This window comes from Sorex fumeus, unplaced genomic scaffold (assembly GCF_029834395.1).
Source record: "Sorex fumeus unplaced genomic scaffold, SorFum_2.1 ptg000051l, whole genome shotgun sequence".
In the NCBI taxonomy this organism is placed as follows: Eukaryota; Metazoa; Chordata; class Mammalia; order Eulipotyphla; family Soricidae; genus Sorex; species Sorex fumeus.
Genome location: NW_026606108.1, coordinates 10,879,864 through 11,012,387, shown reverse-complemented (window position 1 = coordinate 11,012,387; position 132,524 = coordinate 10,879,864). Strand labels below are relative to the sequence as shown.

At 54.9% G+C, this 132,524-nt stretch overlaps 2 protein-coding genes across 3 annotated transcripts; one reads left to right on the top strand and one right to left on the bottom strand.

The window, feature by feature from the left end:
* Positions 1–16,457: 16,457 nt before the first annotated feature.
* Positions 16,458–52,232, bottom strand: RPS14 (ribosomal protein S14). 2 transcript variants are annotated; one of them, XM_056124600.1, is made up of 5 exons: positions 52,208–52,232; positions 19,526–19,676; positions 19,157–19,318; positions 17,867–17,943; positions 16,458–16,576 (listed from the first exon to the last, which is right to left on the bottom strand). In XM_056124600.1, exons 2-5 carry the CDS (start codon positions 19,672–19,674, stop codon positions 16,509–16,511), a joined length of 456 nt encoding a protein of 151 aa, XP_055980575.1. In that variant the 5' UTR covers positions 19,675–19,676; positions 52,208–52,232; the 3' UTR covers positions 16,458–16,508. The 2 variants fall into 2 exon arrangements, with proteins under 2 accessions (XP_055980575.1, XP_055980574.1); XM_056124599.1 differs by lacking the exon at positions 52,208–52,232 and adding an exon at positions 21,726–21,875.
* Positions 52,233–52,422: 190 nt separating this feature from the next.
* Positions 52,423–103,330, top strand: NDST1 (N-deacetylase and N-sulfotransferase 1). The gene is made up of 16 exons (XM_056124517.1): positions 52,423–52,531; positions 60,622–60,713; positions 77,911–78,820; positions 83,934–84,428; positions 86,676–86,763; positions 87,823–87,977; positions 88,342–88,527; positions 89,592–89,720; positions 90,450–90,632; positions 92,748–92,844; positions 93,941–94,064; positions 96,207–96,381; positions 99,517–99,687; positions 100,122–100,231; positions 101,291–101,393; positions 102,184–103,330. Exons 3-16 carry the CDS (start codon positions 78,278–78,280, stop codon positions 102,301–102,303), a joined length of 2,679 nt encoding a protein of 892 aa, XP_055980492.1. The 5' UTR covers positions 52,423–52,531; positions 60,622–60,713; positions 77,911–78,277; the 3' UTR covers positions 102,304–103,330.
* The last annotated feature ends 29,194 nt before the right edge of the window (positions 103,331–132,524 follow it).

The following is a 132,524-nucleotide window of genomic DNA, read 5'->3' as shown; positions in this document are numbered from 1 at the left end:
TGGTGGGCTGGGAGATAGCTCACACATGCCTAGCATGTGTGAGGCCGAGTTAGGTCCTATTTTTAAAAAAAAAAAAGGAGAAGAAAAAAAAAAGAGAAACAATTAGTGCAATTAACTTGACCTCGCTTTTACCTTGTCTTGACAATTGAATCATTAATCATATCAAGTATCCATGGCAATGAGCACCATACAGGGGTGAGACAAACTTTAGCAGCAAGAAGCATCATTCACTGAATTCACAAAATGGTCCCGGGCTCTCCTGAGTACTCCACCAAAGCATCTTCAGAGGCAGAGCAGGGGATTTTGTGTCGAGGGTATTTTTATTTGGTTGTGTTTCTCTCTCTCTCTCTCTCTCTCTCTCTCTCTCTCTCTCTCTCTCTCTCTCTCTCTCTCTCTCATTTTTGTTTTTGGGATGCTCAGGGTCACTCCTGGCTCTCCGCCGTATGTGGTGCAGGATTTAAACCCATGTTGGCTGCATACAAGGCAAGTGCCCAACCCTCTGTATTATCTCTCTGGTTTAAAAGCATTGTAGCACTGTAGCACTGTCCTCCCATTGTTCATCGATTTGCTTGAGTGGGCCCAGTAATGTCTCCATTGTAAGACTTCTTGTTACTGTGTTTGGCACATCGAATAAGTCACGGGTAGCTTGCCAGGTTTTGCCGTGTGGGTGAGGTACTCTCAGTAGCTTGCTGGGCTCTCTGAGAGAGGCAGAGGAATCAAGCCCGGGTTGGCCCAGTTGGCCGCATGCAAGGCAAATGCCCTACCTGCTGTGCTATTGCTCCAGCCCTGGTTTAATAACAATCAGGGTTTAATAGCAACCAGGGACATGGAAATACAGGAAGTCACTTGTGTGGGGGATGAAATTTGATGCAGGATATTTAAAATGCCAACCAATCATCACACGTCAAATACAGAAGAAAAATCACTAAGTCTTGTCAAAATGACTCTAGAGCCAATTTAAAGGGTTTCTTGCCGCCCTGATGTGGGATAATCCCAGTATCAAAATAATTCACCCTGGGGCTGGAGCGATAGCACGGTGGATAGGGCATTTGCCTTGTACACGGCCGACCCGAGTTCGATTCCCAGCATCCCATATGGTCCCCTGAGCACTGCCAGGAATGATTCCTGAGTGCAGGGCCAGGAGTAACCTCTTGTGCATTGCCGGGTGTGTCCCCCCCCAAAAAAATTCACCCTGTTTACAGTTCAGTCCCAGTGGTTGAAGAAAAACTCTTCTTATTGAAGAATTCAAGCTAATTAACGTAAAAGAAAGCAGAATGAGGGCTAAAGAAAGCGCTCACAGGCTGGCATGCAAGCCTTGAAGTCAGGAGATCCGGGGTTTTCCCTGGCACCCCATGGTTCCCTTGCACTGCAGGAGTGACCCCTGAGCACTGAGCCAGGAGTATCCCCTGAACACTGTTGGGTGTGACCCAGAAACAAAAACAAAATCATTGACATGAACCTTCCTTTAGACCAAAATTCTCATTAAGAATATCACGGGGGTGGGGGGCGGGGGTTGGAGCAATAGCACAGCGGGTAGGGCATTTGCCTTGCACACAGCCAACCCGGGTTCAATTCCCAGCATCCCATATGGTCCCCTGAGCACTGCCAGGGGTGATTCCTGAGTGCAGAGCCAGGAGTAACCCCTGTGCATCACTGGGTATGACCCAAAAAGCCAAAAAAATTAAAAAAAGAATAGCACAGGGCTGGCAGCTGGAGCTATCATACAGCACGGAGGGCATTTGCCTTACATGCCGCTGACCTGGGTGTGATTCCGCCATCCCATATCATCCCCCAAGAACCCCCAGGAGTAATACCTGAGTGCATGAGCCAGGAGTAACCCCTGAGCATCAACAGATGTGGTCCAAAAAGATATACACAAAAAAGAATAACACAGGGGATAGAAAAACATGCTAAATAAATGATGAGCGTGATAGTAGAGTGGGACGGGCACTTTCCTTGCATGCAGATGACCAGGGTTTGATCCCCAGCACCCTATATGGTCCAATTACCTCCAGGAGTAATTCCTGAGTGCAGGACCAGGAGTAACCCCTGGGCATCACCAGATGTGACCCCAAAACATACATACATATATATATATGTATATATATGCATATATATATATATATATGTAGATACATACATAAATGCTGAAGAAGCAGCCAAACAAATCCAAAGACACCAAGACTAGACTTTCAGAGAATCGGTATCATGGAGAGGGGACAAAAAGGGGTGTGGAGGGGAGGTGGGTGGCTGTGAGAGAAGATAGTTCTTTGTTTTATCAGATTAAACTCCACCTAAGGGCCAGGATGATGCTCAGAGGGCTGAGGACATGCTTTTGCAGGAATTTCCCCAGACTGGATGGGGAACCCGGAGTGAGCTCCCAGCACCAAGTCAAGAGCAGCCCCCTGGGGACCACTGTGTGTGATCCAATACCAATACCCCACCCACTCCGCCCCCAAAATACCTGACCTAACTCCTAGACTCAGTGAAAACTAGAGATAACCAGACAGAGAGGTGGGTGGGTAGGAGGTAGAGATGTTTTTTGTTGGTGAGAAGTTTCTCAAAGTTTTGTGGTGGAAGTGGGGAATTCTCTATACATTGGAAGGGGTAAGCCTCCCCAAAATGACAGAATATTAGACACTGATAAAAATCAATAAGAGGAGGGGAATTTAAAAACTAAAGAAACATAATATTCCAATGCAGTTTATAAATCTTGAGAAGGTTTTGATTGGAAAAGAACGGTGAGAGATATTTTTGAGAAACTGGATAAATTTAGATGATTTTTAGGAATTATTATTGCTTTTCTTAGGCATGATAATGTAATTTTAGCCTGTTAGGAAGATAGTTTTCTTTTTAGGAGCTGAAGGCTGAATGAGGTACTTTGAGGTGATATGACATGATGTTTATAACCTACTTCCAAATGGTTGAGAGAAAATGATTATAGATGGAGAGATAATAGAAGGAAAGACAAGACTGACAAGAGTTGAATCTAGGTAGTAGTTATATAAATGATGCACTTTTCTGTATGTTTGGAATTTTTCCTAATAAATGACTCGGAAAAAAATTAAAGACAATTGGGCACCACTTGCGTTTCCTACTGGACAAGAACTGGGCTTGCTCCTGTTGCAGCTGGAGAGATAGTTTAGCAGGATAGCACCTGCCTTGCATCTGGGAAAGTTTGAGCCCTGATATCATTATTTTTAAAAATGACTAGGCCGGAAATACAGTCCAGCAGGTAAGGTGTATGGGCAACCGGGATTTGATCCCTAGCACCACATATGGTCCCCCCAAGCGCCCCCAGAAGTGATCCTTGAGCACAGAACCAGGAGGAAGCCCTGAGTACTGCTGAGTGTGGCTCGTAAGCCAAAAAAAAAAAATGGTAAATAAAACAATGACTGATTTATGCAGGCTTACTTTCAGACCACCAAAATAAAGCTGATAGACGCAATCCCCTCTCGAAAAGAAAAAAAAAACTCTATAATTCCTCTCATTGTCGCACTGGCAGTGGGACAGTGGGATCCCTTTATTGCCCAGGTTCACAATTTGTGTTGGAATGAGGGCCAGAGTGAGAGTCCAGTGGGGAGGGCATTGCCTTGCCCACATCTGACCCTGTCTTGATCTGTGGCACCCATATAATCCCTGAGCCCACCATGAGTGATCCCTGAATGCCAGGAGTAAACCCTGAGCACTGCTGGGTGTGACCAAGAAACAGAGAGAGAAAGAGAGAGGGGGGAGGGGGGATAGGGGAGAGAGGGGGAAGAGAGAGAAAAGAGAGAGAGAAAAAGAGAGATAGGGAGAAAGGGAGAGAGAAAAAAGAGGGAGAGAGAGAGGGAGAGAGAGAGGGAGAAAGAGAGAGAGAAAGGGAGAGAGAGAAAAGAGGGAGAGAGAGAGAGAGAGAGAGAAACAGTTGCTCTTTTTCCTGTCTTACAAGGACACCTGAGTGAGGAGGGCGTTTGCCTTGCCCAAGATTAGATGCTCTACAAATCAATTCAGGAGTTGGAACTCCTGGCTCATCTCTCCAGGCCAGGCATCCTGGGGCAGCAGGTGAGGTCTCTGGACACATGACCTCTGCTGGTATGTCTGAGTAAGGTCCAGGGGCCCAGTTGTTTGCCAGCACGAACGACTGGGGGCATCTGCAGGTGCCCCGCATGGGCTGAGAGCCAGGGTCTGGTTAGGGGGGAGTCATGTTTGGGGGTCAAGGGCCAGCATGTGGCCGGGTGCCGCTGGGTGCAGCAGTGGATGGGAGTGAGGAGGAGGAAGAGTCTGCCCAGAGAGGAGAGAAGCCAGTGCTTAAGCCAGGAGCCGCTGCCCTGCCCTCCATGGGGGTGGGACTTGGCTTTGTCAGGAACAGAAGGAACAGAAAAGAGCACAATGCGCCTGAGCCCATGAGCAAAGGGCAGGTGGTCTGGGCTGTTGTCGAAAAAACAGCCCTGGGATTGGAGCAATAACACATCAGGCAGAGCGTTTGCCTTGTATGCTGCCAACCCAGGTTCGATTCCCAGCATCCCATATGGTCCCCTGAGCACCATCAGGAGTAATTCCTGAGTGTATGAGCCAGGAGTAACCCCTGTGCATCGCTGGTGTGATCCAAAAAGCAGGGGAAAAAAAGAAAAAAAGAAAGAAAGAAAGAAGAAAGAAAGGAAGGAAGGAAGGAAGGAAGGAAGGAAGGAAGAAAGAAAGAAAGAAAGAAAGAAAGAAAGAAAGAAAGAAAGGAAGGAAGGAAGGAAGGAAGAAAAACAATCCTGGGCACGCCCGGCCCTGCCTTGTGGCATTCATTGCAGAAGCAGGGTAGTGTGGGGCTACTGGCCAGGGGCGGACAGGTTCATGTTCTCAGATCTGTGTGTGAGCAGGGGCGGGGGGGGGGGGGAAGCATGGGGGCCAGGAGCAAGAAGTGGACTACGGGAGGCCTCGCCTCGGCAGCGGGGGGAGTTGCAGGGCTGGGATGACTCACAGGAGAGCGAGGTGAAAAAAGTTGGGCTGCGGAGGTATGCATGGCACCCCTTCTGCAAGAACAGACTTGGGGGCTGGTGTTCTCTGCCAGGCCCCCTTATGGACATCCAGGGGATGGCCCGAGGTACCAGGTTGAGACTTAAAAAGAGTAAATGGACACAATTTCACTACAGACATGATTATTGTTTGTTTGTTTATTTTGCCTTGGGGCCACACTTCAAAGGGTGCTCAGGCCGCACTCCTGGCTCTGCACTCAGGGATTACTCCTGGGGATGCTGGGGATCGAACCTGGGTCAATCACATGCAAGGTAAAGTGTGCTACCTGTTGGGTCCTTCAAGAAGAGTTCAAAACTGCACGGTGAGGGCGGAGCTCTGGGCACCCTCAGAATTTGGGAAGGGGACAGGTAAGTGTGGAGAAGCAAGCGACCAGCAAGGTGAAGGAAGGTGGGGAGAGGTGCGGTCCTGGGTACCCTAGATGAGAGAAGGGGACTGTCAGCTGCCGGCTCTGCAGAGGCTCAGGTGGGTCTGAGAACTGGGCTGGGAAATGCCTGAGAGGGAAGGAGGAGCCAACCTGGGAGGAAGAGTGTGTGTTTGTGTGTGTGTGTGGGGGGGGGAGGTGAGTGTGAGGGGGGAGCAGCAGCTGGAAGAACATGTCATCACCATCACCATGAATGGAGCGTGATGCAGAAGGGAGGAAGGGACCTCACTCCAGCTTAGGGTCCTTTCACCAGCCTTCTGTTCTGCTCAAGGATAGAACTTGTGGGGTCAGAGCGATAGCACAGCGGGGAGGGCGTTTGCCTTGCACACGGTTGACCCAGATTCGGTCCCCAGCATCCCATATGGTCTCCCAAGCACCACCAGAAGTAATTCCTGAGTGAAGAGTGAGGAGGAACCCCTGAGCATCGCCGGGTGTGACCCAAAAAGCAATCACTTAATCACTTAACTTCCCGTTAGTCGGCGATTTGCTCGAGCGGGCGCCGGTAACGTCTCCATTTGTCCCTGTCGCGTGCTAGTGTAGCCCAATGGCATCTGTTCGCTCCTGGAACATGAAGGGCCTCAAACTGATCGTTCATGATCTTGACGAAGAAGTCTGACCATCTGGTAGGTGGGTGGCCGTGCGGTACTTTGACATTCCGTGGAATCCAGTTGGTAACAGCTCTAGTCCAGCGGTCATCTTTAAATCTCATTACATGACCAGCCCATCTGATTTTCGACACCTTGGCAAATGAGACAGTGTCCCTGATTCTTGATCGGCAATGGATGTCAGAACTCCGATTCTTTCTCTCATTTGAGTGAAACGTGATATTCCAAGCATAGCTCTTTCTATTCTTCTTTGGGAGACCTGAATAGCGTTCTCATCCTGTTTGCGTAGGGCCCAGGTCTCTGAGGCATATGTTAATGCAGGAAGAACAGTGGAATCAAAGAGATGTGCCCGGAGCTGGAGGTTCTTCGTCCTCTTAGCTATTTTTTTTTTCTTTTTGGAAGATCGACACTACTTCCAAAAAGAAAAAAAAAAATCAAGAATAGAACTTGTTTGCTTGTTTGGGGGCTGAACCCAGAGAGGCTCACCTCAAATATCTGTTATTAAAATTGTAAGTCTGGGGACTGGAGTGATAGCACAGCAGGTAGGGCATTTGCCTTGCACACAGTCAACCCGGGTTCAATGCCCAGCATCCTATATGGTCCCCTGAGCACTGCCAGGAGTAATTCCTGAGTGCATGAGCCAGGAGTAACCCTTGTGCATCACTGGATGTAACCAAAAAAAGCAAAAATAAATAAATAAATAAAAATTTAAAATAATAATAAAAAATAAATAAAATAACATTGTAAGTCTGTGCCCTCTGCCAGGACAGCCAGTGTCCTCAAAAGGCGGTGAGCTCAAGTAACAAGGCGGTCCAAGACAAAGCCTTTCCTGGAGAACAAAGACTTGCTAAACAAGGGAACGCAAAATACCTCGAGAGTAATTTTGTATATGGTTTATATACTATGATTAAAAAAAAAAACACCTTTTTTTTTTTCTGGGCTGGAGCGATAGGATAGCTGGTAGGGCATTTGCCTTGCAAGCTGTTGACCCAGATTCAGTCCACGACATTCCATATGGCCACCCAAGCCTGCCAGAAGTGAAGCCTGAACAAAGAGCCAAGAGTAACCCCTGAGCACCACTGGGTGTGGCCTCTCCCCCACTTTTTGGTGTGTGTGGCGGGCTGGAGCAATACAGCAGGTAGGGTGCTTGCTTTGGACACAGCCCACCTGAGTTTTACCCCTGGTATCCCATATGGTCCCCCAAGCCAGCCAAGAGTGATCCCTGAGCACAGAGCCAGGAGTCATCCCTGAGCACTGGGGGTGGCCCCAAAACCAATATATAATATATGATAAAGGCCCTCCCGTTGATCGTCGATTTGCTCGAGCGGGCCCAGTAACGTCTCCATTGGAGACTTTGTTGTTACTGTGTCTGGCATATCGAATACTCTCGGTAGCTTGCCGGGCTCTCCGAGAGGGGCAGAGGAATCGAACTCGGGTCGGCCATGTTGGCCGCTTGTAAGGCGAACGCCCTACCGCTGTGCTATCGCTCCAGCCCATAATATATGATATAATATGTATTTAATTTTTTGATATACTAGGTTAAGGGGCCAGAGAGGAGTTAAGGCACCTCCCCCACGCACTGCCAGGAGCAACCTCTGGGTGCAGAGAGAAAGCACCACATGTGGCCACAAGCCAGACTAAATTTAAAAAATAAAATTAAAATGTAGGTATACTTGGGGCTAGAGAGATGGTTCTAAAGGCTAGCACGGATCGTAGGTCCTGGTTCAAACCCTGATATCACGGTCTCCTGAATTGCTCTGGGAGTGACCCCCCACCCCAAGCCCTGTGCTGGGAGTAGCCCCTGAGCTGCTGGGCGGGGAGGGGAGTTAACAATATATAAGAATATGGCTACTAGAAAAGTTGGGTTATGTGGGGGAGGGGTGTTGGGGGGGAGTGACTCGAACACACCTTGCTGTGCTTCAGGCTTACTCCTGGTTCTGTGTTCAGGGATCACTCCTGGCAGTGCTCAGGGACCATATTTGTTTTGGGGTTTTGATTTTTTTTTTTTTTTTTTTTTTGCTTTTTGGGTCCACCTGGTGATGCTCAGGGATTATTTCTGGCTCTGCACTAAAGAATGTGTTCAGGGTGTGGTGTTCGGGGGACCATATGAGATGCCGGGGATCAAACCCCAGTCGGCCGCATGCAAGGCAAATGCCCTACCCACGGTACTATCGCTCCAGCCCTCAGGGGATCATATTTGGTTGGGAATTGAATCAGGGTTGGCCACAAGCAAGGCAAGTGCCTTAACCAATGTCTTTAGCCCCAAACCACTACAAAATTTGAACCTGCACGGGGCCAGAGATGTGGCTCTTTCCAGAACACTGTCCTCACATACCTGAGGACCTGCTTCCACCCCTGGAAAAGGGGTTTTCGGCCACATCTGGTAGTGTACAGAGCTTATTCCTGCCTCTGTGCTCAGGGGTCAGTCCTGGTGATGTTTGGGGACCATAAGTAATGCCAGGGATTGAACCAGTGATTGAGCCAGTACATGGAAGGCACACACACTCTCTGGCTCACTGCTCCTATGGTTTTCATTTTCTCCTTCCTTCCTTCCTTCCTTCCTTCCTTCCTTCCTTCCTTCCTTCCTTCCTTCGTTGTTCACACCTGGTGGTACTCAGGGATTACTCCTGGCTCTGCACTCAGGAATCACTCTTGGAGGTGCTAAGGAGACACTATGGGGTGCCTGGGATCAAACCCAGGTTGGCCATATGCAAGGCAGAAGCTCTACCCACTGTACTATCACTCTGGCCTCTGATTTTCTTTTACATGGTATACTAGGCTCAGTCTTATGGCTCGCATTCTATTTCCTTTGAACATCCCTATTGATCCTGACTCCTTCTGAGTCTTTACTTCTTGGTGGTCTTAGCAGTTTTTATTTTAGGGGGGACTGAACAAACAGTACCCAGGATTTAGGGTTTAGGGTTTAGGGGTATTTGCAGTTTTAGAGACTATGTCTTTCTTCAGATGGCATTTGAGCAGCCAGGGTCCTTGGGGGCTAAACAAATCCAATCTTTTTTCTGTAAATATGTGGAAAGTAGGGGATGGAGCAATATCACAGTGGGTAGGGCTTTTGCCTTGCACGCGCCCAACCCAGGCTCGATTCCCAGCATCCCATGTGGTCCCCCAAGCACCGCCAGGAGTGATTCCTGAGTGCAAAACAAGGAGTAACCCCTGAGCATCGCCGGGTGTGACCCAAAAAACAAAAAACAAACAAACAAACAAAGATGTGGAAACTAGGGCACTGCAGGGAAAGTACAAGCTAAGGGTTGAGGTGTTTGTCTTCCCTGTGGCCACCCAGACTGATCCATGGTTGTCTGAGCACATCAGGGAGAGCAGAGCTGGGAGGCTCCAGGTGCAGTCCAAAGACAAAAAAAGGGAAAGAAAATTAAAAAAAAAAAGATGGAAAAACTAAGCCCCACAGGAAATGAGACACGCCCAGGACCACAGAACCACTATTGGGAGGGAAACTCAGTTCAGGAGCTCCCCGTTGGCCTTGCTGCCACCTGATGGCCGCTATAGCGGAGTGCTGCAAGCGGCCGCGGCCACGGGCGCCCATCAGGAGCAGGACTCTGCTGCCACCTACTGCCCGGCCTCTGCAGACACTGACCCAGGGCCGCCGCCACCTCCTGGCCACCTCCTGGGCTCCTGCCTACCAGGGTTTGAGAGCATATGCTGTGGCTAAGGACAAGCACAGCTTTGAATCTCCTTTCACTGAGTCCAGCCTCCAGGTAAGGTGCATCTTAGACCTTTCAGCTTACTTGTATCTTAGATCCTCGGCAAACTTTTTAGTGTGGGGGTGTTGGCACATTTGGGTCACACCCAGTCCTGCCCAGGAGGGACCCCTGGCAGTATGCGGTCCCAAGGGGGTGAGCAGTGCCCGAGGCAAGCATCCTCAACCTGTCTGGCTACAGGCTACTCTATGCTACTCAACACAGTAACCCACACCTGTGCCTCAGGATCTATTCATTCATTTGCTGGTTTCTGCTCCAAAAGCCCATCAAAGGATTGCCCCCATTGACAGCATCCCTACTGGTCTGGCTGTTTCCCTTGTGTTCTTGATGCTCTCTGTTCCATCCTGAGCATTCAGTAACCCTCCTGCCATGGGGCCTCGTGTCCTGTTCCTGCAGCTTCTGCAGCAGTCACCATAAAAGGGCCCCACGCTGGTATGGTAAAGAAATCACGACCATCTGCCTCTAGTCTGGTTATGTGTCCTAGATGTCGATGACTTAAACTTATTTGACTCAGTTTCCCCTCAAAGTAATCAAATATTACTCATAATTCAAAACTCTGTTTCTGGGGCTGGAGTGATAGCACAGCGGGTAGGGCGTTTGCTTTGCACGAGGCCGACCCTCATTCGAATCCCAGAGCTTTGTGCTTCTGCGTTTCCCACAAGTGAGCTGGTGCTGTCTCATTGGTCTTGAGGACCACTGGACTTGTCTGTTGAGATCACACATATGACATCCCATATGGTCCCCTGAGCACCGCTAGGAGTAATTCCTGAGTGCAGAGCCAGGAGTAGTAACCCCTGAGCATCGCCGGGAATGACCCCAAAACAAAACAACAAAACTCAGTTTCCCCTCAAAGCCATCAAGTAATACTAATTTGAATCAAGAACTATCTACAGAACACATGTGCACAGTGTCACCTCAACAGACAAGTCCAGCGGTCCTCAAGACCAATGACACAGCACCAGCTCACTTGTGGGAAACGCAGAAGCACAAAGCTCCATCCTACAGCTGCCGAATCTGAATCTGCTGCAAGCTCAGGGTGGAGACTAGCCCTGGGGACACAGCCACAGATGCCACATGTGGAGAATGCTGAGTGTGGGAGCAAAGTGGATCAACAGACGGTGTGTGCATGCCCGGAGGCAGGAAAACGAATTGATCTTGATGAGGAAGGCCTATTGGATAAGGTGATGAACAAGCAAAGAATAAAAGTGCTGGGGCCCGAGCACAGTGGGAAGCGCATTTGCCTTGCATGTAGCTGACCAGGGTTCTATCCCCGGCATCTCATATGGTCTCCCAATTTTGAATTTCATCTCAGGAGTGATTCCTGAGTGCAGAGCCAGGAGTAACCCCTGAACATTGCCAGGTGTGACCAAAAAAACTAAAAAGTAAAAGTGTTGTTCAATGATAGAATCCAACTTCATGAGACAGCATTCTCCCATCACTGGAGGAATACAAATATATACCAGAGCCCCGAAAACTAGTTACGTCAGAATCGCTTAATGTAGCAGAAAGATGCTTTCCCTAATAGGGTTTTTCTTACTTACAAGCCTCTTAACAATATTTTCCATAGAGAGGAGCCTCAACTTTTAACTGGAAATATGATTAACCCAATAAAGACTACATTTTCCAGTATTGCTAAGAAGCTAGTTGTGGTCACGTAATGAAGTTGGGGTCAGTGAGCTGTAAGCAGAAGTGTATATAATTGACAGAAAGTCTGATTCTCTCTCTCTCTCTCTCTCTCTCTCTCTCTCTCTCTCTCTCATATTAAGTATAGTCACTGTGGTGTACATTATGTACAGGAAGGGTCTTGAAAGGGAAAAGGACACGTGTCTTGATTAGGGCTGGGGACCTTTTATTCTGTTGAGAACCACTTAAATATTTATCACATTCCCCCCCTCCCACCCCTGCGCACGTGCACACACACACACACACACACACACACACACACACACACACACGGCAGTGCTCTGGACTATTCCTGGCTCTGCACTCAGGAATTATTTCTGGCAGTACTGGGGCATCTTATGGGGGATGCCAGGGATTGAGCCCAGGCTGGCCACGTACAAGACCCTACTGTGTGATCTCTCAGGCCTCTAGACATTTTCACATTATTTGCAGGTCATACGGAGGGCCCGACAAGCTACCAAGAGTATCTCGCCCGCACGGGAAAGCCTGGCAAGCTCCCCGTGAAGTATTTGATACGCCAAACACAGTAACAACGAGTCTCACAATGGAGACGTTACTGGGCCCGCTCGAGCGAATCGGTGAACAACGGGAGGACAGTTCTACAGTGCTGCAGTGCTACATCATGCAGACAGGCACAGGCATATCTGTCCTGTCATGTGTCAGGGCCACACCACAAGATTTCACAGGCCTTCTACAGCCCACAGGCTAGAATTTCCCCAGCCCTGTTTTAGAAAGTCAGTTTCCAAGACTAAAGCATAATAGCGCATGTCTGGCACAGGCAAAGCCTTGAGTTTGACTTCTAGGACCTAAGTTCCCCAAACACTGCCAGGGTGCCCTCGTGGCCCCAGCCATGCCCTGGCTCTGCCCGGCTGAGTGTTGCTGAGATGGCCGCTGGGTTCCCAGACACAGCTGGGGAGGCGTCCTCCTTCCCACCTCCTTCTGCCTGGCTTCACTTGGTGTGCTGTGCTCTAGTTCCAGCCAACAATGTCGCAGCAGATGGCATGATTTCATTCTTTCCTCGAACTGCACAGTGCTCCACAATCCTTGGTCCAATCATCCATAGTCAAGTGTTGGGTCGCTCCATAGCTTGGCTATTGTACTGGGTGCGGCAATGAACACAGGTGTGCATGGATCCTGGGAAAGCCTTTTTTTTTTTCTTTTAACTTCATCAGGTAATTAAGAATGGACTTGAGAGTATTCTCCTAGTGTTTTGTTTTGTTTTTTGCCCATCCCTGGTGGTGCTCAGGGGCTACTCCCAGTTCTGCACTCAAGACTCACTCCTGGTGGTGCTTGGTGGACCATCTGGGATGCCAAAGATGGAACCTGAATCAGCCGCACGCAAGGCCAATGTCCTCCCCACTATACTGTTGCCCTAGGTTCGAGAGCACCCTCCTGGACTCCAAGAGACAACCAAGGCCAATGAAGTCTAACCAGAAGCGGAAAGGCAGACAAGACTTGTGCTCAGCCTCAGACGGAAACCCTAAGGAGTCAGCAGGAGTGTATTCCATGCCACGTTGCTTGGAGTTAGCCGCTTTGTAATTTGGTACGCATTTTTGTAGTTTGGTAATTCCTCACTTGGCTGCAATCTCATTTTGAGTGGAGGGGCTGGGGGCTGGGGGCTGGGGGCTGGACCAGACTCAGTGGCACCTTGAGGCTATGTCTAGCTCTGTGCTCCTGGTCCCCTCCTGGCTGTGTCAGGGACCTAACCAGGGTCAGCCACAGGCAAGTTAATTGGGGTGCTTGTTGTTGTTCTTGTTGATTTGAAGCCACTACCGGCTAGGCTCAGGCCTGCCTCCTGCCTCTGCACTCAGGAGTTACAGGTGGCAGCAATATGGGACCATATAGGATGGTGGGGATCCAACCCAGACCAGCCGCATGTAAGGCAAACGCCTATCCTCTCTCCCACCCCAACCTGAACATTTCAATCGCTCCAGACTTTTTAATCTCCAGGCTTCTGTGAGCTGCCGTTGAAGCCATTAAGTATTTCATTTCCATGCATTTTTATTTCTAAGTTTTCTTTGGTTTCTTAGTGAGGAAAACAGGCTGTTAGAATAGTGGCACCCCACAGGAAGTAGGGGGGTTCTGGGCATCAGGAAGACTCTGAAAGTAATGGAAAAGTGATTTGAACAGATAAAAGGGTCATGAGGCAATGTGGGGAGAGCAGATAATGAAAGAATGGAGACTGAAGGCAGAGAGTTAGGAAATGAGAGGAGCTGTTTGGCCTCAGCAGTGAAAGGATGGGTGCTGGGCTGGCCTTGGAGGACAAGGCAGAATAGCAGGGCCAGCAAGACTGACACTGCCCCACTGTTTCACTCCCGTATAGAACAGCAACAATAGGGGCTGGAGCGGTAACACAGTGGGTAGGATGTTTGCCTTGCACGCGGATGACCCAGGTTCGAGACCCAGCATCCCATCGGGTCCCCTGAGCAACGCCAGGAGTGATTCCTGACTAGAGTCAGGAGTAACCCCTGAGCATCACCGGGCGTGACCAAAAAAGCCAAAACAAAAACAAACAGCAGCAACACCCCAAGCTGGGGTGCAGGCAACTCCAGAACGGTCCTGGGTTTTTGCTTTTTGGGTCACACCCGGTGATGCTCAGGGGTTACTCCTGGCTCATGCACTCAGTAATTACCCCTGGCAGTGCTCAGGGGACCATATGGGATGCTGGGAATCAAACCTGGGTCAGTCGCGTGCAAGGTAAATGCCCTACCTGCTGTGTTATCGCCCCGGTCCCCAGAATGGTCTTGGAATACATACGCAGTATGGCCTGAGAAGGGGCGAGCGGGTGGGAATTGGGAGAGAGAACACTGCAGCTGAAAAAAGCCACGAAAGGGGCATGGCTCTGGCTGGGGGTCCAGATCAAAGACAACTTGCTTTGAGGACTTGCCTAACGCTCAGGGGACCATATGAGATGCCAGGGATGGAACCTGAGCCAGGCGTGTGCAAGGCAAGAACCCTCCCCACTGTACTTTCTCTCCAGCTTCTGGGTTTGCTACCTTGGCTTTGGGCTCCTATTCCTGGCGTCTAGCTGGGGCAAACGCCAGCTAGCCTTGTCCCCCCTGCCTCCTATGTTCCAACAGGAGCAGCACAACTTGATGCTTCTTGCAAGCAAAAACCATGAAAGGAACTGTTCTCAAAGCCCCAGCTGATGGCATCCCTGGTTACCAGGAAACCACAGGACTAGCAGCAAAGCCCCAGCCGAGGAGGCCTAAGAATAGCAGCAGCTCCTTCAGTGCCAGGCTCGGTGTGAAACCCTCATCTTCCTGAATTCCTGGGATAGCACAAGAGGTAACCGCAATCACAGGCATTTGCATTAGCACAGTGGTTAAGTAATTTGCCTGAATGTTGCAGTCCAAAGCTGGGGGAGAGGGCTGGGAAGATGAGGTAGGGCACATGCCTGTCCCGTGCAAAGCCCAGAGTTCTACCCCAGCACTGCGCTGTTGGCCAGCATTGCTGGGCATCCCAGGGGACCCGATGCCACCAGTAAGTACTGTTGTTGGGTGTAGTCACAACATTAAAAACAAACGGGCAGATAGCAAAGGGGTTGCCCATGGCTGACCCCGGTTCAATTCCCAGCACCATATATGGTCCCTGAGCACCCCCAGGAATAGAATCTGAGCAGAGGCAGGAGCCCTGAGCACTGCCAGGAAGATCTAATCCCCTCTACAGTGCACCACCCCCCCCAAAAAAAAGTCACCATGACATCAATCTGTCTTTTTAGGAGTAAGGGGAACAGCCGGTGCCTTCGGCCGCTTCAGGCATGGTCCGTGAGGCCACCTCCAGCAGGCTGGGGGACCTGAGGGCACAGGGAATTCAGCCTGAGGCTGCATGTGTGCTCCAGTCCTATCAGGTCCTCAGGTAATAGTTATCAATTCTCATTCAGGTCGCAGTTTCTCCAAAATCTCTCCTTTCACTGAGTCCAGCCTCCAGGTAAGGTGGATCTTAGACCTTTCAGCTTACTTGCATCTTAGATCCTCGGCAAACTTTTTAGTGTGGGGGCGTTGGCACGTTTGGGTCACACCCAGCCCTGCCCAGGAGGGACCCCTGGCAGTATGCGGTCCCAAGGGGGTGAGCAGTGCCCAAGGCAAGCATCCTCAACCTGTCTGGCTACACGCTACTCTATGCTACTCAACACAGTAACCCACACCTGTGCCTCAGGATCTATTATTCATTCATTTGCTGGTTTCTGCTCCAAAAGCACATCAAAGGATTGCCCCCATTGACAGCATCCCTAGCTGCTACTGGTCTGTTTCCCTTGTGTTCTTGATGCTCTCTGTTCCAGCCTGAGCATTCAGAACCCTTCCTGGCTCGGGGCCTTGTGTCCTGTTCCTGCAGCTTCTGCAGCAGTCACCATAAAAGGGCCCCACGCTGGATCTTAAAGAACTCACGACCATCTGCTGTCACCGGGTCCTCGAGGCTCGGTGCAAGCTTCCAGAAAGCAAATTTATTTTCATCACTGATGAAAATAGGGCTTGGTGTGTATCTGTGGGGTGACTGAATATGTACTTTGTGTACTGATGTAGAACAAGCTCCAAGAGCTGCCAAGCGAGAAAAGGATGCAGCAGAGCACACTCTGGCTTCTGCACAGAAGGTATGGGGAACGGAGGAGAGCACACCCACGCGTGTTTATATATGGCTCGGGCTGGAAGGCTCTTCTGCTGTGCAGGCTACACTTGGCTCCAGTCCCCACTCTGCTGCCTCTAAGCACTGGGCCACCTCAGAAACCAATAGAAGATCTCCACTTCTGAAACAAGGTCTGCAAGGCCCTGGCCACTTGGTGTCCAAAGCAACGCAGCATCCCGACAAGCAGTACGAAGAAGCCCCAGCACGAGCCCTGGCACCCACCTCATCTCTTTGGACCCCACCCCCCGGGAATCAGTGGCAGAACACAGGCTCGCCCTCACAGACAAAGACCTTGCGTCAGCCCCACAGACTGGTCAAACACTGAAAGGAGGATCAACTCTTCCTGCAGGAGAGGGGAACCCCAAATGAGTGAGACTAGAGTCAAAATAGCTTACATGAAGGCCATTTATTAACAGAAAATAATTTCAGGAGTCCTGTTCACAGACGGCGACCACGACGACCCCCCTTTCTGCGGGTGCTGTCGGAGGGGATGGGGGTGACATCCTCTGTGAGCGGAAGAGAAAACATCATTGGCCGGAGCTGGACGAAACAGCTGGTATTTCCTCCCCAAGGTCTAACAGGGCAGGGTCCCACTAACCCCCGCCCCCCCTGCAGGGAGCCTCAGTGTCTAACTGCCTCACTTGCTTTCTCCAAACTTCAGATGCGGCTTTCCCAAAATGGAAACAGAAGTTCAGTGAGTGCACACAATGTACACAGAATGCCAAAGGCAGGGAAATAATCCAGCTTTCTGTCCATCTACCCAAACTAAAACTCAGTGGGAACATGTCCTAAACACAGCAATGAAAGATGATCTTTAAAACATTAGGTTAGGGGGCTGGAGCAATAGCACAGAGGGTAGGGCATGTTTGCCTTGCACGTGGACGACCCGGGTTCGATTCCCAGCATCCCATATGGTCCCCCAAGCACCGCCAGGAGTTATTCCTGAGTGCAGAGCCAGGAAGAACCCCTCAGCATTGCTGGGTGTGACCCAAAAAAGCAAAAACATTAGGTTAAAGGCTGAAAATCATCCTCATAGAAAAATCTTAAGATTAACTGGACCATGAGACCAAGGGATTGTCAACATCACAACCCCACATTAAAAATACAGACAAAGGCTAAGGGCGAGCTAAGGGGCAGGAGCTACATAAATGTGGCGGACCAGCTAGGATTTCCACCCCTGGGAATTCCTGCTGGGGGGTGGGGTGTGTGGTGGTTTGAGTCACATCCAGTGAAATGCTCAGGGGTTCATTTCAGGATCAAAGCAGGGCTGGCTATGTGCAAGGTTAAGTGCCCCCAGCCCCGTGTTAGCTCTCTGACCCCATTCACAGTCGAGCACACCCTACTGATACACAGGCGTACCCGGGTGTCACTGGAAAGGAAGTGTCCATCTCAAACCCAGCTCCAGAAGTGAGCCACAGACTCAGAAACGGAACTGCACTGTCACCAGAGGACGGGAAGGAAACAATTCACACCAAGCTGGCAAAAGTACTTGAGAAGATTTTGTCCCAAGAGGTTTCCAGAAAATCGTAAGTTAAACAAATTTAATTTCCAAGTCACCAGCCCAGGTCCAGTGTCGATTGGGCATACCACTTTTTTTTTTTTGCTTTTTGGGTCACACCCAGCAATACACAGGGGTTACTCCTGGCTTTACACTCAAGGGACCATCTGGGATGCTGGGAATTGAACCGGGTTGGCCACGTGCAAGGCAAACGCCCTACCCGCTGTACAGCCCCCTATCATCAACTTTTGAGGGTCAATGTGGGAAGATCCATCACTCCCCTGAGGGTGGCACTCACCGATCCTCCCAATCTTCATTCCTGAACGTGCAAGAGCTCTAAGGGCTGACTGCGCCCCAGGTCCAGGAGTCTTGGTCCTAAGAAACGAAGAGTTACATAAGGAAAACCGTATGGAAATTCCCCCTCAGAAAGTAAGACTAGAACTCCCATACAGCCCAGCCAATCTCACCGTTTGGCACCTACACTCTAAATACAAAAACATTAACTCGAGAGGTTGGAGAGACAGCAGTGGGTAAGGCGCTTGCCTTACACATAGCAGAGCCAGGTTCTGTCACTGGCACCCCATATGGTCCCCAAAGCCCCGCCAGGAGTGATCACTGAGTGCAGAGCCAAGACTAAACTCTGAACACCACTGAGTATGCCCACTCCGCTCCACCATCAAAAAAACTAAACCAACCAAAACAAAAAGATACATGTACTCCTAAATTCACTGCAGGACCCAGTACAGTCAGAATATGAAAACAACCCTAATGCACAACCAGATAAAAATAATTGTGGGATGGTGATGGGACTGGAACACTGAACATCATAAATCATCACAAACAACTTTATAAAAACAAAGAAATAAAAAATTATACATATAATATATAAATGGCAAGCTCCCCATGGCATATTTGATGTCAAAAACAGTAACAAGTCTCACAATGAAGATGTTATTGGTGCCCACTCGAGCAAATCGATGAAAAACAGGAGGACAGTGACAGTTGTGGTCTAGATATCATATTAAGTGAAGCAAGAAAAGAGCAGATTCCTGGTGAACTCACTCCGTGGAAGAGACAAAAAAAAAAAAAAACAAAAAAAACACCATCAAACAATGTTAAGTGTTTGACCTTGGGTTGTAAACTGATAAAAGGAGGAAGAGGAGAGGAGATGGAAAGACAGACCAGACTAGAGGTGACATAAGGGATCAGAGCAGACTGTCCATCTGGGCGGCAGGTATACTCCAGTGCCAGTATCTTAAGTATGCGACCTAAACCACCATAGACGTCTTTGTAGGGCTGGCCAGAGTGCACCAGACCATGTTTGATCCCCCACAGGCCCCAGGGCTGGCCGGAGTGATGCCCAAGCAGAGTCGGGCATAATACCTGAGCACTACCAGGTATGAACCGAAACAAACAAACCCCCCCCCCTTTGTTTCTATCACTCTTCCAGCACCCATATGCAGGGGTGGCTCAATAAACACAGTCATTTCAGGGGGCGGGAGGGCACAGAACTGATTAGCACACTTTCAATCCAGATGCTCTGCTGCCCATGCCCAGTGACTTCGCCGCCTGACCCTAGGCTGCGTACCGGTTTCCTCCTGTAGCCCGGAGCTTGATGTGGAGAGCAGTGATGCCCAGCTCCTTGCATCGCTGGGCCACATCCTGGGCAGCCAACATGGCAGCATACGGAGAGGACTCATCTCGGTCTGCCTTCACCTTCATCCCACCAGTCACACGGCAGATGGTTTCCCTAAGGACAAAAGCACAACCATTTCTCACCCAGGAAGGATTAAGGGAACACATGCCCTCTTATACAGTAAAAAGCAGAGGCTTTCTGCCAAAACCCTGCCGAGCTCTGCCTAGGCAAGCTCCATCTGCAGACAGCTAAGCTCTGTATTAGCACGTTACTTGCTAATGGCAGCCAGAACCCGGGAGACTTCACACTTTAGGTACTTACTTGCCAGAAAGATCAGTAACATGGACGAAAGTGTCATTAAAGGATGCAAAGATGTGGCAGACACCAAACACATTTTCTCCTTCAGCCACCTGAGGTCCAAGGCTGATGACCTGTTCTTCCTTCTTTTCCTTCCCCTTGCGAGGTGCCATTTCTGAAAAGGAAAACACTTCCAGTGTAAGAGGTTTCTAGAATTCCCCTTACCTGGTTACCAAAGTTTTGTAGAAAATGAAAAATTTGGGCTAGAAAGAGTACAGCGGGTTAGATACTTGTTCTGCATACAGTTGACCTGGATTCAATCCCTGGTACCCCACACGGTCCCCCTAGCACTGCCAGGAGTGATCCCGAGCGCAGAAAATGGGGAACACAGAATCCTCAATTGTCACTCCTGCCCCATTCCTCCTCCACTCAGGATTGTGCTTTGTTCTAAAATTCATTTCTCGCAACACTAAGAGATTGAATGGAGGACTAGAAAGAACCCAAAGCTGGCAAGTAACTTTTCTCCTGAACCAACCGGACAGGATGGGAGGAACTCAGGGCCGGAGGAACAGACCCCTCCGGAGCCCAGAAAGCTTAGTCTCGAGAGATTTGCAATCAACAACTCTGCAAATCCAGGAAATCAATGTCCTTTGGGCCTGATCTCCTAGATGTGAAAGAACTGTTTAGGTCAACAAGTGGTAGCATAGAGTACAAAAGCAGGGGATTCTGAGGCTGTACCTCACAGTACTCCACAGTAACGCCAGGAGTGCTTCTGGGTTCCAAGGGCCCCCAAGTCCCAAAGACGAAAAACAAGGACACAGTCCCAAATCTACCCATGCTTACAGCACAGTGGGTAGGGCACCTGCACAAGTTCGACCCCAGCATCCCATATAGTCACCAGAGCATGCCAGGAGTGACCAGGGAGCAGAGCCAGGAATAACCAGAGCATCACTGGGTGTGCCCCCCCATTAGTGAAAGTAGGAGGGGGTGGAGGGGGCGGGAACTGAAGCCAACTGATAGCTATCATTATTTTCCGGCCATATCCAGTGGCACTCAGGGATTACTCTATACTCAAGATCACTCCTGGTGGGCCTCGGGGGACTATACAGAGTGCTGGGGAATCAAACCAAGTCGGCTACATGCAAGCCAACTGCATTATCCTCTAGGCTATCTCTCCAACCTCCAATCATAATTCTAGATCTGAATACTGTGGGTTAGAACGCCAAGTCCCCCACCCCTAAAAGATACCCACCTATCCATGTGCTATTTCCTGTAGTCAAGATCCCTCCCATAACCAGTTTAAGTGCCATTGCGCATGTTGGCTAATAAAAAGGGACCACCACCCGTACAAATACCACACTGAACATAAACCGGTGCAATCTTTTGGAAAACAGCATGGAGTCAAAACTTGAAACACCCAGAACCCCACAATCCCACTTCTGGGTACCTATCCAAGTAACAGGAAGACCAGAACAAGTGCAAGAAGTATAACAGCCCAGTAAGAGATGCAAAAGAAAAACTGAAGGGTCCACTGACACTTAAAAGTCCACAGAGACACTTAAAAGTCCACAGATGGTCTGAACACATAATGGGATACGATTCGGGTGCTATATTTAAAAATATAAAATAAAAACCAAAGTCCTACGACTGGAAACTATATGAAGCCTTTAAATCAGTGTGTTCCCATAAGTCAACGAATAAACCGGTGGTCCCTGACCAGAGGGTGGCTGAGTTAACGGAGGGCGGTGGGTGATCGACGAAACTGCTTCTTTTTCCCTAAAGAACTCTCATCTACCCTCGGCTGATAGCTCCTTTTCCCAACAGTCTGAAACCAAATCTTCAAACCATCCCTGGAACCCAGTTCCGCGGGAGCCTAGGCCAGGAGGCACAAGATGCGTCCCCGCCGCGGGCGGGCCGGTGCAGACCCCCCGCCCCGCCCGCCTCGTAGCTCCCGGGCACCCCACGGCCCAGGCCCACCCCCTCCCCACGCCCGGCCGCCCCGCCGCGGCCCGGGAAACGGCTCGTGGGAGCCCACGGCGGCGCGCGGGGCTTCCCAACATGACGGGCCCGGGGCCGCCTTCGGAGACACGGCGCGCACGCGTCCCCCCGCCGCCCGACACGCAGCTCGCTCTCCCCGCAGGGGTCCCCGTCCCGCTTCCCCCGGGGCCCGCGGGTTGCCCCCACCAACGGATGGCCCCGGATTGTGCGGGCGCGGCCCTCTCACCTGCGACTCTTCGCTAGACGCCGCCACCGGAAAGAGGGAGCAGGAGGGGCGGGGCGACGGTTACGTCGTGCCCCCGGAAGGACAAGCCTGGGGTCACGGGGCAAGGCCGGACCCGGAAGACGCCGCCCTCCGCGTTTCCAAGGAAATTCAGACTCGCTCTTGGGCCAAAGGATTTACTCCCCGGGAGTGTCTAACGCACGACGCGCGGCGCTGAGGGTCGCCGCGGGGCGGGGGGGGCGGGTTCTGAAACTCCTCGACCTAACACCCCCGGGTGACGAGGCCCACCCCCCAAGATGGCGACGGCGGTGGCTAGACGGGCTTCCGCCCTGCCGCCCCAGCCCCGCGCAGTCCGGGCGCTGCAGCGCACCTTGTGGCGGCGCGAGGAATGACAACAACAAAACCGCGAAAATCCCACGTCCGCGCAAAAAAAAGAGAACAGATTAGTCCATACTTGTTCCATAAGCATTTCGGTGGTTTGGGGCCACATCGGCCGAGATCTGGGGTCACTAATAGAGTTACTGGGGGACCGTCTGCGGGGCTCGTGACGGACAGATCAGACAAGCACCTTACCCCCTGTACTGCCTTTCCAACCTGACTAATTGCTTCATTTAACCCTCATGATATTAGACACTGTTTTTATTTCTATTTTACAGATAAGGGATGCTAGTATTTGTGACCTGTTTGGAATTATGACTTAAATGGATGTTTGGGGGGCCCCCAAAGTGCTCAAGGGGCATCTGGGGCCACTCCTAGCAGTACTGGGCCAGAAAACTTCCAAGTCTCCTTTTTTTTTGGTGGTGGTGGTGAAAGGGGGAATTAGAGCCACACCCTGTTGTGCTCAGGGACTAGTCCTGACCATGCTCAAGAGACCATATGGGGTGCTGGATATCATACCATGGTCTTGGGCATGCCAGGCGAGCACCTTACCCTGGTACCATCTCTCCAGGCTGAAGGGTTCTATTCTTTGCTCCCACAAAGCAATGCAGGGGTCACCAGTGCCAACCTAGCAGTCTCCCATAGCCTATGAGATGCTGAGAAGTGGAGCTCTTATATGATGGGCGTGCTCCCTGGCCCTCAGTGATGGTATATTCAACAGCTGTTTATATCTATCCCTTTAATAACACGGAAAGGTTGTGCAGGATTGAGAGACGGTATGATGAAGAAAGGTTCCCTCCAACTAGATCTTCTGTGTTTGTAATCCACATGTGAGCAATTATGCCCAGAAGCATGTAGTTCTATGTGCTTTAGAACTGATGCCACGGAACCTCTTCAGCTTATTGGAGGAAGAACTATTTTTTTTATTATTATTAGTGAAACACCATGAGGTACAGTTGTAGACTTACATATTTTTGTGTTTGAGTTTCAGTTATACAATGATCAAGTACCCATCCCTCCACCAGTGCCCATTCTCCACCACCAATGAACCCAGTAGCCCTCCCAGCCCCCCCCACCCCATGGCAGGGCATTCCCTCTTGCTCTCTCTTTCATTTAGGGTGTTGTGGTTTGCAATAGAGGCATTGAGTGACCGTTGTGTTTGGTCTATAGTCTACTTTCAGCATGTGTCTCGCATCCCGACCTAGCCTCCAAACACCCTTTACTTGGTGTTCCCTTCTCTATCTGAGCTGGATTTCCCCCAGCATGTGCTGCCGGCTTCCAAGTCATGAAGCAGACCTCCTGGTACTTATCTCAACTATTCTTGGGTGTTCATCTCCCATTCTGTTACTTGATATTCCCCAAATGAGTTCAGTCTTTCTATGTCTGTCCCTCTCTCTCTGACTCATTTCACCTAGTATGATACTTAGGAAGAACTATTTTTTGTTTGTTTGTTTTGGCCGCAAACTGTGGCCAGGGTTTGACTGTGCTCAGAATTTACTCCTGGTGGGGCTCAGGACCATATGCAATGTTTGGGATTGAACCGTGGCAGGCCATATATAAGGAAGGCACCTTACCCACTGTACTATCTCTCCCACCCAGAGCTTCTTTTTAAAAATGCAGTGTCCCCCCTGCTCCCCGAGTACCAGAGAAATAATAAGGGTTAAGGTGATTGCCTTTCATGTTTCAGACCTTTGTTGGATTCCTGGCATCGCATATTGGCAGCAAAGCACAGACAGGAGTGGCCTGAGAATTTCCAAGTATAGCCCAACACCTGCCCCCCATCAATAAAATAATATGAAATGCAGTGCTGCTTTCTCCTTTACAGAAGTAATTACACAAAATCTACTACACAAAAGTAATTAAATAAAAATACCTAGAAGCATGTAGATAGAGAAAAAAAGAACACGGAAAAAAGTCTTGTCTAATATTAACTAGACATCTAACCTAAACATTATCTATGTGTATATAGGTATGTGTGTACATATACACTAATACATGCATTTTGGGACCACACCCGGCAGTACTTGGGACTTACTCCTGGCTCTGCACTCGGGGATCACTCCTGCTGGGGCTCAGGGGATCACAATTGGGTGCGGGACATTGATTCCAGCAGGCCTGGGCAAGGCAAGGGAAGGGCCCTGCTAGCTGTACAATCACCCTGTCCTACAAGCAATTTTTAAATTGTGGTAACTAACAACTAACCATTGGTTTGTAAGAATGTAAATGTTTTTATGTCTGAGGGTAACAATGTTACCATACCTCATTCACCCTCAAACTCCACTTCCTGCCCCGCCTGCCCTCAGGTCAGTGGTTGCTGGAGCTCTAAGGCTTTGTTACATATTGTTACTTTGTTTTGTTTTCTTTGGCGGAGTCTCCCTGGAGGTGCTCAGTGATCCCTCCTGGGGATTCTCAGCCTAACAGTGGGCAGTTCAGTGTGAGGGCCCTGTCTATGCCGTTCAGTGTAGGGACCTGGGGGTCTCCCCAGCAATGCTTATGAGCCTCCAGGCTGCACAGCCCAGACATAAAGGGTGGGGGGTGGGGGACCAGGTGGTGCCAGGATCAAAGCAGGACTGGCTGCACACAGGCACGCACCTTAACCCCTGTACTCTCTCCAGTACCTGCTTTGTTCTCGTGTTCCACTGGGTGCCTGACATCTTCCATTGTCTTTCTCCTTCTGACTGACTTATGACCCCCTCCACTTCCAACCATGCAGTCGCTGAGGTTAAAACTTCAACCTTTCTGCACCAGAGCCATAGTACAGCAGGTAGGGCATTTACCTTGCATGCAGCCAACCTGGGTTCGAACACCAGCACCCCGTATGGTTCCCCGAGCACTGCCAGGAGTATTTCCTGAACATAGAGCCAGGAGTAACCCTTGAGTATTGTCGGGTGTGGTCCAAAATCACAAATACTTCTCTTTACTTATGGCTGAATAGTATTCCCTTGTGTCCATATACAACTATTTATTTGTAGTTGGCTTGGAGGTGATGCTCAGTGATTACTTCGGGCAGGAGGAACGTATGGGGGGGCTGGAGAACAAACTCAGGCCAGCCGCCAGACACTTTACCCACTGTGCTGTCTCTCAAGCCCACCACTATTATTTTGGGAACACACCTGGTGGCATCCAAGAGCTATATACTTTTGTTGTGGCACTAAAGGGACCATTCTGTTGTGGGGGCAAACCCAGACCTTTTACCTCCTGCATACAAAGCATGTACCCTGCTCATTGAACTATCTCTCTGGTTAGAAAATTTCTTTTCTTTCTTTTTTTTTTTTTTGTGCCACATCCATGATGCTAGCACAGCGGTAGGGCATTTGCCTTGCACGCAGCCAACATGGCCTACCCGAGTTCGATTCCTCCGCCCCTCTCGGAGAGCCCGGCAAGCTACCGAGAGTATCTCGCCCACACGGCAGGGCCTGGCAAGCTCCCCGTGATGTGTTCGATATGCCAAACACAGTAACAACAAAAGTCTCTAATGGAGACGTTACTGGGCCCGCTCGAGCAAATCGATGAACAACGGGAGGACAGTGACAGTGACAGTGACAGTGACAGTGACAGTGACCCATGATGCTCAAGGGTTACTCCTGGGTCTGCCGTCAGGAATCACTCCCAGCAGTGTTCAGGGAATCATACTGGATGCTGTGGATTGAACCTAGGTCGGCCACATGCAAAGCAAGCACCTACCTGCTGTACTATCCCTCCAGTCCCTGGACCACAGTTTCTTTATCTGATCAACTGTCACTGGGTGCTTGGCGCTATATGTATTGGCCACACTTGGTGCAGTGATGCATGGATAGGGGTCATCCTGGCAGTAACTGGGGGACTATGTAATGCCAGAGTGTGAACCCAGAGTTCCATATGCAAAGCACCTGTACCTTTGAGCCATATCCATAATCTGTTCCTAGATCTTTGCTATTGTCAGTAGTGCTGCAATGATTATAGGTGCACATATATAGAAGGATATAGATGGAGAAATAGGAATACCTACACATGTATGTTCATATATGTAGAGTATGTGTTCTAGGTATAGAAATAACTTTCTCAATCTTCCTGGCCAGTTTGGGGTTATCTTTGTCAGTGCTGTGAAATAAGTTGTCTTCAGGAAATGTCAAAATCAGGGACCCTACTCCCAACTTCAAAGCCACAGCCGTTCATGCCAGATGGTCAATTCAAAGATGCTAGCTGTCTGACTACAGAGGAAACCACATTTTGTTCTTTTGCCCTCTTGGCTTCACCTTTGTGTACCTCACAGAGATCACTGCTTTCACTGATAGGTCAGCAGACTTTCTTCTTTTTTCTTATTTTTGATTTTTTTTGGTGTCATCCCTGTCTGTGCTTAGGGCTTATTTCTGGCTCTTTGCTCAGAGATCACTCCTGGCAGGGCTGGAGATCAGACCCGGGTTGGCTTCATGGAAGGCCCTGTTTGGTGCCTACCCACTGCACTCTCTGGTGCCAGAGAAGAAAAGGAATTTGTTAGTTTTGGTTTTGGGGTTACACCTGACAATGCTGGCTGGAGCAATAGCACAGCGGGTAGGGTGTTCGCCTTGCACGCAGCCAACATGGCCAACCCGAGTTCGATTCCTCCGCCCCTCTCGGAGAGCCCGGCAAGCTACCGAGAGTATTCGATATGCCAGACACAGTAACAACAAAGTCTCCAATGGAGACGTTACTGGGCCCGCTCGAGCAAATCGACGATCAACGGGAGGGCCTTTACCTTTTACCTTTACCTGACAATGCTAAGGGGTTATTCATGGCTCTGCACCCAGGAATCATGCTTGGTAGTGCTCCAGGGACCGTATGAGATGCAGGGAATCGAACCTGAGTCAGCTGCAGGCAAGCACCACAGTGACCAGTGTATGCAGGAGCATCACAACCTCAGCAGCGGGCCAGGTTGGAAAGCATGTGTGAGTATCAGGGCTAAGCCTGTGCGCCAAGGAAAGGGAAGAAGGGATCCCGCCCTCCCCCCTTCACCTCTGCCCCCGCAACATCTTTTTTGTTTTGCAACTCCATCTTCTTCGCAGCTAAGAACATGTGTTTCCCACCCTACGTGGTATCACACAGATGTTCACTGCACGATATTATTTTGTTTCCAGTGCCATTATTTATCCAAAGCTCGCTAGTTAGGAGTTTAGGTTATCCCAGAACTTACTACTTAGCATACTTGGGCTGTTCTTCCCTCAGGGCAGATTGCCAGAAGTCAAAAGGAAGATGTCTTTAAATTGTTGAGGTAGGTCACTTAAACTGCCCTCTAGCAAATTTGTAGAACTTTCACTTCTGCTAAATGAAGAATCTAAATATATCTCTCTATATTTCTTGCCTGCTGGGTGAGGTCAGGGATCGCTTCGTGGTGTGCTCTTGAGCATTTAAACCTCTTCTGTGAACCCTTTAGAAGAAGGGGCATTTTGTTGTTGTTCTCAGATTGTGAGTTTCTCACCTGAGGAAGTGTGTCTTTGCGGCTGAGTGAGTCTGGGTTACAGGGGGTGGGGCAGACAGACGCTCAGACACTGGGCCTTGGCCAGAGGAGGGTTCGCGGAGAGAGCTGGGCTGGACCTTACAGCCGCACCAGCCCCTCAGGACTACACTTGCCACAGCAAAGTACTATATTCCAACCCATTAAAGTCACTGCTTTCAAACTCTGATTATTTAATCAACATGTTTATGGTTTCTACGATTGTTACCAGTTGTGGGTCCTTGGGCAAAAATTGTAACCTTGTAATTTTGTAAAATTGTAATTTTCTCACTTGTAAAATGAGATAAACAGCATTTAAAAAGACTTTGCTTATTCATCAGAGAATTTTAGGAAGCATGCAATGGTGAATACTTCCAATAAAGTTACATATATATGTCAGATATAGAAATATACATATATCAGATATAGCTGTATATATGTGTGTGTGTATTATAGAGGTTGGGCAGTTACTAACCTTTGAGACACACAGTAATTATCCTTAAGCCAAAACTTGAAAAACAAGTAGAAATGAGCTCGATGAAGGCAGGAAGAAATAGGGGTCTGCAGGGGACATGGTGTATGCAGAGAGATCTTGGGGTGCTGGGGTGGAAGGTGCATAGACGGTTCCAGGATTAGAGACCATGGCCAGTGAGACTGGGCAGAGGCTGGGCCGTGTGTTTGAGAGAGGAGGTTGGGTAGATGTAGATGTAACAGAATAGATGTAAGAGAGGAAAGGGTATAGACCACCCCAAGTGGGTGATGTCCGCCCCCTTCCCCCACCAGGGGCTGGACCTCTCTAGGTGGCGCCAGTACCTCAGGTGTACCTTATTATTTTTTTTTCTTTTTGGGTCATACCTGGCAATGCACAGGGGTTACTCCTGGTTCATGCACTCAGGAATTACTCCTGGCGGTGCTCAGGGGACCATATGGGATGCTGGGAATCGAACCCAGGTCAGGCAGCGTGCAAGGCAAACGCCCTACCCGCTGTGCTATCACTCCAGCCCCTCAGGTGTACCTTAGGGTGAAGAGTGCTTCTGTTTGTTTGATTAAAGAAGGTAGATCTCCTGGGGGTGCTGAGTGATTTTTTTTTTCTGAAAACGGGCAGTGAGCTAAATCAGTCTGAGAACCTCTGGTCTAGACGGTCTTTCTCCCTCTCCTTCTCCTCCATCTCCTTCTCTTCCCCTCCTCCTGTTCCTCTTTCTCCCCCTTTTCCGTGTCTAATCAGGGTGGGAAGTCCCCCTCAAGACTGGGGGACAGGCACCAGTGCGATAGTACTCTGGGTAGGGCGTTTGCATTGCACGCGGCTGACCTAGGTTCAATTCCCAGCACTGCCAGGAGTAATTCCTGAGTGCAGAGAGCAGGAGTAGCCCCTGAGCATTGCCGAATGTGACTCAAATGAAACAAAACAAAAAAGTCTAGGGGGACAGAGCAAAGGGGCATTGTTAGCCCACTTGATCTTGGGTGTGAGGTGTGGGGGGCATGCCTGGGGCAGGTGGGGGACATGGAGTCAGAGATGTGGGTTTGTCAAGAGAAGGGGCCCAAGGAAGGATTGTCACACCGAGCATGACATTGACTCTGCTAACTGGCCAGTCAGAGCATGTCAGGCTGCGAGACCCACAGAGACCATGGATACAGGTTCCCACAGGCGTGAGGGGCTGGAGCCCAGCAACCGCTGACACTCTGGGCTGGTGTCAGGGGCTGAAGGCATTTTCACAGCCCTGGCAGCGCGGGACTCACTCTGTCCAGTGGAGCAGAGGCCAGGGGTGGCAGCAGATCTATGGACTTGACAAGAGCTAGACAGGACGAACTGGTGGGCATGATGCGGGGTCCCAGGTGAGCCGTGCAGGGACGGGAGAGGTCCTCCGCAGGAGTTAGTAGCCATCAGTTTTGAGGGGTGGTGCTGGCTGCCACAGAGACAAGATTGCAAGGGGGCCCCTAAGGGAGGTGGCTGGGGAAATGGGGAACAGGGAGGGCAGGTTCTCACGTTCTGGCCTCTGCCCATCAGGCCCTGCTGGCGCCCCCTACAGGCCAGGAGGGAAGGCACTTTGGGAACCCCCAGGAGAGCAGGTTTCCAGGGCAGAACTGGGCAGGATGCCCTGCAATTCCTGAGGGCAGCCTGGGTGTGGGAGGAGTTAAGGAAGCGCCTGAGGAGCAGCTGCCCAGGGCCCAGAGGGTCAGGTCAGGGAGGTAGTGAATCGTGGGCAAGGGTAGTGGTACACCCAGGGGACCTGATGTCAGTTAGGGATGACACCGCACTTGCTCAGTGGACACCAGTGGCGATGCTGGTCCGTCCATGGGATGCTGGGCCAATCAGAGCCCTGCTAGGGTCAGTGCCCTGCAAAGGCCAGTGCCCTGCTAAGCAAGCCATCTCATCACCCCTCTCCAAGGCCAGTGAGGTGGACAATTCTCATTCCCCTCACTTTCCAACTGAGCGAAAACAAGTCAGTGGCGGACCTGTGTGCTGGGAAGTGCCATGTATGAGTGCCTACCTTCCTACCACAGACCAGGTGTTCTCAGAGCATCTGCTGGCTGGAGAGACAAGAGAGGGGCTAAGGCTCTTGCCTCGCACTTACAGAGCCCTGGTACCTCATCTGGTCCCCTAAGCACTACCAGGATGATCCCTGAGCACAGAACCAGGAGTCAGCCCTGACACAGCTGAGTTTGAACCCTCCCCCCACCCCCCACGCAAAGAAATACTAAATACCTGTTGCCTGTGTCACATCCTGGCTGGGACCGAGCCCTCGCCCAACCCTCAAGCAAGCGCGCTTCTCCCTTCCCCCTCCACTTCCCTTTCTCTTCGCGGCCGGGAGGCCCAGGAGTCATCGTACACAGCTGTGGCGCTCGCTCGCCTAACTACACATCCGGTGGTCGCACACCTGGTCCCGCCGTCACCCTCCGCCCCGGTGCGCTCAGGGCAGCATAGTTCCTTCAGGTCTTGGTATATGCACTCGTCTCCCTGGCGGGTGTCCCGCTTCACTAAGCTCCCCGGCCGGTGCCCCGCTTTCCCGGTGGTACTCTCACACCTCCTGGTCCGAGGGCCACTGCACCTTTCACCACCCGCGCGCACATCCCTGCTGTCAAAGTCCTTGGCACTGGGTCCCAGACCTAGGAGCAGGAGCAGGCGGGCTGGGGGTGGAGGGGGGAAGCCGCTCCTGTCAGATTCACAGCCTCAGGCCCCAGGCAACATTTCAGATTTGCGTTGACCCATTGCTCCCTTCCCTGACTCCTTGGAAGGAAGATTCGCAGACGGGAGCAAGGGGAGAGTGTGGAGAAACCCAGAGGGGAAGTAAGGCCATTAGGACACACGGCCAGGAGTCAAGGCCAACTGCAGGCGGTGGGTGAGGGGGATCCCCAGACTAGAGCAGCACCCCCCCACACACACACACACACAGTCTTCCTGAAAGCCCCTTGTCTCCTTCCCTCATGGCTGTTCGCCTCTTTGGGGGAGATACAAGCATTCCAGGGCTTGCTGCTGGAGAGCTAATGAAACACTAAAGTGTGTTAGGAACTGGGGTTTGGTGGGGAGGGCAAGGATTGCCCCCTAGAGCCTTCCCCAGGCTCCACTTAAGTGGGGGCCTGCAGTGGGAGGAAGTGGTCAGCCAGGCAGGGAGAAGAAGGTGGGGCCCAGTTCCAGGCTGACAGTATAGCCCGCAGGAAGATCGCGTCTAAGGGTCTGGTCCCTGCAGGGTCACATGGTGAGAGTGGGCAGTGTGTCCTTGCAGAGCTGGACAAGTTGGAGTTCAGAGTCAGGATTTGGCACTGGAGGGGAGAGGCCAGCAGAGCTAAGAACTCTTGCAGGAGCTAAGACTGAGACTCAAAAGGGTTTTCAGTGATATGACGTCACTGGCAAAGGCGACAAAATTAAACAAAAACCCCCCATCAAATTGAAGAGTTTCTGCATGGTGAAAGAAATATGGGCTAAAACTAACAGGTATTTTGGGGCTCGAATTATTGCGCAGGTACAGTGCTTACCTTGCACGTGGCCGACCCATGTTCGATTCCTGGGTCCACATATAATTGGATCACTCCTAGCCTGCCAGGAGTTGATCCCTGAGTGCAGAGCCAGCAGAGAGCCCGAGCATAGATGGGTGTAGCCCCAAAACAAAAAAAAACAAAAACAAACCCTTAACGACACCTAACTGAATGGGAGAAAACATTTACGCTCAACACATCAGACATCCAGGACAGATAAGGTACCCACAAAGATCAACAACTACAGAACTGTCCAAAAACCTATTGAAAAATGGGGAGAAGAGATGAAGAAGAACTTCTTGGAGGAAAATGGGCAGATGGCCAATAGGCACACAAAAAAGTGCTCAACATTATGTACTATCAGGTAAATCCAAATGACAGTGACACCAGTGAGAATGTCACATATCAAAAATAGTGGAACCAACGTTGTGGATGGGGATGTGGTAAAAAGGAGCTCTCATGTACTGCTGGTGCGAATGTCTCTTTCAGTGCTGTGAAAACAGTGTGGAGGTATCGAAGTAAAGTAAGTACTGAACTGCCATAGGACCCAGCAATTCCACCCCCAGGACACAGAAACATTTATTCACATCATTATTCACTGCAGCACTTAGCTGCAATAATTAAGAAATAGAACTAACCTAGGTGTCCCAGGGAATATGAGTGAATTATAAAGATATTTCATACATAGTGGAAAACTACGTAGCTAGTTGCAAGGAATGACAAACTCATGTGATTCACTGCAACATGGATGGAATTGGAGGATGTCATGTTGAATGAAGTAAGTCAGAAGAAGTACAAGCAGGATGATCTCACTTATCTGCCATATACAGAATGAGGGAATGCAAGGTATTAAAGGGGGGATAACTTGATCACCCTTGACCCCAGAATATCGGAATTAGAAGCACAGAGGGAAATAAATTGGTAGGGGTAGCTAGAAGAAGTGGACAGCAAGTAATGCGGTGGGGGGGGGGGGGACGGTTAGGTGTCAAGGGCTTCAGAAGTATGACAGTGTAGGAGAGAGGCAGAGCTCTTGATCCAAACCGCAGAGTCAACAGCACTAAAAGCGGGAGATCCAAACCACAATAACCAAACTTAAGAATGTGCCTGTCGGGGCTGCAGCAATAGTATAGCGGGTAGGGCGTTTGCCTTGCAAGCGACCAACCCGGGTTCGATTCCCAGCATCCCATATGGTCCCCTGAGCACCATCAGGAGTAATTCCTGAGTGCAGAGCCACAGGAGTTACCCCTGTGCATCGTCGGGTGTAAAGAAATAAAAAAAGGAATATGCTTGTCAAGGAGGCGAGCTGGGGAGGGTGGGCTGGGGGTTTAGGGGAAGGGAGAGGGAGCCCAGAGTGCCTGTGGAGGGAAGTTGACACAGCTGGAACACTGCATGCCTATGCTTTAATAAAAGTATAACAAAGCAAAAAAAAATCACATTCATGAAGATGAAAAAAAAAAAACACTGGAAAAACTCTTGTAGGACCCACTGTTCTGGTTCCAATATGGGGAGGGGCCGGAAGCATCCAGAGAGCGCCACCTACCCGGCAGGATAGCAGGGCGGCTCTCCCCCAGATTCCCCACTAGGTGGCGCCTGGCCTCTGCCCTGCTCAGAGAAGGCGGATCTGGGCAGAGGTCGATCCTGGGGCCCTGAGGGCTGGTGGTTAGGGTGGGGCTTTGAGTTTCTGAGCCCAGAGTTGGTTGGGGAGTGTGTGTGAATCAGCACCCCACGACGTTGTATGCATTCTTTTTTTTTAATGTTGGAGAACTGCTATTTATTCATCCATTGATTATGTTAATTGGGCATGAACTCTGCATTACTTTAAAAATTTTTTTTTAATTGAATATCCGTGAGTTAGACCATTACAAAGCTGTTCATAATTGGGTTTCAGTCATACAATAACCCAGCACCCATCTCTCCACCAGTGTATTTTTCCCATCACCAAAGTCCCGGTTCCCTCCCACCATCCCCCAATACCACATCCCAGATCCCCAGCCTCCCCCTGTGGGAGGCACTTTTCTTCTTGCTCTCTCTCTCCTTTTCCTTTTGTGCATTACGGTTTGCAATACAGGTGCTAAGAGGTCATGGTGTTTGTACAGGGCATTCAGTATTTTTATCAGGACAGTAGGCTGGAGTAGATTTTTAACTGGGTGGCAGCTTTGGGGTGTGGATGTGACTGCTGCTGAAGCTTCCTAATAGAGGCAAGGTAATAGTAGAGCTTACCTGGTGGCGCTGGAGTTGGTTTGTGGGGGTGACTGCCAGAGCTTCCAGGAGTATTGGGAACTGGGGGGAAGTAGCCCAGCCCGACTCCGAGAAAACCTGGCTATCTCAGTCACAAAACCCACATAACCGAATTTTCAGCAGATCATATCTTGGTGAGGTCCGTCCTGAGATGGTGGAGTTAGACTCAGGCTATGGTGGGAATTGTGGGTTGTGGAAGCAAGCGGCTGCTGGGGGCTCTGCCTGGGCAGACATCAGGCTGACCCGCCCCCCCCCCCCCCCCTCTGATTTACCCCAGTCTGTTTAGCCATGCGCAGGTTCAAGATTAATTGCAGCTTTTCGTCTCTTTCGAGATTTATTTATGGGTCTCTGAAGCAAGGCTGGTAAATGAGCTTGTATAGCTGACCTGGAGGTGGTTTTTGGGTGTGGCTCCCACATGACTAACTTTTGGCCATTTAATTTCTCAGGAAATTTGGTCCTAAGTTGTTGGGGTCTGGCCAGAGGCACAGTGGCAATTTTGTGGTCTCAGGAAGCCCGAAGGCACCATCAGGCTGCTAATTCACTCGTCCCGGTACAGGTTGACCTGCTGGCAGCACCGTACCCCCATCGATATATAGTATGCTTGGAGCTCATCACCCTCCACCCAGGTAAATGATTATCATCAATGTGCAAAAAGGCAGGCAGCCGTGACTGGAGAAGGATGTTTCTAAGATCTTTGCAGATTCTGAGTGGAGGGAGAGGACAGAGATGGTCCCAGCCCCAGCCCCAGTGCCTGGTCCCTGCACTCTGCTATGCCGGAGCGTAGGGGTGTGGGGGCCGGGCATAGTGTTGTCCCATAAGTAGCATATTTTTTGTGTTGATTTGTTTTGGGGGCTGCACCCAGCGATGCTCAGGCATCACTCCTGGCGGGGCTTGAGAGACCCTACAGGCTGCTGGGGATGGAACCTGGGTTGGCTGTGTGCAAGGCAAACACCCTCCCCACTGTAGAGCTGCTCTGACCCTGGAGACCATCGTCTCACCCGCGAGTTCTGCACCCTGGGCCCAGCACGTAGTTGAACACCTACTTGGTGCCTGAATTGTGACTTTTGCGAGGGATAAATGAAGACTATGGAGTGCAAGGTCTGAAGCCGCAAGACGTGGAACTGTGAGCCAGTTGGGCTGCACATTGTGAAGAAAATAGGCTGGGGGCCAGAGACACAGTACAGTGGGGAGGGTGTTTGCCTTGCCCTGAGCACAGCCTGGAGTGCAGAACCAGGGGTAACCATTGGGCATTGCTGGGTGTGACCCACAAAGTTAAAAAAATTAAAATTTTATTAGGTAAAAGGTAAAGGTAAAGGCCCTCCCGTTGATCGTTGATTTGCTTGAGCGGGCCCAGTAACGTCTCCATTGGAGACTTTGTTGTTACTGTGTCAGGCATATCGAATACTCTCGGTAGCTTGCCGGGCTCTCCGAGAGGGGCGGAGGAATCGAACTCGGGTCGGCCATGTTGGCCGCTTGTAAGGCGAAAGCCCTACCCGCTGTGCTATCGCTTATTATTATTATTATTATTATCTTCTTTTTGGGTCACACCCGGCGATGTGCAAGGGTTACTCCTGGCTCATGCACTTAGGAATTACTCCTGGCGGTGCTTGGGGGAACATACGGGATGATGATGGGAATCAAACCCAGGTTGACCGCGTGCAAGGAAAATGCCCTACCCGCTGTGCTATTGCTCCAGCACCCAATTTTTTTTTAAATTAAAATACAGAAAGCAGGCTGACCAGAAGTTTTCAGACATCCTAGGGCATCAAGTGCCCTGAGCACTGAGTCAGGAGGAGGGCCTGAGGAAGCAGTGAGGGGGGAGGTGCCATCAGCAGGCGTGGCAGGCTGGGTGGTGTCCCTGTCCATCCAGGGGCTTTGCTTGGGGAATCCGGTGCAGGTGGCCTTGCAGGTCGCAGAGAGCGCGGGGCGCAGAGCAGGGCATGCCTGTGAAGATGAGGCAAGGTCTGGAGGTTTGCACGGAGAGTTTGTAGGATTTCCAGATGGGTTGATGCAACATTTACCAAGAGGAGGGAGCCTGCGGAGGGTATTGGGGCAGAGGGACAGAGGCTGCAGACTGTGCTCAGGTTTGGTGTCGTTTGGGGGCCACTCTCTGTGCTGATTTGGGGAACCATCAGGGCTGGGCACGGAGCCCGGGCCAGCTGCGATATTGCCCTGTTGGTTTTGGAGCTGCATGCATGACATCTTTATAGAGAGATGGGAAAGACACTTGGGGCTCCTGGGGAAGGTCAGGGCTGCAGATGTGACTTCAGGAGTCACTAGGTGGATGGTGAGGGTTGGATCAGATACTCAACACTCGACACGGGGCTGTGTGAGGGCCCCAACCTGCAGGTGCAGGGTGTCTGGCTGCTGTGGGTCAGAGTGCCAGAGGAAGGTCTCCCCAAGGCAGGTGCTGTGAGCAGCAGTGGGTACAGTGCCCTGGTCTGTTGGGACCCATTCCCCTGGGGCACTTCTGCGCCATCTGGCAGGACCATGACCCAGACCTGGGTGGGGTGAGACTATAATTTCAGCTGGGAGCTGGATCTTGAGTTTCAGGGCCACCTGGTTTGAGGTGTCTCATTCTGGGATCGCCTCAGCCCAGCCCCCTCACTGAACTGGGGCCTCTCAGCATCTCAGCAGAGGGGGAGGACCCTCAGTTGGGTCCCCACCTGGAAAGGCTTTGGGTCAGGTACCTTGCATCCCTAGGGGCAGTGGGGGGGGGACCAGGAGGGGCCGCCAAGTGTAATTAGTGGTTGTGGAGCCCTGGAAGCTGCATCTAAAAGGCCCCCAGACTTTCATCTTCAAAACTTCCCCACCAGCCTGGATGAAAGGGCTGGGGAGGAGACAGGTATTAATAGTAATTATTAGTTTCGCTAATAAAAAAAAAAAGAAGCCGGTTGTCACCAAGTCCAACTCGTTCTCCCCCTTTGTCTTTCTCTCTGCTCCTTCGTCTGTCTCCGGCTCCCTTCCCTCTCCCAACTCCCCTCTCTCTGCCTCTGTCTCCAGGCCTTGCCCCCTCCCTCTCTTGGCTTTTTGGATCACACCCGGCGATGCTCAGGGTTTACTCTTGGCTTTGCATTCAGAAATCACCCCTGGAGGTGATCAGGGGACCATACGGGATGCTGGGAATTGAACTTGGGTCGGCCACGAGCAAGGCAAACAGCTTACCCACTGTGCTATCGCTTCAGCTCAGGCCTTGCCTCTTCTGTCTGCGATGGTTTCGAGGCCTCTGGAGGTGTTTGTCCCTCTGGGTCTCTTTGGGGTTCTGCTGGACAGAGAGGTCTGGGAATAGACCTTTTGAGAGTCCCTCCCCCCAAGCTTGTCTGGGCTCCAGAGAGAGTACGTGGGGCTGGGGATAGTGTCTGTTCATTCATTCATTCACATTCCTGAGCACCTACTGTGTACCAAGTACTGGGCTGGCCGCCAAGGACTCAGTGCTGACCAGGACAAGCAGGGGCCCTGCCCGGGGAAACCAGCATTTGAGTGAGGTGCTAGATCATAAGCAGGCAAACAATGAGATCACGTGGGGGTGCAGCCTGTGGTGGGACAGGATCGCAGGATAGGGTAAGGGGTAGGACAGGGTCATAGGACAGGAATGACAGCTGGTGATGGAGAGGTAGGTGGATGTTCCCTTCAGAGTGGGGGTATGGAGGGGCCGGAGCGATAGCACAGCGGATAGGGTGTTTGTCTTGCACGTGGCCGATCAGGGTTCAATTCCCAGCATCCCATATGGTCCCCTGAGCACCGCCAGGGGTAATTCCTGAGTGCAGAGCCAGGAGTAACCCCTGTGCATTGCCGCGTGTGACCCAAAAAGCAAACAAAACAAAACAAAACAAAATAGAGTGGGGATATGGAGACCTCCCTGGAGAGGTGACACTTGGGCTTAGCCCTGCTGAAAGACAAGGACCCCGTTATGAGAGGAAACTGGGAAATGACATGGGAACAGCCTTTGCAAACACCTTAAGTAGGAGAAAGCCAGGGATGTGAAAGGAGTAAATTGCCAGCAGGGAAGAGCAGGGAGGGGACCACATGAATGGGGTCACGGAGACACTGGATTCAGGCTGAACCTGTTTCAGCATTGACTGCACCAAGGTGATTTTTTTTTTTTTTACCACATTGGCATTGCTCAGGGCATTCTCTTGGCTCTGCACTCAGGGATGACTCCTGGCAGGGCTTGGGGAACCATGTGGGTTGCTGGGGATTGTACCCGGGTCAGCTGTGTGCAAGGCCAAAGCCCTACCTGCCCTGCTACAGCTCTGTCCCCCTTTGGTGAAATTCTCGACTAGAGGGCAGGGCTTCTCTTCGGCTCTGTGAGGAGTATCACAGAGGGTGGCGCTATGCCTGGTTGGGAGTGTCACAAAATAAGGGAGAACCTGGGCCTAGCACTCTAGGACACTCCCCTCCTGCCTTGGGAACTGCAGGACGGGTTCTATATAGTCGCCCACATGGGCCTGTCAGGGGTCATCGCTGTGTTCAGGGCCTGCTCAGAGTGACCAGAGGCTCCCAGGAACTGTGCACCTACCCATAGCAGCACCTGAAAGCCAGACTTGGCCCAGGTCCTCCTGCTCTGGGCCCCTCACACCCCCTTTCCCGGAGGCCTGTGACTGTGGAACAGGCTGCCCTGATGTCAGACCTGATGACAGACCTGCCTTCCACGCTCTGTGGGGTGCAAGTCATCGGCTCAAGAGATTTGCTACTTGCAGTGAATGGAAAACCTTCTTTTCCTCCTCCTTCGTTTTTGTTTGCTTTTTGGGTGACACCTGGCAATGCTCAGGGATTACTCGTGGCTCTGCACTCAGGAATTACTCCTAGTGGTGCTTGGAGGACCATCTGGGATGCCACAGGTTGGCCACATGCGAGGCAAACACCCTCCCTGCTGTGCTATGGCTCTGGCCCTGAAAACCCCCTTCTTAGGGTTGTTTTTGGTTTGAGGGCCACGCGTGGCAAGGTTCAGGGACCATGAGCTGGGGTGCATGGCATCGGGGCACTGCCGCCCTCAGAGCCTTCTCCCTGGGCCTGGGTGGTTGAGAGGATTAAATGAGGCGATGAGAGGAAGACTCTTGGCAGAGGCAGAGCTTGGCAAATATTTGCATTAATAATAATAGTTATTATTATCTTACAATCCCTGGAGAGGCGAATAAACATTTTCTTCTGCCTTGAAATGTCTGTGTGATCGTTCATCAGTCACTCATGCTTGGTGGGCCTCAGTTTTCTCTTCTGTTAAGTGGAGGTGAGGACAGTAGAGCCATCCCGAGCCAGGATCGACCGGATAGCCCCACCAGGGCCGTTGTGGAGTTGCCTAGTAATGATGAGGATGCGTTGGAGTCATTCCTGACACCCGTCTCCTCCGTCTCTCCCAAATCTGCACCCTCGGACAGGAACGTCCCCCTGGGCTTGTAGTGACATATTGAACCCAGATCCCCCACCTGACTTGTCACCCTGAACCTGGAAAGTTCACTTGGGAGTGAACCTCAAGTTCAAGGTTGGGGTAAGGAAGAAGAGGGGCCAGAGGTCAGGAAGGAGAGGAGGAGGGCAGAGCTGCAGCCCCATCCCCAGGGACCGCCTGGCCCGGCCCCCACTCTGGCAGGATCCGTTCTTTAGCAGCTCCAAAGGCAGCAATTTCCCATCGCCTCTAGAGCAGTGGCTTTGTCACTTCCCGCTGGTTCTCCTGACTGTGCAGAACTACCAGGGGGCTTTCCTTGGCGGGGAAATCCAGCCTGGTAACATGTGTCTGTGGGAGCCCCTGACATGGGTCTGCTCGGACACAGCGGGTCTGGGGTCCTGCGCCCGTGATTCCTGGGGTCCGGCAGCAGCTACCTCCCCTCTGTGACCCCGAGTTTCCATTGTCCCATCTGTGAAAAGTGGGACAAGAGCTAAGCTCCAGGCCTGGCATTTATTTGGTCTGGAAGTTCAGAGATGAATGACAAGTTCTCCTGCCCACTCTCCCCAGGGGCTCAGGGAAGGATAAAGGAAGTGAGCGCAGGCTTTGCTGGCAGGAGGCCTGGTTCAATCCCTTGCACCGCATGGTCCCCGAGCATAGCCAGGGATGGTATCCACGCATAATACCACAAAACAAGCCAAGCCGGAGCAAAACAAACAGGGACCCTTCCTACAAAAGGCTATGAGTACAGCGGGTAGGGCGCTTGGCTTACACGCAGCTGACCCGGGTTTGATCCCTGGCATCCCAGGCACCCCATATGGTCCACAGGGCCCATCAGGAGTGGTCCCTGAGCACAAAGCCAGGAGAAAGCCCTAAGCATCACTGCAGGTATCACCCCGCTCCCCCACTCCCACCCCCGAATAAAAAAAAGTCTATAAGATAGAGCCAGATAGTGTGGCAGCGGCAGAAGACAGGCCCTGTCAGTGATGGTCCCTGTTCAGCTCTGGCGTCTCCCAAATACCCACTCCCCAATCTCTGCAGCACCTGGGAGCCCAGCAAGGAGGCACCTGGAACCCAGCTTCAAGGAGGAGATGCCAGGGCCTGGCATGTAAGTACAAAGCCACAGAGCCCCCACTGGCATCCTGCTGGTGGGAGAGGGGGCTGGGAGTGAGGAAGATGAGATCTTTATGGTCCCATCCTGCCCCCAGACTGAGAAACCCCTTCTGGCCTGCAGATGTGCACTTCCGGTTCTCGCAGCTCCAGCTGGTAGAGTGGGGCTTCCTGCCTCTTGGTCCTCCAAGCTCCATCGTCCAGCAAATGCCTCCCTTGGGGGACCTGTCTGGGGCTGAAGTGCTGTGATGAGTCCCAGATGCTCTCCAGGGCAGGAGGCGGGGCGCCCTCCCTGTGCACCTCCCCTGCAGGATCACCTCTCCCCACGCGGATGAAGAGATGAGGAGCAGGTGGGCTGGCAGCTGAGGGGACGGCACAGGGTGAGGCCAGTGACCCCGTGGCCCCTGTAGCTGGGCCAGATGGCAGGCAGTCTGGGGCGGGGGCAGCCGTGCTCTTGAGGGACTGAGGTTTCTTTCCACACAGAGACGCGTGGGGAGATGCCTTGGCCACAAGCACACTTCGGGTGGACTCAGATGAAAGCTTTAAAAGGGGAGAGTTATCACTGTCGTGTTAGAGAACCTTGACTACTTAGACTCTTCTGGTGTCTCAGAGGACAGCATCTAGCATTTAATTTTATATATCTATATTTTTTTTACTTTTTGGGTCACACCCAGCAATGCTCAGGGGTTATTCCTGGCTCTACACTCAGAAATTATTCCCGGAGGTGCTTGGGGGACCATATAGGATGCCGGGGATCGAACCCAGGTCGGCCGCGTGCAAGTCAAACGTCCTACCCGCTGTGCTATCGCTCCGGCTCCTATTTTTGATTTTTTTGGTCGTACCTGCTCAGGGATCATTGCAGGTAGAGTCTGGGGACCTTATGGGATGCCGGAGATCGAATCCAGGTTACCTGTGTGCAAGGCAGGCACCTCCCAGCTAAACTATCACTCCAGCCCCAGCATGTAGCATTTTTGCCAGGGACAGATTTTAGGTTTCTCAACTTGGTTGGTCCTTGCAGTCACCAACCCCATGTGGCTTCTGAACACTTGCAAACCTGCTTGTACTGAATTGAGCTGTACCCTGTATCCAAATTACTCAGCATCCAGGAGAACTTAATCAAAAGAAGGCATTTAAAACATCTCCTTAATCATTGCTTTATATTCAACATCTGTCAGAATGATCATATTTTTAGTATTGGTTCAAAACAATATATTACTCAAATTAATTTCCTGTTCCTTTTTACACTTTTAAATATGCCTGCAAGGAAATTAAAAATTTCATATGTGACTTGCATTACATTTCTAACAGAGAGTGGTCTTCTGGAATCTAAGAGTGATATTTTAAAGTCTCAGAGCTGGAGCACTAGTAAAGCGGGCAGGGCACTTGCTTTGCATGTGGCCAATCTGGGTTCAATCCCTGGTATCACATAAGGTCCTGGGATCCTGCCACAAGCCTGAGCCCAGCTGCCCCCCCAACCAAAAAATACTCAGTAAAAGATGAAAAGTGAGGGATGTCAGAGTCAATACTATTAGGGGTGGATATTATTGGATCCCTGGTGATGGGGTAGTGTTGTACATTGTAATACCAAAACATTAATATTAATATGATTGTAAATCATTAATATTAATACATTAATATTAATACTACTGTAAATATGCCTGCAAGGAAATTAAAAATTTCGCATGTGACTTGCATTACATTTCTAACAGACAGTGGTGTTCTGGAATCTAAGAATGATATTTTAAAGTCTCAGTTTTGGAGTGATAGCACAGCGGGTAGGGCCTTTGCCTTGCACACGGCCGACCCGGGTTCGATTCCTCCGCCCCTCTTGGAGAGCCCAGCAAACTACTGGGAGTATCCTGCCAGCACGACAGAGCCTGGCAAGCTGCCTGTGGTGTATTTGCTATGCTAAAAACAGTGACAACAAGTCTCACAATGGAGACGTTACTGGTGCCTGCTCGAGCAAATCGATGAACAATGGGAGGATAGTGCTACAGTGCTACTATTGTAAATCATGATACCTCAATACAAAACTTTGCTTTTTTTTTAAGTCTCAGTTCAAAACTGTGGCATAAGGGCTGGAGCAATAGTACAGCGGGTAGGGCATTTGCCTTGCATGAGGCCGACCCGGATTTGATTTCCAGCATCCCATATGGTCCCCTGAGCACGGCCAGGAGTAATTCCTGAGTGCAGAGCCAGGAGTAATCCCTGTGCATTGCCAGGTGTGACCCAAAAAGCAAAAACAAAACCAAAAAACCACCACCACAACAACAAAAAAACATGTGGCATATTGGATCCTGTAAGTGACAGAGTTTCAGGATCAGATTTTTCACATCTGACTCCAGAGCTTGGCTGAACCTGAGAAACAGCTTCTTTCAGTCTCATCTTGGTTCTTGGGCACCTATGGGACAAGGACAAGATGCTCTTCCCATCCTGTCAATGTTTTGTTCTGTTTGGGGGCTACACCCGACAGGGCCACTGTCAGGTCAGTGTGAGAAGACTGTCTTGATAGGGCTGGACAGAAGATCTGAGCATCCTGAATGAAAAGTTCTTTCGTTTAGCCCATCTCCCCGGCCCCTCTTCCACCCTACAGAAGCAGGAGTCTGGCTCCTTCCCATGCCCCAGTGCGCCCCCCCCCCACACACACTGTCCCTCAGGCTCTAGAACCTTCCTCACTTGTTTTGCTTTTTAGTTTGGGGACATACCCAACCCTGTTCAGGGTTTGTTCCTGGCCCTGTGCTCAGGTATCAGGTATGTGCTGCTACTGGCAGGTCTTGGGGGGACCTTATGGGGTGTCAGGGATTGTAAGGCAAACACTCTACCTGCTGCCCTATAGCTCTAGCTCTTAATTAACAATTGTCCTTATAGGGACACCCAGCACCAAAATCCCTCTGCCTCCCCTTCCCTCATTGTTCCTGGGACTCTGCTCTGTCGTGGACCTCTCTCCATCCCTTTCACCTTGGTAACTGGCTGGTACTCACCTATTCTTCAGGTCTTATCCCATCCCAGCTCCCGGAAAACGTGTCACAGAGACGGGTGACTAGGAAGTGGGGCACAGTAGCACTGTAGCATTGTCCTCCTGTTGGTCATCAATTTGCTCGAGTGGGCACCAGTAACATCTCCACTGTGAGACTTATTACTGTTTTTGGCATATCAAATATGCCACGGGGCGCTTGCCAGGCTCTGCTGTGTGGGCAGGATACTCTCGGTAGCTTGCCGAGCTCTCCGAGACGGATGGAAGAATCGAACCTGGGTTGGCTGCGTGCAAGGCAAACACCCTACCGGCTGGGCTATCGCTCCAGCCCAGGAAGTGGGGAGGCCCAGAAACTAAGAGGCTGATTTAGGTTATCCCAAATCAGTAATTACCAAAAAATGTTCTGATTTTCAATTTCAAGATCCTATGAAAAGGAGGAAGGAATGGTTTTTTTTCACTGAGTCAGGAGTTCCAAGGCAATGCTAAAGGTCCATGACTCACTCAGAGGGGCTTAGTAACTCATGGAGAAAGAGCAGAAGTGAGTCTGGGGAGGCTTCCTGGAAGAGGTGAGTCTGGAGTTGAGACTGAGAGCAAAGGAAGAAGGCCGTTGGGGCTTTGGAGTTGTAAAGAAGTGGAGGTGAGGCACATGGCAGGAAGTTTTTGGGCATGGAGAGCTATGCCCAGCTCTGGAGGGTGCCCGGCTGCCTGGAGTAGAGCTGTGCAGGTGGGTCAGCTGACGGAAGGCAGTCTGAAAGTGAGCCTTTGTGGTGTGTGTGTGTGTGTGTGTGTGTGTGTGTGTGTGTGTAAGAAAGAGAAAGAGGAGAGAGAGAGAGAGAGAGAGAGAGAGAGGTGGTGGGGGAGGGGGCCCCAGGTGGCCTGTAGGGGTCTGAGCAGCCACTGCAGCTTTGTCAGGCATGGTGGTAAGTGGCTCCCTAATACCTCATTTAATCGTCCCCACAACCCCATCAAGGAAGTGCCATTATCCCTGATCCACAAACAAACAATTGGACCAAGTCAAATTCCAACAAAGTAGGGCGACCTTGGGTTCCAGCACAAGAACAGTCTGAAGCCAGAGCTCTCCGGCAGTGAGTGGAGGGTGGACTGGGGGTGGGGTAGGGTAGAAGCAGCCTGTGTGCACTGTGTAGGAATGGGAGGAGTGACTGCTCTGTGTGCCGAGCTGGAGGGGGTGCAGGGGGTGGGGGTGCTGCCGTTTCCTTCCATCTCTCTGCCTACGGCCCCCACTCCCTGCTTCCCCTTGGGACAGACCCAGCTCAGACAGGTCTGTGGAGAGAGGGACCTTGGAATGATAAGAATTTCCATGCCTGTTGCAGCTGAAGCCCCAGACAAGAGCCTGGTCACCTTGCCAGCTCTGGAGGCAGTTTCCCGGCAGCCCGCACTGCCCCCTCTGCAGTCCTGGGGATGGGAGTCTGGCCTCCAGCTTCAGAGCTGGGCTTGGCCAGTGCCACTAACACACAAGCAGCCCTGAGCCCGGGGTGGGGGCAGGCGTGGGGCCCAGGCCACCTCAGCTCTTGCTGGGAGAGGGCAGGACCCTGCATCTTCCTGCATCAATTTTTCCCCGTGGTGTGTGTTTGTGTGTGTGTGTGTGTGTGTGTGTGTGTGTGTCTGTGTGTGTGTGTCTGTGTTAGGCCGCACCCGGCAATGCTCAGAGCTACCTCCTGGCTCTGTCACTCCTGGTGGTGCTTGCTACAACAGAGACAGAGGAGTGATTTTATGGGGTGCCAGGGATTGACCCCGAGTCAGCCACATGCAAGGTGCAAGTCACCCTACTCTCAGCCTACAGTAGGGTCGCACCTGGGGGCCAGAAGCCAGCCCAAACCCCACACCACCTCCTGGCCCGTCTCCCACTCAGGGTGCGCACCCTGTAAAAACTCACTGGGATCCCATATGGAAAGCAAATGCCCCGGACACACATGCTTAAGGGAAATCCTTGTTGAACATAAGCATGCCATCATTTATTTACTGGGGTGTCACCGTGTGGCCCTCCCTGCCAGGACAGATACCACCCCTTTTCCCCATTCTCCAGGGGAGGACACGGAGGAGGCCGGGGAGAGCGGTGAAGACACAGAGGGCGCGCACAGCTGGGAAGTGACAGCCCCAGTCTCCCACTCGAAAGCCACTCAGCGCCACACGCAGAGGGCAGCATCTGGCACTTTTTTTTTTTTGTCCATTTCTACAAGGAAGGGAATTGTGTTAGATCAGGAACCATAAACCAAGATTTCCAAGGACTCAAGAGGGAAGTGAAACTGAGTGGAGAGGGCTGCGTGTGGGAGTCTGTGGGTACAGGCACACACAGTGGCCAGGACCCAGGGGAACCGGACCGCAGTGCAGGTTGGATGCCCCCGTGCCCGCTTCACTACTAGAGCCTTGCGGACCCTCTGTGCTTTGGGTGCCTGAGCCTCAGTTGTCTTCTTTTTTGTTTTGGGCCACACCTGGCGATGCTCAGGGCTTACTCCTGGCTCTGTGCTCAGGGATCACTCCTGGCAGTGCTCAGGGGAGCATATGGGGTGCCAGGAATCGAACCCCTATCAGTGGTGTGCCAGGCGAGTGCCCCCTCCTCACCACCACTGCTATGCTGTCACCACAGCCCCTCAATTCATTTTTTTTTCACTAGAAAATGGAGGGTGTGATACTTACCTTAGAGACAATGATCTAAAATATTGGTGGGAGTCTGGGCAAATACCCAGTTCCTTTTTTTGCTTTTTGGGTCACACCTGGCGATGCACAGGGGTTACTCCTGGCTCTGCACTCAGGAATCACTCCTGGCGGTGCTCAGGGGACCATATAGGATGCTGGGAATCAACCCGGGTGAGCTATATGTAAGGCAAACGCCTTACCCACTGTGCTATCACTCCAGCCCTCACCCAGTTCCTTTTTTTGTTAATTGAAACTTAAATTTCTGTGTTTATTTCTTAAATTTTTTGCTTTTGGGGTCACACCCGGCGATGCACAGGGGTTACTCCTGGCTCTGCACTCAGGAATTATTCCTGGCGGTACTCGGGGGACCATATGGGATGCTGGGAATCAAACCCGGGTTGGCCACGTGCAAGGCAAATGTCCTACCTGCTGTGCTATCACTCCAGCTCCTGTGTTTATTTTTGACATATCATTGACTTGGGGTGTTCTGGAGTCTTAAGGGTTTCACTTCTTCCCTCTACATGTGTGTGATTGTCAGCCAAGTTTCAGAGCAACTTCTCTGCCCCCAGACTCTGCCCTTTCCTCCCCTGCTTCTCTCCGGTAGACACCAGATTTTCACTGAGCCTGAGTTAGCGATGGTTTTTGTCAGTTTGTTTGCTTTAGTTATTCCTTGTTCACATAGGAAGGGAGAGTCCAATAATTGTCTTTTAGATCCTTATTAATCTCATGCCACATAATCACCTCAGGTTCAACATATTTTGTCCAAAAAAGGCATAACAAGAGATATGATTTCATCTTCTCTGTCAGATTTTGTTTTTTTGGCTACAACCCCAAATCCAGGGGCTCAGGGTTTTCCTGAGGCGGTGCTTGGGGAAACCACGAGGTACCCGTGATGAATGAACCCCAGCCCACACTCGAACCCAAGCGCATGCTCCTGGACCATGCTCACTCCCAGAGGTTGGTCTCTGTTCTGATGGCCTCGGAGGTTTCCCTTTACTTCTTGACCCAGACATCTGTCCTTGGGCTTTTGGCTTCAACTCAACTTTTAATTTGAGTGATGCCAGAAGTATTTTTTTCACTCCACATGATCAAGAGAGGAGAAGGGGTGGGTGAGGTGGTGAGAGGTAGGGAAAGGGTATGGGAGATGGACCAGGGCTTCTCAGTAGCCTTTGCCCGAGTACTGGCCTACGCTTGGAGACTTTGTACCTTTGGACACGTGTGTGCTTGTGTTTTCTCTCTGCTCAGCCTGTAATTGTCCGCCCCGCCAGGCACCGTTAAAAGAGAAACGAACCATGTATGTTCCTTTCTCTTCTGAGCACCAGGAGCTGACCACCTTCTGGCCTCCTGCCCTCCCAGCAGCTGGGAAGATCTGGCCGGCGTTCTGAAGGGGGAGTCCACTCAGCTCAGTCCTTTTGCAGGAGGCTGGTCAAACCTCCCTCTGTGAAACGGGGTGAGACATCTGCTCTCTGTCTGCTTGACTGCTTGACACCAGGATGACTGTTGGGTCCCTGGTGTCCAGAGGAAAATGTTCTGCCCACAACCCTCATGTGCTGCACAGGGAGCACAGGTCAGGCTGAGAAGGTGGGGCCCACCCCAGACTCTACCCGAAGCACAAACCAGCCCTGGAGATGGAAATGGGGCTGTTTGGGAATCAAGGCTGGGCAAGGCAGCGGCAATGACCATGGGCACGCAGCAGTGAAGTGGGGAGGGAGCCCTGGTGGAACCGAGGAAAGCCGGTGCAGAGCCCAGACCACAGGCACTGGGATTTGGGGCGAGCAGGGCAGGAGCAGAAGGGCGCCAGAGAGACTTCCTCTGCCACTTGGTCCGTGTGACCTTGGGGAGTTGCTTCGCTCTCTGACTTCCACCGCCCTGGTTTCTAAATAACAAGAGAAAAGCAGGTGGTGTGTTGGCTGAGCCACTGCTCAGCGCCACCTCGGCTGCCTCTGATCTGTTGTCCATTGACAGCAGGAAAAGCCCAGACCACAGTTCATGGGCTTTCTTCTTCATTTGTTTAACTGGCGTGTGTGTGTGTGTGTGTGTGTGTGTGTGTGTGCGTGCTCGCGCGCGTGCGTGGGGGGGAAGGGGGGAGAGAGAGAGAGAGAGAGAGAGAGAGAGAAACGGAAACGGTTACTCCATGTGGTCAACGCTGTAATTATGGTCACCATGTTCTCCAGACCACAAATCAGGTCACACAGTGTGACAGAGGCTATTTTCTCTCTCTACCAAGGTCTAAACGTAAAAATCACATGTAGTTACACATTTTGTTGGGTCACCTTTTGTTTTCTGTGAAATGACACGAAATCTTGACAAACAGTATATTCCCAGAAACCCCACCACCAGGAGCAGGAAGATTTCCTGAACAAAGTGTTGTGGGCTCTGGGGTCTTGAAGGCTGAGTAAGGAGGTCACCAGGCAGAGAAAAAGCCTGAACACTGGTGGGGAAAACCCACCCTTCTTGCTTTAAGGGCAACACTGCTGGGAACTGGGAGGCGGGGATGGGGGCTCAAGCAGCGAACAGGGCTTGACTTTCGCTGTTCACAACACCTCTTAGGATGCATGTCACAGAATGGATACTGCTTTACAGCTGGATGCATTTATAGTTCTGTGCCTGCAGCAGACACCACCTTCCTCCAGGACAATCTGTCTAGCTCATCTCTGTGTTCCCCCATCTCTTGTCCCCTTCCAGGCTGTCATGAGGAGAACCTGACATATCCTTAATATATGTCAAATAAGAAATGAATGAAGTACCATTGGTGGCTCCTTGGATGTTTCGGGGGCCATAGAGGATAGTGCACAGGGACTGTTGACTCTGTAAGCAGGAGACCCTGTGATGCTGGAGATTCAGCCCAGGGTGCTGGCATCGAAAGCTCTCTCGGGCCTGAGAGAACGTACAGTGTGGAGGGCGCCTGCCTTGCATGTAGCCGACCTGGATTCAACCCCCCAGAACTCCATGTGGCTCCCTGAGCCCCACCAGGAGTGACCAATGAGTGCAAAATCAGGAGTGAAGCCCTGAGCACTGGCCTAAAATTAAAAACAAACACACAAACAAAAGAGCATGCAATCCATTTTTTTTTCTTTCTTTTTTTGAGTCATACCCAGCGATGTTCAGGGGTTACTCCTCACTTTGCACTCAGAAATTACTCTTGGCGGTGCTTGGGGGACCATATGGGATGCTGGAGATTGAACCCGGGTCAGGTGCATGCAAGGCAAACGCCCTACCCACTGAACTATTGCTCCGGCCCCACATGCAATCAGTTTTGGGTCACCTCTCAGCCCGAGTAGCCTTGTATGTGGTCAGTATCCTCTGCTTGGTGACACTTCCATTAAACTTTCATTCTCTCTCTCTCTCTCTCTCTCTCTCTCTCTCTCTCTCTCTCTCTCTCTCTCTTTCCCCCCGAGGGGGATAGCGATTGAGCCAGGCTTACTGATTATGTGTTCAGGGGTCACTCCTAGTGGGCCTCTCAGGGCCACGTCAGCTGTGTACAGGCCAAGAGCCTCTGCACCCCATTTTCTCTTTTTCGCCAGCAAATGTATGCTGGTTTGTGCCTGTGCCTGGCGCTGCTGGGACAAACATGGTGCTGCCCACAGGGAACCCACACTGGAGCATGAGACGACCCACCCACATGAGGTGACCACAAGGGTGATGATGCAGGAGAGATGTGTGTGTCAGGAGGCCTGGTCTGGGCAGGGACCAAGGGGCGCAGCTGGAAATGTGGGTCCTCAGCTCCACCTGCATAAAGAGCCCCAACCTGTGTGTGTGTGTGTGTGTGTGTGCGTGCGCGCGCGTGGGTTGGGGGGGGGTGACTCCCTCTTCATAGGCTTTCTGGTGAGCTTCGGGGGTCGCCTTGATGAGCAGCAGTTTTGAAAACTAAAGAAGAGTAGGAAGTGGATCCCAGGGAGGGCTCAACAGGCCGGATGCTGTGCACGCAGGGGCCCGGGACTGCTGGCACAGCACAGTCCCCTGAGCAGTGCCAGGAGGGACCCCCTGAGCACTGTCCACTGTGTTCCATGATACAGACCAACCCCAAACAAAGCAATCCCCAAAAGAGGAAAAGGCAGCGACCCCGGTCCACAGTTGTGCCCCGCAGCCTGTTCGGGATGGGCAGTTTCCAGGGGTGACTCGGCAGCCCTGGACCCAGGAGGCAGATTCTGACTCCCCACACTCCCACAGTGCCTGTTCCCTCCGCCTGCCTTCTCTCCATTCTGCCTTCTCTCCCCACTTCAGGGCCTTGTCCGATCCGCCAGCCCTTGCTCAGGGCGGCTGGTATCTGCTGGGCCTGTCTAAGTTTCTCCACTCATTCTTTCCTCCCTGCTGCTTCCCCCCAGTCCTTCCTCACTGCCCCTCCCTCCCCCCTCCCCCTCCCCACTTGTCCTCAGCACTACAGCACTTCCCCTGTGGCCTTTGCACCCGGAGTTTCCTGTGCCACCTTTCCTTGCTGACCTCAGTCTCTGACCCATTCTTCTCCCGAGCTGGCTGCCTTCCTCAAAGTTCTTTCTGCTCCTCTTACTGTGACCCACGCAGCCTGGTCCTCAGCCCCAATATGTCTTGTGAGAGAACATGGATGTTGTTTTCCACCTGATCAGGGGCCTGGGCCTGGCATAAAGAAGGTGCAGGGATGTAGGCCCGAAGCAGAGACCAACAGGAATAAAGTCCTTGGGACCTGTTTGTTTTGAAATTTTTATTTATTTGGGGCTGGAGCAATAGTACAGCGAGGAGAGCATCTGCCTTGCATGCGGTCGACCTGGGCTCAATCCCCAGCATCCCATATAGTCCCCTGAGCACCGCCAGAAGTAATTCTGAGTGCAGAGCCAGGAGCAATCCCTGAGCACCGCTGGGCCTGAACCCCCTCCCCGCCCCCCAATTTTTTTTTTGCTTTTTGGGTCACACCTGGCGAAGCACAGGGGTTACTCCTGGCTCATGTACTCAGGAATTACCCCTGGCAGTGCCCAGGGAACCATATGGGATGCTGGGAATCGAACCCGGGTTGGCCGCGTGCAAGGCAAATGCCCTGCCCACTGTGCTATCACTCCAGCCCCCCCCCCCATTTTTAAAAAATGTATTTATTTTAGTTTTGGGGCCACACTCAGCGGTGCTCAGGGCTTACTCCTGACTGTGCTCAGGGACCACTTTGGGTATTGGGGGGTTGGGGGGACCAGATGGGGTGCTGGGGGTCCAACCTGGGCTGAATTGTGTCCTACCCACTGGACTGTCTCTGTGGCCCCACAGAACCTGTTTAACCTACTTGGGGTGCAGTTTAAATCATTAGTCACCAGAACAGAGACTGTAAAAGGGGATTTTCTGGTGAAGTTGATTTCTCGAGCCAAACTGATGGGGGGGGGTCTGGTGCAGGGATCACCCACAGTTCAGGCTTGGGGTCATCACTGTGAGGCTAAGCTGATAAGTCTCACCACACGTCTTCCATACAAAGCTGTCTCACAGGGGTATCTGCGGTCAGGAAGCTGGTTTTACTCTTCAGTCCCTCTGCAAGCTCCAGCTTCAGCATCCGCGGCGGTGGAGAGCTGGTCCAAACCCTGAGCACAAGGACGTGGCCCTTGGGGGCACCAGGGTGAGTTCCATGAGCTAAGCTTGTGGTCTCTGCCTCCCTCTGCTCTGTTCTAGCTCCTCTTCTTTCTTTCTTTCTTTCTTTCTTTCTTTCTTTCTTTCTTTCTTCTTTTTTTTTTTTTGATACCTGGGCCACACCCCGTGGTGCTCAGGCCTTGCTCCTGGTGGTGCTTGGGGGACCATACGGAATGCCGGGGATCCAACCTGGGCTGGCCATGTGCAAGGCAAACGCCTTACTGCTCTACTATGGCTCTGACCCCTAGCTGCTCATATTTATCAAAAATATTTCTCAGCTTCTCACCTGGAGCTTCTTAGGTGCCCAGGAAACCCCCAAACTCCTGTTTCCAAAATCGCCCTCATCCTCCCCCGGTCAGGACCTCTAGGGCAGGGGCAGCAGCCCAGGCCAGGCGCTTCTGAAAACTCACCCCATCTCCATCAGTCCACTCTGCAGAAGGGACTCCCGGGCCTTCCAGCTCGGGCCCGCGCAGGCCCGGGGGGCTCGGGCGCAGGCGGAGGAGCCGCCTCGCAAACCGTCACGGCTCTCCCGGCCCGGCGCCCCGCGCGCACAGCCCACCCCGCGGACGCGCAGGACCGGAGCCGGCTGAAGTCACGGCGGGGATGGGCCACCGGTTCCCCGCGAGGGGCGCATCGCACCAGGTCCCCCCCACCCTTCACCTGCCTCCGGGCCGCCCGGCGCGGGGACCCTCGGGCGCGGGGGGCGGGCAGGGAACCCGGGAAGGGAGCGCGGCGGCGAGGTGAAGAAGACTCACGGGGGCTGCCCGGGCCCGGGGCGGGGTCCCGCGGCGCGGCGGGAGCGGCTCTTTGTCTCCCGGCGGGTCCCTCGGCAGCCCCGGCGCCCCCCGCCCCCCACCCCCGGGCCCGCGAGCCGCCGGCCCCCCCGGGGCTTTGTTCCCGGGCCCCGCCGCCGCCGCCCGCGCCCCTCCCCGCGCGCTCCCAGCCCGGGGTCAAAGGCAGCCGCGTCACGTGGTCGCCGGGCGGCCCGACTCGGCCGGGAGACGCGGGCGCCGCGGGGGGACGCCGAGCCCGGGCGCCGCCGGCCAGCGCGGGAGCCGCGGCGGGGTGGCCGCGGGGAGGTGAGCGCGGCGGGCCGGGCGGGCGGGCGCGCGGGCGGGCGCGGGCCGGGGCGCGGGGCGCGGGCGGCCGGGCCCGGCGCGGGGGCGAGCCGGCGGGGCGGGGGTCCCGGACACCGCCCCTCCGCGCGCTGCCCGCTGCCCCGCCCGCTCCCGAGCGGGCAAACTTGCGTCTGGCCCCGGGGGGGCCCGGGCCGGGCCGGCTCGGCTGCGGGAAGGCGCAGGGGAAGGGGGGCGGCCCGACCCGGTGTCGGGGCCTGCTCGCAACTCCCCGGCGCCCGGGGCCCGCGCCCCTTACTGATGCCCGCCACGCGCGTAGGGCACAGGCGCTGGGCCTCCCGGGGCCCCCAGCCCCAGGTCAGTCGTGCCCGGCCGGGAGCCAGGCCCCGGGGCAGGGGCAGGGGGCAGGGGGCGGGAGGGAGGGGGGAGGGGCGCGTTAGAGACCCCCTCGGCTCAGCGCCCTCCACCCCCAGGCACCCGGCGGAGGAGGCAGAGCGGGGACCCTCCCAGAGTGCCCGGGCTGGCCCAGGGCGTGCTGCCCTCTGCGTGTGGCGCTGAGTGGCTTTCGAGTGGGAGACTGGGGCTGTCACTCCCCAGCTGTGCGCGCCCTCTGTGTCTTCACCGCTCTCCCCGGCCTCCTCCGTGTCTTCCCCTATAGAATGGGGGCCAGGGGTGGTATCTGTCCTGGCAGGGAGGGGCCGCGCGGTGACACCCCAGTAAAGAAATGATGGCATGCTTATGTTCAACAAGTATTTCCCTAAGCATGTGTGCCCGGGCACTTGCTTCCCATATGGGATCCCAGTGAGTTTTTACAGGGCGCACACCCTGAGTGGGAGCCGGGTTAGGAGGTGGTGTGGGGTTTGGGCTGGCTCCTGGCCCCCACCTGTGACCCTACTGTAGGCTGAGCCCCTGCGGCCACAGCACTGGTCCCCTGACCCCTAGCCCAGAGCCTGCTGTAGGCTGAGTCCATGTGGCCATACCACGGGTCCCCTGACCCCCAGCTAGAGCCTGCTGTAGACTGAGCCCCTGTGGCCACAGCACTGGCCCCCTGACCCCCAGCTAGAGTCTGATGTAGGCTGTCCCTATGGCCACAGCACTAGCCCCCTGACCCCCAGCTGAGTCTCTGCTGTAGGCTGTCCCTGACGCCACACCACCACAGTGAGTTTCATTTTCAGTCGTGCCCTCCAGGACTCTGCCCCCCCTCCCCTCCCATGATCCTCACCCCCAGGGATGCTCCTCACACCCAGTGCTGGTTTGGCGTGTGGGCTGCTGGAACGAGGGCCAGTGCATGAGGGCCGGGTCCTGTTGCTGGCCGGGTGCACGGCAGGTCGGCTCTCCTGGTGCGGGTGCTGCCGGGAGGGGCCATCTCCCTGGCTTGGGCTGCGGACAGCTGGTGCCTTTGTCAACAGGCCTCTCCCCAGCACCCAGGGGAGCTGTGCGCCTTTCATCTCCGCTCAGACCAGGCCACTGTCCCATCCAGGGGCCGAACCTTGGGACAGTGCAGCTTAGGGCCAGGGGACACTGTCCTGTTGCAGGGTCCTCCTCATTGCTCCAAGTCCCCATGAAGCAATGGGGTGAACTTTGAGCCAGTGTCAGGGTTGCACAACCCGAATGGAAAATGAGGGTGTAGTAATGGGTTTCTGAGCAGGGGTCTCCTGTGGGCCTTTAGTAAGTGCCCACGGGTAGCCCAGACTTTCACTTGTACTGGCTGAAACTTTTGGTGAGGGTTATGTCTTACTGCTGATCAGACTCTGATTTGGGCGGTGTATGTATGTGTATATGTGGAGGTGGGGTGGGGTGGAGGGTGGGGGGAGTGTTGTCTGAACAGTTTCTTGAAAAGCCTAAAATGGGCAGCCCACCCTGGTTTGATCCCTGTCACCCTTATGGTCCCTGAGCACCTCTAGGAATGATCCCTGAGTGCAGAGACAGGAGAAAGCTCTGAGCAACACTGGGTGTCATCCCCAAACAAAAAATCAGTCAAACCAACCAACTCTCCACACCCCCACCACAAAACCAAACCCACACCAAACCCTAAAGCAGTGTTTGCTAATAATGACTGCCAGTGCTCAGGGCTTACTCCTGGCTCTGCTCAGAGCATCACCCCTGGTGGGCTCCAGGGACCCTAGGAGTGCGGGGGGGGGGGGGGATCAAATCTGGGTTGGCTGTGTGCAAGGCAAGTGCCCGTCCCACAGTACTATTGCTCCAGCTCCCGGGGAAAGAAGAGTTGTTGGAGGAGAAAGGTGTGTGAACTGCTCTCCGAACTGCTCTGTGGGCTATTCGCGTGCGAGTCTGAATTTTGTTCACCCCCCGTGGGCTTCCCCTGGACCCTGGGAAGAGGGGCCGGGCCTCCACGCTAACAGCCATGTCACCGCGTAGGACGAGCCTGGAAAGCCCCCTCTGTGGCTGGGCTTTGAGAGGATTTGGAAAAGCAGTGCCCCAGAGGAGGGGCTGGGGACAGACACTCCTTGCGATGCTTGCCGGGCGGGAGAGGCCCCTTCGGGAGGCCAGCAGGTGCAGGGAGAGACCTGCAAGCCAGGGGCCCACCTGGCGAACTGCATCTGCGGAACTTGGACGCATGGTTGGGTCTGCACCACTGGAACTTTCTGTCCCTGCTGCCTCCTGCGTCTCCCTCCTGTCCTTTGGGGCCAGAGCCAGCCCTGCACGTTTGTGAGGGCTGGGCCAGCCTCCGCTGGCTTGGAATTTGCGTTGAGTATGGCTTGAAGTCATCTGGGTGGTTTGCAGGACTTGGACATTCTTTACTCGGAATGGAACGCTAGGCTAATTTGTGAAATATGTATGGTAAGTGCCTGGGAGCCGGGGTGCCGGCCAGGTGCTGCCTCTGGACCAGAGAGGCCGCGTGGCCCCGGGGCGAGCGGGAGACAGGGCCCGGTGCGTGCTGAAGAGGCAGGATGTGGTCCAGGAGAGGTGGGCGCGGGGAGGTCTGCAGAGGGGGCACGGCTCTTCCGGGGGCAGGAAGTGTTTGTGAGGATGCAGGCTGTGGAAAGGGGTGCAGGGGTTCTGACGTGGGAGGTTGGCCGTGTCCTGCTCGGGAGTTGGGATTTTGCCCTGAGCTGGTGGCGTGAGGGCGGAGAGGCCTATCAGGAGGGCTCACCGAGTTGAGGCCTGCTCCTCTGCCATATGCCAGGCTCCTTAGAGATGCCCGTTGAAATCGCCCAGGGGCCCTGCAGAGAAGCCGCTATTGCCACTGCTGCCCCTCTCCCCTCATCCCCATGCCCCAGTTTTATTTTATTTATTTATTTATTTATTTATTTATTTTTTGCTTTTGGGGTCTCACCCAGCAATGCTCAGAGGTTACTCCTGGCTCTGCACTCAGGAATTACTCCCGGCCGTGCTTGGGGGACCATATGGGATGCCGGAGATGGAACCCGGGTTTGGTGCATACAAGGAAAACGCCCTACCTGCTGTACTGTCGATCCCCACGCCCCAGTTTTAGATGGGGACGTGGGGCTGGCGCCATACTGTAGCGAGTAGGGCGCTCGCCTTGTTTCCAGCTGACACAGGTTCAATTCCCCGGCATCCCGTGTGGGTCCTGCTAAGGGTGACACCTGAGTGCAGAGCCTGGAGTTACCGCTGAGCACCACTGGCTGTGGCCCAACCAACCCAACTAACCACCACCAACAAAAAAATAGATGGGAAGGCCTAGGCTCTTGTGCAGTGTTTGAACCCAGGCCCGAGCTGTTTCCTCTGGGTGGTACCACCCCGCCAGGGGCCATTTGTCCTGGTCTGGTGGAGTTCAGCTCACAGAGAGAGTTGGGGGGCCTCTGTCCAGCGGGGAGCCGGAGAGTTGGGGGGGCTTTATCCAGCTCCTCAGCCCATCTCAGCCCCACCCCTCTCCTGTGAGGCCCACGGTGGGGCTGAGAGTGGCTGTGGAGCCTGCTGAGGGTGGGGGGTCATGCCAGGTGGTGTGGGTGGCCGTGCCCTGCTCCTGGGTCCCTGCAGAGCTGTCTGTGAGCAGAGGCACAGTCTTGCCTTGTGCGGTGGAGCTCCTGGCTCTGGGCAAACGAAGACATTGCTGAGGGAGGCGTGGAGGGGAGCGAGGGTGCGAGACTGCGGCCAGACCACGCCAAGAGGTGCCCGGGGGCTGCATGGCCTCTTTCTCTGTTCTCCTGAGACTCTCAGCATTCCAACTGCTGAGACCCCACCCTTGCCCCACCATGCTTTTCTTGACCGCTTCCAGGAGCCACCCCTGGGCGTTGCAAGCACCCCAGCTATGAGAATCCTAGCCTGGTGGAATGTCTTAAGTTCTGCTGAGCCTTAGGGTTCCCTCGGGATCAGTCACCAGGGCCTGGCCATTGGGGAAAATTTTCCCAGGATTGGGGGCTGGAGCAATAGCACAGCGGGTGGGTTGTTTGCCTTGCAAGCGACTGACCTGGGTTCGATTCCTAGCATCCCATATGGTCCCCCGAGCACCGCCAGGAGTGATTCCTGAGTGCAAAGCCAGGAGTACCCCTGAGCTTCGCTGGGTGTGACCCAAAAAGCAAAAAAAAAAAAAAAAAAAGAATTCCCGGGATGGGAAAAGAAAACTGTTTTCTTTTTTTCTTTTCCAAGTCTGAGAAATGGGTTTACTGTCTCTCCCCGGAGGTAAGGCTGAGTCATAAATCAGGCTTCCTCTGGAAGGAAACGAAGAAACGGCTTCAGGAGGAGTGGGTGGAGTGGGTAAGTGGGTTAGGGGCAGGGCCATCCCCTTCCCCAAAGGAGAGGCAAAAAGAGGGTCTCTTGGTCTGGGGCTGCTTTATCTGGCCTGTCCCCCAGCTTCCGCTTAGTGGTTTGGAGATCAGTGGGAAGGGTGGACATGGATATCTTGGATCGTGTGGCCTCCTGGGTGGGCCTGAGCCATCTGTCACCACAGTCGCCCAGAGCAGACCCAAGCTCTTGTCGTCTAGAGGAAAGTGTTTGCACCAAGTTGTTCCCTGTCTCTCCCCCACCCCTCTGCAGCAGGACGCCCTCTCCTTCCTAATCCCGCCCCTCCTGACTGTGCAATGCTCTTGCCCTGCCCTGCTTGCTCCCGGGTCTCCCGCACCTGGCTGAGGACTTCCTGAAGACAGGTCTCATTTCTAACCGCGGGCTCTGGAGGCAGAGTTCTGGGTGCATCAAGGGCGGGGGTCCTGATTCACTGCCCTGCCCTGCTGTGGTCAACTGTGGGATGGAGAGCCAGTGCATTTCCTGACAGCCGGATGAGGATAGTAATAGTTTCCTTCTGCTCAGGAGATGGACAGATCTGCCTGGCCCACCGTCCAAGGATAATGAGATGCTCGAAGTTGTTTCTGGTGTTCAGGCCTAGGAGGGCCCTGTTCTTTTGGAGACAAAAGACCAAAAACAAACAAACAAACAAAAAAAATAGGGGCTGGAGCGATAGCACAGTGGGTAGGGCATTTGCCTTGCACACGGCTGACCCAGATTCGATTCCCAGCATCCCATATGGTCCCCTGAGCACCGCCAGGAGAAATTCCTGAGTGCAGAGCCAGGAGTAAACCCTGAGCATCACCGGGTGTGACCCAAAAAGCAAAAAAAAAGTTTGCAGGACTTGTTCTGATGGTGAAACTCTCCTAGGAGTCAGGGCAGCTGGCATGGGTGTGTGGAGCTGCTGGTCTTCTCCAGGAAGCCGTCAGGGCGTCTTCTCTGCCACACCTGTTTGTCCTCTCCTCTCCTCCTGTGTGTGCAGTGTCAGGACTGGGGGGGGCCTGACCCTTGGCACCAGCTGGGCTGTGCAGGCTGCACGCAGGCTTGATTGCGTGACGCCCTCTAGACCGGTCATCCGGGTAAGGGCCCAGGGCTGCAGCCAGCCGAGGCTTTGCAGAGACTATGGCCCCTTGGGGAGCGGGAGGGGCCGGGCCCAGGACTGGGTCACTGACTGGGTTGGGGCAGAAACTGCATCAAGCTCAGAATGGGTCCCTAGCTGCCTGGGGGACTACTGAGGGCCTGTGTTTAGCTCCAGACTTGCACCTGGGGGCCCTAACTCCCCATCCCCTCAGGAGACGCGCCGGCTTCCCGGGGCACTCAGCCCCCACTCGCTGTGGTGCTGGTGCTGACTAGGATGGCAGCAGGAGATGGGCACGTCACCTCTCAGCAGTGTATCCAGGCTCGGGGGTCCGCCCGGGGTCTGCTGGTTTTGCAGGGGCTGTATGGTTCGGCGGAAGTGGATTTGTTCTGTGCGTCTCTGGAGCGAGGAGGAGGTGTGGTCGGGGCCAGACAGGGTGGACGTGCTTCGAGGCTGGAGCGGCTCCTGCGTTGCGCGGTGGGCGCTCTGGCCCCCGGCCCACTGGAAGGTGGAGTCTCCTCTTCCAGGCCGGCCCAGGATTGCCTGTCCGGGCAGGTCTTGGAGGGTGCTGGGGCGAGGCTGGCTTGGCTGTTGCGCAGCACGGCACCTCTAGTCCGTACCAGCAGCCCAGCACAGAGCGGCGTGCCCAGGCAGAGGCCGGGGGCAGAGCCGCAGATGTCATCATCGCAGGGCTCTGCCCTCCCTGGCTTCCTCTCTTCTCCTGACCAAAGCCCCCGCTTCCTCAGGGAAGCCCTCCTGGCTTCACCCCTGGTAAAGCCTGTGCTTCTCAGGGTTGGTCTTGGGTAGCACTGGCATTGCCTGAAAACTTCTCTCTGCAGTGGGGTTGGGGGTGCCCCCTGCGGTGGTTGCTCAGGGCTGACTCCTGGCAGGGTTTAGGGGACCATATAGGGTGCTGGGGATTGAACCTGGGTTAGTCGTGTGCGAGGTGAGCGTCTTCCCCACTAGCCCCCCTGCTGGAGAACTTTTTTTTTTTTTAAGTGAAGTAAAATAGTTGTATTGAGGGAGGGTACTCAAGAGAAAGTAGCGTACTCCGGGAGAGAAAAGAAAGGTCCTTTTTCTTTCCCAACAAAGTAAAGGAATTTGTTCCCTAAAGAAAGACTCAGGCAGCCATCCGTGGAGTGCTATAAAAGAGAGATTAAGCACCCAGAGTGGACGTGTGGGCGGCCCAAGTGGTGTGCCCGCCAGGGAACTCTTTGGAAATGCGCAGGATCTTGACCACACCAACCCTCCAGAACCAGGAACTCTGGTGACTGCGGCGTGACTCCAGCAGTTCGTTTATTGTCTTATTTTTGTTAGGGGCCCACACCCAGTGGCGCTCAGGTGTACCCCCTGACGGGTACTCAAGGGGCCATGTGTGATTCTGGTGGACTCGGCACAGGATTGTGACTTCCGCAGCTGTGTGTGAGGCAAGAACCTCCCCTCCTGGGGCCGGAGCAATAGCACAGCAGGGAGGGCGTTTGCCTTGCACGCAGCCAACCCGGGTTCGATTCCCAGCATCCCTTATGGTCCCCTGGGCACCCTGAGCTGGGGTAATTCCTGAGTGCATGAGCCAGGAGTAACCCCTGAGCATTCCGGGTGTGACCCAAAAAACAAACTAAAACAAAACAAACAAAACCTCCCCTCCTGTACTATCCACACTCCAGCCATCTATTTCTTTTTTTTTTCTATTTTAAGAAGACCCCACCCATAGCCCTATCCCCCCCGGCTAGGGATGTAGCCCAGCCTCAGTGGTAGGGAGCTCGTCCCTGGCACTGCCAAGCAACAACAGCGCACAGCATGCTTGCATGCTTAGGTTCGAGAAACACTTGACTAGCTCATGTTTGAAATATCTGCCTGTTTCCTTGGGCTCTTCAAGATGAGGCGGTCTTTAGCATTCCAGACACCTAGCAAAAGTGGGAGCCACGGAGGAAAACCCAGTGTCTCTAGCCGGTCTTCAAGGAACTGCAGCCCGCTCCAGGGAACGGCCACCCCTTCCCCCGGAGCGAGCCTGGGCTGCAGTGGACACGAGCCCAGCGGGGGCCAGGGCAGCCCACGAGCCCGCCCTGGGGAGTGCCAGGGCCAGGGCTGTGTGGGCATCCTGGGGCGCCAGGGCGGGCGGCAGGAAGAAGCACCGGCTGTGGTCCTCGAGGTCGGCGGAGCCTGGCCGGTCAGCGGATCCGTGGTTTCCAGAATGATCCCCTAATTGCCACCCACACGGCCTCGGAGCTTATCAGCCTCGCTTGGCCCTTCCTGCACGTGCATCTGGCGTGATCCCCAGAATAATCCTGTCTTTTTCTTTGCCCCCCTTTCACAGATGGGAGCACTGAGGCCCGAGAGCCGTGGTGGGGCTGTGTAAGGGTGCGGAGGAGCAGGAGCTCGCTGGGAGTGCTCACGTCTCGGGCACAGGTCAGTGTGGTTTTCTCAGGGTTTGGGGTCTGCACCGTCGTGTCTGTGCTGAGTGACTCGGGCTTTCTTGGGGGCGGGATGGTGCCGGTTAGGCCCCACAGCTCCACAGGCTGGGCCCTCCCCCGCAAGTCTGGGCTGTCTGGCCGTTCTGTGACAGGTCAGGGCACAGGCCCAGGTGCCACAGCCAGAGCGGGAGAGAGTATGAGAAGAAGTGGGTCTCGGGTGCAGGGTGGGAGATCGGGCCGGCCTGCCACCCTGCAGTCCTTCCTTCCTTCCTTCCTTCTTCCTTCCTTCCTTCCTTCCTTCCTTCCTTCCTTCCTTCCTTCCTTCCTTCCTCTCTCCTCTTTCTTTTTTTCTTTCTTTCTTTCTTTCTTTCTCTCTCTGTCTCTCTCTCTCTCTCTCTGTCTCTCTCTCTCTCTCTCTCTCTCTCTTTCTTGTTTTTGGGCCACCCCCAGTGGTGCCCGGGGTGACTCCTGGACTCTGCACCCAGGAATCACTCCTGGAAGTGCTTGTGTGACCAGCATATGGCATGTTGGGGATCGAACTCGGGTCAGTCGGGTGCAAGACGAGTGCCCTTGCACATTCCCCACGGTTCCCTCTCTCCCACCCGCCGCCCCCCGCCCCGCCCCAGTGCCCCTGAGAGCTTTCTGGGCAGTGCAGGGCCCCTTGGTTTCTCCCTGGGAGCTGGGCTCCGAGAGGGCCGGCAACTTGGCCACACACTACGGACTGGTGTGAAGCCCAGAGCTCTGTCCCGTCCCACCTGCAGCGGGCAAGCCGGGTCCCCTCGGGATAGCCCGGGATAGCCCGGCAGTGCAGGGGAGGAGGGACACAGGCCTGGGAGTGTCCCCGGGAGAAAGCTGCCAAGGAGGGGTGGGGTGGCTTCCGAGAGGAACAGGAGCCCCAACCCCAGACGGAAACCAGCTGCATTTTCTCGGTCCGGGGAGGATATTTGGAACAATAGAAGTGGAAGGGGGGAAATTGGTCTATAAAAAGGGCTTCTTGATATCTTTAAACAAAAAAAGTTGTCAGTAGGTTGGACTTTTGTTTCTCCGAAGGATGTTTATGTGACTTTCTGAAAGCTGGACCCCACAGCTCCGTGAAGTTGGTCAGCTGCCTTTGTTCCTTGGGCCTCGGGGCTGGGATGGTGTCGCTCCCCTTTCGAGAGTTGGTGAGATGAGACCGGCGGGGGTGTGGCAGGGCAGTGGCACCGTGGGACCGGGGCTCCCCTGCGGGCTTCTCCCAGGCTGCGGCAGTGGGGGCTCCCCTGGCCAGATGCTGGGCCCAGCTGTCTGCCGTCTGCCCTCTGCCCAGGCAGCCAGGGCTGGTGTCAGATTCACCCTGTGCTGGCCCCGAGTCCTGCTGAAAGTGGCCACGTGTGTCCTTGGTCCCGTCTGCACACGGAGCCCGTGAGCCCCAGAAACCGTGCGACGTTCCCTAGAGGCATTTCTGTGGTCTGCCTGGAGACTCTCTCGGGGTCTTCGGCCGTCAGAGGGCTCCGTGTCATCCCGGGCGCCGGCAGTCTGGGGCTTCTCAGCAGTTGTCACGGACAGGAGCCTGGTGGCAGGACGGGGTCAGAGTTCAGAGTGGGGTCAGGAGCTGTGGGTCACGCGAGCGCCTGCAGCCCCGCGTGGGGACAGCAGCAGGGGCTCGTGGCATTAAGGACCCTGCCCTCCCTGACCCAGAGCTCACCCTGGGGCAGGGTCGCTGCCTGTGTGACAGGGTCCAGCTCAGCGCTGATGGGTGGCTGCACCCCTGAAGTGCCTCGTCTGGAGCTCTCGGGTCATGGTGTCTGCCCGGGGGGCCTCCAGGAAGGGCTCTTGAGCAGGGCATGGTGGGGAGGGGAGGCCCGGTGCTGTCCTCAGGCAGGGTCATGGGATCAGCCCTGCTGTGTCCTGCCGTGTGTCCCTCTTCCCTTCCCTACCACCCACTGCAGGGCTGTGGCGGCTGCTCTGCTCCTCAGCTCCAGGGAGGAGCTTGAACCTGCTCTAGTTTGGAGGGTTGTTGTTGCCCCTCCCCGGGGGCAGAGACAGGGACTTCTTTTCCGAGGAGGGGGACAGGTGGGCTGTGGTCTCCCGCCGAGGACTCCTGTGGTTCCAGCAGGTGTGCCACGTTGTCCCTCGCCGTGCGGCCCTGGGTGGTGGCTGTCTCTCCCGGGTCACCTCCCCGGTGGCTCTGCCGGCTTCCCCCCCAGTGCCTGCCACGCACACTCTCTCTGTCCCCTTGAAGAGTGACCCCTGGCAGGCCGTCTCCGCCCGGGGCATGTTTCTGCCTCGCCTGAATGCTGAGCTCCTTTGACGGCTGGAGAGTCAGCCTCCGGGAAGAGCAGAGAACCTGGGTCCCACAGTTGCTCCTGCCCGCGCTTGCGGGATCTCTGACCCTGCGGGCCCATCCCTCCTGTGCTGGGTGGTGCCCACTTAGGGCCTCACTGGGCCCCAGGGGACCAGCCTCTGGAGCAGCCTGTCCAGTGGTGCCGGAGCAGTCTCCCGGACCAGCAGTGATGGCCCAGCCAGGGAGTAGCCCCGCTGGGCCGTGGAGGAAGGGCTGCGAGGAGGAGCCTCTGACCCCTAACTGCCTCACAGGCAGGTGTGTGACGGGGGCTGGGGGCAGGACCCCTGGCCTTTGGGTCTCAGGGTTGCTGTCCACCCAGTGGTCTTCCTCGGGGCTTGTGCTTCTACCTCAGCTCTCCATGCAGCTCTCCATCGATGCCCATTTCCCTCTTTCCATTGAAGTCCTCAGCCCTTGAGACCAGCCATGCTATTGGGGACGGGGTCGGAGCTGGGGGTTGCCTCTGTTCTGGGGGTAAGGCAGTGCCCGGATCCCCACCTGCTGCCCGTGGGGAGGAGGGCACAGAGGCGGGAGCCAATGCGTGCTCCCTTCCCTCTCCGGGCGCCTGGGAGGCGTCTTGGAGGAACGAGGGGCTGGACTGTGACATCTGCATGGGCCCCCCTGGCCAGGCCGGGGTGAGGTCCCTTTCTCAGGTCCCAGTGTAGGGTGCCAGGGAAGGAGCGGGTGGAGTTTGAGTGTGACCAGTCAGAGGCTGCGCCCCCAGCAACCCCCTGATGGTAGTCTGTGCCCGGGGGTTGGGGACTGGCTTCCCTCGGTCACTGGCTGGGCAGTTCCCTGTCATCTGGTGCTGGGGCAGTGGGCCTGGGCAGGCCGTCGACAGGCCAAACTGAGGCACAGAGCAGGACACGTGTGCGTGGGCAGGCTTTCCGACCCTCGTGCCAGGCTGTCCGGGCAGGAAGTCGTTATGGGGGAGGGCCTGGCATTGGGGGTGTGCAGATGGCCCCAGACACCCAGCATTCCCTTACCGCGTGCCTGGGGGGGTCTGCTGCCCCTTGCCCTGTGCCTGGCACCAGGCTCTATGCGCCTTCTTCCCAGAACAAAGCTTCCTTCTTAGGGGCTGGCCTGGTGGGGGGCCCCCAGCCTCCGCCCTCCTCTGCCAGCAGGGGACTGTCTCTGGCCCGGGGGCGGGCAGCTGTGGGGGGCAGTGGGGAACAAGGACCAGCCCTGGGGGCTGCTGCTGAGGCTGTGGGCACCAGGCCATGTGGATCCCGCCCCCAGGAACCCTCCTCTAAGGGGGGTGGGGGCAGGAGCCCTGAGGTGCTGGGGGGGTGTGGTTTTCTTTCTTTTTTTTTTTTTTTTTTGCTTTTTGGGTCACACCCGGTGATGCACAGGGGTTACTCCTGGCTCTGCACTCAGGAGTTACTCCTGGCGGTGCTCAGGGGACCCTATGGGATACTGGGAATCGAACCCAGGTCGGCCGTGTGCAAGGCAGACGCCCTACCCGCTCTGCTATCACTCCAGCCCTGGGCTGTGGTTTTCTTCACGCACCCTCTTCCTTCCGGTGTTGAGGCTGCATCACCGATGATGCAGCCCCACCTGGACTTGTGGCTGGCACAGAGTCAGAACCCCCCAGCCGCTGCCCCGGCCTCAGTATCTCCCCTGCCCCCGCACTGGCTGTGTGCCAGGCGGCTGGGAGGGAAGCGAGGCCCTGGGGAGGGCACAGTCATGTCGGACATGGGGTGCACCGGGAGCACCAGGGAGCCGAGAACAGCCAGGGAGCAGCGAGGGGCAGGGCAGGAGACTTGCAGGGGGCACTTCACCCTGGCAGGGGCTGGCGCCGATGTACCTGTACTCAGGCATCCTGGGAGGCTCTGGTGTCCAGCCCCGGCTCCCACAGAACCCTCAGAAACTAAACAGTCCGCACGGAAGGAGGGGAGGCAGCTGTGGGCTGGGGCTGGGGTGGAGGTCGGCTTGTTTGGACATGTCGGAGAGGGGCGAGGTGGGCTTCCTGAGAGCCCCTCTCAGAGAGGGCGCGGGCCAGGCTCGGACTGAGCTGGCAGAGGGACCGAAGGGGTGCTGGTTGTGCGCTGGCCGCCGCAGGGCGGGGCATGGGAAGTCCTGCCCGCCAATTTGGGGGAGGCCACGGGGTGCGCCTGCCTGGGGGACATGGAGTTCCTGTGCTTTGGGGGTGACCTGGGCCTTGCATGCTCCTCTGCCTGCAGGGGGTGGGCTGTGCCCTTGCGGGACCCGCCCCCCCAGCTCTGCGAATCTGCCCTTGGGGAATGATGTTCCTTGGGCCCTTCCTGAGCTCCTGCCTGGTCCTGCTTTCCTAGTCTCTGTCCAGAGGAAAGGCCGGTTCTGAGGCTCAGGGGCCCTGGGAGTCGGCTGCCCTCTTGCCCCCGTGGGAACTCCTGCCGGGGTCGGGGGACGGGACTGCCTGCCAGTGTCCCTACCTGTCCATGAGTGCTGAGTTGTGCTCTGAGGGTGACCCTGGCAGGCAGAGCCCCAAGACCTGGAACCCAGAATGGACCTGGGGTCGGGCTGTGGGTGTCCACGCAGCTCCGACTGGGCCAGGGACAAAAACCTCCCCGAGCTGCGGTTTCCCCTTGGCAGAAGCGGCCCGGTTGTAGAAGCTGCATCTCTCATCATCCTCAACAGAGACCTGGGCGTATACCACCAGGCTGGTGGCCACAGCAGCGTGAAGGTGGCCAGAGCGAGGGGCTCTCAGTGGGGGGTGGGGAGGAGCCTAGAGGCCGAGGGGTAGGAGGGTGTGGTGTGTGTGGAGGGGGCAGCCCCTCAGGAGAGCGGCCCTGCTGCCCCCCTGCCGGCCTCCAGCTTGAGGCTCTGCAGCCTTGCTGTGGATGGGGCGGGGTCCCTCCTGGGCCCCGGCAGCAGGACCGGCCAGTTTCCCTTGGGGAGGGAGGGAGTGACTTCGAGGGGGTGTCCATGCTGATGAGACATGACTTGTGTACTGGGTTCGGCGGGGGCGGGGGGCAGCATTCCATGGGTCACTTGGATGGCCCTCGGTCCCCTGTCTGGGTCTGCTGCCGGGTGGAGCAGTGGCGAGGTCGGCCGCGGGTGGAATGTGCCCCGAGGACCCACACCCGAGTGGAGCCCCGGCATGCCGGCCGGGCCCTTCGTGCCAGGACACCCAAGGACGTTCCAGAGTCCCAGGGCGTGCGGCCAGGCCGTCCCCAAGCACGGCTGCTTTCTCAAGGTCCAGGGGCTTTCAGGGAGGGCGGAGGCGTGGGAGCCGTTCCAAGGAGACTGCTTAGAGGGATAAAGTGAGACCCGGAGCGGACCCCCTGCCCAACGTCTCACCAGGCCGACTCCTTCCTACCTGCCCCTTCCCCTCCCCCATACTCCGTTCCCGTGTCCCTTGCTCACAGCCCTGGACTCTTGCCTGGACATTTGTAACAGCCTCCTCCCTGCGGGCTCTCGGAGAGCGTTGGCCGTCCGCCCGCTCTCCTGTTGTCCAGCTGTCTGTAACCTAATGTAACGCGTTCCTGGGTGCATCTGTTCCCTCCTGCAGTGGCAGCAGCAGTAGCAAGGGCAGGGGGTCCGGGCCCTGGCCTGAGACACGGGGGCCAAACAGCCACACTGGTCTGTGACGTGTGCAACGCCAACAGAGCAGCGCTGAACTTCGAAGGGTGTGTGAGGGTTAAATGAGGTCATCCGAGAAGGGCCGGGCGTGACCCCTGCCCAGAGCACTCTTAGGAGCTGGATGACGACAGGCCCAGGGCTCAAAGGCCATCGAGGGCCCAGATGTGGCTCCAGATGGTATTTAAGTGCTGGTACATTTCTGTTTGTTATTTTGTGTTTCTTTTGGGGGGGCCCGTACCTGTTGGTGCTCAGGACTTAATTCTTGGCTCTGTGCTCAGGGATCACTTTTGGCAGGGCTCAGGGGACTATAGAGGGTGCGGAGGTCGAACCTGGGTCAGCTGGTTGGCCTCATGCAAGGCAAGTGCCTCCCCATCACTGTACTGTAGCTCCGGCCCCATGAAGATGCAGCTCAGAGATCGGACTCAAACGAAGTCTTTTTCTTTTTCTTTTTCTAGCTTTGGGGCAATGCTCAGGGGTTACTCCCGGCCCTGCACGCAGGAATCACTCCTGGAGATGCTTAGGGGACCCTATGGGATGCCGGGGATCAAACTGAGGGCAGCCGTGTGCAAGGCAGACTCTCTCCCCGCTGTCCAAGCTTTCCGACCTCCCTGGTCCAGTGGTAGAGCTCATTCCTGAAGGGTTTGGACCCCCAGGACCCTATTCCTCCCCCCTCACCCAACCCCAGGGCCTGAGGGTGGCCCTCACTACAATAAGTACAGACCTCTCGGCACCGACTGAGCGGGAAAGGCGAAGCCTGGACAGAGCCAGGCATGGGGGGCATTGTGGGTGCAAGTCGTCCTACCCCTGGCCTCCCTGTGTGCTGTGGGGCATCACCTCCTATGGGGTCCCCGGCCCTTGTTTGAGAGAGGGAGGAAATCCCCGCTCAGCGCTCAGAGCAGGGTCACGGTGAGTGCTCCTGGTACTTGGGACTGCTCACTGAGGTGGGCAGTGGGGGCCACGCCCCTCCAGGCCTGCAGGTGGCTTCCGGTGCCCTCGCTGGGGACGGAGCAGGAAGTGCGGAGATGCCCAGCGCCACTTGGGCCCTACGGCTGGTGCCCTGAATTCAGCGAGTGACCCCGAGAGAGAATCCAGTCTCATCTGGCCCTTCCTGACATCCGCGCCTGTGTCCTGACTCCTGGAACTGTAGTGAGGCTGACCGCGGCTCGTGGTCACACAAGACCGCTCTGTTTGCCTCCGGAGCCCGCCGTGGCTCTAGGTCCCTGGGGAGTGCCGGAGGTCACTGATGCTTTCTCCAGATCAGGGGAGGACCCCTGGGTCATGTGGTACGATTCTGTGTTGCAGGCAGCCGTGGGTGGTGGCCGGTGTGGAGTGTGTGCGCCTGGGAGGGCCTCGGCCAGCCTTTCAGGAGCACGCAGCCTGCTCGGGCGTCGGGCCAGCAGGGGAGCACATATGTCTGCTCCTGGCTGGGCTGGGGCTGGGCTGGGGCTTTGCTCCCTGCGAATTAACCGATCCCAAGTACCAGTGGGCCCCTGCTAGCCTGCTGGGCACTGTGGCCTCTTTCCTCTGGGATCTGAGATGCTGCGGCTCTTGCTTCATCCCGCTCTGTGTGTCTGTGTTCAGAGAGAAAGGGGGGCCCTTCCACTCTGCTGCCCCCCACCCGGCTGCATCCACGGGGTCTGGGGAACCTCCCTGGTGGTGGCTCAGTGACCCACTCCCCCAGATACCGGAGGGACACGTGACACGTTCCTGAGCTCGCAGGGAGCCTCTGACCTCAGCAGGCCTGTGCTAGGGGGTCTCTGCTGCTCCATCCCCCACTCCTTGGCTTTCCTCTGCTCCAGCGTCTGGGGTCCCGGGGGTGGGCTGCATGGGGGTGCCTGGGCAGGTGGGGTGCAGGCCGCCCTCCTGGAGGGCCGTGTGGGGCCTCGCATGGTGGTTGGCGGTGTCCTGGGCCCCACGTGGGCCCCACTTGTTTTCCGTGCTGATGCTCGAATCAGGAGTGCATGTCCCCCTGGGGCCCTCGGGACGCACACTCCGTCGCAGGGACCCGCCCAGCAGACCGGCTGCTCTTCACCACGCTCTGCATCTCAGTGCTTTGACTGGGCCCGGCTCTCCCCAGCAGGGTGGCAGGGTGTCAAAGGCCAAACGCCAGAAACACCAGCTAGCCGGCACCAGGGATATTCGTCCTAACTCCTTTTCTGGGACAGGCGGGCGGGGAAACTGAGGCCAGAGCGGGGTGAGGCCCGGGGAGCCAGGTGCAGCTGGGCCTGAGCCCAGGCCCGCCGGCGCTTCCCAGGGTTCTTTCCATGCTTGGCTGCCCTTGCCTGGGAGGGGCCGTGTGCCCGAGGCCTGGCGCTGGGGACGGCTCCCCCTTACCATGGGGTCCATCAGGGCCTGTCTTGTTGTGTTGCCCCCAGGATGCTTCCCGGGGCCAAGGAGGCAGGGACTGGGGCCTGTGCAGAGGTGGTGGCTTCTGAGAGGCAGCAGGTGGCCCAGGTGCCCTCAGCCGCCCTCTTGTCCCCTCCTGGGGAGGGCTCTGGGCTGACAATAACACCATTTGTCCTGGCTCTGGGATTAGGTGTGGCTCTATTACAGTGTGTGAGTGTGGCACCCTCGGGAGGGCCGAGTGCAGGAGGGGACACGGCGAGGGGCAGCCTGCAGGGCCGGCAGGCCTGTCGCTCTCCCAGCCTCTCTCTCTCCCGCTCCGGCTGGACGTGTGTGGGCTCACGGTAGGCGCGTGCCCGCATGGGCAGGAGGGTCCGGGTGCTGCAGGACCCGGCACGGGACCCCGTGGGTTCAGGAGCAGGTGGCGGCGGTGAAGGCCGGTGCAGCAGTTTGCGGGACCCTGGATTGCAGCCGGCCCTGCAGGTCCGCAAAGCTCCCAACCTGGTGGGGGCGAGACTGAGCCGCGGTCAGCTGCGGGAACTAGGAGGGTCCAGTCTTGCAGGACTCGTCGGTGCTGCGGGACAGTGTCCAGGGGCTTGGGGGCTCTGGGGTGGAGAGGGCACGGCTGCAGCTCCTGCCGTGCGCCTGCCCAGCTGTCTTGCTGTGGGTCAGGGAGATGCCCGCAGTGTGACCGGGGCACCAACTTCCCTTCCTGGGCATCTCCAATGGTTCCCAGGGCCCAGGAGGCCGCGCTCTGCCCGCCTAGTGGTGCTGAGGACTAAGGTTTGGAGGAAAGTGGTGGTGCTGGGTGCCAGGGGCTCCGGCCCACACGCCTTGGTGTCTGCACTGGAGAGGTGGAGGGTCCGGGCCTCCTCAGACCCAAGAGCACCTGGGGGCCCTGTGGTGGGAAGGGGGACGGAGAGCAGGCAGTCGGGGATGACAGGCTCATTTCCACGGCTGGCCTGTCCCCAGGCAGCAGGGTGACCGGAGAGTGGTCAGGAAGCCTGGGAGGCCTGCCCTCCCCTCTCAGCCTCGGGCACGGAGCCGCCCCCTCCCAGGCAAGGTTCCCTCTTTGCTGCGGCAGGGAAGGTCCGCTGCCTTTCTGGGGACCCCCAGTACCCTCTCCCACAGCTGAGGCCCTTCCTGGCCACAACTGGCTCTCCAGGTCGGCTCAGGCTCCAGGGCGTGGCTGGCTGAGTTGTGGCCTTTGTCCCGAGGGGCTGGCTCGAGGCTTGCCCAGGTGCCCCTGCTCAGTTCCGTGACCCGGACTCAGTCCCTCCTTTGTCTGTGAGCTGCCTGGACTGGGCACTGCCAGGAGCAGGCTAGGACAGGAGATAAGGAGCCCGCCCCGGCTCTAGGGCAGACCTCAGGGAAGTGGTCACCGTCATCGAGGGGCTTGGGCTTGAGCAGCCAGTTCCTGGCCCTGTCCCCACGGGCAGCAGGCCCTGGGCCCTCTGTGAGCCAGCCTGCCCCATCTGCAGCTGGAGGTCCGGGGGCGGGGACTGCCGCTTGACCTTGAGACCCGGGGGCAGCTGGGCCTGCCCTGCCCTGCTCTCCACCCCTCCCGCTGCTGTCTGGTCTGTTTGCTCAGTAAACCCTTTCTTTAGAGCTGGTGCAAAGGTAAGCGTTCAACTCAGGCACAGGGAGACGGAGACAGACCCTCCTCCCAACACCCCCCCCCCCCCACTACCCCACTACACCCCCCCCCCCCGCCCCCCGGATGTGAGCTTCTGAGGTTTCTCTTCGGGCAAATCTTGCTCCCTGGAGGGAAGCAGCACTTTCTGCTTTGTTTATTTGTTGATGGATGGATGATTTGTGGGGCGGCTTCCGAGAAGCATCATCGTCAGAGTATGGGGAAGAAGCAGAGAGGGGCTGAGGCGGGGTGCGCCTGGGTGGCTGACTTGCGGGGGCCCAGGGCGGAAGCCTGGATGCTGGGAGCAGGCGACCCTGTGCTGGGGTGCGCTCCCCGCCCTTGCCAGCTCTGGGGTCCTGCTGTGGGTCTGCTGTAGTCCAGCTGGAGCCTAGGGCACAGGCACCCCGGGGGGTCATGGGTTTGCTTGAGACTCCTGCGTGAAGCCGGGCTGAGATCTCTGCCGGGAGTCTGGTGTCTGGTGGGGGGGTTTAGCCCCACTGCTGGCGGCTGGAGTCCAGCCCTGGGACGGGAAGCTGGCCTTAGATAGAGGATGGGCAAGGTTTTGTGTACTGTTTTGTTTGGGGGGGGCACAACTGGCGATGCTCAGGGGGTCTCTCCTGTCTTTGTGCCCTGGGACTCGCTCTGGGTGGTGCTCAGGGAATCATATGGGGTGGAACCTGGTCAGCTGTGTACAAGGCACACACCCCGCTGTCCTCTTCTTCTCTCTCTCTCGCCTAGGACGGGCAGGACTCTAGGGACTGGTTCGGTGCATCGCAGGGAGACCCTTTCTTGGGCCTTTGTGCCACCTCCACCCCGCCCCCATTCTCATGCTCTCTCCCGGGTGCTCCTGGGGCTGGTCCTGGTGATGCCCTGCTCTTCCTTGCGGGGAGTGATGGCAGCAGCTTGGCCCCCGCCTGCAGGAGATGGGGCCGGCCGTGCGGGTGCTGCTGCCCAGGCGGAGGCAGGCACGTGCTGTGGCCTGGGCTTGGGCTGTGGTTGCGTAGCTGGGCGGCAAACAGGAGCCTGTTCTGAGTGGGTGGGTGGGTGGGGCGGGCCGGGCGACTGAGGGGCGTGTCTGGGTGGTGGGTGGTGGGGTGACTGTGCTGGGGGCGTGGCAGGCTAGGAGGGGCTGCGCCAGCTGTGGGGAGTGGCCTGGGCTTGCCCTTGGGGCCTTTCCACCCTGCCCCTCCCTGGGTGATTTACGGGCACCACCGTGCTAACCGGCCCCTGATGCCTGCCTGCCGTGTGGGCCTGGCCAGGGTGAGTGCTCGAGAGGCCTTGGGGGCTACCGTGCCTGGTGCCCGCAAACTCAGGGAGCAGCGTGGATCCCCTCTCATTCGGGCCCGACTCTGGGTGCTTCCCTCTCTTTCAGGGGGCAGGATTAATCTGATGTGGCTCGGGGCCAGCTCTTCCCTGCCCCTCAGTTTCCAAGTCTGCCAGGTGGGTAATGGTTTGGTGAGACCATGCCCCCGAGCGCCGGGTGCGGTCGGGGTGGGGGAGTGGAGGCGCTGTGCTCCCCGGGATCTCTGCCCTGGTCACAGCCCTCGGAGAGAGAGGAAAGGAGGAGAAGCCCCGCTAGGGGAAACTGAGGGCTCTGCACGGCTGAACTCTGTACTGTCTTGCAGCCTTGGAAAGTGGGTCCCGGGGGCGAGTGTTGGCCCAGGCTGAGCTGTCACCTGCCCCCCAGGCCACTGGCATCCGAGAAACAGCACAGTACTTAAAGCCCCTCTGGCGGGGCTGCTGCCCACAGCAGATGCCCAGGCATGCGAGTTGGTGCCTCGCTGCAGTTCCCACGGGAGGCACTGGGGGGCGCAGTCTCGAGCGCCTGGGCTCCAGCTGCTGCCCCTGTGTCCTTTAGTCACTGGCTCTCAGTCACCGGGGTCTTTGACAAGCCTGCACTCTGCCTCCTTTTCCTGGGTTCCAGAAACACTGGGAGGGGGGGTGTGCAACTAGAGCATTTGGAGTGGGGGGTGGGTGGGGGGGGTGGGTAGGGAATGATTTTCAACTCCAAGCAGTGGCCGCAGTTTCGTGGTGTTTCCTGAAAGTGTTGCGTTGCCATGGCGTCTCCATGACAACTGGAGCATCTCATTCATTATCCCTAGTACCTTGGCAGGGAAAGCTGGGCCAAGGGCTGGGGAGCGTAGTGGAAGATTGTCCAGGGCTGCAAGCCGCAGGTCCGAGACCCCTCAGCCCAGTCACCAAGGTTCTCCTGCAGGGCTACAGCCGTTTCCCTCTCACGAGTTCCCACTCTGGGTACCGGTTTCAGCTCTGCCGTTGGCTAGTTGGACAGTCTGGGGCAAATGACTTACCCTCTCTGAGCCTCACTTTCCTACACCGTAAGTGTGCGTTAAAGGCAGTGTTCATTTTAAGGATTAAGTGGGATAAGGTGCGTACAAGTGCTTCGCATGGTCCTTACACGTAGGTGTTTATTATACGGCAGCAGAGAAAAGTGGTGCTGATCATCCTCGTAATGGCACTATTGTCATCTGAAATTACAGACAGCTCGGGATTCAGGAAGGGAACCTGCTGGAGTGGAGGTGTGGCGGTTTCCTGTGGGACCATGGGGAGTCCCCGAGCTCTGCTGCCCTGGGGATGGGTAACAGTGGCCGTCTGGGCATCCGGCGAGGCCCTGCTCCTGGTGTGAGGCGTGGGAATGAGGTGGCCGGGCTCTCGTGGAGGGCGTGTGTGCTGACGGAGGCAGAGCCTGCGAGGCGTGGGCCTGCTAGGAACCGCAGGCTGCTGGAAGCAGCTGCTTGGAGGTTTGTTATGCTCGGGCAGAGGCTAAACAAAAGGAGGAGGTAGGCTGGGGACGGAGTTAGACCAGGAGATGAGGCCCGTGCAGGCGGGCCCAGAGTCCCAGAATGTTCCCTCTCTCAGGAGACATTATATACTCTGAGTTTTTCTGCTAGGTCCTGGTTCTGTTTTGCGGGCTTGTTTTATTATTATTTGGGAGTGAGGGGTGGGCCACCCCCAGAGGTGCTCAGAGGCTGTTCTGGCTCTGTGCTGAAGGGTCACTCCCGGTGCCACTTGGGGGACAGTGTTGGGATGGAACTGGGGTCCACCGCATGCAGGGCAAGTGCCTTAGCCTCTGTCCTGTGTCTCTGGCCCAGGTCCTGACTGAAAACGGGGACGGCTGATTTCAGGCTAAAGAGGGAGAGGGCTGCGCTGGCCTGAGGCATGGCTGCAGCCATGGCTCTGCAGGGCCCGTGAGAGAAGGACTGGGGTGGTCTGGAGATGGACCGAGAGCCCTGGAGGCCAGGAAGGGGAGCATGTGTGCCCAGTTGGGGAGCAGGCAGGCAGAGGGTCCTTCACTAGCAAACACTGGATACAGGGCTGACTGGGCAAGGCCAGTGAGTGGGACACAGGGAGAAGCCTCCCAAGTTCTTCATCCCCGCCCCCAGCCTCAACATGCTGTGGTAGGGCCCCAGGGAAGCAGCACTGGGGGCTGCTCTTGGCTTAGAAAGTCATGGTCCCAGGCTGGGGAGGGGTGCAGAGAGCAGGGGAGAGAGAGAGAGAGATAGAGATAGAGAGAGAGAGATAAACAGAGAGACAGAAAGAGAAGGACGGAGGGAGGGAGGGAGGGAGAGATAGAGCAAGAGCGAAAGAGAGGGAGCAAGAGAGGGAGAGAGACAGAGTGAGCAGGAGAGCGAGAGAGTGGGAGAGAGAGGGAGGGAGAGAAGGAGAGATGGAGAGAGAGAGAGAGAGAGAGAGAGTGCCGCGTGGTTTCTGCTGAGTCTTTTCTTCCCAATTCTGCCACTGTGTTATGGGTCAGCCCACTTTGCCAAGACGTCACAGTTTCCTATGATGCCGCTCAGGAAACGGGGCCACAAAGACATGACTTCACTTGTTCAGGACCCCACAACTGAATCGGGGCGCTGAGGTTTGGGGGGTGCTTGCCTGGCCTGGCTGGCAGCTGCGTTCGTGCTCGTGGGGAGTTTTAGGTCCGTGGTGGCGTGGGCTGGGGGCCGGGCTCCTTGAATTGTGAATGGCATTTTGAACGTTTGTGCATATTTTCCATGGGAAAATGCTGTTGGAGTCCCACAGGGGTCCGTGACCCCCAGATGCCTGTGGCTGCTGGATGCATTAACACTCACGCCAAAAGGCGGGTCTCGGGGTAGGTACTGGGGTGGGGGGCAGGTGGCACGGGGCACCTAGGCTTCCCCACCGGCTGTGCTCCTGACAGAGGGTGGAGCTGTCCTGCCCGTGATCCTCAGCACGGCCAGTGAGCAACCCACGTTCACGCCTGCTCTCCTGCAAGTGTAGGCCATTCTGGAAGGTTCTTCACGTCCCTGGGCTCTCCAGGGTGTGGCCTGGTGTCCTCCCTTACAGCTTTCTCCACTCAGGCGTCACCTCCAGGAAGCCTCCCTGCCCCACTCAGCTTCTTCCCTCCACTTCCCCGGGAACTGTAAGTGCCTGCTTGCTTTGCTGCCTGGAGCTGTCAATTGAACGTCAGAGAAGAAGAGCCCCAGATGTGCTGCCCAAGGATCCCTGTGATGGGCAGAGACCCATGTAGGGCGGCTGCCTGCTGAGCCTGGCCAGTAGCAGGCCTGGAGTCCCAGGCTTTGCCTCGTGGATGGGCACAGCTTTTTTTTTCTTTTTTTCCCCTTTTTGGGTCACATCCGGCCGGTGATGCTTAGGGGAATGCCTGACTCTGCACTGAGGAATTACTCCCGGCGGTGCTCGGAGGATCCTATGGGATGCCGGGGATCGAACTCGCTGCATGCAAGGAAAATGCCCTACCCGCTGTACTATCGCTCAAGCCACATGGGCACAGCTTTTTTAAAATGTCATTTTCTGGAACTGGAGAGAGTATAGAGGGTCGGGCACTTGCCTTGCACACAGCCACCCTGGGTTCGATCCTTGGCATCACATATGATCCCCTAAGACCTGCCAGGAGTGAGTCCTGAGTGCAGAGCACAGCTGGGTATGGCCCCCAAGCCAAAATTACTGTTTTATTATTTCAGAGAAACAATGGGGCTGGAGCGATAGCACAGCAGGTAGGGCGTTTGCCTTACACACAGCCAACATGGCTGACCCGAGTTCGACTCCTCCGCCCCTCTCGGAGAGCCCGGCAAGCTACCGAGAGTATCTTGCCCGCTCGGCAGAGCCTGGCAAGCTCCCCGTGACGTATTCGATATGCCAAACACAGTAACAAGTCTCACAATGTTACTGGGCCCGCTTGAGAGAAACAATAGGATTATCATAGAAAGCACAGTGGTAGGGCGTTTGTCTTGCACGCAGCCAACATGGTCGACCCGAGTTCGATTCCTCCGCCCCTCTCGGAGAGCCCGGCAAGCTACCGAGAGTATCTCGCCCGCACGGCAGAGCCTGGCAAGCTCCCCGTGACGTATTCGATATGCCAAACACAGTAACAAGTCTCACAATGTTTCTGGGCCCGCTTGAGAGAAACAATAGGATTATCATAGAAAGCACAGTGGTAGGGCGTTTGTCTTGCACGCAGCCAACACGGTCGACCTGAGTTCGATTCCTCTGCCCCTCTCGGAGAGCCCGGCAAGCTACCGAGAGTATCTCGCCCGCACGGCAGAGCCTGGCAAGCTCCCCGTGACGTATTCCATATGCCAGACACAGTAACAACAAAGTCTCCAATGGAGATGTTACTGGGCCCGCTCAAGCAAATCGATGAACAACGGGAGGACAGTGATTTGATTTGATAAAGAAAAAAAAAAGAACTATTACTCAGAGATCGTCATTAAGGATTGTTTTTGGGTTTGGTACCAGTGCATGGAAATTGGAGAGCCTTGCTCTTTGATTTTTTGGTTTTTTTTTTTTTTTTTTTTTTTTTGCCTTTTGGCTCACACCCAGTGATGCTCAGGGGTCACTCCTGGCTCTGCACTCAGGAATTACTCCTGGCGGTGCTCAGGGGACCATATGGGATGCCAGGGATTGAACCTGGGTCGGCTGCGTGCAAGGTAAATGCCCTGCCCGCTGTGCTATCCCTCCGGCCCCAGAGTCTTGCTCTTCTTGCCCTCGGGGCTCAGGTCCCCTTGGAGCCTGTCTCTTGCCTCTGCTTGCTCCACTCTGGAGAAGCCCATGTTCTTGTTCTCCCTTGAGCACATCTTTCCTCTCTTTCTCTCACATCCTTCTAAGCAAGTTTCTTTCGACAGAAACTTACCTTGTTTTGCTGAAAAGAAAAAAAAAAAGAAAAAAGAGGAAAAAAATTAGCAGAAATCTGGCCAGAGTTTTATAAATATCTTCCGTAACTGTATAATACACGAATCAGCGAGCGTCCTGCCTGGGCCCGCGCGAGCCCACCATGGCATCACGTGCTCTGCATTGTACTCGCTGAAGACAAGCCTCTGTTGTTGGCGACTGCTGCCGTCAGCACCACCCTCTGCTGTTGGAAACAGCGCGGGAAGCGTGTGTCCTGTGGGGGGATGGCCACTCTCTGCCCTGCTCGGGGCTGACTTGGCGTGGCTCTGTGCCGAGTGGTCACGCGTGGTGGGCACCCCCCTGCAGCGCTGCGGAGAGCTGTGTTCCTGGGGCCAGGCCGACCCACTTCCGCCGTGGCTGCCCTGGCGAGAAGGTTCCCATGGACACTGGAGTCCTGTGCCCCTGGGGGACGCACCACGCAGCCCCGGGGGCTGTCCTGGGGAAGGGCTTTGCCCCTTTATTCACTTCATTCATTTTTGGTCTGGGGCTGCACCTGATGTGATGGGGGTCGCTCCTGGTGGTGACCTGGAGACTGTGCAGAGTCAGGGATGGACCAGAGCCTCCCGTATGCTAAGCATGGGCTGAGCCTCTGAACCGTCTCCTGGACCCCAGCAGGGATTTGGGAGATCCGTTTCCCCCCTGGCCCTCTGTCCCGGGCCCCCATGAGGAGACCCCCCCAGCTGTCAGCTGCCCCCACTCAGTTTAGGGGAGGATGGAGGGCGGGGGGCGGCGGAGAATAGTTGGAGGTGAAGAACTTGAGACCCTGGTGCAGTGGTATAGATGCACTGATGCCCATATAGATGACGTCTGTGGGGCGCCCGAGGGGAGGCAGGAACCCCAAGTTCTGCAGGGTTCCTGGGCTTCACGGATGCGTTTTGTCTCTCTTGTCCTTCTGGCTTCTGGGGCATCCCGGTGTGGCCTGGACATGGGTGCCTGGCTCCTAGGATGCGTATGCCAGGGCCCGCACTGGGGGAATGGTCTGTTGCAGTGGGCGCCTGCTCCCGTCAGCCTCTCTTCCCGGCAGGGAGACTCGGGGTGCGGAAGCGGGCCTCACATCGTGCTTCTGGGCTTGACCGTGGGCCCCGCTCCCTGCGGCCAGTGATGCCTCCAGCCCCAGCCCTGATCCTGACCCGGACTCTGACCCCCCCCTTCTCTCCACAGCCCTTGCTCCGATCCCCCCACCGGCGAACAGCATGCACCATCCCCGGAGCTCCCCGATGACCTTCGGTCTCCTGCCCAGCCCCCCCAGGAGGCCCTGATGCCCTGGGGCACTTCTGCGGTGCACAGGACCACGTGGGGGTTTGCAATGGTGACATAAAGGGGCGCAGAGGCAGGAAGGAGCGCACCCAGCCTGCAGACTGTGCCCCCGGCTGAGGAAGGGCCGGGGCCTGGACCCTCCGTTCCCGCTGCCCGCTCAGGGCCTCCTCCGCGACGTCTCTGTGACTCTGTTGCTCCGTGGACGACTCTGCGCAGGCCCTCGGGGTGGCCAGGGCGGCCGGACTCTGGCGGCCGAGGCCTGGGGGCCAGGATGCCCGCCCTGGCGTGCCTCCGCAGGCTGCGTCGGCACCTGTCCCCCCAGGCCGTGCTCTTCTTGCTCTTCGTCTTCTGCCTGTTCAGCGTCTTTGTCTCCGCCTACTACCTGTATGGCTGGAAGCGGGGCCTGGAGCCCTCGGCGGACGCCGTGGAGCTGGACAGTGGCGGTGGCGGCGGCGGAGGCGGGGGCGGCGGGGACCCCCCACCCGTGGCCCCCAGCCGCCTGCTTCCCCTCAAGCCCGTGCAGCCGGTCACCCCTTCCCGCACGGACCCCTCGGTGCTGGTGTTTGTGGAGAGCCTCTACTCCCAGCTGGGCCAGGAGGTGGTGGCCATCCTGGAGTCCAGCCGCTTCAAGTACCGCACCGAGATCGCGCCGGGCAAGGGCGACATGCCCACCCTCACCGACAAGGGCCGCGGCCGCTTTGCCCTCATCATCTATGAGAACATCCTCAAGTATGTCAACCTGGACGCCTGGAACCGGGAGCTGCTGGACAAGTACTGTGTGGCCTACGGCGTGGGCATCATCGGCTTCTTCAAGGTGGGTGCAGGGCAGGGGAGGGGAGGGCGGCTGTGAGCCCAGCCTGCTGTGGCCCCGGGGCCGTGACCTTTCTTTCCAGCTGTCTCTGTGTGTGTGTGTGTGTGTGTGTGTGTGTGTGTGTGTGTGTGTGTGTGTGTAGAGTTCTTGCATCACCCCCCCCCCCCCCCTTCCCCAGCCGCTTTCACTGTGCCTGGGAGGAGGAGGAGGAGGAGGAATGCGGGTGGTTGGGGTGGCTCCTGGCAGTGCCCGGGGGACTGTGTAATGCGGGGGCTCTCAGCAGGGTGGGCCATGTGGTGTGCCTTAACCCCTGTACCACTCCCTGGCCACTGGAGATGTCTGTTCCTTCACTCAGCTGGCGTTCACTTGCTTAGCACTTCCTGTGTGCCACGTCCCATGCCGGGCTCTGGGGACAGGGTGGAGGTGGGGATGGACCGAGTCGTGGCTCGCCTGGGCCTGGGGTTTAGGGCAGGGCAGGTTATAGGCAGTGGCCGCATACACAGACAGGGTGGCGGGCAGTAAAGAGAACAAGCAGGGAAGGGGCAGAGAGGTGAGGGACTAAGTGGGCCCTGAGAAACCCACCGTCCAGGCCCAAGGGACAGAGCCTCGTGGCTTCCTGGCTTCTTACTGAGCACCCGAACTTGGGCTGGCTGCATGCTGGGTGAACGCCCTCCCTGTTGCACTGCTGCTCCGTGAACTTGTTTAGGTTCAGAGCTGCAGGTCTTGAGAGAGGTGCCAGGGCTGACGTTGGTGGACTGTCCCCCCTGGCGCCATCAGTGTCTTCGTCTCAGGTGGACGAGTCCGCCATCCCCCAAGGTTCCTGCAGGGCTCCAGCCCTGAAACAGGGGCCCGAGTGTGACTCTGGATGCCGCGGCCCTTCTGCTTTGTTTGGTTTGGGCCTGTGGGCCAGCCCCAGTGGGGCCGGGGTCCTCCTCCCGGCTCTGTGCTTGGGCACCCCCTGGTGTTGCTCAGGGCTGAACCCCTGTGTGCAGGTCCCTGCAGGCAGTCTTAACTGGAAGTCTCTGGATCTAGCCCCTCATCTTCCCCAAACTGGGGACCAGGCCGTGGACAGGGATCGTTGGTCCTCCTGAGCCTGGTGTCAGTTCTTTAAAAGGCCAGTCTGCCGTCTGCCTGTGTGCTGGGACCGGCTGCTCTAGTGAGCGCCCTCTGCTGGTCAGGTCGCACCTCTCGGCTTTTTCTCCAAGGCTGGCACAGTCCCATGCCTAGATTGCACAACTTGCAGACCTCAGGGATCCTGAGACTTCCACCCGGGGGTGCATTCCCACTGGGATCCCGAGACTTCCACCCGGGGGCCCTTTCCCACTGGCACTGGGCCGACAGGAGAGAGAAGGGACTGGAGAGCTAGCTGTACCCTGACTTAGGTCATCACTTGGATGCAGAGTGACCGTCTCCGCAGGGGGGCCAGCACAGTCCCCACCTCTCGGTGCCGTGCTAAAGCTCCGTAAGGCGGTGGGCAAGGATGCTCTCATGCTCTGTCACTGCCACCTCTGTGTCTCATGTGCCACCCAGGAGTCCTGGAGGGCAGGGACCTTCCTCACTCAGTGCTCCCTGGCCAGTCAGGTCCTGGGGCTGAGCATGTCAGCGCAGAATGCCGGCTCCCAGTTCCCCGGGCGCTCACTTGGCGCTCAGGTAAGGAATGAGACGCAGAAAGCTGAGCTGTCTAGGCCGTCCACCTCCTGACCCAGTGCGTGACCCAGCCCCCATCAGCACGTGGACGCAGAGCGAGTAGAGGGGGAGCCCAGCCCCTGAGTGCAGACGGGCCCCCGGTCGTCGGGCTGGTTCCCGGACCCTCCTAGGGCTTCTCTGCTAGGCCCGGTCAGACTCGGGGTCTCCCGAGTGGGCCCCCTCCCTGGGTGAGGCCTCGGAGGGGTCGTTCCCCCACCCTGGCTCCTGCCCGTCTCGTCCTCTGTTGGTTGTTTTCACTGCCCACTGGGGTGGATGACCGCAGCTTGGCCGGGTCCCTTTCTTGCTGCTTCCCAGCGGGAGAGCTGGCAGGCCCAGAGTGTCGGGGCTTTGAAATGGATCTCGGTGACGGCAGCCCGCCATGTCCTGCGCTCTTGGTCTTTCCCTGTAGGCATCCCACTGCCTGGCGGGTTCTGGCCAGGGGTGGGGGGTGGGGGCCTGTGGTATGGGGGTGAGGGGGCACTGTGCAATGGCCCGGACAGCGGGCAGCTGGTGGGAACTTCTGGGCCGTGCAGATGGGATGCAGGTGCCTTATGGTGGTTCAGCTCTGTGGGAATGGGGAAGAAGCACGGTTGCCTGGGGGCACCAGTACCAGCCCCGCTCCCAGGCACGTGCAGCCGTGCAGGGGTGCTGTGCGGCGAGGCAGGCTCAGCTGCTGCTTAGTGGCCTGGACAGTGGCCACCTGGCTGCATCTCCAGGGCCCCCTGTCTGCTGGTCCGACACATGTCTTCTCCATACACGTTCAGGTGGGACTTGGGAGACTGTGAATGGGAGGGGCCCATGCTGAGAGCCCTTGGATGAGGTTCTTGGTGGCTTCTCCTCCAGCCTCCAGGGCCTTGCGGGTCTTCCCACTGACCTGTCCACCCTTTTGCCCTTCCTCATGACCACTCTGCTGACCTCTCTCTCTTTCTTTCTTTCTTTCTTTCTTTCTTTCTTTCTTTCTTTCTTTCTTCCTTCCTTCCTTCCTTCCTTCCTTTCTTCCTTCCTTCCTTCCTTCCTTCCTTCCTTCCTTTTCTTTCTTCCTTTCCTCCTTCCTTTCTTCCTTCCTCTCTCCCTCCCTCTTTCTTCCTTCTTCCCTCCCTCCCTCCCTCCCTCCCTCCCTCCTTTCTTTCTTTCTTTCTCTCTTTCTTTCTCTCTTTCTCTCTTTCTTTCTTCCAGTTTTTTTTGGGGCCACCCCAGCAGTGCTTAGGGATCCAGGGGTAGCTCCTAGCAGGGCTTGAGGAACCAGGTGTGGTGCGGGGGGTTTGAAAACCAGAGTTGTTGATTGCATGGCCTGCACTGTCACCTCGGTGCTCTCTCTCCGGCCCCTCTTGCTGTTTCTTGACTTGGCTCAGCCCTTTCCTCCCTCAGGGTCTCTGTCTCTGCTGCTCTTGTTTTGTTTCTCAGGACCACATCCGGCAGTGCTCAGGAACTGTTTATTCCTGACTTGGTTGTGCAATGAACAAACAGCCTGCTCTGACCAGCAGTAAGGTGCCAGGTCCAGGGGAGCTGTCTGATCCCCTTTCATCCTATTTATTTTTGGTGCTGGGGCCACATCTCGCTGTCCTCAGGGCTCACTCCTGGCTCTGTGCTCGGGGATCATTCCTGACAGCGCTCGGTAGATCATGCGCAGAGCTGCTGGCATGAAAGATGGTAACCCCTGTACTATCACTCTAGCCCTCTTTCATTCTTTTTTGGGGGAAGGGGTGGGGTGGGCCATGCTCAGGAGTTATTCCTGGTTCTGACTCAGGAATCACTCCTGGCGGTGCTTGGGGCACCATATGGGATGCCAGGAGTCAAACCCAGGTTGGCTGCGTACACAGAAAGTGCCCTACCTCCTGGACTCTCGCTCCAGCTCTCTTAATATTTTTTTAAGGAATGTATTTATGGGGGGGGCGGTGCTGGAGCGATAGTACATCAGGTAGGGTCCTTCCCTTGTATGCAGCCGACCCTAATTTGATTCCTGGTACTGTATGCAGTCCTCTTATTCCCACCAGGAGAGATCCCTGAGCCCAGAGCCAGGAGTAAGCCCTGAGCACCACCAGGTGTGACCCAGTAACACACACACACACACACACACACACACACACACACACACGAGTAAGGAATTGGCTCAGGGCATGTGCTTTGCGTGGTGGGAGACTGGTTTTGCTCCCCCAGCACAGGCCTTCTTAGCAGTGCTGGTAGTGGGTTCCTCCCCCAGTCCACATACTCCTCAAACATGCTTGCCCCCGTGGAGGCCACACAGCAGAGGCCAAAGGTGTGAATGCCCTAGTCCCCCTGCCCCCACCTCTTTGAACGGATACTGATTGGAGAGAGAGATACCCGAAAAGTTAACACACCCATACCGGCTGGCTGCACTTCTGAGCCCCAGGGCAGGCGGGGGCTGAAAGGTTGCGCAAGGCAGGACACTGTCCCCACCTCTCTCTGCTCTTCTCTGTGTTGGCATCCACCAGAGGCTAAGATTTGGGGATCATGTAGCATTTCTGATACCCTTGGCCACAGGCGGTGAAATGTGTGGGTGCCAGGCTCTGCGCTCAGGGACCACTCCTGGTGGGCTCAGGGGACCCCGTGCTGAGCCGGGGGTCAAATCTGGTCGGCCACACGGCCAGGCAAGCCAGGCCCAAGCTCTCTCCTGCCCACCCATAGTCTTCATCTTCCAGCAGTGGCAGTGGGGAGCCTGAGACAGGTTGGAGGACGGGCCCGTGCCCGTGCTGGGCAGCCCTGTTCAGCCCTCAGCTGCTGCATTTACCTCTTCGAGTTTGGGCGAGTGCCTTGCCTCTCTGGGCCCCCGCCTCTTCCTCTTCTTACCCGGCACATTGGCGGCGGCTCTGTCAAGTGGCCGATGTCTCCTGTGACTGCCTGGATCACAGAGGGTCAAAACTCCATGGCTTACACATGCTAGGGGAAAAGGCAGCTCAGATAGAGAAGGGAGCACCAAATGTTGGGAGGATCCTCCCAGGATGGAAGAAGCATGCTGAAAGTAGACTATAGACCGAACATGATTGCCACTCAATGCCTCTTGCAAACCACAGCACCCAAAAGGAGAGAGAGAGAGAACAAAAGGAAATGCCTTCGTGGACGGCATCCAGTGCGTGCTCCTCAGAGGCAGGGTGGGATGGGGGGATGGGGGGGTGGGAGGGATACAGGGATCAGTGGTGGTGGAGAATGGGCACTGGTGGAGGGATGGGTACTCGAACATTGTATAATTGAAACCCAAGCACAAAAATTTGTATGTCTACAATTGTACCTCATGGTATTTCACTAATAAAAATTAAAAACGAAAAACAAAAACAAAAAACTCCACAGCTTAGCCCTCATGGGCGTGGAGGTTCTCCAGGACCTGGGGCTGGGTCTGTGCCATCTGTGGTTATGGTTGACGTCGCCCAGGGGCCTTCGGCTCTGATCCCCCCCTTCCACCCTCTCCCTCCAGGCCAACGAGAACAGCCTCCTGAGCGCCCAGCTCAAGGGCTTCCCCTTGTTCCTGCACTCGAACCTGGGCCTGAAGGACTGCAGCATCAACCCCAAGTCCCCGCTGCTCTACGTGACGCGGCCCAGCGAGGTGGACAAGGGTGTGCTGCCCGGCGAGGACTGGACGGTCTTCCAGTCCAACCATTCCACCTACCAGCCGGTGCTGCTGGCCAAGACGCGCTCGTCCGAGTCCATCCCGCACCTGGGCGCCGACGCAGGCCTCCACGCCGCGCTGCACGCCACGGTGGTCCAGGACCTGGGCCTGCACGACGGCATCCAGCGCGTGCTCTTCGGCAACACCCTCAACTTCTGGCTGCACAAGCTGATCTTCGTGGACGCCGTGGCCTTCCTCACCGGCAAGCGCCTCTCGCTGCCCCTGGACCGCTACATCCTGGTGGACATCGACGACATCTTCGTGGGCAAGGAGGGCACGCGCATGAAGAAGGAGGATGTGAAGGTACGGGCCCAGCCGCCGACTCCTGGGAGGGCCCACGCCCAGCCTTGGCGGCCAGCAGCTGGTTTGCCCTGTTGTCTCCAGAGCAGATGTGATGTGGGACATCCTCCGGCCACGGGGGTATGGGGGGAGGGGGGCGGGTGGTAGTGGTGGGGTGGGGGGGAGTTCTGCCTCTGGAGGGTGGGGCCGGACACTGTCCTGGGGCGGCCGAGACACAGGTGCAGAAATGAGATGGGCACTGTGAGGTTGTTGATCCAGAGCCTTCCTTTTTTTGTTTGTTTGTGTTTTTTTGAGTTTTTTTTGGGTTTTTTTTTTTTTTTTTTGGCTCTTTGGGTCATACCCGGCGATGCACAGGGGTTACTCCTGGCTCTGCACTCAGGAATTACTCCTGGCGATGTTCAGGGGACTATATGGGATGCTGGGAATTGAACCCAGGTCGGCCACGTGCAAGGCAGATGCCCTACCTGCTGTGCAATCGCTCCAGCCCCTATCCTAGAGCCCTTCTAACCTGGGCATGGCCTGAACTCTTAGAATGTCTGTGTTGTCCCCACCAGACAGAACTCCCCCAAGGGAGCCAGAGCTGGGTTTAGCAGAGGGTCTGTTGGGAGTGGGGTGTGAGAGCCCCAACTCAGGAGGTGCTCCCCCAATCCCCCCGCCCCCCCGCCCCGGATCTCAGCTGTTCTGTGGAAGCGTTTTGCAAACCACAGACTTGGGCACCCTGTGAGTCTCACTGGGAGAGATGCCTTGGAGGGTGGGCCACCAAGTCTGTCTGGGAGAGGCTGAGGAAATCTCTCCCCTGCATGTGCAGTGCTCCTCGTAGCTGTGGTGAGCTCAGGGTTTCCTCAGTTTGGCTCACCACTGACGCAAGCTTCACGGTGTGTGGGCAGAGCTGGGGGGTGGCGACACCCCTGGCACCCGGGGGAACCGGGACGAGGTCTGTCTGCTGCCTGCCACCGCCTCATCCTCTTCCAGGAGAGACGCCTGCCCGGGCCCAGCCATGTGTCTGCGGCAGGAGGAGGGCAGCCAAGGAGGCTCGGGCAAGCCAGCCTTTCTCCTCAGGGACTCGCTGTCCTCCTGAGCTCACTCTGGGATTGGCCCCGAGTGGGTGGAGTAGAGGACTCGCGTTGTCATCGTCGTCGGGGGCGAGGGGGGTGGGGGCTGCGATTGGGTACCCTCCTGTCTCTGTGCCCCTGTGGTCCAACGGCGGGCTGCTTTCTGGCAGTGGGGAGGGCAGGCAGGAGGCTGCAGAGGGCTCTCCCCTGCATGGCCGTCACTCATGCGCCTCATTGGCGGGGCGCTTGGCGAGGGTTGCTGTGGATTCCGTCTCGGAAGCCGCCATGTCCGGCTTCTCCTTTGCTACCGAGGGTGCTTCTGGAGGGGCCTGCCCTCCCCTTGGTGGTTCTGTGCCCACCGGGTTATGTCCAGGCCACCGGTGAAGGCACGCTTGCCTGACAGGCTGCACCCGGCACCACTGAGAGGCCTCGGTTACCCCAGAGGGCCGGGACTCCTGTGGGCTTCGTGGCTGCCTGAGTGGGGTGAGTGTAGGGACACTTCTGAATCCTCACCCGAGCTCCTCAGGGCCCCCGTCCACGGACCAGATGGCCAGTGCAGAGGGGGGGGCGCACAGGTCGAGCCTGCTGGGACACAGTACATGTTGGGAAGCTCACGGTCCCCTCGCCTTGCGTCTGTCCCCGAGGAGGCAGGAGGGTCCTGGTGGCCGCGGCCAGAACTTGCTTGGCCTGTCCCAGGCAGTTTGACCCGGAACCTCTCATTGAATCCTCCTAGGAGTCCCTGAGTGGGAGAAAGCGATGACCACAAGGACATCAGTGATGATAGCTGTTATTTCTGTTGTTACTCTTCGGTTTTGTGGGCACATCCCGTGGTGCCTGGGGCTGAGCCCTCCAGGCCTTCTCTGGGCAGAGCATGTGCTCCCTGCCCACGGATAGATTCCTGTCCCATGTCACTCCTGGGGAAGTGGAGGCCAAGCTGAGGCCCGCAGGAGCTGCGGCCCGCGGCAGGGCTGGGCCGGAGGGGTGGTCTTCCCTTGCAGGGGCACAGGGCTGGCTCTGGTCATCTCCCACCCCCCCAAACCTCCCCCCCACTGCCACACCTTCCCAGCCCGACTCTGGAGTGTGCGGGGTCCCCATGTTTTCTCTTTTCACCGGCTCCGCAGTCCTGGGAGCTGGCTGTGCTCTCCTGAGCATCCCTGGCTCCCCTCACCCCTCCCCTCCTCCCCTCTGCCCACCCTAGGCCCTGTTCGATACGCAAAACGAGCTGCGGACACACATCCCGAACTTCACCTTCAACCTGGGCTACTCAGGGAAATTCTTCCACACAGGTAAGAACCGGCCCCCGAGCTTCATCCAGGAAGGCCCCTCCTCGGGGGCGAGGGGTCCCCAGGGGGAACCTGCCTTGGGGACGTGTCCGACCCTGTGGTCCCAGGTCCCAGGGGCTACTTGGTTATGGCGACTGTGCCACAGCGGCCCCTGCGTGGCTGGCGTGAACGTCTCTGTCAGCCACCGCCTCGCCTTTCAAAATCGCTTGTGCTATTTCTGCTGAAGAATGCGAGTGCGGGGCCTTTCCCTGTGCACGGCTACCTGGGTTCTGTCCGCAGGAGTACTGAGCACAGCTGCGTTCCCTCCCCATCCCCCGCACACACACACACACACACACACACACACACACACACACACACACGCACACATAGAGTGACGGGCACTTCAGACCACTACAGAGATGCGTAGATATCCTGGAATGTGGAAGTGCTCTCAGTGGACTGACCTCAGGGACTCAGCCACTGTTTTGGGTTTATTCTTGGGTCTGAGGGGTTGAGGCGATGGGCTGGGGTGCTTACTCGGGGCTCCCCACCCACCCAGCGTCTGGGAGAACAGCCTTCAGCAAATCCTTTCCCCTCCACGGCTGGGCACAGGTGTGCAGGCTGTCCCCAGGCCCGGCCAACACCCCGGGGCAGCCACCTGGGGGTTCGGAGTCTCAGGCCTTCACGAGACAGGGACAGATCCATCTTCCAGGAACAGCCTGGTGAGGAAAAAGACGGGAAAGATGAACAGGGTCGGGGAGAGAGGACAGTGGGTTCTGAGCCCTGCTGCCCGTTTAGTCCCCCCCGAGCCCCCCAGGGGTCAGCCCTGAGCAGCGCTGGGTGTGTCCCCTCCGCACACCACTGTAGAGGAAAAGGAAAAGTTGAGTGAACGGCCCAGCCAGGAGCAGGCGTGACTCAGAACTGGCCAAGTCGTGTCCAGGCGGGGTGCCTGGGCTCAGAGAGGGGCTCGGCCACAGCCTTCCCCCCCCCCACATCCGGCGGGGCCACGCTCGCTTGCCGTGACCCCAGGACTCCGGGTGCGAGCTGCCTGGCTGAGCTAGCTGCCTGCGGGGACCGCAGGTACTGACGCCGAGGACGCGGGGGACGACCTGCTGCTGTCGTACGTGAAGGAGTTCTGGTGGTTCCCGCACATGTGGAGCCACATGCAGCCGCACCTCTTCCACAACCAGTCGGTGCTGGCTGAGCAGATGGCCCTGAACAAGAAGTTCGCTGTCGTGAGTAAGATTCCCCGTGGGGCAGAGCTGGAGGCGGGCGGGCGGGCGGGTGGGCGGGCTGCTCCCGCCGTTCAAGAGGCTCCCTGCCCCCCAGTGGGACTGGCAATCGAGGACGGGGTGCGGGAGGCCACGGGGCTCCAGAGAGCGGGGCTTGCCTGCCTGCTGGTGAGGCTCGAGCCCCCCAGAACTGAGGGACGCCACTCTCTGGGCTGCTGGGGGCCCCGTGTGCTGTCTAGTCCCTTCCCGGCCTCCGGGATAGACCCCTGTTCGGCCCTGGGGTCTCCAACCTCACTCTCCTCTTCTACGAGGGAGATCAGGCCCAGGGTGCGAGCCCCCCTCACCCCGCCCTGCCTCCTCTCCCCAGGAGCATGGCATTCCCACCGACATGGGCTACGCCGTGGCGCCCCACCACTCGGGCGTGTACCCTGTGCACGTGCAGCTCTACGAGGCCTGGAAGCAGGTGTGGGGCATCCGGGTGACCAGCACCGAGGAGTACCCCCATCTAAAGCCAGCCCGCTACCGCCGTGGCTTCATCCACAACGGCATCATGGTGAGTGGCCTGGCTCCGGGTGCGGGGCCGGCAGGGCCAGGGCGGTGTCTGCCCCCCTTCCCTGGCACCTGAGGCTTTCCCTGAGGGGGTGGGTGCCAGCCAGCGTGCCGCCCTGCGTGCTTCTGCCTTGGGGCGGGGGCCTTTCTGCAGGGGCTCCCCGAAAGCGGCATCGTGCATGCATGCATGTGCTTCCCCCCGTCCCCCAATGTCTGCTCACTGCGTCTGGAGGAAGTGCAGGGAGGGAGCGGCAGGGGGAGAGAGGAGAAGGTGGCTGTGGGGGCTCGGGGCTGCCTGGGGGCTCTGCTGGGCCAGGAGCAGTAACATCCGAGGCAGAGCAAGGGGGAGCAAGACAAAGGGCAGTGTGGCTGGGCAGTGGGAGTGGGCAATGGGGAGACGGTCAGCGGGAGCGGGCAGCGGGGAGATGGTCAGCAGAGCCTCGTGGGCAGTGGGAGATGGGCAGCAGGAGCGGGCAGCCAGGAGACGGTCAGCGGGAGTGGGCAGCACAGCCTTGTGGGCCGGGAAGCCCTGCTGTCAGACAGACAGACAGACAAACAGACAGACCACAGCTCTGAGAGTGAGGAGGGAAGGCCTGGAGTGGGCAGTGGGTCTGAGTCCTGTCCAGGGCCTGGCAGACTGCAGGGGACGGGGTGGAGGGAAGCCAGGGCCCCAGGACAGGCACTGAGGGCTGGGGGTGGCACAGGGTTGGCCCCGGGATCGACTAAGGAGGGTGGTAGGAGAGAAGTGGGTCAGAGATGACCCCGGGGGTGGCTGTGCTGTGGAAGGACCTGGACCGTCCTTACCCCTGTGGGTCTGGGGGGGCGGGCGGGAGGCACGCTCTTGACTCGCTGGCTTCAGCATGAGGTGCCGAGGGATGGGAGAGTGGCCGGCAGCCCACATGTCAGGAAACATCCCCCCCTTCCTTCCCACTTGTGCAAAGAACAGCCACTGGGCTCCCTGGGGGATGGCACAGGGACCAAGATCCTGGGGCACTTCCAGAGGGACACTGGTCACTGTCCCGAGGAAGCGTCCAGGCCTGGGGTCCCACAGCTCCCCGTCGCCCCCAGGTCCTTCCACGGCAGACCTGCGGCCTCTTCACGCATACCATCTTCTACAGCGAGTACCCGGGGGGCCCCGGCGAGCTGGACAAGATCATCAACGGCGGCGAGCTCTTCCTCACCGTGCTCCTTAACCCGGTGCGTGCTGGGCCCTGCGCAGCCTGGCCCTGTGCCCCTCTCCTCACAGCCTTGCCCTTGGGTGCTGGAGTCAGCCTGTCATCTCCATTCATTCTCCAGTCCCTGCTTAGGTGTTTGTTATCGCTCGTCAGTGTGCCTGTGACACACATCAGTGTCCCCCGGGGACTGAAGAGACGGCACGGGTGGGTAAGGGGCTTGTCTTGCATGCTGCTCACCCAGGTTCTAGCCCCGCATCATATGTGGCGCCCTACCCCAAGACCATCGGGAGTGATTCCTAAGTACAGAGCCAGGGGTAAGCTCTGGGCAGCGTCAGATGTGTCCCTCCAAACAAAAACCAAATAAAATATGACATGGTCAGAGTCACAATAGTGTATGAGATGTGTCACACACTAGTGTACTAATGTTCTACTTAAACGCTTTTCACCAGAGCCTTCTGGGGTTCCTGTTCCTACCCTACAAGGTAGAAATAATCCATGATGGCTCACTGAGATATCATCTGGAATAACTCTTTACTCCTGATCTTCCCGCGTTGCTCCCCAGCACTCCCCGGGGAACCAGGGCCCCCAGTCCGGTGCATGCGGGCCTCGGGGGCTGAGAGTGTTGGCCCGCCCGTCCCTGGGCCCCTCAGCTCTCCAGCCTGGGGCTCGCAGGGCTTTGTTGGTGGACCCCGTGGCCCGGCCGGCTGAAGGGGTAGCCGAGAGCTGAGCACCCCCCTCACCCCTGGTACAGATCAGCATCTTCATGACGCACCTGTCCAACTACGGCAACGACCGTCTGGGCCTGTACACCTTCCGGCACTTGGTGCGTTTCCTGCACACCTGGACCAACCTGAGGCTGCAGACGCTGCCCCCCGTGCAGCTGGCCCAGAAGTACTTCCAGATCTTCTCTGAGGAGAAGGACCCACTCTGGCAGGTGAGACAGAAGCCCACCTCCTGGTCGCGGGCTTCCCATACCCCCATGTCCCAGGGCCGCTCACGTGTGCCGTGAGCAGCGGGGAAAGACTGCCGGTGGGCACGGCGCAGGGCATGCGGGCAGCCTCCAGGTCTGCGGCCTCAGCCCCTTACAGCCCTGTCTGTACCTCTGCTGGTGCTCGGGGGCCTGGGGTGGGGGGGGGTGTTCTGGGGGAAAGCTGCTCCTGGGGGCTGCTGGACTCGGGAGCCTGGTGTCTGGCTGCCACACGTACCCACTGGTTGGTGCCAGACTTGATGCAGTGGTTCCAGCTGGTGTTCAGAGCACGGCCTTCCCCACACCGGACACTTGTGGGTTGGGGGAGTACGAGAGGCTCCAGGGAGCACGTAGGGAGCCGAACTCCAGACCCAGACGCACCTGCTGGGGTCCCGCTCTGCCGTCAGCTTGTTTTTGTTTCTGTTTTTCGTTTAAGAGCTGTGATTTACAAAGTTGTTGAGAGCTGAGTTTTAGGCAGATAGTATTTTCGTACGAGTTCCACCACCAGTGTCCACTTCCCTCCACCATTGTTCCCGTATTCCCTCCCCACCCCAAGCCCCCGCCCCATCCCCGCCTGTCAACTTGACAGGCAGGCACTTCCCAGAGTTCCAGTGGTTGCAGCTTAGATCTCCTGGTTTCAGTTTCGTTGAGTCTGGGTTTTGAGCATGTGGCTGGAGCCATAGCACAGCAGGTAGAGCTCTTGCCTTGCACACTGCCCACCTGGGTTTAATCCCCCGTATCCCGTAGGGCCCCCTAAGCACCACCAGGAGTGACTCCTGAGTGCAGAGCTAGGAGTTCCCCTGAGCATTGCTTGCCAGGTGTGGCCCCAAAACAAAGCAAAAACAAACACAAAAACAAAACCAGAGACTGCAATCAATGGATGTTCTGTATAGTTTAGGTTAGGGACCTGCAAATTGCAAATCTGACTTGCGGCCACATCTGTCCTGCTGCTTCTCTCTCTGTCTTTCTCTTTCTCTGTCTCTCTCTGTCTGTCTCTCTCTCTCTCTCTGTCTCTCTCTCTCTCTCTCTCTCTCTCTCTCTCTCTCTCTCGCTCTGTGTGTGTATGTCTGTGCGTATGTGTATGTGTGTATAGGTGTAGCTGTGTGTTTTGGGTCCACACCCAGTTCTCTCAGTACTGTTCCAAACTCTGTGCTCAGGTGTGACAGTGCAGTGTTAGGGGATTGAGGCGGGGTCGGCTGTGTGCCAGACAGGCCAGCCTTACCCTGCACTGTCTATCTGACCCCTGCAGTCTCCTTCTGTAGGTCAAGTTTGCCTGGCCCAGCCACGCTCATCCTGACTGTATGCTCCATGTTCTAACAGCAGAGCTGAGCACGGGCCCCCTTTGACTGAGACGGGATTACATCCCAAAAACCAGTCATAAGTAACAAATTGGTTTATGCTACACCTAGCAACAGCACCTAGGTCTTTCTCACATGCGCTTTCACAGCAGTCTTACTGCTGGGCAAAACCTTGTAAACAAAGCTTTGTACTGTGTGACTTATTAAATGCATAACTGAAAATGGAAAGCAGAACATCCTCACCGGAAAGTCCAAGTGAGGAATAGAGGGGGCTCAAAGGACTGAGTTCCTGCTTTGCCTGCAGAAGGCCCTGGTGCGATTCCTAGATCCCCAGGGCCCCCTGAGCACTGTCAGGAGTGACCCCTGAGCACAGAGTCAGGAATAGACCCTGAGCACCACCAGATGTGATCCAGCCCTCCTCCCCACTCCCAATTTCCAAGTAATTGGGACTGTCTATTGCTTTGCACTGTTGAAAAATTGTAAGTTGAAGCTTCATTAAAATCGGGGATCATTTTAGTTACAACAGAGTGGATGGGACCCAAGTCTAAAATATTAAGTAAACGTTTACTGAAAGATTTACAAAGCTTTGCAGGCAAGTTTGCAGAGATGAAGTTCAGATGCGGCTCACCATGCTGCTGAGGCCCCCACGTGGCCGACCACCATGGGCAGATGAAGAGCTGACATGACGCTCAGCCACTGTAGTGCGGGGCTGGGGCACTTCCCGCACCTGTCCATGTGCAGGAGAACCGCAGTACCCCCAACTGCCCTCCCTCTGTTGTTCTAGGACCCCTGTGAGGACAAACGCCACAAAGACATCTGGTCCAAGGAGAAGACATGTGACCGCTTCCCAAAGCTCCTCATCATTGGCCCCCAGAAAACAGGCAGGTCCCTTCATGTCTCAGCCCCCCTGAGCCCTCAGCATCAGCACTGCGTTCTGGGGCCACCATGCGTGGGCCCACTCCCTTTCCTAGGAGGAAGGTTGGGGGGGACCATGAACTGCTTGTCCACGTCAGGGTAGGAGGAGAGTGGGCAGGACTCCTGCCAGCTGCTGCCTTGGGTCTGGGCAGTGCGGGGAAAGACTGTCTCCATGCGAACGCCCACCCTACACCGGACCCCCTATGCCAGAGCTGTTGGAGAGAAGTGGTGACAGGGTTGCCACGTGTGTGTGCCAGCCACACGCTGTAAGGCAGGTGCCCCTTTTCACAGACAGAATCCCCCAGGCTCGGAGCAGCTGATTGACTTCTACTCACTTAGGGAATGCAGACCCGGGTCTGTGGCCCTACACCTTATAGTCTTTTTGTTTGTTTCCAAGCCACATCTGGCTGTGCTCAGGGCTGACTCCTGGCTCTGTGCTCGGGGGAGTGACTCTTGACAGTGTTCAGGGGTCCATATACGCTGCTGGAGACTAAACCCGGCTCAGCCTTACCCACCGTACTATTATTTCTCGAACCCCCAAAGGTGCCATTCTTCACTCCCAAGCTCCAGAACCGCTCCTGTCTTCAGGGCACCCTCCCTGTCGCATGCGAGCCGGTCACGGGCCCCTGAGGAGAGGGAGAGGGAGGGCTGATGGGACCCCGGGAGAGGTGTCTATTGCGCTTAAGCTCCATGGACCTTCAAAAGTCTCGCCGGAGAGGGAGTATTGTGATAGGGTTCCCTGAACACCTGGAGCTCCCTTTCCTCCGAGTCCCCCTCGAATGCCCGTGCACTTAGAGGCCCAGAGCTGAAGGTCAGCGGGAATCTGGCCGGAAGGGCATGGCTGTTGGGGTACAGTGCGTGAAAGGGTTCTGAGGCTGCGAGTTGGTTCGCACTGGGTGGATTTAGGAATGGGCCCTCGGGGTGCAGGGTGGGAGGCGTGTGCTGTGCGTCCTCTGCCCTAGGAAGGGGTGTGCTTAGGGTCCCCGGTGCAGAGTGTGGTGGGCGAGGGCCAGAGCCCAGAATCTCACCCCCCCATCTCTGCTGCTTCCTCCTGACCCATAGGCACCACGGCCCTATACCTGTTCCTCGGCATGCACCCGGACCTCAGCAGCAACTACCCCAGCTCCGAGACATTCGAGGAGATCCAGTTCTTCAACGGGCACAACTATCACAAAGGCATTGACTGGTGAGTGGGCCGGCGACCAGCGAGCGCCTCTCTGGGCCGCAGCAGGAAGCACCTCGGGCTTGCTCACACACAGCGGATGCTTCTGTAAACAGGGACCACACGTGGCCACCCTTGAGTCATCATGTCAGAGCCTTGTCACAGACAGAACACAATGCGGGAGGCCTTGGCGCCTCTGGGTGGTCACCCGGGGTAGCAGAATACCCCCAGTCCTGGGCGGGCAGAGGACTCCCCCTGTGACCCCAAGCCAGAGAGACACAGCAGGGCCAGGGCCTGTTTCCCAGTGGACTTGTCTGGCTGTGGCCCAGGCGCGCTGGGCCCGTCAGAAGCTCTAGCCTTTCGGAGCTATGGTTGGAGAGGGGTGGGTGTTCAGCCTATAGGGTCTCTCCAGGACCCTCCAGAGGACTGATGGCGGGGTGGGGGGAGGGGAGGAGGGATGGTGGGGTGGGAGGGGGGGAATTGGAGGGCATGGTCTCCCTTAAGTACTGGTCTTTCCCGCAGTCTACACGCCTCACCAGTGTCAAACCTCCCTTTTTTGAGGGGGTCTCACCTGGCTGTGCTCAGGGCTTCCTCCTGGCTCTGTGCTCAGGGATCTCTCCTGGTAGGGCTCAGGGCACCCTTTGGGATCCTGGGGATTGAACCTGGTCAGCTTCAAGCAAGGCAGTTGCCCTCCCTGCTGTCCTATTGTTCCTGCCCTGTTGGTCGTTCTTATGTCAGCAGAGAGATGATGAACTTTCTTTTGTTCGTTTTAGCATTTTTCTTTTTTTGTTTGTTTGTTTTGGGGTCACATTTGGCAGTGCTTAGGGTTTACTCCTGCTCTGTGCTCAGGAATCACTCCTGGCTATTGTGGGGGACCATATGGGATGCTGGGGGTTGAACTCAGGCAGCTACGTGCAAGGCGAATCGAATACCCTACATGGTATATTATCTCTCTGGCTCCTGTTTTGGTGTATTTCTTTTTTCAGGGGGAATTTTTTGGGGTGTGGTCTGGACCACATCCAGCAGTGCTCTGGACTTACTCCTGGGTCTGCACTCAGAAATTACTCCTGATGGCCTTGGAGGACCATAGGGGGTGGCAGGGATTGAACCTGTGTCAGTTGTGTGCAAGACAAAGGCCCCACCCCAGGTGGTTCTCTCTCTCTCTCTCTCTCTCTCTCTCTCTCTCTCTCTCTCTCTCTCTCTCTCTCTCTCTCTCTCTCTCCCCCTCTCCCCCCCACCCCCGTTCCAGCACTTTTCTGTGTTTATTTCTTCTCTGCCATCTGTGGTCTCTCTGTTTGCCTGTCTGGCTGCCTGTCTGTCTGTCTCTGCCCGTAACCAGCCACACTAATCTAAAGCCTACTGATGGAATGAATCATAAAAGTCATCGTTCACTGAATGCCCGAGGAGTATAGGCTGACCTGTGTCCTCCCTAGCCGCTGTTTGCATAAGCATGCCTAGCCCCTGGCGCCATAAGTGAAGACTCAGCCAGGGGGACTGTTAACGTGGGCTGTGCCCAAGACTCGGGGAAAGCATCTGCTTTCAGAGCTTTGTCAGCCTAGGGTCTGTGGGCACAGGTACTGTGTCACAAAGAAAGTTCTGAAAGGCCATAGAGCCAGCAGCTGCTCACCCCCACTCCCCAGGTTTTGGTTTTATAAGGAGGACTAGGGCGGGGTGCTGGGACCAGTCCTAAATGGTGTGGATGAAGGGGTCCCCCGACCACGCTGGAGAAGCCCGTCCATAGCGAGCAGGAAGCTGCCCCGTGACTGAGGGGTCTCTTGTGGTCTGGGTCCCCGGGAGCCCTGTGCGCCTGTTGTTTCTAATGAGTATGTTCCCTGGAGGTGGGAGGCAGGCTCTGGAGTGTCCGTTTGTTATTCTGTGGGGTCTTAAGCCCAGAGCTGGTCCAACTGAGTTGGTGTGGACATTCTCTCTGGCTCCATGTGAGGGGTCTGCTCCTGTGGGGGGGCAAGCCTGGAGGGAGCTGCCCCGGAGCCAGAGTGGCCCCCACTCTCCTCCACTGAGCATTGCCCAGCCTGACCCCTGGCGGCTGTGTTAGGGCTGGGCCCTCTAGGTGTAGACCTTCTGTGGTCCAGAGGCATTGGTTGGGTGGGAGCCCCACACCCTCCCCAGGCCGCCCCTGACCCCGCCTCTGGCCCCTGATCCCTGCAGGTACATGGAGTTCTTCCCTATCCCCTCCAACACCACCTCTGATTTCTACTTCGAGAAAAGCGCCAACTACTTTGATTCGGAAGTGGCGCCCCGGCGGGCAGCTGCGCTGCTGCCCAAGGCCAAAATCCTGACCATCCTCATCAACCCCGCTGACAGGGCCTACTCCTGGTACCAGGTGAGTGGGGGCTGGCGGGGACTCCAGGGGCTGCCCCGCCTTCCACAGCGACTCACCGAGCCCCTCCCAGGGCCCAGGCTGGTTAGCCTCGACTGCCCACTCTCCACGCTGTGCCTGGGGCCCCGGCCCCTCATCCTGACACCAGGCTCTAGGGGTCCGTGTCGTGAGCACACCACCAGGTGCTGGGGGTGCCAGGGTGTCCGTGAGGGAGGAGCCCGGCCCCGGGCACTAGGAGGAGTCAGCACCTCATCATGAGGCTGCGGTTGGTGCCAGGGTGTGCCAAGTCCTGCCTCGCTGGCACTGAGAGCTGGGACTCTGAGGTTCGGGGGAGCCGACGTCGCTTCTCCTGGCTCTGCTCAGAGAGGCCGACAGGAGAGTTTAGGCTCTGCCTTCCTGAGTGTTTTCGCCCTGGCCTGCCGGTCTTCCTGGTCATCCCCGCTGCCAGGAATTTGGCCTTGGGTCTCCTCTCCAGCCCCAAGGCTTCTTGAGGCCTGGCCGCTTCTGGCGCTCTATGGCACACTCCAGGCTGCTGCTCTGTGTGCCAGAGGCTTCCCCTGGGCCTGGGCTGGACTACGTGCGGGCAGGAGACTCGGGCAGGCTCCCGGTGCCACTCCTATAGCCCTCCCCGCCCTCCCCCTCCGCCTCCCCCTCTGCTTCCCTTCCCCTCCTCCCCTCCTCTTCCCTATCTTCCTCCCTTACCCTCCCCCCTGCCTTCCCTTCCTTCCTGTTCCTCCTTTTCCTCCTCCTCTTCTCTTCCTTCTCCCCCTCTTCGTCCTCCTCTTCCTCTTTTTCTCCTCCCATCTTCCTCCTCCTCCATTTCCTCTTCCTCCTGCTTCTGCGTCCCAAGTCTTCTTTTTCCCTGGAAATAAGCCACAAATACGCACTGGGGTCCCTCCCCCTTCCCGTGCCCCCCTTCTCCTGGACCCCCACTTGCTGTCTGCTTTATGGGGGGCAGCCCTGCCTCTGCCCCTCACTGGCACATCACACACCCTTGGTGTGAGTGCCAAGGACCAGTGAGCAAGTAACCAGCAAAAGTTTATTTTTGGGGGGGGACTGTACCCTGCAGTGCATAGGGGCTACTCCTGACTGTGCTCCGGAGTAGTGGGGACCGAACTGGCCAAAGCAGCCGCAGAAGAGACGAGCGTCTCACCGCCTGTCCTGTCTCTCAGGCCGGGCGCATCCCAGTTTGAACCCAGGACTTTGCCCAAGGCCCAGTTGCCCCTCCTGTCCACGGTCAAGGTGGTAAAGAGAAGGGAGCTGGATTCCCACCCACAGGGCCAGGAAGGTGCTGGAAGGTGGCCCGTGCTGGAGGGAGGAAGCTGTTCTTTCCATTATCACCTCCCCCAGCTGTGTGTCAGCTGTGTGGGTGGAGCGGCGGCTGGGCTGCCTTCTGGCGGCTGGATTTATGTTGTCCTGAACTTTGGGGATTCTGCAGATGTCTTTTGATTTTGTTTTGTGGCCACATCCTGCTGTGCTCAGGGCTCTCTGCGCAGGGGTCACTCCTGGCAGTACTTAAGGGACCATACGTGGTGCCAGGAACCAGACCAGACCCAGTTGGTTGGCAGGCGCTTTACCCACTGTGCTGTCTACCCACCCCTTGTCTTGAGCCCGCTACATTATCTGAGGTGGCACAGACCTGGCCTTTGCCCTTTCCAGCTATTTCCCAATCCGTAGCTCAGCTTGGCCATAGCAAAGTAGCATGGACCGGTGGTTTAAACCCGATTCCTTTTTTTGTTGTTTTGGGGCCACGCTCGGTGGTGCTCAGGGGTTCCTCCTGGCTCTGCGCTCAGGAATCACTCCTGGAGGTGCTCAGGAGACCTTATGGGATGCCGGGGATTGAACCTGGGTTGGCTGCATGCAAAGCAAATTCCCCACCCGCTGTGTTATCGCTCCGGCTCCCAAACCCTGACTTCTTAAACTGTGGGTCACGTAATTGAATGTGGGGGCCGCAGAAGAATTGACAACAGTGAATGTTTCTGCGTGCATAACAACGAAGCACTAATTTGATTAAATGCCTCATGAATCTTGAGCAGTATTTCTGGGGTTGCCTCTGTTGGGTGAAAAGAAAGGGGTTAGAGGTGTGAGAATTTGGTCTCAACTTACGGGCCCTCACTCCTTAGCTGGAGGCTGAGAATGGTCTGGGGGAGGTGCCAGCTGGTGGGGCCATCTTCGCTCTGGACGCCCACTGCCGAATTTGGTCTCAACTTATGGGCCCTCTCTCCTTAGAGCTGGAGGCTGAGAATGTTCTGGGGGAGGTGCTGGCTGGTGGGGCCATCTTCGCTCTGGACGCCTAGACCCGCCCACTGAGCCTTCAAGTGACTGACAGGACTCAGGCATCTCCTTCCAGGGTCTGCCCAAGCCTCGTTGCCCACCAAGGGTCCCGCCTCTGCATGGGAGAGTGTCTCTGTGTGTGAATACATACGTATGTGTGTGTATGTGTGTATGCGTGCATGTGCATGTCTGCATTTGTGCACATGTGTGTGTGCATATGTGTATGTGTGTGCACGTCCGTGTCTGCATGTGTGTGTGTGCATGCGTGTGTCCTGCATGTGTGTATATATGTGTGTGTCTGTGTGTGTCTGCATGTGTCCGTGCATGAGTGTGTGTACTTTGTGTCTGTGCATTTTTTTCCGTGTGCCTGCATGTATGTATATGTGTTTGTGCGCGCACACACGCATGGTGGGCTTCAACCTATGACTGTTGGTGAGGTGACACGTTCAGTCCATAAGACCTTCTGATTTCTATGAAGAAGCAGCTCCTGTCCTTTCTAACACTGCTAAATTCTGCTTCTAACAAGCGTGCCCTTGGGGGTTCTGGTTCTGGGCCACCGTATCTGGCTGGTGTTGGAAAGAGGCTCATGGTTGTTTTCCTGAGAAGGAGAGCTCAGTCAGGAGAGGTTCACAGAGGTGTGCAGGTGGAGAAGTCCTGGAGATGCGGTGTCCTGGAGATGCGGTGTGAATGGCCGCTGTCCCGTACAGTTCTCAGAAGCGGGCGGCACAGGCCCCAAGGTGACCCTGGATGAGAGCGGGCCCGGGCTCCACCCTGGCTCCTGCTGCTGCCCAGAACTTCAGGCTCCCTCACACCAGAGCCACTGTCCGCGCTGGGGGGCATGCTGACCCCTCTCATTGCCTGCAGCATCAGAGAGCCCACGATGACCCAGTGGCCCTCAAGTACACTTTCCACGAGGTGATCACGGCCGGGCCTGAGGCGTCGGTGAAGCTGCGTGCCCTCCAGAGCCGCTGCCTGGTGCCCGGCTGGTATGCCACCCACATCGAGCGCTGGCTCAGCGCCTTCCATGCCAACCAGGTAAGTGCCAGCCCCCACCTGGCCCCTTGGGGGCCACTGCAGTCCTGGCTGGGTGGTATCCGGCACAACGTTTCCAGGCCACTCCCAGCTGCCCAGGGCCTTTGCGCTTTGTGGGACTCACTAGCCCTGCCCTGCTGTGACTGGCTAGATGTCCCTGTGGGACATCCTGGGGTACCCTGAGAAAGGACTGCAGACTGGGAGAGCCCAGCTGGTCAGAGGACATGGAACGTTTCAGGGGGGCCCGTGGTGAGTGGTCTGTGGGCAGTGAGGGGCCTAGGCTTGGACAAGCGCCCTGGCAGGGGGGCAGAGCCAAGAGCAGGGAGATAGACTGAGGCCCTGGAACCCCTGCCCTCCAGAGGTCGGGGAATGGAGCCGTTTCTGGCGTTGATTGGGAGTGGATGCGATCACACTCCCCACATCTCTTTCCCGGGCAGATTCTGGTCCTGGACGGCAAGTTGCTGCGGACAGAACCTGCCAAAGTGATGGACACGGTGCAGAAGTTCCTCGGAGTGACCAACACCATCGACTACCACAAGACCCTGGCGTGAGTGTTGCTGCTCTCTCTCAGCAGATCCGAGTGGTGGTCCAGGCTGGCTCGAGGCAGCAAGGGCGAGAGGCGTGCATGTCCCCGATGTGGCCGTGAGGAGAGAGGGATGTGCTGAGCCCTTCCTCTCTGCTCTCTCCCAGCCCTGGGAGGTTCTCGTCAGTTCCGGCTGAGCACTGTCAGACCAGCAGTGAGCAGCCTCAGGCCCCACAAACTCGGGTTTCTTCTCATTAAACTGATTTACGCTTCAGGGGTGGGGCCATGGTGACCGCTGAGGGAGGCTGGATGGGAGAGGAAGAGTCACTTCTTGGAAATTCCCAGGCAGAAATGTTCCCTTCTCCCCGTGCTGGAGGAGGGAGGGCAGCCAGGCTCACACCACAGCCCTTCCAGTCCGCCCCCTGGCCCAGGGAAGATAGAGCTTGCTAAGAACAGAAAAGGGGGCTGGAATGACAGGACAGCGGGAGGACAGCCAGGACATAGCTGGCCTGGGCTTGGTCCCTGGCACCATATATGGTTCCCTGAGCCCTACCCCTGAACACTAGAGCCAGGAGCAAGCCATTGAGTACCACCAGGTGTGGCCCCCAAACAAAAACAATTTTTTTTTTTAAAAAAGAGCCTTCGGTTGGGACTGGAGCAGTAGAACAGTGGGGAGGGCATTTGCCTTGCATGTGTCTGACCCAGGTTTGATCCCTGGCATCCCATATGGTCCCCCAGACACCACCAGGAGTAATTCCTGAGCACAGAGCCAGGAGGGACCCCTGAGCATCGCCGGCTGTGACCTAGAATGTTCCCTGGGACTGGAGAATGAAACGAGGCTTACTCTATTAGCGATGCTAATAGAAGGGCCCCCAGGGTTCCGGTGGGGCTGGTGTGTGTGTCTATCTCTGGCGGGCACTTGGACTGTCTGGGGGATGCGGGTCCCAGAGTGTACAAGCTGCCCTCACTGGAACTGGGGGCAGAACGTGGGGGTCAGCCACATGCACCCTGGGGCTGAGAGCCTGGCCTGCGGTGGGAAAGCGGCCAGGCCAGCTTTCACTCAGCCTTTCCCCATCTCTACAGGTTTGATCCAAAGAAAGGATTTTGGTGCCAACTGCTTGAAGGAGGAAAAACCAAGTGTCTGGGCAAAAGCAAGGGCCGGAAATACCCAGAAATGGACTTGGATGTAAGTGGTGGACACACTGCTGGATGAACAGGGAGGCGAAACTGGGATGCAGGGAAGGGCTCTCAGAGGAGGCGGCTGCAAGGAGCCCAGCGGGGGGAGGGAGGCGCAGGGGCGCACAGGGGTCCCTCTGCGGGTCCCTGCCTGCTGCTGTGCTTCCCTGGATCCACGCCCTGCACAGCGACTGTGACTACAATCTCACAGGATTAGGCGGAGTAGGAGTGTGTGTGTGTGTGTGTGTGTGTGTGTGCATTGTGGGGTGCGGGCATGTGTGTGTGTGTGAATGTAGGGGAGGGGCGCCCAAGGTGGCCCTCTGCTGGTCCCTACCCGCCTGCTGTGCTTCCCTGGATCCACTCCCTGCACAGGGACCGTGACTGCAATCTCACAGGATTAGGCAGAGTAGGAGGGTGTGTGTGTGTGTGTGTGTGTGTGTGTGTGTGTGTGCGTGAGCACACATGTGTGTGCAGGGTGTGTGTGTGCATGAGGGTGCGCCTGTGCATGCAGGGTGAGGGCATGTGCGTGTGTGTGTGTGTGTGTGTGTGCAGGGTGTGTGTGCGGGCATGTGTGTGTGTGTATGCATGAAGGGTGTGGACATGTGTGTGTTTGTGTGTGTGCGTATGTGTGTGTGCAGAGTGTGTGGGGGGTGCAGGCATGTGGGTGGCAGGCACCAGGAGGCAGTGGTCTTGGGAGGAGGAGGAGGAGGAGGAGAAAAAGAGAAAGAGGAAGAGGAGAAGGAGGCGGAAGAGGAGGGCCCAGCTCTCAGCGGGGCGCTGAGCTCTCCTTCCCCTTGCAGTCCCGCACCTTCCTGAAGGACTATTACCGGGAACACAATGTGGAGCTGTCCAAGCTGCTGTACAAGATGGGCCAGACCCTGCCCACCTGGCTGCGGGAGGACCTCCAGAACACCAGGTAGCCATGGCCAGCACTGTCAGACACAACGTTGGTGACGGCAGGGACCTCCCGCCGCACGCTGAGCCAGACTGCGGCCTGCGGGTGGGGACCAGCCGGCCAGCAGCACTTAGCAATACAACGTGGGCCTGGCAGGGGCAGCACCACGCGCACCGGGCGCCCAGCGTGGGCCTTTGGACCTCCGGCCACCAGAGGTTCATGCTGTCCCCAGCCTGTCTCGGGGGCCACTTCCTGGTAAGAGGGAGTCGGATGGATCCTCTCTCTGTCCTCACTGTGTTCTCCCCATCGTACCTGCCCTCAGTCCCTCAGTATTAGCTGCCGGACTGTCCCTGTCCTCCAGACAGTGGGGGAGAAGCGCCCAGAGGGGGCTCTTGCCAAACCAGGGACAGAGACTGGACATCTCCTGACTTGTTCCGAGCCAGGCCCTGCCGAGGGGCCCCGCCGAGTGCCAGGACACGACTCTGCAGAGTCCTGCTTAGACTCCCACAGCTCACCGTCCCTCAGGGGAGAGACCGTCTCTGGTTCCGACAGGGCCCGCTCCCAGGCCTTCCTCAGGACGGGGCCGCGGCTCACCACCACCCAGCCCTGGCCCCTTCTGCACTCTGGGATAGGACGATGACGACGACGACGAGAGTGGTGTTTCCTGTGGTTACAGACTGGCCGTCACACACCTGCCCATGTACATACGTGTCCCTCTGCCTCCCAGTGTGGCCCCGAGAGGCACTGGGCATCGTGGGTGAGACCCAGCTGCCGCTTTGCCCAGCTACCACCGGCCAAGGAGTTCCGGACACCCCCTAACCTCCCCAATACTAAGAAGCTAAAGTATTTTAATAATCTGTTTTTTTTTCTTGGTGCCAGAGTTTATACCTGGGTGCTGGGGTCACACTGTGTTTAAAGTGTATATATATATATACATATATACACACACACACATACACACACACATACACACATACACATGTCTGTACCTATATATGTGTGTATATGTATGCATATGTAATGTGTACATATATATTCTATTTTTCGGTTGGTTTGTTTTTGATTCACTTGTACAAAACGGGGCAGGGGGAAGGTAGCTCAGCGCTGGGGGCGGGGGCGGGGCTGTGCCCCCGTGTGGCCGGGCTCGGGGAGGCCTTTGCTGCTTGTCTTAATGCTGTGTCTTCCCGAGGGACAGCCGTGGCTCTCTGCTCTCCAGGAAATCTGGCTTTGTGAAGCCCAGGGGTGCTGGGGCGCTGGGGGCCCACGGAGGCAGCCGGGCCCGGGTAGGACGCATGGGACTGGCCCTCACCCCCTCCCCTCACATGGTGCTAGGCTGGGAGCTGGAGGTGCACCGGCCCCCCCCCCCCCCCCGCCCCCTGCCCCCCGCCCCGGCGGCTCTTGGGGCCCTCTGCAGACAGCAGGCCTAGGGCCTAGCTTCTGGGTTTGGTCTGCTCCTTCCCTCCTCCTTTGAACAATGTGAAGTGACTGAGGCCTGGGTGCCTCCCTGCCTGCCTCTCCCCCCTCTCCCCCTCCCCCCGCTCCTCCACCCCCACCCCCGTCCCACTGCCAGTTCAGCTCTGAACTGTTGCCGGGAATCCTTTCTGCAGAGCCTTGTCTTGTTCCAAAGCGCTAGCAGTGGGGGGCTGGATGCATCCTCAGAAAGAGGGGGTGGCCTCCGTGCTAGCGTCACAGAGCTGGTGGGAGCAGGCCAAGAATGCAGCTGTGGGCCGTGTGCCCAAGCCCGGAACTCTTCTTCCAGTGCCACACTGCCTCTGAGCCTGTCCCGGGGGGCCTACCTGGGCCAGGTTCCTGTCCCTTCCTCGTCACACCCTTGGTCGCTCCAGGATTATGGGGACAAACCACTCCTTCCCAGCCAGGGTGCCTTTGAGCCTTCTCAGCTGCAAATCTGTATTCCCAGCCCTGTCTTGCTCTGCCTGCCCTCCCACCCCGCCCCCCCAGCATTGCTCCCCGGCCTGCAGGGGCCTTGGGTCTGTCTGTCGAGTGCCGAGTGCCTGCCGGGCCAGGCCCTGCTCCCCTCTGCTGCTCGGGGAAGGAGGAGTCGGTCTGCAGAGACCTGCGTTCTCCGCTGCTGCCCGGAGCATGCGTGCCCAGGAACGACTCACCATGAGCTCGGCCTAATGACCAGCTGTGAGGGTTTGCAGCCCCACATCTGGAACCTGTCCTAGGGGTCTGAAAGCTTCCTGCCTCTGGCTCGTGGAGAGAACAAACAGATGTGAGACTCGAGGGACAGAGACATTTGGCACTTGTGTCCCGGCCCAGCTGGGGGCTCAGGACCATGGTCTGCGTCTGGCCGCGGCTACTTCATCCCTTTCCCTGGAGGAATTTTCTTGAGCTTCTGCTGCCTGGTTCTGGGGGAGGGGGAGACCTCATCCCTCCCCCCACCCCCCTTGGGGCTCTCAGTGGTTGTGCAGACTTAGACCTTCCTCCTGGAGGCCACTGGGTGCAGCGTCTTGAGTGGGCGCTGACCCACTTAAGCATTTCACACACACACACACACACACACACACACGGACACACATGCACACGGCCCCTGGATACATGTATGTATCTCGAAACCGTCCCCTGGAGTATGGAAATTTTGTGTTCCTGAGCCAGGTGGGCGCCTACATTTTGGCCCCGTGTCACCCTGAGGCACCCGCAGCCCCCTAAGAAGCCCTTCGCTGCTCTGCGTGCTGTTAGAGCCCCATGTTCCAGCCTGGTGTTGGGCTCAGGGCCCGGCCGAGGTGCACGTCCGGCCCTTGTACCAGTGTCTCTGTAATCTGGATGCTGAAAAGTCCTCCTCCATGTAACTCTGACTTGAAGAGAAGTAGGCATTCCTGTTCCTATGGAGCCAGGCGACGGGCAGCACAGTGTCAGCGACCTTTCCCGGTGTGTTGGGATGGGCTCGCCCCGCTTGGTGTCTATGTCAGTGGCGTGGTCGCATCTTGAAGGCTCATAAGCCGCTTCCTGGGGGAGCGCCCCCTCCCCGCCTCAGTGGTAGTTCCGGCTGGACAGTCCAGCTCAGCCCGAGAAGCCCTCTACTGTCTCCCAGACCAAGTGCCAAAGCAGCAGAGGAGCAGGAGGTGGGTGAGGGTGTGTGTGTGTGTGTGTGTGTGTGTGTGTGTGTGTGTGTGTGTGTTGGGGAGGGGTGTCCTCTGGGAGCTCATTGAGGGCGAGGCAGGGAGGGCAGCAGGTGGGGGGAATGGGAGGAGTCGGCACATGGCAGCAGAGGAAGCTGAGCCACGTCTCAGATCCGGGTGATGGGTGCAGGCCCTCGAAGCATCTCTGTTTTCTCTGTCTCTCTGTCTCTCTGTTTCTGTCTCTGTCTTCATGCTCTCTGGATCTCACTTCCTGGAGACTTGTGTTCTGTGTGCCTGGAGCCCAGCCCAGCCCCCCGGATACCCTAGGAGAGGGCTCCGTGCTGGTGTTGGAGGAGCTCGGGGTGCCCGAGGCAGCTTTGTCCTGCCTGGGGGACATTTCGTAGCTGCTGGACAGTTTGCTCCCTCTGTGGAGCCCCCGGGGTTCCACCTGCAGAGGATGAAGATGGGGCCGTGGGAGGCAGGGTGGTGGCGTGGCCACTGGGCTCCCGGAGATCTTTCCAGCTCCCACAGGAGGAGAGGGGGGTTGGGCCGGCGCTGGGCCCCACACCTGCCTGCCCTCCTCTGCGGACCCTGGAGGAGAAGGGGGGTGGGCAGGGGTCTAGGACCCTGATGGCTTCCGGCATCACCTAGAGGGCTCCTTTTGTAATTTGTGCATGAAATTCATGTCATTTCCGAGGGAAGGGAGAGAGCTGACCAGAGAAGGTGGGACACATGGGGGAGGGAGGCCGGCCGAGGGGTGCAGGGGCGCTCCCGCTTCTTCCCACCAGCTGTTCAGGGTTGTGCTTCCTCCATTAATGTACAATCTTGAACTAACTACTAATAAAGTGGGGTTCTGTTTGTACACCTGTGTCGCGTTTGTCTGTCTGATCTCACCGCCAGGCCTGTCAGGGAAGGGGCGCCTGCTCCCTTGCCCCTCCCGGCAGACGCCACACCCACATCCAGAGGCACAGCAGGCTTGTCTTCTGGGGGCCCTCCGTGGGGGGCAGCCCTGGGCTCAGTGGGTGTCCCCATGGGGGCAGTCGCGTGGGGGGGGGCTGGACCTGAGCCGCAGCCAGGTCAGTTGTCCGTGGGCGCTGGCCAGGGACAGGTCACTCAGACCCTTGGTTTCTCTCAGGGGCTGTGGACCCACCTGCACACAGTGGCTGCCCCTGGAAACTGTGCCAATGCAGGTTCCCTGGCCGCACATCCACGTGCTCCTGTCCACGTGTGGAGTGGCCCTGCCCACCGCCTTCTCCCCAGCTCCCAGGGGAGCCTGGCTCTCATCATGGTTCCTAGGGTGGGGAGTGGGGGTGGTGTCCTGATTCATTGTGGAGGTCCCTAAGGTCAGAAGAACTTAAGACCAAAAAATTGGTGACTTCCTGGCCTGGCTCCGTGCCGAGCTGGGTACGCTCAGGGAGAACTGTCCGAAGAGGCCCTGGCCCGCTGTCTCCAGCAGTTTTCCGCCTGCTCTAGCGACGCCCTTTCAGCAAAATGCACCTTCTTGGCCCTCCCAATCCACTCAACCTTGTGCACAGAGTGTCTCTGGCAGTGCCCAGGGACTGTTTCTGCCTCGGCTTGGGAGTGAGCCTCAGTGGTGCCAGGAACATATGTGGGGCAGGTGATCAAGCCAGGCTTATCTCCATCAAACCTGGCATGTCTTATCTCCAGCCCCAGAAACGGCGTTTTTACAAACAGGTGTACAAACACTGGATCAGGCCAAGTGTCAAGCGGAGGGCCGCAGACATGCCACCTGGGTTCACGTGACTCTTACCCTAGTGTAGGGGCTGCCTGGACCTCCTCGGGCTTTGGGCTTTGCTGGCTTGCGGCAGCCCCCATGGTACCTGCAGTCCCATGGCCGGAAGCTGCCCAGGGGCAGAGCCCGAAGGCATGACTTCAGGAAATCCTCTCAGGTGAGAGTTCCTGAAGGTATTGTCCTTGCTGAATTTCAAAACACAGAGCTTGGTTTTTAGAAGAAAGCTTCACTGAAAAAGCAAGGAGGGGCTGGCTGGGGACGGTCTGCACCACTCACCCTGGGGCTGCAGGCGTGGGAGCCTCTTTCCCTTCTGGTAACCACTAGCTGACCTTATAGATGCAGTTTGTTTTTGCTTTATTTAGTGCAATTCATGTGCTTCTTGATATACCACATGTAAGTTGGATCATATGATGTTTGTCTTATGACCTCTCACTAAGCACAGTCAGTTCTCCTCCTCTTCCTCTCCCTCTTCCTCCTCCTATTCCTCCTCCTTCATATCTTCCTCCTCCTTCACATCTTCCTCCTCCTCCTCCTCATTCGCCTCCTCCTCCTAACCTCCTTTTCCTCCTCCTCCTCTTCTTCCTCCTCCTCCTCCTCTTCTTCCTCCTCCTCCTCTTCTTCCTCCTCCTCTTTATCTCCTCTTTGTCGTCGTCCTCTTCCTCCTCCTCTTCCTCCTCCTCCTTCTCTTTATCCTCCTTCTCCTCCTCTTCCTCCTCCTCTTCATCCTTCTCCTCTTCCTCCTCCTCCTCCTCCTCCTCCACTTCCACCTCTTCCTCCTCCTCCTCCTCCCCCTCCGTATTATTTTTTTTTTAATGTAGGAGTACTACTATTTATTCAGCCACTGATTAGTTGATTGAATTGGGCATGAACTCCACCTTACTTTTCTTTTCATAATTTTATTTTTTTCTTATATTTATTTATTGAATCACTGTGGGAAAAGTTACAAAGCTTTCAGGTTTAAGTCTTGGTCATACAATGATCAAACACCTTTCCCTTCACCAGTACTCATTTTTCACCACCAAGAGCCCCAATATACCCCCCTCCTACCCCTCCCAATGCCTGTGAGGCAGATGATTTCTACTTAACTTTTCTCTACGTTGATTACATTCATTATTTGTACAAAAGATGCACCATTATTGTTTAGAATTTCCCCCCCAACAATCAGAATTGCTGAAAAGGCATTGTGAAATACTTTGTTTTTTATAGCTGGTATGAGAATCATATAATGTCATATAATGATTTCGGATTTCTGCAAAGAGCCAGATCATTACGAGATTGGCTTCTGTGTGTCTGGTGTTATGGCTGTGCTGGAGAGCCACTCATGGGGGGCAACTCGTGACCTCGGTAGGGCGTGAAGGATGAGCCAGTACCTCCCCCCTTTCCATGAGACTGCAGTTGCCCCGTCACCACTGGCTCATACCTGGCTTTCCTATAAGCTCTGACCTGGGGAGGCATGGCACCATAGTTGAACTCATGGTCCATTCACTTTTCTGCCGCAAGCTGTCGGCTCTGGACTAAGTCCTTTTGCCTCTGGAGCCATGGCCGTGCTAGCTCCTCCGTATTCTTTTTTTTTTTTTCCCTCCGTATTCTTAGACCATAGCATTATCTATCAGTGGACAAAGCAGGGTGGAAGGGGGATTCTGGGCTGTTGTGAGACTGATGCTGAAAAAGCAACTCTCTTGTCCTTCACTCAGCTCTTTTTCTGATTGGCTTTTCATTTTTTGGGCCACACCCAGAGACACTCAGGGGTTACTCCTGGCTCTGCACTCAGAAATTTCTGTTGGTGCTGGGGACCCTATGGGATGCTGGGGATGGAATCCGAGTTGGCCTTGTGCAGGGCAAGTGCCCTCCCTGCTGTGCTATCGCTCTAGCCCCCCCATCACTCAGCTCTCATGCACCCATCAGAACTCATGGCATACGTCCTGACCCTGTGCCAGGCTGTCTTCACTGGGGCAACTCAGAGGGGGTCAGGTTGAGTTTCCTTCCCTGCCCCAGCAAAGCCCTGGCAGCCGAAAACCTCCAGAACCCAATTGCCGCCATGCTCACGGCCACTCTCAACAGGCTCAGAGGAGCCTCACTCATGAGTAAATCTGCAGAGGGGCCCAGGTATGCGAGACCCGTGACTGAAATCTCCAAGCTTGCTTAGAGCGGGACTGGGCCTCCTGCCCCCATCTCCCAAGTTTACCAGTAGCTTGGCAGTCACACCCACAAACTGCCCCTAGTGCCATATAATCTCATCAATGGCCATGATCCAGAGACTCAGAAATAAGGCTCCCGGAAGGGAGCGACATAGGCCTCACCCATGAGTGAATCAACTGTATTAAAATATTTAAAGTCACTGTCACTGTCCTGTTGTTTATTGATTTGCTCGATCAGGCCCAATAATGTATCAATTGTGAGACTTGTTGTTACTGTGTTTGGCATATCGAATATATCACGGGTAGCTTGCCAGGCTTTGCCGTGCAAGCGAGATACTCTCAGTAGCTTGCCGGGCTCTCCGAGAGGGGCAGAGGAAACAAACTCGGGTCGGCTATGTCTGCCGCGTGCATGGCAAATGCCTCCCTACCTGCTGTGCTATTGCTTCAGCCCCAAAATATTTAAAGTATTTAAAATATTCTAAATTTCAGAATTCCTGGTCTTACACTCTACACCACTGTTATACCAAGAGTAGCACACATTTGATTGGGTTTAACAAACCTGTTAGTAATCTCTTATACAAGGGCTTAATGGTTCCAGAATGAAATACAACAATCTTCACACACTTTTCTCTTATGGTGATGGGAAGGTGCAATGGTGGTGGGATTGGTGTTCGAATATTAAATGTAATGAATTACTGTGAACAACTTTACAAAAATAAAATAAATGTAGTAGATATTGAGGTAGACAAAAAGCAAAAATGTGTATAATAGCCTAAAGAGATGCACAAATAGGTCATTCTATACATTATGTACTTGAGCATAAATGCAACTAATTCTTTTTTTTTAAATCCCAATTCATTAATCTTTATTGCAACCTAAGTTGATAATCTTTGTGATAAATCGCACTCAAGTGAATAAATTACAAAGATTTTTTTTTAATCATTTTTTTTTATTATGAGACTGACGCGCTGCCTACTGCGCTAAGGAGGCAACCCTTAGTGAAACACCATGAGGTACAGTTATAGACTTACAAATTTTTGTGCTTGGGTTTCAGTTATACAATGATCAAGTACCCATCCTTCCACCAGTGCCCATCCTCCCCCACCGTGGGTCCCAGCCTCCCTCCCACCCCCCCATCCCCTCCATCCCCCCCTGCCTCTGTGGCAGGGCATTCCCCCTTGTTCTCTCTCTCTTCTTTTGGGTACTGTGTTTTGCAAGAGAGGCATTGAGTGGCAATCATGTTTGGCCTATAGACTACTTTTAGCATGTCTCTCCCACCCTGGAAGGGTCCTCACAACACCCTTTATTTGGTGCTCTCTTCTCTATCTGAGCTTCCTTTTCACCTAGCACATGTGGCTGGCCTTCAAGTCATGGAGCAAAATTCCTGGTACTAATCTCGGCCATTCCTGGGTGTTAGTTTCCCGTTTTGTTGCTTTATGTTCCCCAGATGAATGCAATCTTTCTATGTCTATCCCGCTCTTTCTGACTCATTTCGCTTAACATGATACTTTCCATGTAGTACCACTTGTATGTAAATTTCATGACTTCATCTTTTCTAACAGCTACATAGTACTCCATTGTGTAAATGTACCAAAGTTTCTTTAACCAGTCATCTGTTCTCGGGCACTCAGGTTTTTTCCAGATTCTGGCTATTGTAAAGAGTGCTGCAATGAACAAACAAGTGCAGATGTCACTTCGACTATACGTTTTTGCCTCTCTGGGATATATTCCCAGGAGTGCTATAGCTGGGTCAAATGGGAGATCAAATTCTAATTTTTTGAGAATTGTCCATACTGATGCAACTAATTCTTGTTGGTTCAGAATTTAAAAATTGCTTTCCTTTGTACATCATTGTCAGACTTAGAATTTTAGAAATTTTATAATTAGAAATAGTTGACAATAAGTTTAATCAAAATAAATGAAACACGCCCCCATGAGACAAATAGCATTTAAAAATATTTGCTTTGTTTTAAATATTTTACATTTTTATGATAAACAAAAGGTAAAGGCCCCTCCGTTGTTCATCGATTTGCTCGAGCGGGCCCAGTAATGTCTCCATTGGAGACTTTGTTGTTACTGTGTTTGGCATATCGAATACGTCACCGGGAGCTTGCCAGGCTCTGCCGTGCGGGCGAGATACTCTCGGTAGCTTGCTGGGCTCTCCGAGAGGGGCAGAGGAATCGAACTCGGGTCGGCCATGTTGGCTGCATGCAAGGCAAACGCCCTACTGCTGTGCTATCACTCAAATTACCAGCTATAATTTATATTTTATGTACAAATTTAGGATATATGCCCATTTTCTCCATCTCTACCCATTTTCCCCAAAATTATTTTGTAAAACTAAAATAAAATAATTATTATAAATGAAAAAAAAGGGGTTGGAGCGATAGCACCATGGGGAGGGCGTTTGCCTTGCATGTACTGATCCAGGTTCGATTCCCAGCACCCCATATGGTCCCCCAAGCACCTTCAGGGGTAATTCCTGAGTGCAGAACCAGGAGTAACCCCTGTGCATCACCGGGTGTGACCCAATAAGCAAAAAAGGAAAAAAAAAACCCAAACTCATGGCATGAGGAAACCCAGGGTGGGCTTGCCTGGCTGTATTCGTCCTGAGCTGAGGTCCTGCCCATTTTGCACCGGGACAAGTCTCAGCTCCACTTTAGCCCTGAACTTGTCTCACGCTCCTAGGTCCTGGAGTTGGATCTTCATCAGTCTGGGATGCACCAACATCTGTGACAAGGTTGTGCCTTTGAACCCCTGACACGAAATAGGAATCTGGCCCCAAGGGAGCCCCAATACATCTGGATTCGAGGACATTTGACAAAGTGACTGTCCTATAAATGTCAAGGTCAGTCAAGATAAAGACTGAGACACAGTTTAGAATGGAAGCCAATGAGTCCTATGATCCTGGAGGGGGCTTAGGCCCGGTGGTCCAGTACTGCCCAGTGAGCTGCGGGCAGGGCCGGACAACAGGCCGGAAGTGAGAACAGACTGGGATTAGGTAATGGCAGTCAGTGGGAAACTTCCAGATTTTGGTTCTTTTACCGCTCTGCTAGAACCATGCTGTGAAAAGTTCACTCTGAAGTATATATGGGGATGCAGGAAACAGAACTGAATTGTGCTTCACGAGGTCGTCCAGTGTCAGACGATCTGCCGCAGTTTAGAGTATGTCCATCAGTGGGCACTATTGCCCCAGTCTTTCAGGAACTGCAGGCCACATGAACTGGGCTGAGGGAATCCTATTGGTACATTCACAGCATCGGTGAATTAAATGATGGGAGCAATAAAAGATAGTTCCCACCTTCAAAAGGGAATGCCCTGCCACAGAGGCAGGGTGGGATAGGGGGGTGGAGGGTGGGAGGGATACTGGGATCAGCAGTGGTGGAGAATGGGCACTGGTGGAGGGATGGGTGTTTGATCATTTTTGTACAACTGAAACCCAAGCACAAAAATTTGTAAATCTACAAATGTCAAGGTCAGTCAAGAAAAATACCTTATACCTCATGGAGTTTCACTAATAAAAATTTTTAAGAAACAAATAAACAAACAACAACAACAACAAAAAACTTAAAAAAAAAAAAGATAGTTCCCATCTTGTGTTAGGCATTCCCCCTGTTTGCCGACTAGTGCTTCTTAATTCCTGCAACAGCTCTGTGAGGTGACTTTTCTTATCACTCCTTTTTTGTTTGTACTGCTGGGAGTGCTGAGACTTGAATCCAGGGCTCATGTTTTATCGTGTCCCTCATCATTTCCTTTTTTTTTTTTTAAAAAAAAACTTTATTTAAACACTGTAATTTACAAAGTTGTTCACAGTACAATTGTTTCAGGTATTCAGTATCCCAACATCAGTCCCACCACACATGTGCTGTTAGCTCCATCAATGTCCCCAATTTCCCACACATCCCAAGGCTGTTCCCTTAGCAGGTACTAATTAATTTAGTTTATCTTGCCCGCACAGCAAAGCCTGGCAAGCTCCGCATGACGTATTCAATATGCCAAACACAGTAACAAGAAGTCTCACTGTCGAGAGTTACTAGGCCTACTCAAGCAAATCGATTACAACATAGATCTTGTGATGGTGTTGCTGAATTCATGGCCTGAGGATTTACTGAGCTGCTAGGTGCAAGTTGGCCTTCTGCGTTATTGCTTTCACTCATTAAGCTTCATGAGCTTCTACCCAATTTTCTTGTCTAATTTTCCCCTCCATGGACTCTGTGAGGTTTGGAGGTGTTATGCAGCTGCATATACACCCACGAGCTTTGGGGCTTTGTAACAGGGAGGATCAACGGCAGGTGTCTCTCTCTGGAGATCAGTCCTGAAGCGGGGACGATTCTCTGGCAGCTGAGGGAGCCAAAGAAGGCAAATGAGGGTGGAGCGCTGGGCCTTTATGGCAGGGTGGGAGCTTGGCCTGCCCCCATCCTACCTACGATCCAGAGATCTTGGCCCTGTGGTAGCCAGGCCTTCTGAATAGCTCAGCTGCTGGCAGCTCTCCTCATCATTTCAGGGTTTTTTTTTTTGTTTTTTTTTTTTTTTTGCTTTTTTGCTTTTTGGGTCACACCTGGTGATGCTCAGGGGTTACTTTCCTGATTCTGCACTCAGGAATTACTCCTGGTGGTGCTCAGGGGCCCATATGGGATGTTGGATATCGAACCTGGGTTGCTTGCATGCAAGGAAAACACCCTACCCACGGTTCCATTGCTCTGGTCCCTTGTCATTGTCATTTCCTTTAACATGGAAGAAGAAGCTGGGGCTCAGGCAGCCTAAGGAACTGCTGAAACCACAGTCTGTGAGATTTCTCAGCTGAAGCCTCTAGGAGTCTTGCCTCAGGTCTGAGGCTAGATGCTGGGAAGCCCTGGGGCCCTCTAAAGTCACTTAGAAGTGTATAATGGATGCACACATATGAATCTAAAACAAAACAATATTGCACGACAATAAGGCATCTGCTTGAGGCAATGATCATCCTGCATGCCTGCAGGGAGGCTTCTGCTTCTGACCTGTGACCTCTGTTCTTTATGTCCCCTCTACAAAGGCAGTTATCACTACTGGTTTCCCTGCGTCTTTCCAGAAGTCTCTTGTGGGTGGGGGGAGGGGTCATATATAGTGGGGAGGGGGGTGGGAGGGGAATTACTGTTAGCTCATTGCTTGGGAGAACTTGTGGTACCCAGGGTGAAACCTGGGGCTCCCACATGCAGCATCTGCGCTCCAGCCTTTTGAGTCACCAACCTGGCTTGGGAATTGTTGCACGTACACCAGCATTTAAGTGCAAGCATACTGCCACCATGCCTGCCCCTTTACCTACACTTGGCTTTGCATAGGCACCTCTTGTGCTTTGCACGGAAGCAGTCAAGGGTTCTCTCTGCCAGAGGACCCCCGGGAGGTTCCACTCTAGCACAGTGGAAAGGGAAAAGCCTGAACTTGAGTGGTCTGGGATGCGTAGAAGGAACGAGGTTGCATAGCACAGTTGTGGCGAAAGGCCCAGGTGGGTTCCAAACACAGGCTCCTCTTGGCTGTGTGATCTTGGGCAGGTAAGTCTGTCATGTCTCTGACAATCAACCCCTCTGTATGGGTATGGGTAGAGGTGGCAGGTAACAGGGCTGGTGTGAGTCATAAGGAGATGGGAGATGCCTCCCCCTTCCTCCCCCCACCCCAGCGCGCACGCACGCATACACACACACACACACACACACACACACACACACACACACATTCACACACACAATTTAGACACCGAGGTTTCATGGTTTTCAAAGTTGTTCATAATCATTTGTTAGGCATTCAGCATTCTAAAACCAACCCCACCACCACTGTCACCTTCTTTCCACCATTGTCTGTTTTTCCAACCACCCCTGAAGTCTGCCCCTGTAGCAAGCCCACGATAATTTGTTTTATGTTGCTTGTTACCAGTAAGTGTCTGATGGAATGATCAAAAACTATTTCAGGAAAAGAAAATTTGTGAAAATTGTTGTATCTCACCATGGGGACACTAAGTCCTCGACTGAGGTTTTACTAAGCTGTTGTGGCAACTTAAGCCTTCCGTATTAATGTTTTTTGTTAGTCAAGTTTAGTTGGCTTCTATGTTACATTCGTATCCAACCTGGTGTGTTCCTATTGGGATGTCTGCATTGTAGAGTTTGGAGATGTCGTGGCTGTGTGCTCCTGGAAATCCCCAGTATTTCACTGGGCAGTCTGGCAGTCTAGGGACAGATGCTGGGGTGTGAATGCAGCTGCCAGGGATTTGGAAGGGTGGGAACTTGACCAACCCCCGCCAGAGATGGCCCTGGGAGTCTCAGTCAGGACAGAGTGTCTGAGAAAAGTTTTGCAGCTAGTTATTTTAAATTTTTCACTTTTTAAAACGTTTTAGATTTTTTTTTTGTTGGCTGGAGCGATAGCACAACAGGTAGGGCGTTTGCCTTGCACGCGGCTGACCCGGGTTCGAATCCCAGCATCCCATATGGTCCCCTGAGTACCGCCAGGAGTAATTCCTGAGTGCAGAGCCAGGAGTAACCCCTGAGCATCACCGGGTGTGACCCAAAAAGCAAAAAAATATTTAGATTTTTAAAATCTTTATAAAGTTGTTCACAATATTTGATTATAGTTGATTTCTTTATGAGTGTCTGGAACAAGGCCTGCAGAGAAGTTTACATGGCAGTGGAGATGGAATGTGGGTGTGTCTGATAGGACTTCTAGAAGTACAGGAAGGGGGGGATGGGCCATTCCAACTCTGAGAAAGCCTGGAGATTTCAGCCCTGATTGCCCCCTATACCACTGAGCCCAGACATTTGTTGGCCAAGTATAGCATATAGCACTCTGGCGCCCAAAACATCAGAAATTAAGACAAAAATAGGGGCTGGAGCTAGAGCACAGCGGATAGGGCGCTTGCCTTGCATGCGGCCAACCCAGGTTCAATTTCCAGCATCCCAACTTCAAGCACCTCCAGGATAATTCCTGAATGCATGAGCCAGGAGTAGCTCCTGTACATAGCTGGGTGTGACTCAAAAATCAAAAAGAGAAAAAAAGAAAAAGAAAGGAGAACATTCCTTCATCCATTAGAAGAGTTAATATTGCTAAGAGGACAATGTTGCTCAAACCAACATACAGTTCGCTTCAACCTCTGTTGAGATCCCAGCAGGTTTGTTCTATATTTTTAGAAAAAATATGAAAGAATCCTATTATGTGGACTCTTTAGTGATTCAGAATCACCCAAGTTGTAGGAGTGACAATTTCTGACTTCAACAATTAGTACATAGCTACAGTAATCAAGAGCGTGGTGCTGGCATTTAGATGGATATATGCAGTAAGAGTCTGGAAATAACCTCTCCTGTCAGTTGAGTTTTTACAAGATGCCAAGATCATTCCCTGGAGAGGAAAAATAGAATCTCCAACAAATGGTAACTGCAATGCCTGGAAATGTAATACTTGGGAATGAAGGTGGGCTTCTGGCTCACGTCATATACAAAAAATTAAAATCCGTCAAAGATTCTTAGAAGAAAACACAATTGTAAATTTACATGACTTTGGTTGGATTTGATTATGGTTTCTTAAATATACACAAAAATACAGCAACAAAAGGAAAAAATTGATTGATTATTATTAAAATTAAATACTTGTGCATCAAAAGATATTATCAAGAGAGAAAATGACAGCCCACAAAATGGGAGAAAATATTTACAAATTTTATGACTTGTAATGTCTGATAAGGATTTTTCTTTTCTTTTTGGATCACTCCCGGCAATGCTCAGGGATTACTCCTGGCTCTGCACCCAGGAATTACTCCTGGTGGTGCTTGGGGGAACCATATGGGATTCTGGGAATTGAACCCAGGTCAGCCACATGCAAGGCAAATGCCCTACTTCCTGTACTATCGCTCCAGTTTCTGATAAGGATTTAATTTCCAGAACATTCCAAGAATTTCAACAACTTAATTTAAAAGTAGACAAAGGACTCCAAGTCTTTGGAGAAAAGGCCTTTCTCCAAAAAACATACAAATGATTAGCAAATACCTGAAAAGATGATTAATAATATTAATAATTGGAGAGATGCAGGTTTAAACCATGAACCACCTACTAGAATAGGTGCATTTTTTTTTAAAGGAAAGTAAATTTTGGTGAGGAGAAGTTGGAATCTTCATATATTTCTGTATTTCAGGTGAATTTAAATGGTGTCAATGGGGGCTGGAGCGATAGCACAGCGGGTAGGGCGTTTGCCTTGCACATGGCCAACCCGGGTTCGATTCCCAGCATCCCATATGGTCCCCTGAGCACCTCCAGGAGTAATTCCTGTGTGCAAAGCCAGGAGTAACCCCTGTGCATCGTCTGGTGTGACCCAAAAAGTAAAATAAATAAAATTGGTAAATGGTGTCAATGCCTTGGAATACAATTCCTTGAAAAGTTAAATATTCACAAGAACTAAAAACTGGGAAGAAATGATGTGTCTTCACTATCAATGGGTGAGAGGCCTATGCACAGGGACGGGAGTTAAGTTCTAGTTCATGGGATAACCTGAGCTAATCTTGAAAACATTGTGTGAAGTGAAGTAAGTCCTCCCGGGAGTTGATGCTGCATGAGTCTACTCAGATCTAATTAATTGGGAATAGGCAAATTCACAGAGACAGAAAGTGGGTGGGAGGTTACTTCTCTTTAGAGAAGGAAGAAGAGGGGGAAAGCTTCTTTTGCTTAACAGGTCATTGCTTAATAGTTTTTGCTTCACAGGCTTCTACTGGTGATGGTTGTACAACACTTTGAGTATAATTAATCCCACTAAATTCTACGTTTCAATCTGGTAAATTGAGGGCCTGGTGGAGTGGAGAGTCAGAGCGTCTGCCTTGTATGAGACAGGTGAGATGGTGAGTTTGAGCCTCTGCCCCCACTCACATACCACACTGACCACAGGGCCCTGCTGTTTGGGAGTTTGCTGGCACCGTCAAGTGTGCAACCCGGGGCATGGCTACCCACTGCATAACACCCTATAACCGAGTGTGCGACACCCCCCAAACACACAATGACAGAACGGGGAAAGAAGCACTTAAGATGATTACAATTGGGAATTTTCTTATTCGTACGTCATCATGATGAAAAGTAAGTGCACAGCATTAAAGGCAGCTGAGAACCTTTAATTATATCTCGATTAAAATGTCTCTTAATTCACACACCAATTTATGGTGTACAACCCCCATGGACTTTAGTCTGATCAAATTTGCAGCCCTTGGCACTAACTCCAGAGCATAAAATTTCCTCAAAATGTTAGTTCATATTCATCAACAGTCATCCCCTTCTTCCCATTTCACAGGCCTGGGAAATGCTAAATTACTTTCTATTTTTTTCCATTCTTTTTTTTTTTTTTACAGGTTTGGACTACACTCAGCAGTGCCCAGGGCTTACTCCTGGCTCTGCACTAAGGAATCATGCCTGTGGGACCCAGGGAACTATATATGTAGCCAGAGATCGAATCTGGGTTGGCCGCATGTAAGGCAAGCACCCTGTCCACTGTACTATTGCTCCAGCCCTAAAATACTTTCTTTTTTCTATGAATTGCTAGTTCTGAGGGCTGGAGTGATGGTAAGTGGTAAGACGTTTGCCTTGCAAGCAGGTGGCCCGGCCGAGCTGGGTTTGATTCCTCTGCCCTTCTCTGAGATCCCGGCAAGCTACAGAGAGTATCTCGCCTGCACAGTAAAGCCTGGCAAGCTACCGGTGACATATTCAATATGCCAAACAGTAACAAGTCTCACAATGGAGACGTTACTGGGCCTGCTAGAGCCCAGTACAGCAGGATGAACAGGAGGACCATGCTACAGTGCAGTGCAGTGCTAGTTCTGGACACTTCATAATAGGTATCTACAATATGTGACTCTTTGTGTTTAGTTTCTTTCATTGCAAAGCATTTTCAGGGATCATCCCCACGTCGTAGCAGTATTTAATTTTTATGGGTGAATAATATTTTATTATGTGGCTATAGCATATTTTGTTTATCCATTCATCAACTGAGGAAATTTAGGTTGTTGTCACCTTTGATTATTGTGAACAATGCTGCTATGTAAATGTGTGTTTGAATACTTTGGTCTAGATTCTTTTAGATATACACTTAGAAGTGGAATTGCTAGATCAGAAGACAGTTCTATATGGAACCTCTTTGAGGGTCCACCAAACTGTTTTCCACAGCCCCCAAACCATTTGTGCATTCCCACCAGCAATGTATATCCTCATCAAAATTCATTTTCCACCTTTTGGATTGTTAGTGATTCTCATGGGTGGCAAGTGGCATCTTCTTACAGTTTTTTTGTTTGGGGGCCACTTCTGGTGAGGTGCTTGGGCACTGCTCCTGCATATACTTGGGGAACACATATGGTACAAACCTGAGACTCTTCACGGAAGCAGGTGCTCCAGTCCCCAGTAAGGCCTCTCATCATCAGTCTGTCCTTCATTTGTCTATATTCTTTTTTTTTTGCTTTTGGGGTCACACCCGACAGTGCACAGGGGCTACTCCTGGTTCTGTACCCAGGAATTACTCCTGGCGGTGCTCGGGGGACCATATGGGATGCTGGGAATTGTACCCAGGTCGGCCCCATGCAAGGCAAAACACCCTATCCGTTGTGCTATCGCTCCAGCCTTCTATCTTTGGAGAAATATCTATTCAAGTTGCTTTCTCATTTGTGGTTGGGATTGCATGTCATTTTGTTGATGTGTTGTTATCTTTTTAAAAAACTAACACAAATAAAATTCATTCTTCACTTATTGCTTTGAGATTTACTGATTTTTTTCTTTTTAAAACCACTTAAACACCATGGTTTACAAAGTTATTCATACAGTGGCACAAAATAATCGATTTTATATTGCTTGTTACAACACAATGGCAAGTGAAATGATAAAAAAATACTTCTGTAAAAGAAAACTTGTTATATCTTTAATTTTAATAACAATGGTGTTATTAAAGTCACTGTCTGAGGATTTACTGAGCTGTTTGTTGCTCGTTGAGGCTTTGATGCTATTGTTTTTGTTTATGGAACTTAGATGGCTTCTATCCTACTTTCCCATCTAATTGGCTATTCTCCTACTGTGGAATTTGGAGGTGTCACTACTGTGGAATTTGGAGGTGTCACACATGTGGCTATGTTCCCGGACCTCCAGGGGCTGTGTACCTGGGAGTTTAGTTGGTTTGGTGTCTCTGTAAAGATTATCTGTCAAGCAGTGAAATCAGGACCTTTGAATGGTGGTGGCGTGTTAGGCGTAGGTGCAGCTGCCAGGACTTGGGCAGGGTGGGGATTCAGCCCTCCCTGCTCCCAAGGGAGCTCCAGATTTTTCAGCCTGAATACCAGAGGAACTCCACCTTACTTTTTTTTTTTATAAAATTATTTTTTGAATCACTGTGAGAGCAGTTACAAAGCTTTCGGGTTTAAGTCTCGGTCATACAATGATGAAATACCCATTCCTTCACCAGTGCCCATTTTCCACCGCCAAAAACCCCAGTATACCCCCCTGTCCTACACCCTCCCCCTACCTGTGGGGAAGATGATTTCCACATTATTTTCTCTCCACTTTGATTACATTCAATATTTCAACACCAGACCCACCATTATTATTTGGAATTTTACCCCAACACTCAGATATGCCGAAAAGGCTACCATAGACAATTTGTTTTCTATCGCTCATTTTGAATAACATATGATGTATAGTGACCGCATGATTTTGGAACTCCAAAATTTTAACAATTAAATCTGAAGAGATTTCTGCCAAAACCTGCTGGGTTCTGAGATTTGCTCCTGAGTCTCTGGGATCATGGCCGTTGGCAGCTTGATCAGGAGCCAGAGAGGCCGTTCGAGGGTGGCAACCCGGGGTCTCGTTGGGGTGGGGTGGAGAGGGCCGGCTCCACCCCTATCCCATGAGGCCCGGTGTGTCTAGTCATTGCGGGCCCAAACCTGACTGTCCAAAGGCCTCTGAAGGATAGCGGCCACCTGAGCTGCCAGGGGGAACAGACCAAGGCACAAAACCTATTCCTACCAGGAGTGGCCCAGTGCCGGTAACCTACTGCGGGGACCAAATGCATTTCTGCCAAAAGCTGCTGGGTTCCGAGATTTGTTTCTCAGTGTCTTGGATCATGGCTGTTAAGCAGCTTGATCAGGAGACAGAGAGGCCGTTTGTGGGTGGTTACTCGGGGTCTCGTTGGGGTGGGGAGGAAATTGCAGCATTATTTCTTTACAAAATAATTTTGGATTTTTTTTTAGCTCCCAGCATTTCCATGACAATTTTAGGATCATTTTGTCAATTTTTGTAGAAAGGGTATTTTAATTTTGATAGGGATTATGTTAAACCTGTCAACCCAGACAGGGACTATTGCCATCTTAATAATGTTAAGTCTTCCAGTCTATGAACAAGGCATATATTCCCATTTATTTACATGTTTTCCCTTTGTTTAATGACACCCTGAAGGTTTAAGTGTACAAATCTGTTTCTACCAATTATTGTTGTTTTGGGGCCATAGCTTGTGGTTATTAGAGCTTACTCCCAAGTTTTGTGCTCAGGAATCACTCTTGATGGACTCAAGAATGTACTGGGTGCTGGAGACCAAACCAGAGTCGACTCAAACCTGAGTTATCTGGAGGGGATCGGGTTGAGTTTCCCTCCCAGTCCCAGCAGAACCCTGGCAGCTGAAAACGTCCAGAACCCAACTGCAACCATGTTCAAGTCCTCTCTCTATAGGCTTGGATGAGCCTCACACATGAGGGAACCTGCAGCAAAAAACAGGTATGAGGGACCAGTGACTGAGATCTTCAAGCTTGCTCTGAGTGGGACTGGGCCTCCTCCCCCCAGATCCCCAGTTTTCCAGTAGCTTGGCAGTCACATCCACAAACTGGCCATGACACCATATAATCTCATCAGTGGTCAAGATCCAGAGACCCTGAAATAAAGCTCCCAGAAGAGAACACCATAGCTCGTCCTGGAGCATGCAGCCACATTTGTGACCATGTGACCTCCCATACTCTAGCCCACTGATATACCAAAAGCAGCACACATTTGTTTGGGTTTAACATACATGCCTGTAATCTCTTATATAAGGGCTTAAGTATCTCCAGGATGAAATACAATAATCTTCACACATTTTCCTTTTGTGGTGGTAGGAAGGTGCACAGTGGTGGGGTTGGTGTTTGAATATTACTGTATTCTGTAATGAACTATTATGAACAACTTTATGAAAATAAAATAAAAATAAAGTTATAAATTTAAAAAAAAACAAATCTGAGTTGTCCGCGTGCAAAGCTAGTGCCAAACACCTGTTCTATCTCTTGGGTCCCAGGCTCTATTAATTTTTATAATGAAATATTTTGAGTGTGATTGAGAGACTTCAAGCAGAAATAGTAAATGGGATTGAGTTGGCCTGGGCATGTGGTTGGGTTGGGAATCTGCTTTTAAGTAGGCTTGAGAATTATTGGGGTCGATGGGGCCTTGCTAATTTCTTTAATTATTATTATATATTTTTTATTGAACCACTCTGAGATACCCAGTTACAAAGTTGTTCATGATCAAGTCTCAGTCATTCAATGTTCCAACACCAGTTCCTTCACCAGTGCACATTTCCTGCCACCAGTGTTCCCAATTTCCCTCCTGCCCATCTCCTCCCACCCTGTCCTGCCCCTGAAACCTCCTTGATGGCAGACACTTTCTCTCTCTCTCTCTCTCTTTCTGTCTCTCTCTCTCTCTGTCTCTCTCTCTCTCTCTCTCTCTCTCTCTCTCTCTCCTTTTAGGCACTGTGTTTTGAAGTGTCTTCCTGCTCCCTTCTGCCCCTTGCTGACTCTTCCTGGGGTAGTGGGTGCCTTCTCCAGTTGACCCTCCAATCATTCCTTCTCCTTCATGCCTTAGAGTGGCCTATTGGAGCTTAATTTCTGCTCGACCGTTCTCTGAACCCTGTGGTTTCTGCACCCAGGATTCTCCTTGTTGGTCTTTACATAGTCTCTGATGAGATTTTCACCCTCACTTTTAGAAAAAGAAAAGAATTGAGGTAATAGGAATTTAGGCATTTACCTTCCATGTGGCTGACTTTTGGTCCTTGGCACCACACAGAGCCTCCTGAATACAGAACCTGGAGTTAGCCCTGAGCATGGCTAGGTATGGCCTCCACCAGGAAAGAAGAAGGAAAGAAAGAAATATAACATTAAAGAGGTAATCATGACATATCATATCCAGGTATTATCACGGTACAGATAAGTATCATATTACAGATAATATTGTCCCAGGACATAGATACAGGTAATCATGAGCTAAGAAGGGTCCCTGTTTTTCTCTTCCTCATTTGACAGTGGTTAAACTGAGATCCAGGGGCAAAGCTAGTGGGGCTCAGGGGGTTCTGAGGATCCCTGTCCCCTTGCTGCTGCTGAGATTGTAAACTCTTGACAGTAAGCTCTTCCAGAATTGACCCACTAATTCTCTTGGCACAATTTGTGAATTAGGGGGCGGAGGCAGATGGGAGGTCCCCATGGTCAGCCTATAGCTCCTACTGAACCCCTCTGCAGGGCCCCCAGCCCCAGAGCAGCTCCCCCCACCCCCGCTGTCCCCCCCCCGCCCCACCCCTTGAGGGCTGGGTTGTCTGCACAGCTGGAGCCGGTTACCAGCTGTTTATGGGTCTTTGCCTCGAGTGTTTATAGTTCCGCCTCTGGGTCTGCTTTGCATCCCCACTAATTAGAACAATGCTCCAGGAGGTGACTGAGGTGGGGGGATTGCTGGATGGGGACTCAGGGGCTGGATCTGTGCCCCAGCTTCTGCCTTGTCTCACTCCAACAAGGATTTGGGCCTTTGCAAGGACACAGGAAGGACAGCAAGATGGTGCAAATCAAAAGCAGGTGGGAAAGCGGGGGTGGGGGGCAAGGAAAAGGCTCAGGATGCCGTCTGCCGTGACTTCCACACTTAGCCAAGGCAACATCTCGCGCCAGATCTCTCCTCTGAAGAAAACACATATTTTTTTATTGTGTAAGTTACAGTTGTTCGTTGTGGAGAGTGGAACCCAGGCAGACAAGGGGAGAGGAAAATGTCTGTTTCCTGGCACACTGGACACACACCTGAAGGGCAGGACCTTTCTTCATTCTCTGATCCAGGATGCATAACTATCTGGAGCTGGGGTTGCCCAGCTTGGGTCCACTTCTGCTCTGAGATGCCAGCATGGAGCACAGACTGGGTGGAGGCAGAGGTGGCAAGCACCCTAATCACTGTGCTATCTTTCTTGCCCAATAAAAAATTGTGTGTGTTTGTTTGTTTGTTTGTTTTGGAGATTACACCTGGCTCACCAGTAGTGTCCAGGGCTTACTCCTGGCTCTGCACTCAGGAATCACTCCTGGTGGTCCATGGGGGACCATATGGGACGCTGGGGATTGAACCCGGGTTGTCCACATTCATGGCAAATGCCCTACCTGCTGTGCTATCACTCCAGTCCCCACAAACTTCTTTTTATTTATTTATTTATTTTTATTTATTTATTGAATCACCGTGGGAAAGGTTACAAAGCTTTCAGGTTTAGGTCTCAGTCATGCAAATATCAAACACATTTCCCTTTAACAATACTTGTTTTTTACCATGAAGAACCCCAATAAAACCCCACCCCCCACCCCTCCCAGTCCCTGTGGGGCAGATGAATTCTAGTTAACACTCTATCTGCTTTGATTAGATTCATTGTTTCAATAAAAGATTCACCACTATTATTTAGAGTTTACCACCCCCCCCCCCCCCCCCAATCAGACATGCTGAAAAAGCATTGTGAAGTGATTTGCTTTCTACAGCTGGGTTCAAGAATTAAATGTTGGTTTTGGATTTCTGCTATTTTACTTATTGACCCTGGAAGTATTTCTACTGAAAGTCAGATAGTTAAGAAATTGGTTTCTGTGCTCTGGAGTCGTGGCCGTGCTGGAGAGCCGCTAGTGGGGGGCAACTGGTGGCCTCGGTAGGGCGTGAAAGGCGGACCAAAACACCCCCCTTCCCATGAGGTTTTAGTCGCCCCCACATCCCCGGCTCATACCTGCTGTCCACAAGGCTCCCATGCGGCCGCCATCTTTCTTTCCAGAGAGGAGAAGGCGACTGGGGCAACACCCTTTCCCCTCCGGACAGACCTGATGGCCTGGATTAACGCATAGTCCTTTCACTTTTCTGCTCCAAGCTGCCGGGTTCTGCATTAAGTCCTTGTGCTTCTGGGGCCGTGGCCGTTCTGGAGAGCCGCTCGCGGGGGGCAACTGGTGACCTCGGTAGGGCGTGAAGGACGGACCGGAACGCCCCCCTTCCCATGAGGTTTTAGTCGCCCCCACAACCACGGCTCATACCTGCTGTCCACAAGGCTCCCATGTGGCCGCCATCTTTCTTTCCAGAGGGAGGAGGGCGGAAGGGACCAACACCCTTTCCCCTCCAGGCAGACATGATGGCCTGGATTAACGCATAGTCCTTTCACTTTTCTGCTCCAAGCTGCTGGGTTCTGCATTAAGTCCTTGTGCTTCTGGGGCTGTGGCCGTGCTGGAGAGCCGCTCATGGGGGGCAACTGGTGACCTCAGTAGGGCGTGAAGGACGGACTGGAACGCCCCCCTTCCCATGAGGTTTTAGTCGCCCCCACACCTCCGGCTCATACCTGCTGTCCACAAGGCTCCCATGCGGCCACCATCCTTCTTTCCAGAGAAGAGAGGGAAAATGGGGCAACACCCTTTCCCCTCTGGCAGACTTGATGGCCTGGATTCATGCGTAGTCCTTTCACTTTTCTGCTCCAAGCTGCTGGGTTCTGCATTAAGTCCTTGTGCTTCTGGGGCTGTGGCCGTGCTGGAGAGCCGCTCGTGGGGGGCAACTGGTGACCTCGGTAGGGCGTGAAGGACGGACTGGAACGCCCCCCTACCCATGAGGTTTTAGTCGCCCCCACACCCCCAGCTCATGCCTGCTGTCCACAAGGCTCCCATGTGGCCGCCATCTTTCTTTCCAGAGAGGAGAGGGCGAATACAAACTTCTTTTTAATGATTAGTTGTCATTAAAGGTTTCTCTGTCCCGTCAAATGGGGCAGCGTCCGTGTCATGGTACAGTGACTAGAAAGAACCATGACCATGAGCTAAGTGTCTAACACACAAGGACTTTTTCCAGGCATGGGTGACTGTGGGTCACTCCACAAGATGCAAGTGCCCAGCTCTGCTTAAGGATGAGCTCGGGGGGGCCGGAGCAATAGCACAGTGGGTAGGGCATTTGCCTTGCATGTGGCTGACCTGGGTTCAATCCCTGGTATCCCATATGCCTCCCCCCACTCCCCCGGAACTGCCAGGAGTAATTCCTGAGTGCAGAGCCAGGAGTAACTCCTGAGCATCACTGGGTGTGACCCAAAACGCAAAAAAAAAAAAAAAAGGATGAGCTCCTGAGTAGAAAGTTCCAACTGTCACTTAGCCTGTCCTCTGTGGACCTTTGTGGACCTCCAAGAGCCATGGGAAGGCCAGGCGATAGAATAAAGGAGCCCCCTGAGGCCCCATAAGGCGAAGCGAGCACAGCTCCGGGTTTCACAGAGGGCTGAGTTAGGAGAGGGACAGGAGGCCAGTCTGAGGAGGGTGACACGTGTGAAGGAGGGAGGCAGCCCAGGAAGCAGCTGCCTCCACAGATAGATTCAGAATTGGGGGGACAGCCCAGAAACAGGTCTGTGGGCACCCCAAGGGGTTTGGGTGCCCACCGGGTGTCCTGGTGCTAGGATGCTGGACCAAGTTCTTCAGGGCTAGTGAGCCAGTGGAGAGGCTTCTTGGCAGAGGGGAACACGGCTAAGCCCGGAGATGACAGGCCACAGAAACAGTGTGACCAAAGCTAGGGGTATCATGAGGGTGGAGGAGACGTTCCAGAGAGAGCCCTTACCCCCAAGCCTACTACAAAGGGCAGCAAGGCTGCATTCCTTCCCGTGACAGAACTACCAGCCAGCTGGGTACCAAGACTCAATAGGCCCATGCCTCCCTCTGCGCCTCCTTCTCCCTCCCAACCCCCAGGGACTCTTCTCTGGTGGAGGCTGGAAGAGAAGGGGGGGCGGGGTGGGCAGGGATATAGAAGCCTTGTGGGCAGGAGAGGAGCCAGGCAGGGAGAGCGAGGAACACTGTGCCCCCAAAGGCCCAGGGAGGGGCCCTCGGGGCCTTGGGCAAGGAGGGGGAGAGGAGGGAAGGGAGGAAGGAAGGAGAGGGTAGGTGGTAGATGGGAAGGGGGAGAGAGGAAGAGGAGGAGGAGAAGAGGAGGAGGAGGAGGAGGAGGAGGAGGAGGAGGGGGAGGAGGAGGAGGAGGAGGAGGAGGAGGAAGAGGGAGCGAGGGGAGGGGATGTGGAGGAGAGGTGCAGGAGGGGGTAGGTAGGGGAGGGAGGAAGAGAAGGAGAGAGGAGGAGGAGGAGGAGGAGGAGGAGGAGGAGGAGGAGGAGGGTGAGGGAAGGAGGAGGAGGAGGAGGAAGGGGAGGAGGGGGAGCAGTGGGAGAGGGCTGGGAAGCAGGGGCTGCCCTTGCGCTGCCCTTCCCTCCTGGGTGGACACTCCGTGTCTAGCTCTACTGCTGAGCCCCAGGCTTGCTGAACCTGGAGAAGAAAAGGGTGTGACGAGATGGTGCAGGCGGGCCAACGCTCAGGAAACCTCAGTGAAGCCTCAGCGTCGCTTCTCTTGGCTCTGCAGACCCTACGCCAAGGGCAAGGTTTGCCTCTTCTCCGAGGCTGGTGGGAAGTGTTGCATCGCGGTGGAAGCCCTTCATGCAGGAGGACTCCTACTTCACCCGCTCCTGGCTGCCTGGACCGGACCTAGGGCAGAGGGAGGTCCTGCCTGCAACTAAGTGCCACCTCTCAGGACCACCTGTCACTGCAGGGGTTCCCCGCCAGCCTCCGGGGCCCTCAAGGACACTCTGGGTTGGCCCTCGCTGAGGAGGTGGGTGGCGGGGCCGGGCCTCACCCGTGTCTGACCGCAGGCCTGGCTGTGCACTGTTGCTCTCCCCGCCGCGGCAGCCCCACCTGGCTGTGTGCTGTAGGTGAGAAGCTCACGAGGCTCACAAGGCACCATTCATTCCTGCCAGCGGCTGATGGGAGCCAGGTGGGGCCGTGGGCAGCCACCGCAGCCAGCCTGGCCGGCCTTGGCCTGGAGGAGGGGGGAGCGGAGTGTGCTGACCTGCAGGGCTGGGACATTGCTGGGCTCTGCTCGCCCTACCCCTACCCCCGGCCCAGGTACATACTGGGGACCCTGACTCCAAGGCTCAGGCTAGAGAGGCAGAGCGACACCTCCAGGTGAGTTTGGGGACCTGCACCCCAGCTGGGGCTCCATCCAAGGTGGACCCTGCTTGGGAGGGCTACCTAGGGAGGCTTGCGTGCGCGAGTGTGTGTGTGTGTGTGTGTGTGTGTGTGTGTGTGTGCTGTGTGTTGGGGTATATGTTTGTGTTTTGTTTGTTTTGGTTTTGGGCCACACCTGGTGATGCTCAGGGGTTACTCCTGGCTCTGTACTCAGGAATCACTCCTGGCGGTGCTTGGGGTCTATATATGGGATGTTGGGGATCAAACCTGGGCTGGCCATGAGCAAGACAAATGCCCTCCCCGCTGTACTATCACTCCAGTCCTGATTTATGTATAAGTGTGTGTGTATGTTTGAGAGTATAAGTATGGTTTCTGATGTGTGTGTGTGTGTGTGTGTGTGTGTGTGTGTGTGTGTTTGTATCTGTGAGCTGGTGTGTGTCACGGTTATGTTTGTGTTTTGTTATAGGAGCCACACCCACTGATGTTGGATGGGGCCCCAGTGGTTTGGGGACCTGCACCCCAGGGCTTTACACATCTATCACTCCAGCCACAATCTTGGCCTCTTCTGATGTTTGTATGTGTGTGTGTGTTGCTCTTTTAGGTGGGTGTTTTGGGTGTGTGTCTATGTTTTCTTGTCTGTATTTGTGTATTTTTTCCGGGTGTTTGTGTATTTTTGGTGTGTTTTGTTCTGTTTTTGTTTGTTTTTTTTTTCGGGGGGAGGTGGTGGACATCCAGCAGTCCTCAGGATCTGTGCTCAGAGATGACTCCTAGTGGGGCTGGAGGACCATATGTGGTGCCAGAAATCAAACCGTATGTGGTGTCAGCTGTGCACAAGGCAATGCCTTAACCCGTGTACTGTCTGTCTCCCAGCAAATGTGTTTTGACATGCTGTGTGTGTATATATTTGTATATGCATGTGTGTATGTATGTGTGTATATATGTGTGTTTGTGTTAATATGTGTATGTGTCTATGTGTGTGTGTGTGTCCTGGTCACTGAGCTCCTGATCATGTTGGTCTCTAGAAGGCCGGGGTTGTGTGGTCACCATAGGGAGCTCTCGGGTCTCACAGACCTGGACCTGACTTCTGCTGTGGCTACTTCCAGCTGTGTGAACTTAGGCAAACTCCTGACCTCTCTGAGCTTCCCTGGAGAATGAGAGGGCCTGAGCAGAGATGAAGTCACACTGACTGGGCTGGCTTTGTTTGGGCACTCAGGGTGACCCATCTGCAGAGCCATCCCTTGGTCACTGGTGTCATTTGGATCCCAGCTCCAGATTTCTGAATTGTGGTCTGCTGCGGAGCTGGGGGGCGTCTGGCTGATGGTGCCAGTGAATGAGGGTCAGAATGGAGTGTGGGGTCCCCCGTCTCATCTGAGGTGTGGGTGAGCGAGCTGCCCCTCCAGCCAGAACAGAGTGGGGCATTGTTCTCCGGGCCGCCTCCCTGGCACCAAAGCCCCCACAGGAAGGGGTGGGCAGGCCGGGCCAAGGCCGGCGCTGACCGCAGGCTTGGCTGAGCCAGGACCCTCAGGGGCTGCAGTGTTGGGAGGTGCCCTGGTTTCCTGAGGAATGCACAGCCAGCAGGGCTGACCCCTGCCACCCGGCTGGAGGCGCCCCCCAGCTGGGCCTCCTCCTGGAGTGTGCAAGCCCCCTGGCATCAGGGGTCTCCCTGTCACACACTGCAGCTGCGGCTGGCCCCCACATCAAGAGAGACGCCCCTTTTTGCTCAGACAGGGTGAGGCCAGGAGGGAGGGGCCCCCAGCACTGAGCTGTCTCCGGCTCCCGAGGTGGCCAGAGATGGGGTTGGGAGGGCCAAGCTGAGCTGATGTGGATCAGCCCTCCACATCCTGTCTGGGCAACCAAGTGTCTAATGGCCCTCACCAGGAATCTGTGTCCTGCTTCTAAAGTGGAGAAGAGAAGCCATGCTAGCACAGGGGGCTGGAGGAAGGTGGAAGGAGTGGGCAGGGGCAGGGTCTGGGCTGTAGGCAACTGCGCTCAGCCTCGTGGTCTGGGCATGTCACTTTCTTCTAGAGAAAAATGCATCTAACAAAGTTTCTTCATGGGGTTGCTTCTGTGTAAGATGATGCCTTGATATAATATATATATATATATATATATATATATATATATATATATATATGGGCTGGAGTGATAGCACAGCAGGTAAGGCATTTGCCTTGCATGCAGCTGACGTGGCCAACCCAAGTTTGATTCCTCCGCCTGCTTCAAGAGCCCGGTAAGTTACTGAGAGTATCTCGCCCGCATGGCAAAGCCTGGTAAGCTACCCGTGACGTATTCGATATGCCATACACAGTAACAAGTCTCACAATGTTATTGGGCCTGCTCAAGCAAATCGATGAACAATGGGAGAACAGTGAGAGTCATATATATATATATATATATATATATATATATATATATATATATCTCCTCCTGTTATTCAACCATTTGCTCGAGCAGGCACCTGTAACATCTCCATTGTGAGACTTGTTCTTACCGTTTTTGGCATATCGAGTATGCCACGGGGAGCTTGTCAGGCTTTGCCATGCGGGTGGGATACTCTTGGTAGCTTGCCGGGCTCTCCGAGAGATGAAGGAATTGAACCCGGGTCGGCCGCGTGCAAGGCAAATGCCTTACCTGCTGTGCTATCTGTCATCCTTGTTCATCGATTTACTTGAGCAGTAACATCTCCATTTGTCTCAGCACTGAGATTCTGAGATTTTGGCAGCCTCTCCTTACTCGTCTTTCCCAACACTGCTGTATTGGAGGCTTTTTCAGGTCAGGGGAATGAGACCCATTATTGTTACTGTTTTTGGCATAGCGAATATGCCATGGGGAGCTTGCCAGGCTCTGCCTTGCGGATGGGATGCTCTCGGTAGCTTGTCGGGCTCTCCAAGAGGCATATATATATATTATACATGTATTAATATATATATTAATACACACATTAACACTGTAGCACCGTCCTCCCGTTGAGTGGGCACCGATATTGTCTCACAACAAATTATGAGACTTGTTGTCACTGTGTTACTGTATATATGTGTATATATATATATATATATATATTCCCCTCCCCTTCTTCCTCCTCCCTTCTTCACTGGTTATCCATGGCACTTGCCATATTCGCGCCTTAGGTGGTACACACACAGACCTGGCTGTGGTGGAAATGACGTGTAGACCTGAGGATCACAGAAGAACAGCCAGGAGCAGAACTGTAGTCGGCTCCTCCTCCTCCTCCTCCTCCCCCCTCCTCCTCCTTGCCTTCCTCCACACCCTCCTCAAACTCCTCCTTCCCTTTCTCCTCCCCTCTTCCTCCACACCCTCATCTTCAGTTCCTCCTAACCTCTTCCTCCTCCTCCTCCTCCTCCTCACCTTTCTTCTCATCTTCCTCCTCATCTTCCTTCTCACCTTCCTCTTTTCCACCCTCTCCTCATCCTTTTCCTCCTCACCCTCCTCCTTCACACCCTCCTTCTCACCTTCCCTTTCTCCTCTTCCTCCACACCCCACTCAGCACTTCTTCACTGTTCTCCTCCTCCTTCTCTCTAATCTCCTTCACACCCGGTGGTGCTCAGGGGCTTTTCCTGGCTCTGGGCTCAGGAGTGACCCCTAGTGGTGCTCAAGGGATGCTGTGTGATGCAGGGGTCCAAACTGGGGGTTGATTGCATGAAAGGCAAGTCCCTGTACGATGTCTCTGGCCCCAGTGTTTTTAACAGTAGGAGAAGAGCGAGGCTTTGGTCTGGAGTCCTATCTGACCACATTGCTGTCTGCTGAGTGCCTCTCTGAGCCTGAGCTCCCCGGTCTCCTCTCAGAGGTAAGGACAGAGCTCATCTCACAGGTGTGGGCCTCTTGGGATGGGTTTAGTTCAAATATGCCCACACCCTTTTTCTTTCTTTCTTTCTTTCTTTCTTTCTTTCTTTCTTTCTTTCTTTCTTTCTTTTTTCTTTTTGGGTCACACTGGCAATGCACAGGGGTTACTCCTGGCTCTGCACTCAGGAATTACTCCTGACGGTGCTCAGGGGACCATATGGGATGCTGGGAATCAAACCCGGGTTGGCTGCATGC

Bases quoted from the DNA above. Each gene is read 5' to 3' on its own strand.
- RPS14 (XM_056124600.1), bottom strand. From the start codon at position 19,674: ATGGCACCTCGCAAGGGGAAGGAAAAGAAGGAAGAACAGGTCATCAGC. The intron at 17,944-19,156 runs GTACGCAGCCTA...TTCGTTTCTTAG, and splicing joins CGGGCTACAGGAGGAAACCG to GACCAAGACTCCTGGACCTG. The intron at 16,577-17,866 runs GTGAGTGCCACC...TTCCGCTCACAG, and splicing joins AATGAAGATTGGGAGGATCG to AGGATGTCACCCCCATCCCC.
- NDST1 (XM_056124517.1), top strand. From the start codon at position 78,278: ATGCCCGCCCTGGCGTGCCTCCGCAGGCTGCGTCGGCACCTGTCCCCC. The intron at 87,978-88,341 runs GTGAGTAAGATT...TCCTCTCCCCAG, and splicing joins TGAACAAGAAGTTCGCTGTC to GAGCATGGCATTCCCACCGA. The intron at 96,382-99,516 runs GTGAGTGGGGGC...CATTGCCTGCAG, and splicing joins GGGCCTACTCCTGGTACCAG to CATCAGAGAGCCCACGATGA.